This window comes from Moschus berezovskii, chromosome 16 (genome assembly GCF_049115385.1).
Source record: "Moschus berezovskii isolate FMDL1 chromosome 16, NW_MosBer_1.0, whole genome shotgun sequence".
NCBI lineage: Eukaryota > Metazoa > Chordata > Mammalia > Artiodactyla > Moschidae > Moschus > Moschus berezovskii.
Window position 1 is genome coordinate 73,651,083 of NC_142475.1, and position 144,179 is coordinate 73,795,261.

The following is a 144,179-nucleotide window of genomic DNA, read 5'->3' on the forward strand; positions in this document are numbered from 1 at the left end:
AGCATATTTCTCTTGGACGAGTACAAGGAAAAATGAACATGCTTGTTAACAATGTCAAAAAGTTTTAAAATTCAGTGTCCAAGCAATTCCTAACAATGCTTCTGTAGCTTTAAGCTCTAAACAGTATAGAATTTATGCAAATGCATTAAAGAATTCAAGCTTGGCAAATTACACCCAAGCAGGTTATTAAACTATATATACAGAAAGTAAATGATAAATACAGAATTAAAAGAGTCCTTCTGTTTTCCTTAGAGCCTTGAAAATTGACAAACTTTTGAGGACAGTTCTATAATATTAAACATTAGGTAACCACGCATGTGGGGAAACCTAACTCCACAAACTGATTTAAAATACTCAGGATGACTCTGTAGTGTTTCATACAATTCAGTTCGTAGGTAGGGGCACGAGACAACATTTAACAAAAATAATCACATCAATTGACCTAGAAATCAAATGCAAATAGATATGAATACAATCTTCAAAATCTGTCTTTTTAAGTGAACATTAACCATTTATTCAAAGTTATACAAGAATTTGAAGGATTAAAGTCTTCTGTGACATAAAGCCATTTCAAATAGTTTCATGTCTCAGCTGAGCGGGAGGAGAGGGTGAAAGGGTAGGTGAGCAGCCCCTTTCGGGCAGTGAGACCGTACAGACAGACTCAACAGCAGCCTCCCCCGGCCTGCTGTCCTCCCTGACTGCCTGCGTGTGTGGCATTGGTAGCAGCATGCTGAGGGCCAATTTTAATGCCGTTTGCCTGCAATAAAAGAGAAAAGGATAATATAAAGGTCGAGTTTAAGAAATCCTTTGGTTTCTTAATGGTACGATATTACCAAACAACTAAAATATATTTTAAAAACACATCTATTAAGCAAATTTTTGGCAACAATTAGGACAGTATCTCTCAAGGAATGTTTCTTCATTTTAAAGTAATACTGTGGAAATATTCCTAAAGACAATTCCTTATCATGGTCGGGTACTAGGTTAACAGAAACCAGAGTGCTGCTTTTAAGGGAATTCTCACAATGGAGAGACTGTTTAAAACTAAAGCATTAAAGGAGGAAAATGTGCAAATCTTATGCCGCTCTCACACAACGGACAACCTTTCCTCTAGACAGCGTTTCTGCTCCATGTTGAATCAGCTGTACAGGCTAAGGGCATATGAGTGTTCTGTGTCATCAATAATTTCTATGATCCCCAAAGACATGGCAGCTTGCCAGGAACCCACACACAGAGTGGTTCTTTCATTCATCAAACTCACACTTATGTCTTAACCCTCACTCCCTCAAGTGGATTTTACCTAAAAATACAACACACGGAGAAAAGTAATACAGTAGCTTCAGAAATTAAGCTCTTAAGGAAACTTGACGTCACAGTAAATCTCAGATTTATAGTGCTTGGCAGTTGTTCTGCAACAGTAGTAGCCTTGGGGTTTCTGGCACTGGCTCAGTATTGACAGCAGCTGATGTGGTTTCTTTTCGCTCTTTTGACTCCTCTTTAATAAAAAGCATGCCCTATGGCTCATTGGTTTTGCCCCCTCTGGGCTGGTAGCAACTTCTTGAGGAATCAAGGAGTCAGACTTGGCAGTAGGCCAAATAAATCGCACGGCCTGTTGGCTCCTGACAGCACGTTACAATCAAAGCCGCACCAGGCACAGTAAAGCAGTCAGCTACTATATGAAACCAGACACAATGAACGTGCCCTTTTTCATAGAGGCCCAATTACTGTTCAATTTATATGGCATTAGTCTCTGAATGGTGTCGCTGCGAAATTAACTCAAGATCTACTGCCATAGAAATTTTATCACTACAGATTAAACTTTATCACTACAGATTAAAAGAAATAAAAAAATCAAGTACTTTTTGGAAACCTTGGGTGAACTGTTGCTTGTTTTAGCAAAGAATACTCTGCTAAATAAAAATAAAAAGAGCCTCTTGTGTCCTGGCCGAGAGAGACACCCACACAGAGACACACACACACACACAATGTCCTCCCAACACAGGGCCTTCCTCACTGCACCTGGGGAAGGCAGAAGGGGTTTTCTCTCGGAAGCAAGAGATCCTACCATGGACTGGCAAAAACATTTATGTAAAAGTAAATAATATACCTGCTTACATAAAAATTCTAAAATAAATAGGGATAAATGCATAGTGGGAATTTAGGTCAAAATGATGGCCTTTGGTAAACACTCTGAATTATCTGCTTCAAATTTTTATATTTTATCCTAATCACGTTGATCAAATCTGGCTCAGAATAATTTTACAAAAAGAGAGAAAAGAAAAGCAACCCACAAAAACAAAACAACCAGCGCCAACTGCCAATTACATGTATTAACTCGGTCTCCTGAAAACATGCTATGCTGAACTGGGAGTAATTTCCAAATTGGGCATTTCCCTCTTCCGCACCAGACAACAGAGAGAGCATCCTGCACTAGGAACATTGCACATGCACATTTACACACTAGGAAATTATTCCCCAAAGCAGACGACACCATATGGATGTGTGGATGAAAGTGGATTTTCTTCTCTTTGGAGGATTTCTATTATTTTGCACTGTTTGCAATAAATGGATAGGGTCACTTACTTTAATCTGTTTTCATAGATAAACTGATGCTTTACAAAACATAAAGATTCAGCTATTAAACAACATACAACAAACATTCAATTACATGATTATAACCTAATGTTTAACTGACAGCATAGATCCATTTTAGGAATTTTTAAAAATATAAATTCTTGACTCCAAGTAATTAAAATTCAATTCTAGATTAATTATTAGCCAATTATAGTTATATATTTATACCTCATTATTAATGTCAAAGACTCCTTCTTGGATTTTTTCATAAATTTCTTTTGCTGTATTAATAAATGCCTGAAATATAAGATAGAGAAGTTAATTTAAATTATTTACAACCACATTTTATAAAAAGGTCTATAAAATATCACAATGTTCAACATAAGAAAATCAACCAATGTAATACATCATATCAATAGAATAAAGGACAAAAATCAAATGGTTGTTTTAATAACTGCAGAAAAAGCATTTGACAAAATCCAACACCTTTTCATAATAAAAGCATTCAACAAACTAGACACTGAAGGGGACTTCCTCAACCCGATAAGCCACATCTAAGAAAACCCAGAGCCAATATCAGACCCAGTGGTGAAGTGTGAAAGCCTTGCCTAAGATTCAGAACAAGACGAGGACGTGTGGGAACTGACACAGTCAGTCATAAAGTAGAAACAACACACCTGTTCACCAGCTGGTGAATGAAAACAAAAATGTGGTGCAACTCATACAATGGAATAATATTCAGCCCTAAAAATATAAAGTACTGATTCATGAGACAAGGCGGGTGAACTTTGTGAAGTAAAGTAAGTCAGATATGAAAGGTCACATAGTACGATTGCATTTACGTGAAACGTGCAGAAGATGTCAATCCACAAATGGAAAATAATTATTGGCTGCAAGGGATTACGGGAAGGGAGGAATGGAGTGAGGAAAATATTCTGGAAGACAGTGGAGACGGTCGCATGACTCTGAATATACTAAAACCCACTGAATCATACCCTTTAAAAAAGGGTGAATTTTATGATATGTGAATTATATTTCAAAAGAAAAAAAATCATGGCTGGGGAAAGGGGAGACCAAAACATAAGAACAGCACACATGTGAAAAATACATCAACTAGATAAGCTGAATAGACACCCATGATATAACTAGCTTATTCTTGGAGGTCACTGTTCCACACAGGATCCTGTTTGCCAGACAACCTGTTAGTTAACATACCGTTCAGCAGGGAAAGGATCAAAGGGTGCTTATTATAAAGAGATAAAGGCAGTTCAGCTTCTATGCCATGTTGAATCAAGTTTCACCCTTTTCCCACATAGCATACTACTAAATTAATTCATAAACAGCCTATATTTAAGATAATAAGATATTTTACACATTATTGCCAATGCTACAGAAGATGTATACAAACTCAGCTTTGAAACCACCAAATTTGAGAGATAATAGTGTTAATATTATATTCAATTAGCATTCTATGAAAATTCATAAAAGAAGGTTGTTCTCCACTACTACTGATACAATTCAAAATTTAAAAAGTAAACAGGTCCATGGAGCAGAACACATCATACCTTCCATCTTTTCTACACTGGAAACAACCGACTGCTGAACTTGCCACCAGAGCTTTTGTTTCCTAATTAACAGGACTGATATGTTTTCACCTTTAAAGGCCTTACAGCTCCCCAGAGTAATCAATCTCCTGCAGCTCAATTACTGCACCAAGAACACACCAGTCGGTGCCGGGATGTGCGCGACAGTGGCGGGGGCACAGAGGTATGAATATGCATCAGCTCTAAGTGGCTGATCGAATCATCAGAGAGGGTCATGAGAACTTGCAGCAAAATAATGAGAAGAATTAATCACTGCAGATTCACAAGGCACTAAGGAAGCCAATGTGCTTTTCATGTGTGCGCATTGGAGTTAAAGTGAAGGAGAAATTGGCTTTCAGCCAACCATGAATTGATTCACACTCCTCAAAATGGAGGTTATCCTTATAAGTAAGGGAAAACCTAATTCTATTTCCAATAACATGTCAATTACAGTGATGGCCGGGCTAACTAAACATTGAAGTCAACAGATTCATAAATTCACAGGGCTGGAATCCTTTTCAGGGCACCCACACTGTGTACATTTCACTAGAACATCAGACAGAACCACAAGGTCGCATAAATGAGCTATAACGTCATATAAACAAGCATTTTTATTATGAAGATCATTACACATGCCAATGGATGTAAATAAATTTATTTTTTTTCCAATCTGTTGATGAATTACTTTAAAAACTGGCTTAAGAAAGCTACATTTTTATTTATGCTAAATTTTCTAAATCACTACTAATTTTATCACTTAAACAGTACACAAAGCTTTGTTAAGCAAGCACCTTCAAGAATAGTTGCACCCAATGGACATAGGATGTATTTTATATCTGAAAAATAAGCAAATAACTCAATTATAATTAAATATAACAGTTATCTTTTATAATTACCATCATCTCAATGAAATACTATTTGGACAATACTGCATTTACTTGTCATCCAACTCTGAATACATATTAAAGACACTGAAAAATATTTTCCACTTCTTTCAGCACATTACAGAGAGGATACTATATAAATGGATTGTTTCATTTACATCATAGCAATGATTAATAGTTAATATGTTACTAAATGATTAATGATCAATTTTAATGATACCTTAAGAGTTTAAAATCAATGTAACAGATGTAGGCAGTAGTATACCTCTTTTATGCACTGAAACTGAGTTCCAAAATATGACACATTAACCAAATACTGTTAAGGTTTAGTAGAGATAAAATAAAACTTCTAAGAGAAGAGCCTTGTCTGCCACAGATAGTAACTGTCCACTAAAGCTGCAAAGCATTTCAAAACTCAGAAAGACAAGAGATAACATATCTGTTATAGTAATTGACTAGAATTTTCTTTCATTGCTCATTTCACTCCAGTCACTAAAAATCAATCTCCATATATATTTTCCTTTTTTTACTGGAGGATAATTGCTTTACATTGCTTCTGCTATACAGCAGCGAGAATCAGCCATACGTATACACATATCTTCTCCCTCTTGAACCTCCCTCCATCCCACCCCTTCATATATATATATTTTTAAGGAACAGATGTAATAGTCTGAAATACCTCCAGAACACAGAAAAAAAAAAAATCGAAGTAATTAACATTAAATCATTACAAAGCCTTTATACCAGGCTCATGTTTTGCCTTTTACTTATTTTTTTCGGTTGCAATGCATAGCATGCACGATCTTAGTTTCCTGACCAGGGATTGAACCCGGGGCCCCGGCAGTGAGAGCGCCAAGTCCTAACCATTGGTCCACCAGGGAATTCCCTAAAGCTTATGCTTTAATAGGACAGTCTTAAATTGAAATTCCTTCCAATTTTAGACATCATCTTAACTAGTTTTACTTTTTCTATTCCCTAGGCTACCGAAGCAAATTATGATAAGGAGGGGAAAGACGACTGGGAAAGCGAGCGAGTGAGAAGGGTGTGTCTTGAGTGGCTGGTGGGGATGCGCATGCGCAGCATCAGGGACCAAGCCATGCTCCGGATTGGCTGCGGAGCCGTGGGCCTGCACAGACCCGGCTCACAGCTTCTGAAGGAAGAGGCCACGTGTTGAGCAAGATGGCCCAAGTCATCAAGGAGAAAGGCTCAGGATTTGCTGTTTAACGTAAAACAAAACACATTTTTGAAATGCCTTCATCATTCTTACAGATTTCAATGTTACCAGGGAAAGGCTGTGTAGCAATTAACTTACCTGGAATAGTTATTTCCTTACTCTCACAAAAATGAAGCATGATGATGGCGGAACTCCAGAAAATTTTCAGCACTGGTTAATTAACATAATACTTTGAAAACATGACATCCTAAAGATCATTGCAGCTTTCTACGACACATTAAGTCAGAAAATAACCCTAACCACAAATGTAACATTCATCTCTATTCCATGTTTCAAACAGTCAAATCTGAATAAAAGGTTACAGGACAGGAAAACAAACCTGCTGAGAAACTGATGTGAAAGGGTTTCACTAGGCCTGTGAGACAATCCAGGCAGAGCCATGGTTAAGAAGCATAAACAGATTTCCTTGCAGCCAACCTACCCTGGCGAGGCCTGGCCTCCCATGCAGCGCCCACGCCGGCACCTGAAGCCCAACTCTCTCTGTTTCCCATTAGCTCCCGGCTCTGCTCCCCTCTGATTAATTGCCATGTCCAGTTCCTTACCTTTATTAGCCATTAACTGCGTTCCACTTCAGACACTAATCTTTCAACCCCTGGCAGTAGTTACCTGAGTGATGCTTGATAATACCTTGCCTTACTGAGGTTAAGTTTTCAGGGACTTCTATAGCACAAATTAAAATACACATAACCACAAAAAAATAAAGTGTATATCCCACCTACCACCTGGCCATTATCCAAGGGCACCTACTCCATTGTTGACTGAGCTGGTACTTCTCGGGGTATGGATGAAAGGTTCGGGGATAAGGACGATGTAGATAGATCCTACTGCTGCTGAAGTGAACCAGTTTAGTCAAAAGGATCTCAGCACAAGTGCTGATATTTCAGCTGCAGATGCAGGAAAGGTAAACGCTCTGCCCTGACTGACAGAGGGAGGGTGTGTGCAGGGCAGGATGGGGACAGAGCCGGCTGTGGACAGTGCGCCCAGAGTGCCTTCTCAGCCAACAAGAGGGAGCACAAAGGGGAACACGGAATCATGGTTTCTTTTTATTAGGGGTTTTACAGTTTTTAAGGCAAAATATTGAAAATAAATAGTCTACAACAGAGTAACACTTAAATTACTTCCTTGTGTAACATGCTGCCACCTGGTGGCTAGATAAAAGTTACAGCATCTGTTAGGTGAGAATTCAAAATAAATAGAAGTATATCAGTTTTACTTAGACATCTAGAATAGATGTTAAAGAGCAAAGTACCCTGTAAAATAAGCGACTCTTCGGTTCTCCCTGAGAACTGGGAAAAAGAACTCGAGTGTTGCTGAATTCTCATCTCCATTGCTTAATCAATGCCATGGACAATACTGGTGTTCACTTGCCAAAGCTTTTATATTAACCCATATTTACCAAGTATTTACTGTATGGGTCGGTCACTATGCTAAGTGATTTACATAGGTTCTCATTTCTGAAAAGAAGTTCAAAATATGTGTAAAAATGAGGAAGTTAATTTTGTGGGTTAAATCTGTACCTGTAAGCTTGTGAGCAGAACAGAAGGTGGGGCTCTGAACCAGGCTTGGGGGGGCGTCAAAGGCCAGTGTCGCCTCTTACCACATGCAACCTCTCTGTAAAATGGGGGCCACAATGATGCCTACGCCACAGACTTGTTGGAGGAAGAAGGTTAAGCAGAGACGAGCACTTGGCTTGTAGGTACACCTTGGCGCAGCTCCCACCACCACAAGGATATGAGGGCAAGGGATAGCTTTGGGAACCACAGGAGAAACAGGTACATAGGAGCAGAACCCCCAGTGAATTAAAACATCCTGATTAAATAAAACTTAAGTATCAAAAGGTAATGTGTACACAGTGAGCCCTCAAGAAGAAAGTGAATTGAGATAAGACTATGATATTATGCAGAGACAGGACAGTCTTGTGAAAAGGACATCAGACTAGATTTCAAGATGGGGCAGTTTGCACATGAAGCTTCTTCAAATTCTGTGACTGATTCTATCTGCTTTAGCTTCAAGGGGAGAGGCCTCCCACACACAATGACTTCTAACTGTGCTTCATGGACACCCCACAGGGGCCACCCCTGGGGAGATGAGTGAGGAAGGAGGCCACCAGTGGCAGGAGAACCAGGGCACAGTCCCTATTCCACAGCAGAGCTGTTCTGCTCTTCTTTCTTTCATCCAGTTTCCTGTGTTCTATTAGAAGAGAGAACAGCTGCTGAATCTACTGACCTGTAATAATTCTCTGTACAGACAGCACAGAATGAGCTGCAAAAGGAGAAACGACTTGCCCAAGAAGAGGCAGGCAACACTGGAGCAGAAGCAGGATGAAGATCCTGCCCACATTTATACTTTTTATTAGGATCTCTTATCTTCAATACAACTCAAAGGAATTTTCATTTATTTTGCTTATGTGGCCATTAAAACTGAACATAAAACGCACACACTTCTCATATCCTTTAAAAAAAACTTCTAGCTAGCTAGAAGTTGTTTTGGATGGCTAAGTTTGTTTTTGTGTTACTTATAACACAGAGATATATTTAAATCTGTAGTTAACTTGGTTCTTCCATTCAATAAGCGTACTGAATACCTGATTTACACCAGGCACTGAGCATGCAGTTACATACTCAGGTATATGCATGTTTTGATTTCAAGGATGTGGTAACACAGGACAGATGTAAACCCAAGACTGGAACACAGCACAGAAACTTCCACAACAGTTGTTTAGAAGGGTAATGTGGCATGACTGCTTCCACTGGTAAAAAACACTGTCCAGAGAGAAAACCCTGTGAGCGAACGCCTGAAGGATAAGCAAGCTCCCACTCATTTATTAGAAAAACCAGGGGAGGAAAGACCCCTCTGCACAGAGGGGCAGATTTTAAGCTTAGTTAACATGGAAGCTGGGGACAGTGAGCCATGGGAGATGAGGATAAAGAGGTGCCCATGGAACTCTGAAAAGGGAAGAAGTCTGGGGACAAAATCAGAGGGTAGCTTAGAGGAGGAGTTAAGAGGAGGCAAGGCTGGTGACAGGAAGGCCAGTAAGGAGTTTTGGACAATAATCAAGGTAAGTGGTGAAGGCCTGACAAATTATAACAGCGGCAACCACAATAGAAAGCAAAGACCAAACTTAATATCTCCTTTGGAGAAATTAACAGGACTTGATAAAGAACAGGGAAAGGATGATAAGATGTTTAAGGATGATTCCATTTTTGGCTTAAGTGACTGAGATGGAAGGGTATGTCGTGAATCAGGTTTTAAGGAGGGAATGTAAAGTTTATTTTAGACACATGGAACACTACTGCTGATGGGAAAGCCTCGAGAGCTGGTGATCTATAGAGTTGTGTGTGTTTAAGTGTGTGACATGCACATAGCAGCATTACTGTCTTCAGAAATGTGAATTTCCCTGGTTTAGAAGTAGAGAAATTGGATGTAACTTTGAAAAGTTAGTCTGGTTCTGATCATTCCTGAAGTTCCCTAGGATGATGGCCAAATGGGGTTGGGGGTGGGGGAAAGAGGAGAAACCTTTTAATCTTTGGAAGAAAGCAGTAAACATTTATTACACTAAACCCCCCTAGAGGGATGTTGGAAGCTTGCTAAGGTCAGGTCAGATTTACAGTGAAAAGCCCTGTAGAGAGGACATCATTAGAAATCTGGGCCGGATGAAGCACAAGCTGGAATCAAGATTGCCAGGAGAACTATCAATAACCTCAGATATGCAGATGACAACACCTTTATGGCAGAAAGTGAAGAAGAACTAAAGAGCCTCTTGATGAAAGTGAAAGAGGAGAGTGAAAAAGCTGGCTTAAAGCTCAACATTCAGAAAATTAAGATCAAGGCATTCGGTCCCATCACTTCATTGCAAATAGATGGGGAAATAATGGAAACAGTGAGAGACTTTATTTTGGGGGCTCCAAAATCACTTCAGATGGTGACTGCAGCCATGAAATTAAAAGACACTTGCTCCTTGGAAGAAAAGCTATGACCAACCTAGACAGCATATTAAAAAACAAAGATATTACTTTGCTAACAAAGGTCTGTCTAGTAAAAGTTATGGTTTTTCCAGTAGTCATGTATGGATGTGAGAGCTGGACCATAAAGAAAGCTGAGTGCCAAAGAACTGATGCTTTTGAACTGTGGTGCTGGACAAGACTCTTGAGAATCCCTTAAACTGCAAGGAGATCAAACCAGTCCATCCTAAAGGAAATCAGTCCTGAATATTCACTGGAAGGACTGATGCTGAAGCTGAAACTCCAATACTTTGTCCACCTGATGTGAAGAACTGACTCACTGGAAAAGACCCTGATGCTGGGAAAGATTGAAGGCAGGAGGAGAAGGGGATGACAGAGGATGAGATGGTCAGATGGCATCACTGATTCAATGGACATGAGTTTGAGTGAGCTCTGGGAGTTTGTGATGGACAGGGAAGCCTGGCGTGCTGCGGTCCATGGGGTCACAAAGAGTCGGACACAGCTGAGCGACTGAACTGCAATGAACGGTCCTGTGGAACTCACGATACTGAGTACAGGGCTAAGGGGGCAGAAACCCCTCAGTTTACACCCACATTCCAGCTCTACAGAACACCTGCTCCACCACTTACAACACAGCCCAAGGCAAGGAAGGTGTCATCTCATTCTGAATTCAGTCTGTAGATCTCCAAGTACCAGGAGAGGACACCAGTATTAACAAGAGGCCTTGAAACTGGTCTTAGTTGCTGAAGTCTTATCATCACGTGCTTCCCCCAAGACACAGAAATCCACTGATCCTTCAGGTTAGATGGCCTGGCAGATTACTACAATCTGTCTCTGGGTTAGCACGCTGTATTTTCAGTTATCTTCTTGGCTCTTATCTTTAGTACCTTAGTAGCTAAATCAGGAATTTCCAGCCCTGATTTTTCAATAGTTTAAGATATTTTTAATTACTAAACTTTTGCCTTGATTTTTTTTCACATTTATGTTTTTTCTGGTTTCCCACAAATTTCCAGTCTTAACTTTAAGCAAAACTGATCAATATAGGGAAAAATCACCCATCAAATGGCTAAGAGACTGGGAAGAATATCTGACGCAGTGACAACATTTTGACAAATAATATTTCATTGACACAATCACCTCTGGGTCCTAGAGGGAATGCAATAATGTCAAGTTTTGGTAATTACAACTCTGAGAAAAAGAAATTTTAATGTAGAGAGGAAATACAAAGAGAAAAACAAGGTAGGAATTATAGAAGCAAATATATCACTTCTAGAGCATTTGGACATCTTTAGAAAGTTGGCCTGCTGCTTCTGGGAAGGGGTACTTTCTCTCGCCTGCTGTAATCTTTGAGGCAGTTATTCCTGGGTCTAAAAAACCCTTTCAAACCACAAAGACTCTTCAGGTAGCTACCAGAGGGAGCTCCCAACCAAAGGAGAAGCAGTCTATTCATCAGTGTTTTCAAGAATCTCACAGGTTTTAGAACACTTAGGGCAAAGAAGGGTTTGGACAGAATTCTACCTACACATTAACAAGCAGGACCAAAGCAGAAGCTGACTAAATACTGCAGGGAGAGGAGAGGGATTAAAGAAATTAAGTCAATAGTTAACCATCCACACATTTATCTACTGTGTGGGGGAAAAACTGTGCGAGACACTTGGAGATGCCAAGAAAAAAGATGGTCCAGGTTTTCAAGGAATTCTGTCCTTATGTTGAGCCAACGTGAAAAACAAGAATCATGACAGATTCATGAGAGTGTGAAGATAAAGCCGTGACCAGAATGACACTGGAATGAATAAGCACAGAGAAACGAGCACATAAGGGGGACTGTGTGGATGGTGGGTGATGGTGGAGGGGCGGGGTGTGTGTGTCCCATGTCACAGCATTCCATGAGGAGGAAGGAGACTTGACAACATCCTTGAAGGCTCAGGTTGGAAACGGGGCATTTCAAGTGCCGAGAACACTTTCTGTGGATGCACTCCCAGTTCAACATGAAGAGCGAGGAGGGGAGGACTGGCAAATGAAGGGCCTGTCTTCCAAGCCAAGGAGTTTGATTCTGAAGCTTGGGGGGGAACCACTGGAGGGTTTTAATAAAGCTGGAGAGTGAGATTCAATTTTCCTTTTTTAGAAAGGTGTTATAGGCAAGAGTGTGGAGGACTGAAAAATGAAGATGGGAGTCCAGTTAGGAAGCGATCATAGAAGAGGACAGTGTGAGAGATACCTAAATTAACAGGCAGAAATAGTAATACACACGTGGAGAGCAACACACAGTGACTGCGTGTGAAGAGGCAGGGAAGGGGTGCTCTGGATACAGGAGAGGGGACTTCGCAGACTAGAGGAGAGAAGGGGCAGCAGCGCTCAAAGTGGAGCTGGACACACAGCCTAAGAAGGGTGTTCCTGGATTCAGGTGATAATTTCAACATGGAAAAAAAAAGACAGTAAAGGAGTCTGGGAGGCACAGATAAAAGGATTATGATATCATGAGCTAAGAAAAAAGGAAGTTTATAGAAGAGTGAGTGGTCGGAAGTATCACATACTCCCCAGGGACTGTTAAAAGTAAGAAGAGAAAAGATTTGTTAGGTGAGGCAACTAGGAGGTCCAGCAAGACCCCGGCTGTGATGGCCAAAGTCAGACTGGGAAACTAGCTCTGAAAGAGAAGGAGGAAACAGAGTGTGGCACGCAGGCTGCTCACTGCAGTGGCTTCTCATGCAGCAGAGCACAGGGTCTAGGCCCGTGGGCTTCGGCAGTTGCAGCTCTCGGGCTCCAGAACACAGGCTCAGTAGTTGGGGTACACAGACTTAATTGCTCCATGGCACGTGCAATCTTCCCAGACCAGGGATCAAACCTGTGTCGCCTGCTTTGGCAGGTGGATTCTTATCCACTGTGCCTCCAGAGAAGTCCCCTTTTTGTGTGATTACAGATGATACTGTATTTTAAATTTTGGTGTTCATTGTAGATATATAGAAATACAGTAGATTTTAAAAATATGCCTTGTATGCTATGAACTTGCTGAACGAACTTATTAGCTCTAGTTTGTTTTGTAAATCCCCTGGCCAGAGGACTGGAAAAGGTTAGTTTTCATTCCAATCTCAAGGAAGGGCAATGTCAAAGAATGTTCAAACTACCACACAAGTATACTCATTTCACATGCTAGCAAGGTAATGCTAAAAATCCTTCAAGCTAGACTTCAACAGTACATGAACTGAGAACTTCCAGATGTACAAGCTGGATTTAGAAAAAGCAGAGGAACCAGAGATACCAGAGATCAAACTGCCAACATCTGTTGGATCAGAGAAAGCAAGGGAATTACAGACAAACATGTACTTCTGCTTCACTGACTACGCTAAAGCCTTTGATTGTGGGAAAACTCCTAAAGAGATATGAATACCAGACCACCTTACCTGCTTCCTGGGAAACCTGTATGCAGGTCAAACAATAGGTAGAATCAGACATGGAACAATGGACAGGTTTAAAATTGGGAAAGGAATATATCAAGGCTATATACTGTCACTCTGCTTATTTAACTTATATGCAGAGTACATCATGAAAAATGCAGGGCTGGATGAATCACAAGCTAGAATTAAGGCTACCAGGAGAAAAATCAACAACCTCAGATATACAGATAATATCACACTAATGGCAGAAAGCAAAGAGGAACTAAAGAGCTTCTTGAGGAAGGTGAAAGAGGAAAGTGAAAAAGATGGCTTAAAATACAACATTCAAAAAACAAAGATCATGGCAACAGGTCCCGTCACTTCATGGCAAATAGATGGGGAAACGATGGACTTTATTTTCTTGGGCTCTAAAATCACTGTGGATGGTGACTGCAGCTATAAAATTAAAAGATGCTTGCTTCTGGGGAGAAAAGCTATGATAAACCCAGACATCACATTAAAAAGCAGAGACAACACTCTGAAAACAAAGGTTTGTATAGTCAAAGCTATGGTTTTCCCAGTAGTTATGCACTATGGAAGAAATGGACCATAAATAATGTTGAGTACCAAAGAATTGATGATTTTGAACTGTGGTGCTGGAGAAGACTGTTGAGAGTCCCTTGGACAGCAAAGAGATCAAACCAGTCAATCCTAAAGGAAATCAACCTTGAATTTTCATTGGAAGGACTGATGCTGAAGCTGAAGCTCCAATACTTTGGCCACTTGATACAAAGAGTCAACTCAATGGAAAAGACACTGATGCTGAGAAAGACTGAAGGCAGGAGAAGGTGAGGAGGATGAGATAGTTGGATGGCATGAATGAATCAATGGACATGAGTTTGAGCAAATTCAGGGAGATAGTGAAGGACAGGGGAGCCTGGCGTGTTGCAGTCCTGGGGGTCACAAAGAATCAGACACGACTGAGAGACTAAACAACAACAAATTCTTGGAACTTCTACAGAGATAATCATATCATCCACAGATATAAACAATTTATTCCTTCCTTTTTGAGCTGTATGCCTTTATTTCACTGCCTTTATGCCACATACTTATATATTCTGGAAGGAACAAAACAGAAGAACAACACAACTTCCGGGATTGCCACTTACTCTTGAACCCAATCTGAGGTATATGAGGCAAAACTAAACCAAGGGAACCACTGCTACATCATTCCTCAGATCCCAGGGGGTCTAGCTGGTTGGCCTTCTTGCCACCTTTCTGTCTTCTTATAACTGTTTTACATATAATGCTCAGAGTTTCAGTTGTACTCAGCAGGAAAAGTAGGTGGAAAGTCAGTCTACTCCATCTTCCCAGATGCAGGAGTCCTTTGGTTATTATTTTCATATTCAATTAGTTTCTAAGTTGTGTACAGATTCAAGATTGATTTCCAACTCAAGATTGATTTCCTTTGGATCATAGAATGGACTTCCATCTTCTTAAAATATTTTATCATGAAACATTTTCAGCTTTTAGGTAAGATCTCACATGTTATACTATGCAATGCTTATCTATGAATCCTTTAAAAATGGAATTTAAAAAGATTATCTCTTAATATCCTTGGCTTCTGAGAGGCAAATTAATTTACATGATTAAGAAAAGCGCTGTTCTCTCAAGAGTATGGAAAATTCCTGCCCTGATCAAATTTAAACAATTATTTTCATTATTAACCACAGAGACAGAATTTTTGTAATAATGCTGCCAAAACATTAATGAAGTATACTTCATTTAAATGTTCAGTCAAATGACAATATTAATTTTCTACTTATAAATAAATACCTACTGTGACTTGTTAAAAATAAGAAAACGAACACAAAGGCTTTAGAGTTAAAACCAGAAATTCTGAATTACTTTCCGGTAGTGGCCGTCTTGTCATCTGACTTCATAAGACAGCTCTTTCATAAAATAGAGACAGTTCTGCTTTTAAGGTTCTCAAAATCAACGAGAAAATCCACTGTTAATTATCAATAAGGATATGTTTCTTATGTCTTGAAACCACCACAACACACTAGCCCCTCCAGTTTAAAATCCAACACCTCTAGGAAAGGAATGCATCACTGAAACAGGCAGCTTTCTGTCTATTTTAAGTTAAACAAGAGGACAGAATGGACTTCTCTCTGGGTTTGCTATGTAAAGTAAAACATTTTCGTATGTCATCAAGTTGCAATTAATTGGTAACACAGGTAAAGCATTAGTTGGAGCCTGTAAGAAACATATTAAGGACAAGCACAGAGCACCACATTAAGTGGAGATGAGCAGGATATCTTACCTAACAATTCTTCAGTGAAAACACCAATGCTGCTAAACTACTATAGTCAACTTCTGGGTTCAACAGGTAATTAGACAAGTATTATTACTAATAAATATGTACTCACTGTTTACTATGTGGAAGGCACAGTGCTAGCTGTGGCCTAGGACCCCTATCCTTAAAGCAAGTACTTCTCCAATCATTTGCAGAATCCCTTTCTGCAGCTGCTTTTAAAATTCTTACCCAGAAGGTGGAAACTCCAGCATTACTCTGTGCAAACTATATACTTAAGTCTCATTTCTCCTTTTTATGAACTAGAGTGTAGTCATACATTTACCTTAGAGAGGATTAACTGCCTATTCCTGCATGTGTAGTAAATAAATACAATACCCCACATACACAAAGCACAGAAAAATATGGCATGTTCAGAAAACTTCCACAGTTCAGGTTGACAATAGAAATAATTGAGATACCACAAATCTTATTTATTAAATGTGGCAGAATTCCCATGTTGTGTATAATGTTACACAGCAATAATACTTCCTCTATTTAAGCAGAAGTGGATGCAAACAGCTACAAATGTTTAGTGTCTTGAAACACTTCCAAATTTCATTAGTGTTCTTTTTTTTCCCTCTTCAGCCACATTAAAAAAGATTTTAGGGAAGTATATACAAAGATCTGTTAAATCATTCTGACTTCAAGAGAAGGCTCAAAATATAATTTAAGAATCTGATATAACATGAATGTTACAAGGTATTTCAAAGTAGAGACATTTTCTACTTTCAACAACTATCTGTGTCTAAAAAGCTTATGGGGTGTAACCAACAAATGATTAACAAATGACTGCTATTATGTAGAATGATAAACATCTTTAAAAGGCCTTTTATTTACCTCTTCTACATTAGAAGCAGTCTTAGCAGAAGTTTCCATGAAGATAAGTCCGTGTTCTCGTGCAAAAGCTTCACCTTCTTCTTTTTTCACTTCTCTTCTAGATTCTAAATCACTGAACATGGGAAAGAAAGGGCTCAGTTATCAACCAACACAGTACAATTAGATTCAAAGTTGTGCTGACCAATCTTCCAATTAATTTTTCACACATAATAATCAACTGCATTATCCTGCGTATTATGAGAGTCAAAGTGCACACTACACTGCTTAGTTTCAAAGAACTAACAATCCAAGCAAAGAAAGATTCTAAGTTAGAGTCCCAGAATGCTAAAACCAAAGAAACTCAAAGGGAACATCAAGCCTCAAATCCCACCTTTGAGTACAGTAGGTTCCGAAAGAAGGGAACTATCTTACTCAACATAATGAGAGAGCAAAATTACACTAGACTCCTCATCCTTCAGCCAGACTCAGAGTCAGATTATGATTAAAAATAAGTCACACAATCCTCAGAAACTACAGGAAGTTGACTGATAAAATTCAAAGTACTAGTGAAACATTAATTATTTATCCTAGTTGGTTTAATTCCCAATAAAACTGTTAATGAAAGGAGAGAAGAAGTCTAATTTAGAAATTTTGGACAGAAGTACGGTATTCATTTTTTATCATACTGGAATTGTATTAGTTAAGGTAGGGGTAAAAAGTAGCTGTCTCTTCTTCAAGTGTGTTTTATTGTTTTTAAAAAAAATTAAACTCAGTTTGCATAACTGGATGAAGATAATCTAGCCAACTGAAATCTGGGGGCCTCCTGTGTGCCAATTCATTTCCAGGATCTGGGGACAGACCACTCATCAAATCAGACATAAAACACCTTGCCCCCACCATCCCCAGCCATCTCATGGTGCTTATATTCTAGCAAGAATAAAAAATAACGGTTGGGGGGACACCCTCAACAGTGATAAGGCAGTGTGGTACTGAAATTCAGCTCCCTTATCTGACGATCATCCTTAAGACTTCTGTTATCTGAAATTAGCCTTAAGCTACACAAAATCTTCAAGAAAATACTTTCCCTTAATCCCATTTTATGTGCATCAGTTCAGTTCAGTTGCTCAGTCATGTCCGACTCTTTGCGACCACATGAACCGCAGCACACCAGGCCTCCCTGTCCATCACCAACTCCTGGAGTTCACCCAAACCCATGTCCATTGAGTCGGCGATGCCATCCAACCATCTCATCCTCTGTCGTCCTCTTCTCCTCCTGCCCTCAATCTTTCCCAGCATCAGGTCTTTTCAAATGAGTCAGCTCTTTGTATCAGGTGGCCAAAGTATTGGAGTTTCAGCTTCAACATCAGTCCTTCTAATGAACACCCAGGACTGATTTCCTTTAGGATGGACTGGTTGGATCTCCTTGCAGTCCAAGGGACTCTCAAGAGTCTTCTCCAACACCACAGTTCAAAAGCATCAGTTCTTCGGCGCTCAGCTTTCTTTATAGTCCAATTCTCTCATCCATACATGACCACTGGAAAAACCATAGCCTTGACTAGACGGACCTTTGTTGACAAAAGTAATGTTTCAGCTTTTTAATATGCTGTCGAGGTTGGTCATAACTTTCCTTCCGAGGAGTAAGCGTCTTTTAATTGCATGGCTGCAATCACCATCTGCAGTGATTTTGGAGCCCAGAAAAATAAAGTCAGCCACTGTTTCCCCATCGATTTCCCATGAAGTGATGGGACCGGATGCCATGATCTTAGGTTTCTGAATGTTTGTGTATGCCTTATTTGGGGATATTTCAAGCCACTCACAAGTTTTCCCTACCAGTATCTCGGATGATGTCTACATTTGCAAATGTTATATTAGCAGAGGGTTAAGGATGTGTACATATAAGGGGTTGTTTGAAAAAAAGAAAGTGGCACTTCAGTGTTCAGTTCTTCTGCTTTAGCACTCATTTCTTCAGTTTTCCAGGCATAAAATCATATTGTTGTCTTTGACTTTTCACCCCATTCAGTTCAGTTCGTCGCTCAGTCGTGTCCGACTCTCCGCGACCCCATGAATCACAGCACGCCAGGCCTCCCTGTCCATCACCAACTCCCGGAGTTCACTCAAACTCATGTCCACAGAGTCTGTGATGCCATCCAGCCATCTCATTCTCTGTCGTCCCCTTCTCCTCCCGCCCCCAACCTTTCCCAGCATCAGTCTTTTCCAGTGAGTCAACTCGTCACATTCCCACTTAAATCACTTTTACTACTTAAGTATCTTTCTTTCCTAAATCATTTTCTTAACTTACACTTTCTTGTTTAGGGTATTCTAATTGCCGGGAGAAATATCAATAACCTCAGATATGCAGATGACACCACCCTTATGGCAGAAAGTGAAGAGGAACTCAAAAGCCTCTTGATCAAAGTGAAAGAGGAGAGTGGAAAGGTTGGCTTGAAGCTCAACATTCAGAAAAACAAAGATCATGGCATCTGGTCCCATCACTTCATGGGAAATACATGGGAAAACAGTGGAGACAGTGTCAGACTTTATTTTCTTGGGCTCCAAAATCACTGCAGATGCTGATTACAGCCATGAAATTAAAAGACGCTTACTCTTTGTAAGGAAAGTTATGACCAACCTAGATAGTATATTAAAAAGCAGAGACATCACTTTGCTAACAAAGGTCCGTCTAGTCAAGGCTATGGTTTTTCCCGTGGTCATGTATGGATGTGAGAGCTGGACTGTGAAGAAGGCTGATCGCCGAAGAATTGATGCTTTTGAACTGTGGTGCTGGAGAAGACTCTTGAGAGTCCCTTGGACTGCAAGGAGATCCAACTAGTCCATTCTAAAGGAGATCGATCCTGGGTGTTCATTGGAAGGACTGATGCTAAAGCTGAAACTGCAATACTTTGGCCACCTCATGCGACGAGTTGACTCACTGGAAAAGACTCTGATGCTGGGAAAGGTTGGGGGCGGGAGGAGAAGGGGACGACGGAGAATGAGATGGCTGGATGGCATCACTGACTCGATGGACGTGAGTTTGAGTGAACTCCGGGAGTTGGTGATGGACAGGGAGGCCTGGCGTGCTGTGATTCATGGGGTCGCGGAGAGTTGGACACGACTGAGCGACTGAACTGAAATGAACTGAATCCTTTAACTATTAAAAACTTTCATCTTTGTAGACTCTGCTTTCTAATTTCTTATATAATCAATTCCAAATGCCACAGTTAAGAAAAATCTATGTCATCTGTCATTCTGACTAGGTCACTATCTTTCTCAAATGGTTCCACTGGCTCCCTACAGCTTAATTCACTTAACTCAAAAATGGCTTACTCTCTGTCTCCAGGTTTACCCCAATTCCTCTTATCTGATAATAATCCCATTTATCTCTGTTCATCGCCATTCACTCTTTGAATGTCATACATTTTTTTTTTTCTTAGTTTCTCTCCTAAAAAGTCTTTCCACAGCTAGTGTATCCTAAAGAACTACCCTTCTACAATCATTAGAAACATGTTTGGTATACACTGTATTTTGCTCTTTTCAAAACTGAACTATAAGCAGCAACCAAATTTAAGCCACCAGTAAATGGCTTCTCCGGTGGCTCAGTGGTAAAAAGCTGGCCTGCCAATGGAGGGTTTGCTCCCTGGGTTGGGAAGATCCCCTGGAGAAGGAAATAGCAACCCACTCCAGTATTCTTGCCTGGCAAATCCGACGGACAGAGGAGCCTGGTGGGCTATAATCCATGGGGTCACAAAAGAGTTGGACATGACTTAGTGACTAAACAACAGCTGTCCCAGTCTCGTTTTAGACACAAGGAAAACACCAGTAAGATAAAAGTGTGAAAATTTTCTTTATTCCTCAAATATTCTCCTCTTACTATTTCACAGATCACCACTGAATGGTAGTATGAATACTTCCATATTACTGAATACAAAGACCAAAGCTTCCCTCCAATAGCCTTAATCTTAAAAGAATATTGATATTTGAGGGGAATGACAGAATCAATCCCCCATGGATATGGAGGGACAATTGTATGTTCTCTTAACAGCAAACCTAAAATAACACTAAAAAATTTAATCTACTCAGTATAATATTTACTTATGTTACTTTTTTTAACAGCTTTATAGCAATATAACATTAAAAAAAAAACCCCACACATTTAATAGAAAATTTGATGAGTTTGATATGTGTATACCCGGTGAGGCCACCAGTCTCCTCATTCCCCACTGTAATTCACCCTTTCCTTCCCCTGTGCCCTAGGCAACTAATGATCTGCTTTATGCTACTAAAGAATAGTTTGCATTTGAGAGGGTTTTATATAAATGGAACAACATGTCTCCTTTTTCATCTTTTTTCTCAGGTAAATACTCAGGAGTGAAATGGCTAAGTAGTAAATGAAACGTGTGTTTATTTTCTAAAGAAACTCCTAAAATTGTTTTGCAAAATCATTGTATCATTTTATATTCCCACCAACAGTATGAGAGTTTCAATTTCCTCTAAATCCTTGCCAATACTTGTTAAGTTGATCATTCTCTTTGTAAGTAATGTTTGACAAAATCAGAATCCCTAAAATTTTATGCTTTCTTCTAGAGTTTTTTTTTAATACCTTTAGCTCTTATACTGAGTTCTATAATCCATTTCCAGTTACCTTTTGTATATGGTGTGAGGTAAGGATCAAGGTTAATTTTTTGCACATGGCTATTCAATTGTTCCAGCACCATTTGAAAAGATTACCTCTTCCCCTACTGAACCACGGCATCTTTATCAATAAACAAACTATATACGTATAGATTGACTTCTGATTTCTCACTCTTTTTCCCTGATCTATGTCTATCTATGCCAATATCAGACTTATTACAGTAGTTTTATAATAAATCTTGAAGTCACTTTACTGAAATTAGTAAATCCTCCAATATTAGTTATTCTATGACCTTTCAGTTCAGTTCAGTTCAGTTCAGTTCAGTTCAGTCGCTCAGTCGTGTCCGACTCTCCGCGACCCCATGAATCACAGCACGCCAGGCCTCCCTGTCCATCACCAACTCCCGGAGTACACTCAAACCCATGTCCACAGAATCGGTGATGCCATCCAGCCATCTCATTCTCCGTCGTCCCCTTCTCCTCCCGCCCCCAACCTTTCCCAGCATCAGAGTCTTTTCCAGTGAGTCAACTCGTCTCATGAGGTGGCCAAAGTATTGGAGTTTCAGCTTTAGCATCAGTCCCTCCAATGAACATCCAGGATTGATCTCCTTTAGAATGGACTGGTTGGATCTCCTTGCAGTATAAGGGACTCTCAAGAGTCTTCTCCAACACCACAGTTCAAAAGCATCGATTCTTCGGCGATCAGCTTTCTTCACAGTCCAACTCTCACATCCATACATGACCACGGGAAAAACCATTGCCTTGACTAGACGGACCTTGGTCGGCAAAGTAATGTCTCTGCTTTTCAATATACTATCAAGGTTGGTCATAACTTTCCTTCCAAGGAGCAAGCGTCTTTTAATTTCATGGCTGCAATCAGCATCTGCAGTGATTTTGGAGCCCAAAAAAACAAAGTCTGACACTGTTTCCACTGTTTTTCCATCTATTTCCCATGAAGTGATGGGACCAGATGCCATGATCTTTGTTTTCTGAATGTTGAGCTTCAAGCCAACCTTTTCACTCTCCTCTTTCACTTTCATCAAGAGGCTTTTGAGTTCCTCTTCACTTTCTGCCATAAGGGTAGTGTCATCTGCATATCTGAGGTTATTGATATTTCTCCCAGCAATCTCGATTCCAGCTTGTGCTTCTTCCAGCCCAGCGTTCCTCATGATGTACTCTGCATATAAGTTAAATAAGCAAGGTGACAATATACAACCTTGACGTACACCTTTTCCTATTTGGAACCAGTCTGTTGTTCCATGACTGGTTCTAACTGTTGCTTCCTGACCTGCATACAGGTTTCTCAAGAGGCAGGTCAGGTGGTCTGGGATTCCCATCTCTTTCAGAATGTTCCACAGTTTATTGTGATCCACACAGTCAAAGGCTTTGGCATAGTCAATAAAGCAGAAATAGATGTTTTTCTGAAACTCTCTTGCTTTCTCCATGATCCAGCGGATGTTGGCAATTTGATCTCTGGTGCCTCTGCCTTTTCTAAAACCTGCTTGAACATCTGGGAGTTCACGGTTTACATACTGCTGAAGCCTGGCTTGGAGAATTTTGAGCATGACTTTACTAGCGTGTGAGATGAGTGCAATTGTGCGGTAGTTTGAGCATTCTTTGGCATTCCCTTTCTTTGGGATTGGAATGAAGACTGACCTCTTCCAGTCCTGTGGCCACTGCTGAGTTTTCCAAATCTGCTGGCATATTGAGTGCAGCACTTTCACAGCATCATCTTTCAAGACTTGAAATAGCTCAACTGGAATTCCATCACCTCCACTAGCTTTGTTCCTAGTGATGCTTTCTAAGGCCCACTTGACTTCACATTCCAAGATGTCTGGCTCTAGGTCAGTGATCACGTTATCGTGACTATCGTGGTCGTGAAGATCTTTTTTGTATAGTTCTTCTGTGTATTCCTGCCACCTCTTCTTAATATCTTCTGCTTCTGTTAGGTCCATACCATTTCTGTCCTTTATCGCGCCCATCTTTGCATGAAAAGTTCCCTTGGAATCTCTAATTTTCTTGAAGAGGTCTCTTGTTTTTCCTATTCTGTTGTTTTCCTCTATTTCTTTGCATTGATCACTGAGGAAGGCTTTCTTATCTCTCCTTGCTATTCTTTGGAACTCTGCATTCAGATGCTTATATCTTTCCTTTTCTCCTTTGCTTTTCGCCTCTCTTCTTTTTACAGCTATTTGTAAGGCCTCCTCAGACAGCCATTTCGCTCTTTTGCATTTCTTTTCCATGGGGATGGTCTTGGTCCCTGTCTCCTGTACAATGTCACGAACCTCCGTCCAGAGTTCATCAGGCACTCTATCAATCAGATCTAGTCCCTTAAATCTATTTCTCACTTCCACTGCATAATCATAAGGGATTTGATTGAGGTCATATCTGAATGGTCTAGTGGTTTTCCCTACTTTCTTCAATTTAAGTCTGAACTTCGCAATAAGGAGTTCATGATCTGAGCCACAGTCAGCTCCTGGTCTTGTTTTCGCTAACTGTATACAGCTTCTCCATCTTTGGTTGCAAAGAATATAATCAATCTGATTTCGGTGTTGACCATCTGGTGATGTCCATGTGTAGAGTCTTCTCTTGTGTTGTTGGAAGAGGGTGTTTGCTATGACCAGTGCATTCTCTTGACAAAACTCTATTAGCCTTTGCCCTGCTTCATTCCGTGCTCCAAGGCCAAATTTGCCAGTTACTCCAGGTGTTTCTTGACTTCCTACTTTTGCATTCCAGTCCCCTATAATGAAAAGGACATCTTTTTTGGGTGTTAGTTCTAAAAGGTCTTGTAGGTCTTCATAGAACCGATTAACTTCGGCTTCTTCAGCATTACTGGTTGGGGCATAGGCCTGGATTACTGTAATATTGAATGGTTTGCCTTGGAAACGAACAGAAATCATCCTGTCATTTTTAAGATTGCATCCAAGTACTGCATTTCGGACTCTTTTGTTGACCATGATGGCTACTCCATTTCTTCTAAGGGATTCCTGCCCACAGTAGTAGATATAATGGTCATCCGAGTTAAATTCACCCATTCCAGTCCATTTTAATTCACTGATTCCTATAATGTCGACGTTCACTCTTGCCATCTCCTGTTTGACCACTTCCAATTTGCCTTGATTCATGGACCTAACATTCCAGGTTCCTATGCAATATTGCTCTTTACAGCACCAGACCTTGTTTCTATCATTGGTCACATCCACAACTGGGTATTGGTTTTGCTTTTGCTCCATCCCTTTATTCCTTCTATAGTTATTTCTCCACTGAGCTCCAGTAGCATACTGGGCACCTACCGACCTGGGGAATTCCTCATTCAGTATCCTATCATTTTGCCCATTGTTACTGTTCATGGGGTTCTCAAGGCAAGCATACTGAAGTGGTTTGCCATTCCCTTCTCCAGGGGACCACATTCGGCTGTGGTCCATGTGATTAGATCAGCTAGTTTCCTGTGATTATGACTTCAGTTTGTCTGCCCTCTGGTGCCCCCTAGCAATACCTACCGTCTTATTTGGGTTTCTCTTACCTTGGTTGTGGAACATTTTCAAATAAATTTTAAAATCAGCTTGTCAATTTCTACCTGCTTAAAAAAGACTGAAGCATTTTGATTGGAATTACAATGAATCTGCAGATCAATTTGGGAAAAGCTGACATCTTAAAAATATTTATTTTCCAATCCATAAACATGGTGTATCTCTCCATTTATTTAGATTTATTTTTTGGACTAAAAGATTCTACAGATAAGAAAGCAGTCATCTAATAGAGGAAGTTTACAAAGACTATGGTAACTACAGGTTAGAACTGGGAAATCAAACAGCTGTGAAAAAAATATTTTTTAAAATTGTTTCAGTTCAGTTCAGTTCAGTCGCTCAGTCGTGTCCAACTCTCCGCGACCCCATGAATCACAGCACGCCAGGTCTCCCTGTCCATCACCAACTCCCGGAGTTCACTCAAACTCATGTCCACAGAGTCGGTGATGCCATCCAGCCATCTCATTCTCCGTCGTCCCCTTCTCCTCCCGCCCCCAACCTTTCCCAGCATCAGAGTCTTTTCCAGTGAGTCAACTCGTCGCATGAGGTGGCCAAAGTATTGCAGTTTCAGCTTTAGCATCAGTCCCTCCAATGAACATCCAGGATTGATCTCCCTTAGAATGGACTGGTTGGATCTCCTTGCAGTATAAGGGACTCTCAAGAGTCTTCTCCAACACCACAGTTCAAAAGCAGCGATTCTTCGGCGATCAGCCTTCTTCACAGTCCAACTCTCACATCCATACATGACCACGGGAAAAACCATTGCCTTGACTAGACGGACCTTGGTTGGCAAAGTAATGTCTCTGCTTTTTAATATACTATCAAGGTTGGTCATAACTTTCCTTCCAAGGAGCAAGCGTCTTTTAATTTCATGGCTGCAATCAGCATCTGCAGTGATTTTGGAGCCCAAAAAAATAAAGTCTGACACTGTTTCCACTGTTTTTCCATCTATTTCCCATGAAGTGATGGGACCAGATGCCATGATCTTTGTTTTTCTGAATGTTGAGCTTCAAGCCAACCCTTTCACTCTCCTCTTTCACCTTCATCAAGAGGCTTTTGAGTTCCTCTTCACTTTCTGCCATAAGGGTAGTGTCATCTGCATATCTGAGGTGATTGATATTTCTCCAAGCAATCTTGATTCCAGCTTGTGCTTCTTCCAGCCCAGCATTCCTCATGATGTACTCTGCATATAAGTTAAATAAGCAAGGTGACAATATACAACCTTGACGTACACCTTTTCCTATTTGGAACCAGTCTGTTGTTCCATGTCCAGTTCTAACTGTTGCTTCCTGACCTGCATACAGGTTTCTCAAGAGGCAGGTCAGGTGGTCTGGGATTCCCATCTCTTTCAGAATGTTCCACAGTTTATTGTGATCCACACAGTCAAAGTCTTTGGCATAGTCAATGAAGCAGAAATAGATGTTTTTCTGAAACTCTCTTGCTTTCTCCATGATCCAGCGGATGTTGGCAATTTGATCTCTGGTGCCTCTGCCTTTTCTAAAACCTGCTTGAACATCTGGGAGTTCACGGTTTACATACTGCTGAAGCCTGGCTTGGAGAATTTTGAGCATGACTTTACTAGCGTGTGAGATGAGTGCAATTGTGCGGTAGTTTGAGCATTCTTTGGCATTGCCTTTCCAAGGGATTGGAATGAAGACTGACCTTTTCCAGTCCTGTGGCCACTGCTGAGTTTTCCAAATCTGCTGGCATATTGAGTGCAGCACTTTCACAGCATCATCTTTCAAGACTTGAAATAGCTCAACTGAAATTCCATCACCTCCACTAGCTTTGTTCGTAGTGATGCTTTCTAAGGCCCACTTGACTTCACATTCCAAGATGTCTGGCTCTAGGTCAGTGATCATGTTATCGTGACTATCTTGGTCGTGAAGATCTTTTTTGTACAGTTCTTCTGTGTATTCTTGCCACCTCTTCTTAATATCTTCTGCTTCTGTTAGGTCCATACGATTTCTGTCCTTTATCGAGCCCATCTTTGCATGAAATGTTCCCTTGGAATCTCTAATTTTCTTGAAGAGGTCTCTTGTTTTTCCTATTCTGTTGTTTTCCTCTATTTCTTTGCATTGATCACTGAGGAAGTCTTTCTTATCTCTCCTTGCTCTTCTCTGGAACTCTGCATTCAGATGCTTATATCTTTCCTTTTCTCCTTTGCTTTTTGCCTCTTTTCTGTTCACAGCTATTTGTAAGGCCTCCTTAGACAGCCATTTCGCTCTTTTGCATTTCTTTTCCATGGGGATGGTCTTGGTCCCTGTCTCCTGCACAATGTCACGAACCTCCGTCCAGAGTTCATCAGGCACTCTATCTATCAGATCTAGTCCCTTAAATCTATTTCTCACTTCCACTGTATAATCATAAGGGATTTGATTGAGGTCATATCTGAATGGTCTAGTGGTTTTCCCTACTTTCTTCAATATTTTTTGAGACACAGTTGACAAATAACACTGTAAGTTTAAGGATACAATGTGTTGACTTGAAGCATTTATATAACACAATATGACTACCACTGTAGCATCAGCTAACACTTCCATCACATCATATATCATTTTATTTTATGGTAAGAATGTTTAAGATCTCCTTTCACAGCACCTGGTACACAATGCAGTACTGTTAACTATAATCACAGTGCTGTACATGAGATACCCAGAACTTATTAATCTTCTAACTACAAGTCTGCACTCCTTTGACCAACATCTCCCCAATCCATTTGTTTACACTACTCTCACTATCCCTTTAATATCTAAAGGATCTGTGGTGATGTTACTCTTTTCTTCCCAATATTGATAATGTATGTCTTCTTTTCTCAGTCTTCTCAAGAGCTAGCTTTTAGTTTCACTGGTTTTCTTTTTATTAACTTCCTTATTTATTTTTGTTTACCTTAGGTTTAAATTGCTCTTACCTTTCTAGTTTTAATCTTAAGGTGAAAGTTTAGGTTACTGATTTGAAACTCTTCCCTAATAAAAGTGTTCTGTGTTATAATCTCCCTCTAAGCACTGCTTTAACTGCACCCCACAAGTTTTCAAGGATTGTAGATATATTAAAGAGAAACTAACTTATGAAAAACAGATACTAATGCAAGTAATTCTTGTCCATGGAAATGCAAGCTGAGCCCTGCTGGAATACAGCTATCAGTCTGTGAATTTTGTTCAGTTTTGTATCCATCTGTAAATGCATTTCAGCCATTCCTTATTTGATTATAAATGTGTGGTATTTTGAACTCTCTTTTGTATTATCAATTGTTCTCAATTGTATTATCTCTGGTTCCCTCATTAATGGATAAAATAAATAAAAGCTCTGTTGTGTTCATTACAATATAACAGTCATGCTTTTACTTTTCTAAAAATATTATCTTTTAATACTATTTTATAAACCTGAAGAATGAATGAATTCTGTATTTAGCAATTTAAAAATACTAGTTTTAATTGTTACCACTGTAATTTTCTACTAAATTAGTGAAAACTTTCCCACACTCTTGAAAGTTTATAGGAACTATGGTCAAGAAACTGTTTTCCTATGTATTATACTATCATTTAAAACATAAACACAAGGACATTCACTGCAATTAACAATACCTAGAGATATAAGGTAAAACAAGATTGTAAAAACAATATTAAGAAGACACTAATATGTAAGTCCTAGAGGTAAGCGTTAAAAGTACTAAATATGGTACCTATTAAGCAATATTATTAATAAAAGTGCTTCAGCCTTCAAGTAGAAATACACCTTAATAATCCATGTATTGCATTAACTCATATAATACATAATAATCATTGAAAAAGGGAAAAAATGCTTTTCTGAGTTCTGCACAGATCCTTATTTCTACTGCCAAGTATTCTGGATAATACTGAACAGTGACCTAGCCACCAAACAAATCAGTGGGTTTTATTTTAAACTACTAATCAGATCTGGTGGCTCAGACAGTAAAGGATCTGCCTACAATGTAGGAGACCCGGGTTCAATCCCTGGGTCTGGAAGATCTCCTGGAGAAGGAAATGGCAACCCACTCCGGTATTCTTCCCTGAAAATCCCATGGACGGAGGAGCCTAGAAGGCTACAGTCCATGGTGTTGCAAAGAGTCGGGCATGACTGAATGAATTCATTTTCACTTTCAGGTAAAACTCCATTAAAATATTTTTTAAAATACAGCTTCCAACAAAAACTATTTCAAATAATAATAAATTCCAAGAAAGCTTATGATCTGTATTTTAAAACCCAAAAGAAACCCCTTAATATTCTAAAAATTTCATAATTTAAGAAATCAATAACATATTTTGGACAATGTACAAGACAGGCACTTTAACAGTTACCACATAAACAGCTATCCAGTCTTCACCATTATGCAATAAAGATTTAAAGATATAGTCTTTTTACCTTTTATTTCCAATAAGCATAATGACCATGTTGGAATTGGAATGCTGGCGGGCATCTTCTAACCAGGTTGTCAAGTGGTTGAATGTGTCTCTCCTAAACATAAATGATAATCTGATGACTATTTTCAAAGTATTTTCCCTAGTGCTGTACAATGAACAGTATACATTCCATTAAAGATTATTTTTAGCCATATGCAATGATGAAACAAGAAACAGATTTTAAGTACAGCATCTGGAGTCACAGCTCAATGACTATAGTTCAGTTTAGGAATTAAATGTAACCTCACTTCAAGATATTCCAATGTATAAATATCATTACCAAACTGATCAACTTGTGATGCTTATTTATATAAGAGAGAAACTCAGTTACAGATTTCTGTAGGAAATTTAAATTTAATTCAAGATACAGAAGTTTTAAAGGCAAGCAGGACATAAAGGCAAAGTTATACTTTTACTACTGATACTTAGAAAAATTCTCTGCATTGACCACTGAGCCGAACAATCTGCAAGTTCTCACCTTGTAATATCATACACTAGCAAAGCCCCTGCTGCTCCTCTGTAATATGACCGTGTGATGGAACGGAAGGACTCTTGCCCTGCCTGCGAGGAGAGAAGAAAAGGTGGAGAGTTCGCTTTAATAAGCAGTCCTCTACGTTTTCTTAGTATTCATATGTAGAATATATGGACAGGGAGAGAATTGAGTACATAAAGGAAAAGAAAATCCTAACTTCACCAGTTTTAGGAAAAAGTCACCTAATACCACTACTGCTCAAGTCAGCCAGACGCACATGCAATCCACACCCTCTAACCCCCAAAACAAGACCTCCAAACCTTTTTTGGCAATCCCTGACAACCCAATTTACTGAATGGCTTCACAATACATGAATCATTATTAGAACACAGAATGGACTCCTAGCAACTAAGCTCTGAAGACAAATTTGAAAGGAAGCAAATAACCCAGAGCCTCACATTTGAATTCAATAACCCACTCCCTGGGGCAGCTGTTGACACTAGAATAAATAAAGTCCATTGTAAATAAATGATGAATGACATCTTTACGCCCACCATCTGCTGGTATAAAGGTTGTTGGAAGGCCAAGGATGCAGATTTTATCAGTTATATCATAAACTGCAGTGAGCTTTCAACAGTGATCAGATGGAATTCTTTGAGCAATCATTTTATTATGAAAAACAGAAAATGGTTCTGAATTTATGTAATTCTTTTCTCTACACTTAATCAATTTTCTCTGTATTTGATATATAATGCTTGTCAAAAGGCAAGAGGACATAAAAGTCATCTTAATACCCACTTATGAAAACAGACTTCAGAGATCCTAGTTAATTTCTCTCTTCTACTAGCAGCACTAATGTTCTGCTTTTTAAGAAAGGCTGGTGTGGGATATGCCTTTTGCCTCTGAGTTTAAAATTGAGACAGTTCTTATAGAAAATAACTTTTCATTTTTAATCATTTCAATCTTTGAGAAAAAAATGGCATGTAAATTAAGTACACAACAAAACCTGTTTTCACAAATTTTTGATTAAAAATCTACTAACTCTTTGCATTCTGAGTTCTGATCTTCCAGCATAAATATTCAGTCCTTCCCACCCTGAGAATGCACACGGACAGCTCAGGTTCTGCCCTGTTCTAGCAGTAATACTCAAGTGCTGTCACTGTGGTTCTTCCTATCCTCCGAGGGCCTAGCACTGGGTCTGGCACACACCAGACATGGACAGAAAGCCTGCTGAGTGAAAGAATGAATTCTAATGTCTCAGGCAAATGCACAAAACGATTATCATTCTATCCTGATGTCACAACCATACTGATGTCCACCTAAATGAGTGGATATCAGTAGGTCGTGACATACTAAGATTCAGTAAAAAAGAACTTCTCCCAGTGGAAACTAAAGAATAAGACCTTCTTTTGGTAACTTAAAAGTAATTCTGGCACTGTCTTGCGATAAATTAGATACTGAGAAAGTCATCACATAAAAGGGCTGTAAAAAGAGCCAACTCATTTCACAGAGTTTGAGGTTAAAACACTAGATACTAGCTAGAAGTATGAAACTACTTACAATTATTTTTATATAATTTATTGAGACACAGCTTTCAAAAAAATTCTCTCAAATCCAAGTTCAAAAGGCAAGCCTTATGGGAATTTCCTCTTTAACTGCTTAGTATGGGAAAACTAAGGACTAGATTTTTAAGAGATTTACTTGACTGTGAATGATATATACCAAGGAAGGATTATGTGGTAAACAATACAAAAAAGGTAAGTATTTTATGTGTTCAAGATGAAAATCAAGTTTAGAGCTCTTCTATCTCCCAAGTCTATACAAAGAGCAAATGTAAAAGTTCTTTAAATCAATCCTGGTGGGATCTTTTGTAGGATGAATTAAAATGAATATAGTTGACCCTTGAACAACATGGTTTTGAACTGTGTGGGTCCACTTATATGTGGAGCTTTTTCAATGGAAAATAGTCTGAGGTTGGTTGAATCCACGGACATGGAAGAACCAGGGATAGGAAGACCCGTGGAGAAGAAGTGCCAACTATATATCCATATTTTTTTGACTGTGGAGGGTTGGCAATCCTAACCCCACACTGTTCAAGGCTTAACTGTATATTGTTCCAAATCGTACAGAAGAAGTATTCTAAGATCTAAAACTTCAGGGTTTATAGTCCAAATAAGAAATAGTAAAATGGAAACAAACTTAGGAAAAGCATATATCTGTATATCATTCCCATTCTTCCTGAATTGTTTTACAAAGAACAAACATGTTGCAACATGGAAATAATGTATATTATGCATCACTTTATACTAAATCCACTGAATTGGGATCTTGCCATAAGTACAAAATCAAACAAAAATTCAAGCAAAAAAATGACAACATTTCAATTGATTGTTATGAACACAGCTATACATCTTAAACGATTACTTTAATAAGCAAAAATCAGTATTCAGAAATTTCTTGAGACCTGACTATAGGAACAACATCCCATACTCTGGCCGACTAAACAACTAACTGCAGAAAGCTAGTCCAATAGTTAATTATCTTGATCATATTAAAGCAAAGTAATCTAGTCTTTAAAAAACACTTTAATATAAACCTGTCCAAACTGTGATCAACTGATATTGTTTGAAGTGAAAAGAAAATCAATTTAGGATATACAGATGTTGTTCATCCTCTTCACTAGAGATGGTGGCTTAAAGAGATTTTAGAAGTTTGAAACTGAACAAGATATAGAATTATTTGTAGAAAGAGACTCCTAACATCAGCTAAGGATATAAAGATTCCCCCAAATTGGTTTCTCTATGTGCCTTTCCATTGATAACAATTTTTGTAGTAACCAGTTTGGTAATTTAACTCCTCCTCCTCTTCTGTTACCTCCATTAATGTACAACTCTACATGCATCAAGCTAGTGTTCAAAAAGCTTTACCCTGAATGTAAATCCTAACCTCTTGGGCATCTGATTTCTCTTTGTTTCTCTAGAATTTTATATTATTATTCAATAAAAGTCCTATTCATACAGTCATTTTTTTCCTACTGGTATTCTATCCATATTCTGAATATTTCTGCTTCTGTGCCTCTGTTTTAACTCTTTGTCTGAAAATTTTTCTCCTCTACTTCCCCAATATCTATTCCCTCTGAGGACCAGTTCAAGCTCCATAATCCTCTCACAAAGCTAGGAAGCTTGTCCACCACAGCCTATATTTAGCCTTTTCCCCTCACAAATCCAAAAGCAACTTCATGTGATCATTTGGGTCTAATACTATTGATTAGATAAAATGAACACACCACTCACATGCTTATCTTTTTTCCTCCTTAGATCTCCTTGAGGGATAGCCCAAGTCAGAATCCTGAAGTTTATGTATAGCAGACACTCAAATATGTCATCTTGAATGATCCCAAACAGCCAATAAAGTTAGAAAATTAAAATCTGTGAGAATCAATACTACAGTAATACCTTTTAGTTTCATTGTTAGTCATTTATCTAACAACTCTAGTTACATGGAACACAACTGAGAGCCAAAAGAAAAAAGGATCTCTAAGTAGCCAACTGCGGAGAAGGCAATGGCAAGCCACTCCAGTACTCCTGCTTAGAAAATCCCATGGATGGAGCAGCTTGGTAGGCTGCAGTCCGTGGGGTGGCTAAGGGTCGGACACGACTGAGCGACTTCACTTTCACTTTTCACTTTCACACACTGGAGAAGGAAATGGCAACCCACTCCAGTGTTCTTGCCTGGAGAATCCCAGGGAAGGGGGAGCCTGGTGGGCTTCCGTCTATGGGGTCACACAGAGTCGGACACGACTGAAGTGACTTAGCAGTAGCAGCAGCAGCAAGTAGCCAACTGAGCTGTCCAGGGCCCAAACATGGAATCTCAGGTACTTTACTCAACTTAAAAATCTAGACCTGTGATCAAGGACTGCTGTTATCAAGGAAAAAGATTCTGAAGTTTACATGCAAGAGTAAGATTTCTGGTTTGGATGACAAGATTAACAAAAATCACAGTAATTTTTAGGCTGTCTTAGTGTCAACAGCAAGGATGGAGAAAAAGTCAACCAGGACTATTTAATTCTAGGTTTTTTAAGGGAATTTCATATAAAAACTTAAGAAGATTCTGAGAAGAAAATTAAAGGTAGCAAAGATCTAGGAAAGAAGAGATGTTGAATGCTTTGACAAATTTAAGAATATTTACTTTGAAAAAAGACTTAAGAGGATGTAACTGCTGACTTCAGATTCTTACACTGTCATGTAAGAAAAACAGGAGACCACAGGCGGGAGGTAGACATTAATGTAGAGTGACTTCAAGCCAAGTATTTATGCAAGGCACAATGTATGAAAAACATATTAAAGAATAATGAGTAGTTTAGTTCACACTACAGCAAAGGATTTGGGTTACACAAGAATGTTTTATTAGCTAAGGAAGCAAACTGGTTTCTGTAAAACAATCACTTCTGGAAAAGAAGAGAAACTATTAATACAGTAGTAGAAAATATTTCCTTTTGGTTAGAGATCATTAATTAAAATCTCTAGGGAAGAAGGGAGTTTGCCTATTTTTTCTCTTTTCTATGCAGTTTTGAAGTCACGCTGCTTTAGAGAACGTAAAGCCTGAAAGTTATGAGATGCTACAGGTTGGGGGTGGGGGAAACACTAAGAAATGGTGAATGCATAAATATGCACTGCAGAAAGAGGAAACAAGAAAGCATAAAAACACAGAGTCCCATATATGATTCTGGAACAGAGCAAGACAGAGATTTAGGGTTTCCCATTTTGGGATGACTGTGTGGCACACAGGAACGATGAGGAAACCTAGGTCTCACGACAGCCTTCAGAAATTCGCTCAGCGTTCTTGAGAATCCAGTCTGTGAGACTGAATATTGTTCAAGGTACCTTCCTTCAGTAATGGCTATTAAAGGTGACAGGTGAGACACTAAGACTGCAAGATTAGGAAGAAATAAACAGACCAGGGGCATGTGGCAGTAAAATGCCCTGTATTTTCCATTTCATTTACTAGTTTAGAGATAGGCTGTTTGTCATCCTAAACCTTTTGGATTTTCTCAACTGGGGTTCAGTGAAGAATTAAGTCCTAATTGCCCTAAGGCAGTGGTGCTTACAGTGGGATACCTGGACCCCTGGGAGTCCCCGAGACTCCTGAAGGGCCCATGAGGTCCTCCACTCCCCAACTACCTATTTGTGTGAGGCTGTATTCTCTTCATCAGTTCAGTTCAATTCAGCTGCTCAGTTGTGTCCGACTCTTTGCGACCCCATGGACTGCAGCACACCAGGCCCACTATCCATCACCAACTCCCGGAATTTACTCAAGCTCATGTCCACTGATTCAGTGATGCCGTCCAGTAGCATAATGGGCACCTACCGACCTTAGGAGTTCATATTTCAGTGTCGTATCTTTTTGCCTTTTCATACTGTTCATGGGGTTCTCAAGGCAAGAATACTGAAGTGGTTTCCATTTCCTTCTCCAGTGGACCACATTTTGTCAGAATTCTCCACCATGACCCATCCGTCTTGGGTGGCCCTACACGGCATGGCTCATAGTTTCACTGAGTTAGACAAGGCTGTGGTCCATGTGGTTAGATTGGTTAGTTTTCTGTGACTGTGGTTTTCAGTCTGTCTGCCGTCTGATGGAGAAGGATAAGAGGCTTATGGAAGCTTCCTGATGGGAGAGACTGACTGAGGGGGGAACTGGGTCTTGTTCTGATGGTTGGGGCCATTCTCTTCATAGACTTCAAGAAAACAACACACAAAAGACTTGATGCAGAGGGCGACACAAGAGTCCAGCTGACTTCTACTAAGCAGAGTGTAAAGACAATTTTCAAAATGTAACAAAAGGACACTCTTCACACTGGAAAATAGCTTTTTGTCTTGGGAAAACGGTCAATTTCCATAAAAATTGCATTGTTTACCCAGTATACAATGAGTTTGTCAGGGTTATTCTACAATCAATTAATAATGAACTGTTTAATAAGTTTCTCAGCTTTAATCTCTAGTGATAGTGATAGCTATAAGCCACATAAGCAAAGGCTCTTTGAGGTCTCTATGTATCAACTGTATATAATAAAGTACTTCTCTTTTACGCAGAAGATGGGAAAATAAAGAAAATAGTCATGCAAATAACTTTCCGTGGTTCAGATGAGAAACCGCCATTAAAAAGTATGTGACAGGATATTGAAGTGGCATTTGATGAATGTAAACAACAGGATTGGGAGCAAGGTAGCATCAAATGCTTAGGACTAAATCATACTTTTAGAATAAACTAATAAACTATCAGATCAAGTGACTCTATGGTACTGACATTCATCTATTTTAATTCACATGTATACTTTAGACATACTGCTTGCTTTTCTTAAAAACATAGTTTGTGGAGCATTTCTACTTAGATCCCATAGCCTGAGCATTTGCTCAAATATGTTCCCCCACACCTGACACCTAGGGTGCCTCTGTTGAAAACACTGCATGATAAAAATGAATCTTTTCTGTTACATTTTATGTCATGGTTGCAGGAGCGTCGGTGTCTAACAAATCATAATAGTCATAAGACAACATTAAAACTGAACAAACACACAACAATGTACTTTTATAACATGACTTTACTGAGGTCATACAAGTATTTTCGCTATACTTACCGTATCCCATATCTGAAGTTTTATCTGTTTTCCATCAATAGTTATCATTCGAGCACCAAACTCAACACCTGAAGAGAACAGAAAGTGTTTTGTTAGGCAAATTAGTGGGAATATATTTAGTGGGAATATAAATCCTTATATATATTTAAAGGATTTTTTTAAAAAAGGGTATTTCTAGGACATGCTATGCCAAAAGATACACAGATTAACAAATACAGCTCCGATCCTTAGAAAATGGATCAGTTAAGGCAGAGGTATTCATAAGACATAGGCTAAGAATATAATTAAACACTAAGATATGAGTCTTATGTAATCAAGACACCAACTGTGGCCTTCATGTTTTGCAGGCTCAATAATATTAAAAAGAATTAGAAATGAGATTCAAGAACCAATTTCTTAAAAATTATTAATGTGGTTTAACAATCACTAAAATGGACAGATGAATTTCAACATCATAGTCTTAGTTCCATCATGGGTTATCAACTAGGAAAGAAATCTCCAAGTTCATTCATTAGAGATGACCACTGTTTAAACATATTTTCAGACATCTCACCATGAATAAACACACATAGAAGCATACAGTTTTATATAAATGGGAATACATAAATGCTGTCCTGCAATTTGCTTTTCAGTCACTATGTCACAAACATTATTCCATACCACAAAGTACTTTTCCAATAAAAAAATTATATAAAACTATACCATTATTTTTAATGGCCACATCATAGTCCTATGTGTTATGTATCTTTAGATATACATGCATTTTGTTAAGTTGGTACTCTATTGCTACAAATTTTGGTTGTTTTCAAATCTTCACTAAGTAGTTAATGCTGAAATGAATTTTCTGCATATATTTTTCAACTTATGATTTTCAGCAAATTACAGGTTAAGGGAATACAAACTTTACATTTATCAGCTTACTACTTTGGCTTTTTTCCTTGCATTTACCATCTTTTGAAAATACTCATTCAATCATCAAAATAGGAGGAGGAGAAAAAGAGGGGATAATTTCAGAAGAGCAAACAGCTGTGAAGGAGACTCTGCAAGAAGTCTATCACTTACATTACACCAAATCATTACTGCTTGGAGTGTGTTCTTTCAGTATTTAGATCAGAGTCAGGGTGATGGGGAGACACACATGGTCCCCAGAAACCAGATGTCATCCTGGCAGAAAAACAGCTTTTAGTTGCCCAGGGAAGGGCACACTGCCCAGTGCCAGAATTTCATTTCAGCATCTCCTATAATTCCCCCAACTGTGATCAGGAAGGTGAGATAGAAAGGTGATTTACCCTTTCAGGATATGGAACTCAATTGAATTTTTATTCTGTATTTTATTATTTATTCCATACTAGGGGCAAAGTCAGTACAAAGAAACTAATGGTATGTTTCTCAGACCCAGAAATACAGGAAAAGTACAGAGAAAAGACTTAGGAGTTACGATGTACTAGAAAGAAAAATGCAGAACTGGACAATTAACCTCATATAAAACCACTACAGTGTTTACACATCTACCTATCTACATACATGTGGGCATATACCGTCTATGCCACAGGGTGGGGGGATACCCGAAACAACAATCCACCAGCTTACTGAGTGACATGAAAATGAGTGGCTGAGGAAAGAAGCTAGCAGCTAAGGATGGTACAAATGCTCTTTGAAATGCCCACTATTTAAAAGGAATGTCCTAAAGTACAAAATTCTACAGATCAGCAAGATAAGCTGACAAAATGGAAGCCTTTTCATGAATCTACTGTAGCCACAGACAGAAATTCTGTTTTTCCTCCCTTTATCATGGAAAGGCTTTTAACCACAATCCCAAAAACATCTGCATTGCTCAATGGGATTCAAGATTTCTTAAATCCAATATGTAACATCAAATTTGATGAAAAACAATGGCAAATTAGAAACAGACCCTTGACTCACACCACGGATGGAGGCACGGCAAGCAAGGACCAGCACCCTGAACAGAGGGATGAAGGTGCTCACACTGACGGCAACCACGCCGTCCTTCGACGGGAGCATGGCTGTTAGGGTTTCTGCTTTCCAGCCTCTTAGGGTGCTTCACTCCTGCCCTTTCCAAGTCCACGTCCCCACCCTCTTGTGGATTCTACATAAAACTCCAGATACTCTAATATCCCGAATAATCTAGACACTCTAATAATCCCTTTGTTTAACTTAACCCACAGCTGAGTTTTGGCATATTTAGCCCTTTATTCAAAGTATATACACAGAGACGACTGACGCTTAAAAAGTCTTCAAAGATTTTGCCTCTAAAAACACACCTAAGTTTAAAACCATGTTATAAGAAAATCAAGACTGTTTCTAAAGCAGGAAAATACAGAAAGATTGCCATTTTAACTTCACTTATTAATAGGTTCAGGACAGAGAACAAAAACAAGAGGCCAAGAAACTAGTTTTAAAAGGCTGCTACTCTATTATCCAGGAATGAGATAAGAAAAAACTGACAAGCACAGTTGATTCCTGAAAAACTATGATTTCTGTTTTCCTATCAAGTGAAACAGAAACAAAGAATTCAAGTTTAGCTTCAAAAACATAACTCTTTCCAATTTACCTTCTCATAACTGGGTTCATTCAGTGCAGGCTTTACCTTTGTATTCTATGTGGTAAAAGAAAATGCTGAAAGCTGAAGTGTCCTAGAAGTTTTAGAAACAAACAAAAACCCAATACCTTACACATCTCCTCTGGACTGTAAAAATTTTAAATCGTTTTAGTTAAGTATATATTTATACGTGTGTGTGTGTGTGTTATACGTGTGTGTGTGTGTGTGTGTGTGTGTGTGTGTGTGTGTGTATGCTTAAGAAGTTTATTTATAAAGTTTTCTTTCTTTTTTTTTTAAATGAGATAAACCATCATCCCTTACGCCCTTGAGCCTCTCTTCCCAGATACATTTTCAATTAACAGCCAATTCTGGCTGCCAGAGAAATTATCTGTGGAGCCAAAGGCCAGGCCTCATTTACCTACACTGTCAGGGAGTGATGCTTATTTTTTCAGCTGTTACTCACTTCCAACCTTCCAGGACAAAACACTCTGAGCGTAAATACACACTTTCTAAATTACCTCTGGATCGTGATCATCCTTGTAGAGCAAGTGCTTGCATCCTTGCATAATAAACATTTATTTAGTATTTAACAATCGATACCAACTAATTGTGTGACCCTGAGCAAGTTACTGTATCTCTTGTTTTAGTTTTTCTTATTTGTAAATCGTATTAATGATACCCATCTCACAAAATTTCTTCAAGATTAAGAGTTATTACATACATGGAATCTAAGAACCGATACAAATGAACTTATGAAAAAGGAAATACAGACACAGAAAACAAACTTTGGTCAACAAAGGGGATGGGGCAGACATAAATCAGGGGTCTGGGATGAACACAGAAACACTGCTACATAGAAAACAGGTAAACAACAGAGATCTACTGTACAGGACAGTACTCAAGATCTTGTAATAACCTATAATGGAAAAGAATCTAGAAAAGAACATATATATGCATAGATGTATAACTGATTCACTTTGCTGTACACGTGAAACTAACATTGTAAACTAGATATACTTCAATTTAAAATAAAGTTACCACATGCCTTAGTTACCATATACTTACTGCCTGGCACACAGTAAGTATTTTGTATGGATCTATTATTATTTCACACTGTACTCCAAGATTTCTACCTAACAATGACACGTCACTCATGAGGTGACTACTGATGACAGCCCCAATGAGAAAGGGCCCCCTGCCAGAGCCAGGGCATGTGGAGGTGCTGAGGTTCCTCCCCGGAGATGGCACTGCCAAAGCAGACAGCAGGGCTGGTATCAAGTTAACAGCCATAAGGAGCCTTCCTCAGACCATCTTGAGAAAAAAAAGGATCTACTCCTGGAACTTAGAAACTGCAGAGGTTCAAAACAGAGACTGGTGGGGAAGAAGGCTGATACTCCTAGAAACAAAACTATAGATACTAGCAAAAACAAAAGGCATAGATATTAGCTAAGAAAAAATTATGACTTACAGATAAGGTCAAAATGTCTACATAGAACATGCAAAACAAATAAACAATAATAATGGTGGGAAAAACTTGTTTACAATAGAAACAAAATCCATAAAATACAAAAATAATGTAAAAGCACAAGACCTTATGTAAAACTTTACTGAAGAGCATTTTAAAAGCTGGAATAAAAGTAAACATCTTATGTGTATAAATAGCTAATCTTAACACGACACGTAAAAACATAAACTGTCTCCAAACTAGTCCATAAATTTAATATATTTCCTACCAAATTTTAAAAGCCTCACTAAAAATTTTGCAATTTGGCAAATAGACTAAAGTTCAACTGGAGAACAAATACACAAAATAAGAAAATACAGAAAATTTTTTAGAAATTTAAAAAATTTTTAGAAAAGGAAAAACATCAATCACACATTAAGTAACTAGAAAGTGACTGTAAATGCCAGTATGATACTGCCTCATGAAATAGGGAAAAGAAAAAAAAAAGGAAGAGAGAGTCTCCAAACAGGCCAACATACATACAGAGATTTAGCAGATAACAAAGGCTAAATAAAATAGGAAAGAAAGAATGGCTTATTTAATTAATGGTGTGGGGCCACAAGTTATGTAGGGATTAAAGAAAATAACCTACATGACCATATACCAGATTAAGTATAAATTTATAGTATGAGAAGAATATTTTAAAGAATATGTATATAATTCATACACATGGAAGGGGATCCCTTCCTTAATAAGACTTGAAAGTCATAACAAAAAGCATCAATGCATTTGACTAAAGAAAACTAGTAGTAGAGAGCAAAGATAAAAACATATAATTCAAAGAAAAGACACAGAAGTGTTTCTTAAACATATTTTAAAAAGTTCAGCCGCACTTAAGAGTTGAAAAGTCATATAGTGACTTTTCTTCCTCCAATTCACAAATATTAACATCATTCACAAGCTGCAGTCAAGGCAAAGGTAAGAACAGATACTTTAGTAACTCTGCAGAGCAAGAGCAAATGAGAACAGCTTTGTATGTGTGTTATAATATATTTAAAACCTCTAGAAGGTGATACACATAACAAATTCTTCACAGTGGTTGCTGGAGGGCCAAAGGCAAGTTTACATGGGGAATTTAACTTTCTTTGGATTTTTACAGTGTTTTCATAACAATCACACGGAGAAGGCAATGGCAACCCACTCCAGTGTTCTTGCCTGGAGAATCCCAGGGACGGGAGAGCCTGGTAGGCTGCCATCTATGGGGTTGCACAGAGTCGAAGACGACTGACGCGACTTAGCAGCAGCAGCAGCATAACAATCACAACCTGTCAGGAAAGTATCTTTATGTTCCACGATCAGGAAAACGGTCTTTGTGAGATCTGAACCGGATGTTCACAAGGTCTTTTAAGCTATCTCCCTAGTTCTTGGCAATGACATTCTAAATAACTTTATCAGAAAATTGAACCCCAAATAAATGAGGCATACCTTTAATTGATCTCTTGTGGGGCACCTGATATGGGAAACAATACCACCTTTACCCCAAGAGTATACTTTCACTTTCAGTAGTCACTTTTTAGAGGCTGACAGTTTAAAGTGGGGAAGAGAGGAAACGAGGTATAATGAACATGTAAATTGCCTAGCTTCTGGATCAGTATTTGTCAAACTGTCCACTGCGGCTGTTGCTGCTAAGTCGCTTTAGTCATGTCCAACTCTGTGTGACCCCATAGACGGCAGCCCACCAGACTTCGGAGTCCCTGGGATTCTACAGGCAAGAACACTGGAGTGGGTTGCCATTTCCTTCTCCAATGCATGAAAGTGAAAAGTGAAAGTGAAGTCACTCAGTCGTGTCCGACTCTTCGCTACACCATGGACTACAGCCTACCAGGCTTCTCCGTCCATGGGATTTTCCAGGCAAGAGTACCGGAGTGGGGTGCCACTGCCTTCTCCCAAACTGTCCACTAGTAGGTAGTAAAATAAACATAGTGGAATGAGTGGGCTATAACTAAGAGGGGGACAAGACAGCTGAGGAGTAATTATAATGACATAATTATAAGGCTTAGAATTAAAGCTGGGTATGGACCTAACAGAAGCAGAAGCTATTAAGAAGAGGTGGCAAGAATACACAGAAGAACTGTACAAAAAAGATCTTCATGACCAAGATAGTCATGATAACGTGATCACTGACCTAGAGCCAGACATCTTGGAATGTGAAGTCAAGTGGGCCTTAGAAAGCATCACTACGAACAAAGCTAGTGGAGGTGATGGAATTTCAGTTGAGCTATTTCAAATCTTGAAAGATGATGCAGTGAAAGTGCTGCACTCAATATGCCAGCAAATTTGGAAAACTCAGCAGTGGCCACAGGACTGGAAAAGGTCAGTCTTCATTCCAATCCCTTGGAAAGGCAATGCCAAAGAATGCTCAAACTACCGCACAATTGCACTCATCTCACACGCTAGCAAAGTGATGCTCAAAATTCTCCGAGCCAGGCTTCAGCAGTATGTAAACCGTGAACTCCCAGATGTTCAAGCAGGTTTTAGAAAAGGCAGAGGCACCAGAGATCAAATTGCCAACATCCGCTGGATCATGGAGAAAGCAAGAGAGTTCCAGAAGAGCATCTATTTCTGCTTCATTGACTATGCCAAAGCCTTTGACTGTGTGGATCACAGTAAACTGTGGAGAATTCTGAAAGAGATGGGAATACCAGACCACCTGACCTGCCTCTTGAGAAACCTGTATGCAGGTCAAGAAGCAACAGTCAGAACTGGACATGGAACAACAGACTGGTTCCAAATAGGAAAAGGAGTGCGTCAAGGCTGTATATTGTCACCTTGCTTATTTAACTTATATGCAGAGTACATCATGAGGAATGCTGGGCTGGAAGAAGCACAAGCTGGAATCAAGATTGCTGGGAGAAATATCAATAATCTCAGATATGCTGATGACACTACCCTTATGGCAGAAAGTGAAGAGGAACTCAAAAGCCTCTTGATCAAAGTGAAAGAGGAGAGTGAAAAGGTTGGCTTGAAGCTCAACATTCAGAAAACAAAGATCATGGCATCTGGTCCCATCACTTCATGGGAAATAGATGGAAAAACAGTGGAAACAGTGTCAGACTTTATTTTTTTGGGCTCCAAGATCACTGCGGATGCTGATTGCAGCCATGAAATTAAAAGACGCTTGCTCCTTGGAAGGAAAGTTATGACCAACCTTGATAGCATATTAAAAAGCAGAGACATTACTTTGCCAACAAAGGTCCGTCTAGTCAAGGCTATGGTTTTTCCCGTGGTCATGTATGGATGTGAGAGTTGGACTGTGAAGAAAGCTGATCGCTGAAGAATTGATGCTTTTGAACTGTGGTGTTGGAGAAGACTCTTGAGAGTCCCTTGTACTGCAAGGAGATCCAACCAGTCCATTCTAAGGGAGATCGATCCTGGGTGTTCATTGGAAGGACTGATGCTAAAGCTAAAACTCCAATACTTTGGCCACCTCATGCGACGAGTTGACTCACTGGAAAAGACTCTGATGCTGGGAAGGGTTGGGGGCGGGAGGAGAAGGGGACGACCGAGGATGAGATGGCTGGATGGCATCACCGACTCTGTGGACTTGAGTCTGAGTGAACTCCGGGAGTTGGTGATGGACAGAGGGCCTGGCGTGCTGTGATTCATGGGGTCGCGGAGAGTCAGACACGACTGAGCGACTGAACTGAACTGAACTGAAGGGGAGAGGTAAGAAAGCAAGAGGGGTGACAGTACAAAGATGGCAGAATCAATGGATTTTACATCTGATGGGGTAAATGAACTTTTAGCGTTAGGAACCAGAAGGTGTGTGAGCTGAAAGGATGGCAGGGGTGGTCAGATAGCCAGTCGCATGAATCCAAGACTCTGGAGTAGTTCCATACTCTGGTGACAGAAAGGTCCTGGGCAGCACTGCGCAGGTGAGGAGATCAGTGGAAGGAGGAGCTCAGAAGAAGCGCAAGTAAAGAAAGCAAGGGGCCAGGATGTGTGCACAGGTCAACAATATGAAGCCTATTTCCACCTGGGGAATCCACACACATACTCACAAAAGCCACTGATCCAGTGATTCTCAGCCTGTAATGTTCATGTGAATCACCTGGAGACCCTGTTGAGCTGCAGAATGGGAGCCAGTAGATCCTATAACCAGAGAAGGCAATGGCAAGCCACTCCAGTACTACTGCCTAGAAAATCCCATGGATTGAAGAGCCTGGTTGGTAGGCTGCAGTCCGTGGGGTCGCTAAGGGTCGGACACGACTGAAGTGACCTGGAGAATCCCAGGGACGGGGGAGCCTGGTGGGCTTCCGTCTATGGGGTCACGCAGAGTCGGACACGACTGAAGTGACTTAGCAGCAGCAGCAGCAGATCCTGTAACAACTCCCACACAATGCTGATGCTGCTGGTCCAGAGGAACAGCCCTTGAGCCATCCTCTGGCTAGCAAGGCTGGAGTCTAGATCCTCAGTGAAACTGTGCCCAGGAAGCTATTTATAGATGGCTCTTTGATTCCTGGCATAACAATTCTCACTGAGATAGCAGTCAAAGGGTAAGGAACATTTTATATAGTCTTCCCTTGCCTTTTATTTCCTCTTTGCTATCAGTTAATAATTCTTCATCACGACCCAACCTTAACCTTGTCACCTTTCTCTATTCATCAAGCAAAAGGCAAGTATGCAGCAGAATCAAGACAGTGCCTCATGCCTACTTTAGCAATCATTCTACACTCCTAGAAAAAGTATGTACTAAGGACCTTCTAATTTATTTCTATGTCAGAAAAATAAATTCTTGTGATGCGTGTCATGAGTATAGTAGTTGGCATCCAACCAGAAAAATAGAAACCATACTTAAGTATTTAAAACAAAGGGGATTTAAAGTAGGGAACTGGTTATGTTGAAGGCAGGGCTGAGAAACCAAGGAGCATAAGGTAACGCAATGCAGAGATCAGGAACAGCTGGAAGCTGCTGCTGTCCCCAAGCTGGGGGGCAGAGAGAGAAACCAGGATTTCCAGAGCCCAGGAACCAGACCGCCAGTGACTCTGACAGGCAGAGGCTTGTACTGAAGCCATGGAGGACACTGGCAGAGAGGGGAGAAGACCCTCGGCTTTTTTTTGCTTTTCTCCTCTGAATTCCCAGGACCTCCCATCAGTGAGCCCAGAGGGAAGCCGGCCGGTGCAGTTACATGAGTTATGGTTTGCTGAGAACTCCCTCCGATCTACTTCCCCATCTCTCTTCGCAGCAGAGCCTATCCTCTGACAGCAGCAAGGCTCAGGCCTATCCTCCCTACCAAGTGTGCTTCAGCGAAAAGGAAGATACTTTTGAAGTACCCTATTAAAAAAAAAAAAAACAGGCTAGCTGTCTAGGGACCAAGTCATGCCTAAGAGGTGGCCTCAAGATGCAGACCTATTAAAGAACAGATCCTACAAAAAAGGAGCTCACCCAAGTTAAAACGCATCATGAGAACCAGCATGAAAAAGCAGCACCTGTCTTACCCATCATTAGCAGATATAATTACCAAGCAGCTATAACTACCAAGATGAAAATGGAATCTGCATGTTCTTACTATAAGTAGCCAGTAAGGAAAGATGTTTAATATATGCACAAAGTATATGAGGCTTGGGTGAATACCATCAACTGATCTAATAATCTGATTTATAAACTGCATCTTCGATTTGGTACTTTAAAAATACACAGGACATGAGAATCAACTTGTTATGAATAGTGAGTTAATGATACCTATAGAAAACAAGCAGTCACTGGCTGAAAATACACATTAAATTATCAGTTGTAAACTTTAACTAGATTTCCAATTACCTTATTTATACATGGTTGACTAATCTCTATTGCAGCCATAGAAGAAGAAATCTAGATTCTTTAGCTTTCGGGGTGTAATTTTTTAAAACAGATTAAGAACCCTGAAATAGCACACTTAAAGTTTTTAGTTTTTCACTTAATTTTATACTTTTGCATATTAATGAGTAATATCACTAAAAACAACCAGTACAGCTAACAGTAATAATAGAGAAAAATTTGTTGACCATCTCTTACCAGGAACTCTCATTTATTCTTCACAATTGAGGAAACTAAAAATTGTTTGATGGTAGTTGTTCTTGATTAATAATTACAGGCAGGCCTGGAGCACTTACCACACTGCTAGGCACTGTTTCAATGCATCACATTTATTAACTCACTTACTATTCATAGCGATTTTGTGAGACGGTCCTACTACTTTTCTCATTTTACAGACAACATAACTGAGGCATGGAGTGGGGAAGGGGTGTGTCCAGCTAGTGGAAGAGCCCTGATCTGAATTCCAACAAACCGGTCCAGTCTCTGCTCTTACCCATCCCTGTCTTGAGATACACTGTCTCTCAATCTTCTATTCCATCGTTAAATACAATCAAGATCAAGTATGAATATCTGCTGCATTCCAACCACTCTTACAGAGTTGTGCAACATTATTTTTACTGTAGATACAGTTATTTTAAACCCAGTGGTGGAGACTAAACTCCAGTACAGCAACAGTTCTAGTTTCACTGATTTCTGACTCCTTACTAATGCAATGAGCCCTCTAGCATATTCCATGTCCACTACCCCAAACTTGTTAATGCGGGTCATCTCTTTATAACACTTACCAATAGTAAGGTCGTGCACTGGCTGAAACCTCTTGTCTGTAAACTGTAGCAATAAGCATGATTTACCAACACCTGAAAATTAAAAAAAAAAAATTAAGAGAAAAATTCACAGCAATTAATACTTCATAAAAGCACTTGTAAGAGAGACATTCAGGGTTCCCGGTGCTCTGAGAGCAATGTGCCATGCTTTCTCAGTGCTCTATCACTGATCTGAGTGAAAGGTGGTGACCAATCCAAAACATCCTTTTCCTCCTTCATGTTCATTCAGCATTTCAACCTGAAAGATGGGAGTGGCAGGAACTCCCAGAAGACAACCAAGCAGCCTCTACCACAGGATTCATGCAGCGAAGTGTTCCTGCACTCTTGCTTTTTCTGTAGTAGTGAAAACATTTAAAAAACACAGCACTTTCCTCTTTTTATAGTTTATTTTACCTTAGTCTCAAAAAACAAAGAAACAAGAAATAAGTGTCTGGGATCTACTTAAGTGGGAAAAGCTGCTTGTTCTATCTTCTGGCTGATACACTTTCAAAGTGAAAGCCGCTCAGTCAGGTCCAACTCTTTGTGACCCCATGGACTACACAGTCCATGGAATTCTCTAGGCCAGAATACTGGAGTGAGTGGCCTTTCCCTTCTCCAGGGGATCTTCCCAACCTAGGTTTCCCGCATTACAAGTGGATAGATTCTTTACCAGCTGAGCCACTAGGGAAGCACTGATTCACTTTGGAATCGACTTTAATCTGAATAGCATTTCTTCACTCTTATCACTGAAGTCTTAACTTCCCAATTTTCAAATTAAAGGCAAAATTTCTATATACATCCCTCTTGCCCTCTGAGGAGACCTGAATATTCACACCACTTCCTACTCATTTCAGGCCCATAACCTTACAGGAGACCAAATCTGCTTTCGTGGTAGCATCGTGCACTTATGAAACACAAAGGCAGTCATCATTCATTCATCCATTCACTTATTCAAAAAGTCTCTGCTGAATGCTAACTATGCACATGGAAAACTGATATGCTTGCTTCCTTACAGTCTAGCACAGGGAGAGATATTAAGCAGAACAAATGTCCAAATAATCTGTACGAACCGTAACTTAAAATAATTATAACTGCCATCTGAAAGAAGAAAATAAAGTACTATGAAGAAGAGTAACAGAACAGACTTCATTTAGACTGAAAGGCTGAAGGTCTTTCTTAAATGACACAAACTGAATGGTTCAATGTCTTCTAGGTTATTCACTCAATGAGAGAAGGACAATGAATATCTTGTCACTTGCTACCTGTCTTAAGGCAGAGAGAAGTCACTCAATAATTTTGCTGAATGACTGGCCCTAGTGTCAAGTGTCAAAATGAACAGTAACAAATCAAAGATAAATTCTGTGTGTGTGTAAGTTATATAAGTTCTCTGTGTGTGTGTAGTGCTTTTTTTTTTTTAACTTTTGTTTCTTTTTAAAAATGTTTTGGCCTTAGGAGGCAGCAAATGAGATCTCCGTTCCCCTTGCGGTGGAAGCATGGATTCTTAACCAATGGACCACCAGAGAAGTCCCCCATATGGCTGTATTTTAGGAAGTATTTTATTTGTTCAAAGTTTTTTTTAATGTTTTAAGATTCCAGTTAATTGAAAATAAGTTGGAATTTCAAAACATTTGACTTTTTTTCTCTTGTATTCACAATTTCTCTTTTACATTACAAAAGGCACAAACCCATTAGATTTCTAATACCCCTTCAACAGCCTTGCAGGTCTAGGAGAGAATGGAAAATTATTATTTATTAAGTGTTAAAGTACAAAATAGGAGAGCAACTGAGATATGAATCTTCCGTTCTGCTTTTAAAAAGAGATTTTATTTTTAAGAGCAGTTTTAGGTTTATAGCGAAACTGAGGAGGAAGTACAGCAAGTTCTCATAGCCTCCCTCCCCACAGAAGCACAGCCCCGTCACTACCAGCCTCCTGCACCAGAGCTGTAACACTTGTCACAACTGATGAACCTGCCTTGACATACCGTCACTCAAAGTCCACAGTTCATATCGGGTTCATTCTCGGTGTTCTCCATCCTATGAATTTTGACAAATGTATCGTGTATCCACTGTTACAGTGTCACACAGAATACTTTCACTGCCCTAAAAATCCCCACTGCTCTATCAGTCCTGCACCCACACCACTCATCTTTTTACTGCTCCATAGTCCTGCCTCTCTCTGACTGTCATATTGCTGGAATCATACGGTGTGTAGCTTTTCCAGATTGGCTTCTTTCACTTAGCAATATGCATTTAAAATTCTTCTTTTTTCTTCATTTCTATTTTTAGCATTCAAAATTTCCCCATATGGTAGAGAAAAAAGTTATAGTTAGAAATCACAGATTTTATTACTGAGGGACCTCAAGAATCATCTCACAGTCTGGTAATTACTTCAGTGATACAAGAACCTAAAACCCTCTTCTTATCTCACAACAGAGTATGGATTGCTCTGGTAATAGCAATACCACTTACTCTGACCAAGTACTGACTTCACTTTCAAGACACCATATTCTTTCTTCAGGTAATCAAAGTATCTTTCAAAGCAGAGAATATATCCAAGTGCCACTATGGTGTTTCCCAGGTCTCCTGAGTCACCCACCTATTGATCATTTGTCAGGATCAGTTAAGTTTACAGATAGTTTATCTTATTCAATATATGTTGATTTATACTATTTTAATTCTGGATAAAATACTTGGGGTTTCTGACTCACAATCAAACACTTTTCCAAACTGACAAATTGAACTAGCTAGGCTTTTTCTCAGTCCTCAATTCATTTGACCCAGAAACATGATCTATTTGTGCCATAAAATATTTCAATATAATTTATCTACCTACAATCTCCTTGAAAATGACCACTTCTGGCTTTTTCAGGCTGTAATCATCTCCTTGGTCCCTTAATTCTGTGACAACTGCTCCTCTTCTTAAATACTGGAGGTTTCACCACCATTTCATCTTTGGTTATCTTTTCTCTTCAGCTGATAGAACTAACCCAGTCTTATAGCCCCAACATACATCTATAAATTAGTGGTTATCAAACCCATCTCTCTGAGCTTCCCTGGTGGGTCAGATGGTAAAGTGTCTGCTTGCAATGCGGGAGACCTGGGTTCGATCCCTGGGTTGGGAAGATCTCCTGGAGAAGGAAATGGCAACCCACTCCAGTACTCTTGTCTGGAGAATCCTACGGACAGAGGAGCCTGGTAGGCTATAGTTTATGGGGTCGCAAAGAGTCAGACACGACTGAGCGACTTCACTTTCACTTTCAAACCCATCTCTCTAGCCACCATCTTAATTAATTTCATTCTCATTATATCCAACTGCCTTCTGAACATGTCCATTTTAACTCCTTCAGGTTGGGAATGCAAACTTGTAAAACCTAACCCATTCTGTTTCATGTTCCTGCCTACCACTCTTCCAACCACCCAAGAGTCACCTTTATCTCTTTATTTATCTCTGGAGTTGGTTCCCAATGGATCACATCAACAAGAAAATCACTTAATTCCTTTTCTTCCTACAGCTAATGGCTCACCAATCTCATCGGTTCTCTCAGAAATACCTTGAATTCCATGCTTTCCCCTCTTAATCCTCAGTGCTCCAGTTCTGGCTCTCAATAAGATGTGGTCTTTCTGCCTTCAACCTTTGCCTCAAGTCTATTTGTACAAACCTCTGAAAATTTTTGCTAAAATGCACATATATAAAATATAAGCCCTCCAAAATAGTAAACAACATTCTTTGAGAAATTGTTATCCCAACAGATCATATTATCACACCACAGTCCAGAGAGCCTGTGGTTAAGCACAACACATCACCTTCTGTCCTCTGAAATGACACCACTTTCTTCCTCTGGCATCTCTTACCAAGGAACCTGTCACTCCTTGGCAACTCTAAATTCATGCTTAGAGATTCCAATGCTTTCTTCACTAAAGCATTCCTGTTCCAAAGATGCTATCAATCCCCATGCAGACCTAATATGGGGATTAGTTCCTTGGGTTTCCATAGTATTTCCTTTATGTCTCAAAACCCTGGTTGGAATCCTAGCTCTGTCACTTACTAGCTGTAACATGGGGCAAGGAAATTGACCTTTCTGAGCTTCAAAATTCTATCTATAAAATTGGGGAAATTCCTATACTTTCTTTGGTGCACCTGTTGCATGAATCAGATGAAATAAATGCAAAAGGGCTGCTGTACAGTAAGAGCTACCTGTGTCCAGGTTATAAACCTTCTCTGAGCTATATATTTAGGACATGTGCCTTTTTCTGTAAGCACAATATACTTCAATAAAAATGAAAACACTTTGATGGTCTTTCTGATGCATCAATTTGACTAGGCCCCTTCCAATTACTGGGTGCTGCTGTGAAGGCATTTGGTAAAATATAATTGTAAGTCCACCCTCAGTTTCATATGGTGTAAGTTTCATTCTTTTATATGTGGCTGTCCAGTCTTCCCAGAATCATTTAATGAAGACTGTCCTTTCCCCACTGTCTATTCTGGGCTCCTCTGTCATAAATTAATTGACCACATATGTATGGGTTTACCTCTGGGTTCTTTATTCTGTTCCACTGATCTATGTCTATGCTGATACTAATACCATACTGTTTTGAGTACAACAGCTTTCTAATATAGCTTGAACTCAGAGAGCATGGTGCCTCCAAATTTGTTCTTTCTAAAGATTGTTTTAGCTACTCAACCACTTTTTAATAGAAATTGCTGCACTTAACAGCTGTTTAGAGTTTCTACTGTGAAGTCACTTTACCTTCTTCTCAGGGTCCAATACACTGTCCTCAGTAGGCCTAAGTGTTGTGGTGAGACTGACTACCTGATTACCACATCAAACAATTACAAGTAACACTCATTAAAAATGTAGATTCCTAAAACCTCGCCCCAGAGATTCTGATTCAGTCTTTGGTTAGGCCCAAGAATCTTTTTTTTTTTCCACAGTATTTGTTAATTGTTTATTTATTGAGAGACCATTTCTCATCCTAGATAGTCATAGTTTCATAGTTCAGGAACACAGGAAAGTGACAAACTTCCATGGAACTCAACCCAAAGTAATTCTTTATGAAATCGCAGACTTTTGGCCAGGAGGCCACACATCTGAGATTTTGTCAAAGCAGTGGACATGGTAGTTTTTTCTTCTCGACGGCTCAACCGCAACGTCCTTTCAGGCTAGGCCCAAGAATCTAATTAATAAACCTCCAGTGATGATTTTAGGCAATGGAGCCTTCTCCATAAGGAGTACTGGTATAAGTGCTAGGTATCCTACTAAAGTTTATTTTTCTAGTCCTAAACTAACTTCCACCAACTTCAAGATAATTTTAAAAAACTGATGATTGCTCCATTTTTAAAAATCATAAGACAGTTTAATTTAAAATATGTGGGGAAAGCAAAGATCCAAAGTTTCATCCAACTTTTATCCTGAAATCTTAGCTACACACTGTCATCTACGATGTTGGGTCCTCAAAAGCAGAATGAACCAGGTGTTCTACAAATGAATGACCTGTCTTCATGACTGAAAGCAATGCAATAAAGAACTCCATGTTGTAAAGTCATACCAAAGAACTGACAGACCTCAAACACAGATTATGCAGAGAGGTGGCTGCTGCTGCTGCTGCTAAGTCACTTCAGTCGTGTCCAACTCTGTGTGACCCCATAGACGGAAGCCCACCAGGCTCCCCCGTCCCTGGGATTATCTGGTGTAAATATTTGTGGCTTATTTTGTAAAGAGAAAATTTTATTCTTCATGCTCACATTCCAAACCAAGAAACCCGTGAAACATGACAAAACAATGAGGTCTGCTCTTTTAAACAGAAAATTAATAAACTCAGCAAGACACATTAACAAGAAAACAAGCTTTATAGTTGTGACACCAGTGTTCATCTGTATTATTTCATAACTTGTAACCTCAGACAAAATTCATTACAGAAACTAAGCTCCATTTCCACATGTGTAAAATGGGAAAAAGAAAAGCATGGCATTTCTACTTCAAAGGAATATCATAAGGTTCAAATTAAAAAATTTTGAGTTTTGCATATTCAAAATTTTTTATGAAAACGTTACAGGATTCTTCAAGATGAATACAGTTGAGGAGCAAAATCTCCAACCAAGCTGATCTAACCTTGAGTTCACATTTTTAAATATCTAATTTCTACAACTGAAGAAAATATTCACAATCTATAATTGTCTTTTAAATAAAATGACTTCAGAGTTGTTTTCACGCTGCTGGTTTCCCACACATCATCCCCCTCGCATCTGAGACAGAAATCCTCTCATTTACTGCGATTTGATACTGATCTGGTGCTGACTGGAGTGGGTTAAAGAGACACATCTAAGTCCCAACTCCTGGCTTCTGAATGTGACCTAACGTAGAAAAAGATCTTTGCAGGTATAATTAAGGATTCTGAGATGTGATCAGCCTGCATTCAGATTGGGCCTAATTCCAGTGATAAATGGATACGCAGGGAAGAAGGTTGTCTGAAGACAAAGGAGGAGACTGGACTTGTGCTGCCACAAACCCAGGAGCCCCCGGAGCCACCAGAAGCTGGAAGAGCATCAAGGGTTTTCTTTGGAGCCTTCAGAGGGAGCACAGCCCTGCCCATCCCCGGATTTCAGACTGCTGGCCCCCAGAACTGTGAGAGAATAGGTTTTTGTTGTTCTGAGCCCTGAGACAAGTTTCTTAAAATTATTACGCAGCCCAAGAAAACCTACAAAAATGCACTTGTGAGGAGCAATTTTCTTTCCTCCCTTTCCCTGGACTCATTGGTCTCTCAGTCTTGTTGACTCTGTCTCTAATAATTCCTACTGTAATCAGTAAAAAATAAAGAGACTCAAACACCAGAATATTAAAATAAGGGAGGAGGAAACAGGGAAGACAGAGCATTTATTTGAGAAACCTCTCAGTGAAGGCTAAGAGGGCAGGGAGGAAGTCACTCTGGACCCTTCTATGAAATGGCCAAGCCTTCTCCATCTCCAGAGCACTGATGGAGTTACCAGCCCTGCCAGACCAGCAACCCCTAAGGACAGGAACACATCTAATTCACTTTTGAAATTCTTCTCAGAACTGTACTTTACATTTGGTAAACTTTTACCATTGCAGTGTCCTGTATTTCAATGTATACCACCAATTTAAGAGAGAAAAACTGAACTATATTTGGATCCCATGTGTGACGATGGTAGAAAAGGTTGTTTCAGGTCTCAAGGCCTTGTTTGCTTATTGCATCATGGTAATCATACATTCCCTTTACTCAGAAGGCTACTGCAAGGAATAAAAGAAATGGCAGGTAGAGTATAAAAGGTAACAAACACATCTATGCTTCCTTCCCATCCCTGGCACATTCAGACTAACACTTCACTGCATGCTGCGGCCACAACGCTCTCTACATACGTCACTAAGCACTGTTTGTATCATACTTCTATTATCAATTCATACATCTACCTGCCTCCCTTAGGAGCAATAACATTCTGCATTTAGAAAACCACTCTGCTCTGCGGCCTGCCTTAGAATAGATGCTCAGTGAATGCATAATTTGTGTACTGAATGCTCCCTGAAAAGATCAGTGACAAATTGACATTTCCTATATAATGACAAACTTAAGTCTACATTTTAAAAAGTCAATTGCTCAAAAAATTTTTTATTCCCAACAGTGGCTTTTTCAGGTAGAAAAATGATGTTGGAGAATGAAATCATGACCACGTGACACTGACAACTGCGTCTCTGACACTATCTGCCCCTGATTTAAGTGTAATTTCCCTGTGAAAACGTGAGGTCTCCAGGGAGTGTTCCTTCCTTCCACGCTCCGCCTCTGTCTTAGGGGTAGTGGCTGAGCCCTCCACCTGCTGTTCTATATTCTTTAGAATTCTCTTAGTCTACTTTCCCACTACTCTAACCCCACATTAGAGTCAGTGATTCTTTACACCAGACTTTCAGACTCCTGTGTAATTTCCATCTCCTACCTGGACTCTTAGAACTAGTATGATTAATACATCCTTCATCAGAAGAAAATTAATTTGGTGAAGCTGAGGATTTTTTAATATAAGCCATTTAGATATTCTTAGGAAAGACCTAGCTTGTGCAATATTTTCACAAAAACTAGATGCAATTTATAACTTTTCAAAGTTAAAAAATATAATGGAACACTAGCTAATTTACACAGAGAATAAATGACAGAATATTAAATTTAATAGCAAGTAACATAGCAGAAATGTGGTTAAAATTAGCATCCCTTTCCTTTTTCTCCTCCCACTCTTGGGATTTTCTCAAACTAGTTTGTTTTAATGGTGGAAAATGGCTTAGAGTAAGAAGAATCAGAATGAAGGAAACTGAAGTATACCTCTCAGAATCTCAGAAAGTCACAATATGTCGGAAGCAAAGGGATCCTCTGTGCAATCTTCTCTAAACAGTAGGCGGTAACCAGGGAAATCAATTTACTGGATTACAACTAGCATTAAAAAAATGAACTAGAACAAAAAAGGAAATACTGGACTGCAGGTACTCAATAAAGACAGGACAAGTGCTATATGCAAGCTACTGCCATACACACACACACACACACATATATGCACTTACACACATACTTAAACCCTGGGCTGAAATGTAAGATGTACCTGTTATTGTGCTGATAAGACAAAAATTTGGAAATTATTCTCCAGCATCTCATCCAATCACACACCCAGTGAAGAACCCATCCACAACATTTATGCTAGGATTCACAGCAAACAAATCAGCTAAAGAATCTAGAAGACTTCTGTTCTCTTTGAATATTTACAAGGACAGGGATCAAGGGAAAAACAAGACTGAATCATCACAGTTTGGAATTTAACATAAACCAATCAACCAACCAACCAAACTTGGGTACCATGAGTCATCTACTAGGTGACTATTCTATTGCATAACCCTCTTTGTAAAAAGATTTTTCAAATAGGTAAAATGAGGATGACTCTGTATCCTGGTTTGCCAGGGACAGGCTTAGTTACCCCTGGTGTCCTGATGAATTAGGGACCAGCCTGGATGATGAATTACATGCCTTCACTAAAGCGCTGATTCTCTAAAGTGTGCTCTCCAGAACAGCAACATCAGCAGTATGTGGAAACTTTTAGAATGCAAATTATCAGCTCCACCCCAAACTTAATGAGTCAGAAACTCTGGGGTGGAGTCCTTAAACCAGTGTTTCACCAAGCTCTTCAGGTGATTCTGATGTGCCCTGAAGTCTGAGAATCACTGGCCTAGCTATAGTCAACTAAAATGCTGGTATCAGTGTCCAGTCCTCTTTAGTTTTCCAGCTACAACTAATATGACACCATTACCTGCTTGGTATAACAGATAAGAAACAGAAAATAATAAAGGTATGCTGCACCTCAGTACAGGTTAAGTTCAAAACAGGGTTATCCTGGTTTCCACTTACAATCTCTAGCAATTACTCTGCTTAGAATAGTGAGACCACCTGATACCTACCTAATACCCAAAGGACCCACTGTAATATGAACAAGTAGTTTTTATTGCAGCTATGGACTTCTATAATTGAGTTCAAAATAACACACTCTTGTCTTATGTAAAATATATGCATGACTTTTGACATTTTGAAGGTGAAAACAAGCTCCCTCTTCACATACAATCTTATTTGACCATAACAGTAAGCCTATGACATCAGTAAAGCAGGAGTGATAACTTCATTTTTTTTTTTTTTGCCATGCCACACAGCTTGTGAGATCTTAGTTCCCCAACAAAGGACTGAACACAGGCCACAGCAGTAAAAGTGCTGAGTCCTAATCATGGACTGCCAGGGAATTCCTGATAACCTTATTTTAAAGATGAAGGAACTGAGGCTTAAATGACATGCCTGAAGTTAAAACACAGTAAGAAGCAGAAGTGAAACTCAAAATAAGGTTTTTCAATTTACAATATGTCATATTTTCCCACTGTACCACCCAACCTCCTGAGTTTGTTCTTCTCAGATACATATTACTACTTGCAAACAATACCTCCCCTAACTAAAAAGAAGCTATCTCACTTACCATGTATTAGCATCAATAGTAAGATAAAGAAAGGAAATATTCTATAAGCTTAAAGGCTCTGACAGAGCAGAAATTTAGCAAAGGAAGAAGGTTTTAAAAAAATAATAGAGCAGGTGTGTCAACATACTTTCAGTTCAGTTCAGTCGCCCAGTCGTGTCCGACTCTTTGTGACCCCATCAATCACAGCACACCAGGCATCCCTATCCATCACCAACTCCCGGAGTTCACTCAAACTCATGTCCATCGAGTCAGTGATGCCATCCAGCCATCTCATTCTCTGTCGTCCCCGTCTCCTCCTGCCCCCAATCCCTCCGAGCATCAGAGTCTTTTCCAGTGAGTCAACTCTTCTCGTGAGGTGGCCCAAGTATTGGAGTTTCAGCTTCAACATCACTCCTTCCAATGAACAGCCAGGACTGATCTCCTTTAGGATGGACAGGTTGGAACTCCTTGCAATCCAAGGGACTCTCAAGAGTCTTCTCCAACACCACAGTTCAAAAGCATCAATTCTTCGGTGATCACCTTTCTTCACAGTCCAATTCTCACATTCATACATGACCACTGGAAAAACCATAGCCTTGACTAGACAGACCTCTGTTGGCCAAGTAATGTCTCTGCTTTTTAATATGCTATCTAGGTTGGTCATAACTTTCCTTCCAAGGAGTAAGCGTCTTTTAGTTTCATGGCTGCAATCAGCATCTGCAGTGATTTTGGAGCCCCCAAAAATAAAGTCTGACACTGTTTCCACAGTTTCCCCATCTATTTCCCATGAAGTGATGGGACCAGATGCCATGATCTTTGTTTTCTGAATGTTGAGCTTCAAGCCAACCTTTTCACTCTCCTCTTTCACTTTCATCAAGAGGCTTTTGAGTTCCTCTTCACTTTCTGCCATAAGGGTGGTGTCATCTGCGTATCTGAGGTGATTGATATTTCTCCCAGCAATCTTGATTCCAGCTTGTGCTTCTTCCAGCCCAGCGCTCTTCATGATGTACTCTGCATATAAGTTAAATAAGCAGGGTGACAATATACAACCTTGACGTACTCCTTTTCCTATTTGGAACCAGTGTGTTGTTCCATGTCCAGTTCTAACTGTTGCTTCCTGACCTGCATACAGGTTTCTCAAGAGGCAGGTCAGGTGGTCTGGTATTCCCATCTTTCAGAATTTTCCAGTTTATTGTGATCTACACAGTCAAAGGCTTTGGCATATTCAATAAAGCAGAAATAGATGTTTTTCTGGAACTCTCTTGCATTCTCCATGATCCAGCGGATGTTGGTAATTTGATCTCTGGTGCCTCTGCCTTTTCTAAATCCAGCTTGAACATCTGGGAGTTCACGGTTCACATATTGCTGAAGCCTGGCTTGGAGAATTTTGAGCATGACTTTACTAGTGTGTGACATGAGTGCAATTGTGCAACAGTTTGAGCATTCTTTGGCATTGCCTTTCCAAGGGATTGGAATGAAAACAGTCCTGTGGGCACTGCTGAGTTTTCCAAATTTGCTGGCATATTGAGTGCAGCACTTTCACAGCATCATCTTTTAGGATTTGAAATAGCTCAACTGGAATTCCATCACCTCCCCTAGCTTTGCTCGTGGTGATAATTTCTAAGGCCCACTTGACTTCACATGCCAAGATGTCTGGCTCTAGGTCAGTGATCACACCACCGTGATTATCTGGGTCATGAAGATCTTCTTTGTACAGTTCTTCTGTGTATTCTTGCCACCTCTTCTTAGTATCTTCTGCTTCTGTTAGGTCCACACCATTTCTGTCCTTTATCGAGCCCATCTTTGCATGAAATGTTCCCTTGGTATCTCTAATTTTCTTGAAGAGATCTCTAGTCTTTCCTATTCTGTTGTTTTCCTTAACGTGACCATTTTCCTGATTGTTTCATAAAGATTCCAAATAAGAACTTCAGTTCAGTTCAGTCGCTCAGTCGTGACCGACTCTTTGCGACCCCATGAATCACAGCACGCCAGGCCTTCCTGTCCATCACCAACTCCCAGAGGTCACTCAAACTCATGTCCATCGAGCTGGTGATGCCATCCAGCCATCTCATTCTCTGTCGTCCCCTTCTCCTCCCGCCCCCAATCCTCCCCAGCATCAGAGTCTTTTCCAGTGAGTCAGCTCTTCGCGTGAAGTGGCAGCTCACAAATAAATTTCAGTGAAGGAGCTTGAAGAGGATACTTTCTCATGATGCTATGAAAGGAAGAAGGTGTATGGATGTAAACGTACAATATAATCACCATACAGTAAGTTTACTGCACATGATGTCTAAGTAGTATGTTATGATGTAAATGAGTATCAGAGTCGAAAAGTGTAAGCAGAACGATCCATTTCTTGCAGTGCTAGGTTAATAAGTACATGATAACAGTAACTAAATCAAGCTCCTTAAATCCCTGCAGACTTGGTATCAGTCGACACAGACAATGTTGAGACTAGCCTGTTGAATTTACATATTGATACACGAATATTTAAATTCACAATTAAATACTAATATTCTTTCTAAATTCCAATTCTTAACGGAAGATGATTTATGACCTTCCATTGTGGTCACATCTGACCTAGGCTGAGCCAATCAGATGCTCCTGTTCAGAATCTGGAATCTTGAAGGAAAGAGTCAATATCAGGAACCAGAAAGAAAGAATCCACAGTGGCTACAGAGGAGCTGCCAGACGACTGGCATGCACCAGCATCTGCTTCAGCAGGTTGCATTGACAGCAGGAGTCTGGCTGTGTCTTGCCTTCTACGGTTTTGCCATTTTCAAGCTTGATTATACTGCCTTCCTATCAATTCTATGGAGCATCTTATCTTGCCAATAAAATGCTGCTCTGCTTAAGTTAGCCACAGCAGGTTTCTGCTGTCTGCTAGCACAGACCAGGACTAAGAAAACTGAGGACTGACTGAAGTAATAATGATTCAGCTATGCAGGTTTTTAAAAAGAATGAGAGAGATTTACTCGTGATATGTTAAGACACCCAAGATTTACCCTTAAGTGAAAAAAAGGTGAAGAACAGCACAATTTGTATAATCATATTGGTGGGACTGGGACGGATGGACACACACGGACATGTTTAAAGATGCACAGAAAATTTCTAGGTTACACAAATCATTACTATACTATGTAAAATGGTGGAGTATTTAAATTTTCACTTTTCACCATAAACATTCATTGTTTTTATAAAAAAAAAGATCTGAGTTTTTCAAGGGCTCTATTTTAACATCAAATACTATATAAGCAATACTTTCACTAGCCCCATCCAACAACCTCCAGTGTGATGTGGCATTTAAATAACTAGCAAAACTTCCAGTGTGACCATAAATAGTCACATTAAATACTGGTCTGCTAAGAAAATTAGAAGCCTGAAAGTAAAATAATGTGTTGTGAAACTGAAGATTTTGATTTCCTTTTTTAACTCCTAAAAGCCGCTATAGAATAACTAATCAGTAATACTTTTAACAAGACTTACTTTATGGCTAAGGCTCAACATTCATAGATTCACATTCAAATCCAATATGATTTTTCCATTTCTTGGGTAAATTCTCCAAGAAAGGAAACTGTAAGCGAAAATGGATGGGGGTAGGGTGGGGGAGATCAAGAAAGAAAAAAAGGTTAAATGATGGAAAGGCCTCAATAACTCCTGTCAGAAGTCTGAGTGAAGAGTTAGTTATCCCATTCAGAGATGGGGAATAAAGCTTCTTTTATGAAGCTGTACCCAGAGCATATGAAACCAACTCTTTATACCACACAATGCTCTTCATAGTGTGGTCCCAAGATTCCTGTATTCCTGAGCCTCCACAAATCCCAACAAAACACTCCATAGGACCACACTCTGCAGAACATTCTTGGTATAAAGTCATCCCACCTTCTTGGCAAAATAAAAGACTGAGGAGCTCAGTTCCATTCTCTGTTCTCCATACACAACACACACATAAACGGAGGCAAAAGCACAAACTGATTCTACAGGATTATCAGGTGGGGAAGTTCTCAAAGCGTCTGATAGTGTCACATCTGATCTATCGTTTGTAAAATCGGGTCAAGAGCTATCTAGGATTACTGCGAGAAATGTATGAAAGCTATAGCACAGTCCTCAGCATACAGTGGGTCCTCAAATGTTTACTGAAAATCTGAATGTCATGAGCTGTTCACTCCAGGTAGAATGAATGAATCTTCTCCATGCTCCTTCCGTACTCTGCATAGACAAGTCTCTACTACACCATCTTGTCACTGGGGCAAACTTGTCTCCCCCTTAGGGTAGGGCAGTGCTGCTCATTTTTCTTAACTCCAGCACCGGGAATGCCCACATAATACCTTAACTTTCTTTAAAAAGAAAAAAATGTTCGAATCCAATCCCCTACTTAGTTGCATAAATTTCATCTTCCATGCCCTAACGTGTCAATCAAACCTCTGCCTGAACAGCCCCAGTAACCGACCTACTCACCACTTAACACTCTTTCCATTTCATAGCGAGTCGTCTACTTGTAGTCCTGATTCTGTCTGCAAAAAGCCACAAAGGGTAAGTTGAAGCCCCTTTTTAATATGACAGTCACCTAAGTATTTGAGGTCATTGTTATATTCTCCTTTAAGTCTTTTTCTGTTAAAATGTTTCATTTATTCTCCCTTTCCTAAATATGTTGGGAAATATGGTTGACACACCTTTGTACCACCCTGACTGGTCTCTGAGCACAGATTTCAATGAGCAGATGTCCCTCTGAAACAAGTTTCCATAACTGAACTGCAGTTGGGTCCTGACTGAGCACAACTACTCCCTGCCTTGTTTGTACATTACACTTTTACTGAGAGTCACATGTCTTCCTTTGTGGACTCCTGTTGGACTTAGTTACGTAAAACTTCTAAGTTTTTAGACATGTGTTGCTATTTAACCAGCTATCTCCATCTTAAATATATTTAAGAAAAAAGTAAATATAGGGCTTTCACTTCATTTTTATTAAACTCCACTTTGCTAAATTTAGTCAGCCATTCTGGATTCTGTCTGGTGTAATCCACATTAGCTCTTTCAACCAAAGTGGAGTTTATCTAAGTTGTTTTCAATATAAAATGTAAAAATCTAGGATTGAATATAGCAGCATGCTCTCTCCAGGTGGCCTACATGGACAGTACTTAAGGATAGTTATTCAACCAGTTAAAAATCCACTTAGCTGCAAAACCAGAAGAAATTCTTCACCCCATACCAAAGGTCATCCTGGAAAAGTGTAACAAATATTTTTCTTAAAGGATTGGTCAATTATCTCACCAGGCAAACAACTACTACTGCTTCAGTTTATAACCTAATAACTAATTTCCCTATTTATTAATATTTGTATCAAGTAAAGCTTTGAACATAAGTGGTTGTGGACAAATGTACTTTTACTGTGCCCTTTGAAATGGTTAAAACTGAACCAACAATACTTGGGCCAAACAGAGAAGATAACCTTTGTTCAACAGATTCATTTATAATGAAGACTCCTGCAGCTCTATAGAACCGCCTTTTTCCAAAGGGGTTCAAAATTAAGAGAAACCTTGGCAAGAACCCCAGGACACATGAGTGAGTATAGGAAACAACTCTCCGTTTTACAACCTCTTTTCTGGAGACCAGTGAAAAAGAGCACCTCCTGCCCAATATTCTCATCCGAGTCTGGAAAAGATTTTTTCTTTTATAGAGTCCAGAGAGAATTTCAAGATCAAAGAACTGCCATTTTGCAGGTTAACATGTTGTTTTGCTTCTTTCAACTCAAGTAATTAAAGTCAGCATGGTTAATACCTTTTCCATAGGCAAGACACCCCCCCAAACATACAACTTAATTTTAGGATACTCAACATATAAGAAATATTATCTCTAAAATACTACCATTAATAAAGCACCCTGCAGCTTCAAAGCATCTGTGTACAATGTTTATTTCAAGCTAACAAAAATCCTGTGAGGTAGGTAACTTAGACAGTACTACTGACATTTTCTAGATGAGAAAACTGAAGCTAAAGATGTCTGAACTTTACCAAAGCAATAAGTAAGCAGAAGCCACCATGCCAATCCAGATATTTTTCTAATCACAAACAGCAGGCTCTTAAGAAGAAATTTTCAAGAGTGCAGTCTAAGCTAAAATACCCAAGAGGACTTAGAATAACATATTATTTGCCTCCTAGATGCACAGGAGTTACTGCTAAAGGTGGACAAATGTTAAGGGGGACCTATCCATCAATGTTAATAATACCAGAGTCTGCAGAGCAGGCATAAATGCACCACTTACACTGGTTTATCAACTGTAAATAAATGAAGGGAAACAACCTACTGACACCTGAGTTTCAAAGACAGCTACAAAGTTAGAGGGAAAAAACCAAAAACTTAGAACACTGGTGGACAACCCTACAGAATGCACTAAACCAGCAGTACTACACCCATTTTACAGAGAGAAAACTCAGGAATTTAAATGAATTGTTCATTTGCACAAATAAGTTATGAGCAGGTATCCTCTTTCCAGATTGTCCTACAAGGACACTATACAAGCCTGGGAGATCTGTCTACCATACTGTTTCCTGTGTGGGACAAGTGCGCCTCCCCAGGAAGTCCACAGCAAAGGGGCAACCTAGGACCTAGGTCTTGACCCCTGCTCGTGACTGAACCAGGCTGGTGCCAGATGACAGGAAAAAATTCAAATTCACTAGTGATTACATTCTCCTGGTAAAAGACAACCTCTCAGATTGAATTTTTTTAAAAAATAAGAGCACTGAGATATACAAAAAATAGGCTTTAGAAAAAGTGACATAGTAGGGCTGAAACAAAGATGAGAGTAGCCAGATAACCACTCTGGAGAGTGACTCAGATTAGCTGGTGGAGCTGAAGGGAGCACCCCTCCACCTGTGGTTCACCTGAGGTGTATCTTCAGAGCTCTGGCACCTGCACTCAAGGAGTGAGAATGATCCATGCGGAGCTGTTGTTTACATTGCAGCAGAATGATGAAAAGCAGACTGATCAAGCAATAAATATCAACAAAATAGAACAAAATATATTAATACAGATAAATCCCTCAAAATAATGAACAAAACAATTTCAGAGCAAGTATAGTAAATTCCATTAATATGAAGTTGAAAAAATACATAAAATACTCTGCATCATTTACAGATAAATACATATGTATTAGTAATCATTTGGAAACTTTCATAGGAAGATTAAATACCAAATTCAGGAGACTGGTTACCTCTAGGGACAGAGGTGAAGAGTGTGCCATGGGCTTCAACTGTATCTGTAATGTTTATTTCCTAAACAAAACAAAAAATCTGATTCCAAAGGAAATTGAAATGTATATACTATGCAAATATGAACAAAAAGTTAATATTTAATAATAATATAAAATACTCAAATACCAAAAACTACACTACTAAATACAAAACACGTGCAAAGTGCAGGGGAACTTAAGTAACAAAGGAAGAAGGAACTCTTCAGCAAGATGTAAAGGCCATACACAACTTACAAATTAGCCCTCAAGTTTACTGGGGGGAAGGGAAATCAATCTGACAAAACTACAAAACAAACAAAAAAATTCCCCAAACCCATCCAATTATCATAATACAGGATATTTACATCTCACTCCCAAACTCAAAAAACTGAAGAATATAGAAGATATGACTCATACAAATAGCAAGACTGATCTAACTGATGTGTATGGAACCCTGACTCCACCACACCAAACAATACACTTTCCAAGCACACATGGAACATATAAAAACAGTGACCATGTACTTGGCTTGAAAATTAGTCTCAAATACTGAAGACCCAATACACAGAATCTAAATATATTAAGTGAAATAAAGTAAAAAACTAATAATGAAAAGGTTGTTTTAAAAAAAGAGAGGGAAAAAACCTTTAAAACAAGAAACACATTTCTAATTATCTGAAGAGTCAAAAGAGCAGCCATAAGAACAAAAGATTTCAGAGTGTCCAGTTCCCCCAGACTTGTTTACAGTTTTTCTTGGATTCCTGAACACTCTAAATTCTCATCAAAACCTCTCTTCTTCAGCCAGTTGGAGTAACCTTCTGTTCTTCTTAATCAAATGGGTTCTTTCCTAGAACAAAGTCAGTCTTTCTGTATCATTAATGGACTTGGATGCTCCTATAGGCTACATAAGGCAAAACTGATAAAAACAGGTTATCTGGAATAAAATGAATCCTGCTGAACAATTCTGAATCTTGCTAAAACAATGTTGATAAAGTTAAGGAACCTTCCATAAAACATCAACCTGCAGACAAATATAGTAAGTACAAAAAAACACCAATATAGGCTAGTGAAATGAAACTCGCTCAATTGTGTCCAACTCTTTGCGACCCCATGGACTATACAGTCCATGGAATTCTCCAGGCCAGAATACTGGAATGGGTAGGCTTTCCCTTCTCCAGGGGATCCTCCCAACCCAGGGATCGAACCCAATTCTCCTGCACAGGCTAGGAAAGCAACAATGAGAGTCAAAGATGGCAGCCTCTTTCAAGTTATCAGCTAGCCATAAATAAGCAAACTACACAAGGAAGTGAAAAAAAAAATCAACATATTAACTATTATGTGAACATATTAGTTCACATGGAGGGTGAAAGAATTTTTGCTATGAACAGCATTATTCAAACACTATATAGCATTCGTCAAGTTTGGTTTAGTTTTTCAAATGTATATGGGGAAATTCTTGAAAAGATTCAAAGTATAAAAATGATAAAAAAGATAAAAAACGAAGATGAACTATTAACCATTTATTTAGTCAGGGTCACACACAAAATCTCATTTATTTATTCCATTTTATAGATGGAGACACTAAGATTCAGAAACTGAAGAGGCTGCCCAAGCTCACAGAGCTGCTGAGAAGCAGTAAACAGTCTTTATCCATGTTTTATTGATAGAATATTTCTGCTCAGTTTTGCAGAATGGAGGTAGTTTCTGTTTTAGTATAAAAGCGAACTGAGGGACTGTGTACTTCCACATCAACTCAACAGACCAAGCAGCTGATAAGCCAACACAAGAGGTATGATATGGAATATGTGGGAATTAAGAAACGTGTATGACATGGGAGAGAGAGCATGCACTTTGGAGTCAGAAAGATCTGGGCTCAAATTCCAGCTTGGCCAGTTACTAGCTGTGTGATGTGTCAATCAGTCCACCTTTCTTCACTGTAAAGTAGAGCCTTCCTCATGGATATAATTGTTCAGATTCACTGAGTTATACCCCTAGAAAAGGCCCCATATGTTCAAATATGCGTGTGTGCATGCTAAGTCACTTCAGTCGTGTCTGACTCTGTGAGATACTATGGACGGTAGCCCACCAGGCTCCTGTGTTCATGGGGATTCTCCAGGAAAGAATATTGGAGTGGGTTCCATGCCCTCCTCCAGGGGATCTTCCCAACCCGAGGATCCAACCAGCATCTCTTATGTCTCTTGCACTGGGAGGCAGTTCTTTAACCCTAGCGCCACCTGGGAAGCCCATGTTCAAATATACTGCTTGTATATTTACATTTTTCACCATACTGTACTCTTTTTAAGGGAACCAGAAGAAAAGGTCTTTCAAGACTCAATTAAGGAATAAGTATATGAGTACACACACTTTTAAAAACTGATGATTACTATAAGTAAGTAGATGAGACCAGAGTTCTCTGCAGTGCAGTTCAGTTCAGTTTAGCCACCCAGTTGTTTCCGATTCTGGGACCCAATGGACTGCAGCACGCCAGGCCTCCCTGTCCCTCCCATCTCCCGTAGTTTGCCCAAGATCACGGCTATCACATCGGTGATGCTGTCCAACCATCTCATCCTCTGACATCCTCTTCTCCTTCTGCAGTGGTGCTAAACACAGTGTCCACTTCAAAAAAGTGTACACAGCATGGATATTAATGCTATTTCTGACTTCAATTTATTGTTTCTACCTACTGCTTCTCCTCAGCCTGCTGTGGTAGGGAGGATAAACCCCTCTCCCCCTTCAAGATACACACACTTTAATCAATCCCCAGAACCTATGGGTATGCTACCCTACAAGGCAAGGGGGCCCACGCAGATGTGATTAAGATTACAGACCTCGAGATGAGGAGATTATCCTCGATTATCCAGGTAAACCCAATCTAATTATGTAAGTCTTTACAAGCAGAAAACCTTTCCCGGCTTCAGTGAGAGACTGGATGACTCAAGAAGAGTCAGAAACACGTGACACAGAAGGACCTGGCCCACTGTTGCTTTGAAGATGAAGGAAGGGGGCCCTGGGCCAAATCATGGGACTAGGTGGGGAGACTTGGGGAGACTCGGGAAGCCAGGAACCGATGACACCAGCAAAAAAACGGAGACAACAGCACGGAACTATTCCGCCAACAACCTGAATGAGCACCGACCTTCCAGAAGGGAACCCAACCTGCCAAGAACTTGATAGCGCAGTGAGACACACATCGGACTTCTGACATGTACTGCCATGTACATGAACTTATGCACAACTTCGGAACTCTAAAATAATCGATTTGCACTGCTGGAGCTGCTAAGAATATGGTGGTTTTTTATGCTAGCAACATAAACTAATACACTCTCTCTTACTTGCATTTAAAACTGTAGAAAATTTGTATGTAAGTGCCCTTAAATCCTTCTTGAAAGGAGAAATAAACTGGTCAATGTGTGCAGCCTAACCAGCAGAGGCTACCTAGTACACTTTCATCATGTTCTGAGGCACTTACTCTGTGCCTTCAAGAACTTCACTCATCATCCATCAACATTCATTTCCTTCTTTTTTCCCTCAGATTGGACCAGAAACACAGTAACAGTCAGCTACCCCTGAAAATGGCAACACTTTCAAGAAAGAACTGGAGAAACTCAGAGGTACATCATAGCTCTGAAAAGTAAAAGAGCTTGTGGGAGAGAAGAAATAGTTGTCCCAAAGGACACAGCTCAGTTTCTTCATCTATGAAACGGTTACTTCACACAAACCAGTTAAAGCATTAAAAGCTTTCGAAACTGTGTATGAACTGCAAGAACTGTGGAGAATTCCTCCTAAGAATCCACTAGGTAGAGAGTGCCAAAAACTAATGTGATGGAGGTTTCTGTATAAATTACTCAGGATATGCCTCAGTAGTAGTAGTGTTAGTCGCTGAGTCATGTCTGACTCTCTGTGACCCCACAGACTGTAGCCCACCAGGCTCCTCTGTCCATGCACCAAGTAAGAATACCAGAGTGGGTTCCATTCCCTTCTCCAGGGGATCTTCCCAACCCAGGGATTGAACGCAGATATGCCTTAGCAATTACTTAAAGTCCCAGAGAGCAGAAAACCTGACAGTAGAAAAGAATTAATTTTAGAAAAAGTCAGGCAAAAAGGCTCATAACTGACAAGGAGAGGAATGTCACAGTACCACTACAGAGAATGTTTTTTTAAAAAATACAGATGTCCGGGACCCGCTGCAGATCCACTAAAACAGTATCTCCAAGGGTGAGACCCAAGTTGTCTGAGCTGAGGAACATTGCAGGCATTAAGAAGGGTGACTATGAGTGTATGACAGCAGAGGGAACCCTGCATCTCTTTGCTGGGTGTCCTTTACTTACAAGTGAGGAATAACAGCTAGAATGTGGAGCATTTTAAAACCTGCAAATGAACGAGACTGATGAAAACAAAGGAGGAAGTGTCACAGAAAATGAAAAGTCAGAGAGAGGGACGGGGGCAGTCAGTATGAGGTTGTATCTTTTGTGGCAAAGGACACAGCCTCCCAGATTGAGGATGAGCACAGAATAACAAAATGGAGCAAGCACAGCTGGGCCAGAGTGAGAGGGAAAAACAGCTGAGCTGGCAAAATTAGTCAAACAGCAAAACGACAGGCTAAGAGGAGGAGCGCTGTCGAGATAACATGGGGGAGGGGGAAAGATAAAGGAGGAAATTAATTTCACGTTGGAGCGGCAGCAGCAATGGAGTGGGGACAAAAAGGACACGAGCACTAGACAGAAGCGTGGGGCATGACTGGAGATGCGGAGGCAGGTTCACCAGGAGTGAAGGAAGGGGAAAGGGATGAGGAACCAGGGCCATGGCCTCTGCGGCGCGAAAGGAAGGCTCAGGAGCAATAGAAATATTAGGGGAAGCAGGCAGCAAATACACTGGCTAGGATGGAAAGGGGAGTCAAAAACCCAGAAGGACAGTAAATAACATGCAGAAAGCGAAAACTTCAAGTAAATTCTGGGTGATGTTAAAAGATATGTTTCAGGAACATAACTCTCTCATTTAATAAAACAACTGAACACATCCAAAAATGGGCAGAACTAGACACTATAGTTTGGGGATGTGTTAAGTGAGACGTCTATGAAAGCAAAGAGTCGGACAGGACTGAGCGACTGAACTGAAGCAAGGACTAATACAGAATTCAGATGAGAGGAAGCCTTGTGGAGACTCAACTGATGAGGCTCTATATTTCTCTCGCATGGGTATTTGATTCAACTCTATTCTTTAAACCGTGTTAACATATAATATGAATTTGTCTTACATGCATGGTATATCTTATGATTTTTTAAAAGTTAATGGAATTTTTCTACCTCCCAACTTCCCAGCTTGTTTTCCTACTGTGTGTTTTCCCACACAGTCTAAAAACTTGCTCATATAATTATATAAAATGATTCGTGTTTCTGGCCTTAGGTTTTGCAACATGAAGCTCCACTTCAGATCGAGTGACTCAAATCACTGAGGGTTAGGCCACTGAATCTTTAAAAGAAAAAAAGAAAAAAAAAACACCAAAAAACCAATACACCAGGTGACTCATAAGAATCTAAAGAAACTCAAATTAGAGTGTCCCGGAGGAAACAGTCTTCCTGCTGTTACAGTTCCAAACCTACAGAGAATCAAATGCTGTTCTTTCCCAGAATGCTCTGGAATTTAGGATTTAGCCCCTGCCCTTTCTCTAAGTAATTTCAAACTTTCGACCTCAAGTCTCCCCTATCCTAATACATACACACACAAACACCAGCCAACTTGATCTTGCAATCAACTCTAAATTTCTCACTCTTTCCTTCTCTTTCACATGCAAAGTCTTCAATAAAATGGCCCATGGTACAGCTCTGTTTTCAACTTCCCAGTATCACAGGGAGGTCTGGCGTGCTGCAGTCCATGGAGACACAAAGTCAGACAACAACGAATATACCTACGTTTTAAAAACATCAATGACTGAGCTACAAACATGTACTTGCAATTATCTACTAGATATTTCCCCTTTGCCCACCTGGCAAATCAAGTATTATCTTCCAGGTAGAGCCCTGCAGCACCTCCCCCAAGAGCCCACCCACTTATCTATTAAACATATCTGATACTGAATGCCTACCCTCACTTTTAAAAGAAAGTCAAAAAAAAAAAAAAAAGGTCAAAAACATTCCAAACAAACAAAAAGATTAAGACGCTGTAGTAAAGGTGACCAGAAAGTACAAACTTCTAGCTATAAGTCCTGGGGATGTAATGTACAGCATGATGAATATAGTCATCAACACTGTTAAGGAACAGCTGAAAGTTAGGAGAGTATATCTTAAAAGGTATCATCACAAGGAAAAAAAAATTTTTTTCTAGCTATGTGTGGTGATGGATGTTAACGAAACTTATTGTGGTAATCATTTCGCAACATATTTATTTACCAAATCATTAGGCTGTGTGCCTGCAACTAAAACAGTGTTATGTATCACTCATATCTCAAATAAAAAAATACATTCAAATGTTAGGATAACGTGCGTTCAGGCTTGTCTTGTTTATTTCGACTCCACTGACTGTACCCACCAGGCTTCTCTGTCCATGGAATTCTCCAGGCAGGAATACTGGAGTGGGTTGTCATTCCCTTCTCCAGGGGATCTTCCCGACCCAGGAACTGAACCCAGGTCTCCTGCATTGCAGGCAGATTCTTTAATGACTAAGCTACGAGGGAATCCCTTCTGATACATTTGGCCTTAAAAGTTTTTAAGCAAAAAACAGGCAAACCGAACCATGGGGGTGGTTAAAGAAAGAAAGAAGAGAGGAGGGAATAGTACAAGGAGCTAGGGAAGGGTAGGGCTTGTTATCACCCTGAGAGAATGAATGAATGAACAGGAGCTGCGAAGATAAGAAAAAACTCTGACCTGACTTTCACTTTGGCTTGAGTGGGGTTTTGGGGAGTGGAGCCCAGAAGAAAGGGTATTTCAGATGGAACACAACTAGGTTTGTCTTTCTGTGTACCAAGATGAGAGGCAGGAAACGAGAAGGAGGGTAGAGATGAGATTAAACGGGAGGCAGATGCCAGAATTTAGAAGCAACAATTATAGGTTTATTACAATTTTTTTCTCCTTCTGCATTTGATAATTATCTGCTTATGATATTAGTCCAGGCTTGTTAAAAACCAATTTCCACTTTATATCTAGGTCTAAATGACACATTTTCCTAAATGATTTTTCAGGAATAAGACACTATCCATGAAAAATTTTAAAGTTATATTTTAACTGCACCTGGCCACATAGTAAGAAAAAAAACAATTCAGCAGCATCATGATCATGTGCAGTGTTTTCATATCTGTCCTTACTTTATCTCACAATGGGGGGGCACGCTAGATTGCTTCAATAGGTAGGAAAACTGAAAATCAGGAAAAGGAGTGATTTTCTTCACTTTAAAAATGCATGTTTTCCACACTACGATGTAAAAAAAAAATGAGGATGGATCTCCCACTATTGATTTACTATCACACTTGTGTGTGGGGGGCTACATTAAGTGGGTCTACTTTGAATTAAGAAAAGGTGGTAAAGGGGTCTGGTCAAAGTTGATATAAATAGAAAGTGGCAGAACTCGGCTAAAATATTCTTCTCTCAAGTTATCAATGTATACTAATAGGAACATCATGGCCTGTTAGGCTATTCTTTCATTAATGTAATTAAGTATCCCGGGCCTACATTCTACTAAGCTCTTCCTGGCATACAAAACCACGCAAAAACACCTTTTCTGCCCACAAGAAGTATGTAATCAAACACAAATGCGCACCCAAGTTATCTACAAAACAGTCAGGAATTAATACATAGGGGGATATATCCAGATAAGGAGGTGTAGTCACTTCCAGTTGGGATACCAGGAATGCCTAACACATTAGAAGAACTTAATAAACGTTGACTATGAAACCATTATGGAAGAGTCTAGTCAAACTTTGAGGACAGACAAATTTGGACAGAGAGGCACTCCAAACAGAGGGAGCAACAGTGACCAGGTAAAAGCCCAGGGCCTCACTGGCAGGAGGAAAGCAGGGACTAGTGAACAGTGGGAAAGAAGACCAAAGTGGGAAATAATGCTGAGATGTGGAAGTCCCTGAAGGTCAAACAAACAAATGTAAATGGAGGAATGGCCTCCTAAGAGCCCTGTTTGCGGAAGATTAATCTGATAGTTACTGGAGTGGGGAGAAAGTGACGCAGTGGACAGTCTACTGTCAAGTGTACCTGAACCAGGTGGTAACAGTAGCCATGGCAAGCATGAATGTCTTCCCTCTGAACTACCTGGACATTGTTTTGGCATGAGGGCAAATTCCAAAAGAACCCAGCACCAACTTCCTAGTATTTGAAGCCCCACTACTCCCAGCACACTCTTCACCCACAGTAGATGTTTGGTAGGTAAGCTGGAAGAGAGAAACCTGCAAAGGCTAATTTCAACTGTCACTACTGCTGATGTCCATAATCGCCCTTCTACTTCCCAAACCCATTCGTATTATATTGTGAATTTCCTCTTCCAATCTCACTGTTACAACCTAAATTAAAATGTACCAGTAGGCTTCGAAACCCCACTTCCTTCAGCATTTTAAAAAGTATATAAATTTGCTACTGAGCATGTGCAAAACACTGCTTTATCCAGGATTTCGGATAGAGAACCATCAAGTTTCGACCGCGCACGCCAAAAAACATTGCTGAAACACTGTATTTACAGCAGAAAATCTTTCTTTTAGGCAGCAATCAACATGCCTCTCGTGTTACTTATTCAACCTGACATATCGCGAGTAAAACCACAAGCTGCCGCTTACATTTCCAAAGTTGTGCAAAGGGTCCAAAGTTGTGCAAGAGTCATCACTGAAATCAGACTCTGGTATATTAATAGTTGTAACACCTGAACACGTCTTAGTTTTATTATTAGAGTCACAGTAATGCCAAAAAATCCATAAATAATTTAAAAAATGTATTTTCAATAAGTTTGACTACTTTATCTGCAAAATACACTGGGATGTCATTTTCAGTGAAAAATAGCTGTATGTCTTTCTGCTTCAAATGAACATTAGGACACCTGATTAACTGGCAGTTGTGGGCCTGGATTTCATGTATCGGAAAATAAGCCAGTGTCCCCAACACGCACACGCACCCGAGAGCACTGAACGGCCTTGCATTACTATCAAATAAGGCCAATATACACGTGGCCAAAGTCGACAGAGACAGAACTCTTCCGTGCTTTAATCACCTCGAAAAGCATTTCCCAGGCGTCAAGTAATGGGATGTTACTTATTCTGACTTGGCAGTTGAGAGTGATAAAAATACATATATACACACACGCATATATCCTTTTTTTTTTTTTTAAAGTCTCCTTCTCAGCTAGCTGTCTCACGCCGGGGAGCGCTTTGCCCAGGCCGTAGCAGATGTGAACGGGTCGGAGAAGGTGGGATATGTCAGGGAAGCCAAGACCCTCCTTCCATCCCCTTCTGCTCTCCCCGGGCCCCCCTTTTCCTTTCTCGGGGGCGGCGGCGAGGCCCAAGGTGAGAGGCTCCGGGCAAGGCGTGCAACCCTCAGAGCCAGGCCGGCTCCCCTGCCATCTACTCCCCTGACCGGGCGGTGAAACGGCTGCCGCGGCCCCCGGCTGCAGGCCCGGCCCGGGCCGGGGGCGGCGGGCCAGGCCGCGGCCGCTCGCAGTGCCCACGTCACCAGCTCCAGCACTGCGGAAATGGAGCGGCGGGGAGGCGCCCGGCGGCGACCGAGCCCGCGCCGCAGCCCGGCGCCGTTTGCCCCTCGGCCCCGGCCCCCGGGCCGCCGCCTCCCGCCCGGTCGGCCGCCGCGCCCCGGGCCTCACCTGTGTCGCCGATGATGATGTACTTGAAGAGATAGGCGTACGCCATGGCCGCGGCCGCTCGGTGCCAGGGCACACGGCTCCTCCTCCTGCCGCCGCTCCTCCTCCTCCGCGCCCCTCACCCCGGCGCCACTCGGCCTCGAAAAGCCAGGCCCCGCCCGCCGCCGCCGCCGCCGCCGCCGCCGCCGCCAGCCGCCGGGAGTGAGGGGCCGAGGGGAAGCTGGACAAACTGACACCAACCGAGCCGAGGGAGACAGCGCCCGGCCGAGCACACTCGAACAATAACAGCCGCCGCGGCTCCTCCGCCCCGCCTCCGCGCCGACCCGGAAGTGCTGCGGCCGCCGGCGCCGCCGGAGGAAAGGGGAGGAGCCCTGCACGCCGGCCGCGCCCCGCCCCGCTGGCCGGAGCCCCGCCCAACCGGAGCCCCGCCCCCGCTGAAGCCCCGCCCAGCGCCGCGCCTATCCGGCCGCGCCCGTCCTCTCCGTTCACCCAGAGACGGGAGAGGCCGGGCGCCGCCGGCGGCCGGGAGACGCTAGGGGAGGGGAGGGGCCGTGTGGCTCCGTCGCCGCGACGCGCGTGGGGCCGCGTCCTTCCGCTCTGCGGCGGGGACGCGGGGTACGTGGTGGAAGGCGGAGGTCGCGTTCGGCGCTGGGCCTGCCCTGGGCTCGTGACCAGGGGTTTGAAAATGATGGAGCCGCTGGGACGGCGGGCGGCGGGGAGGGGTTGGAGGGCGAGGGTATTTCTGCGCTGGGGGACGGGGCTTTGACAGTGAAAATAATGGAAGAGTAAATCTGAAACCCTAAATCAGGGAATGTGAGGGGAACCTTGGTGTACCCCTGCGGTGGAATACTGCGTCGTCTTAATTAAAAGGAAAAGAAAAGAAAGTCTGTCTTCTGCCAAGTAAAAATAAGGCCCAGGACTCAATCTATAAATATATACTTATGCTATATATATTTATAGATATAGCTATTTTATGTAATAAGTGATATATATGTATATAAGCTGTATTGTTATGCAAATAAAGGTAACTTTTTAATATTGTGTAGAAAAATGACAGGAATACACTTAAATACCCTTATGTACATAGTCTGAAAGGACACAACTGGGACCAAGGGTCGGAGGGGATATAGTTGGGGGGAGATATACTTTTCACTGAATTTTTCGAGTGCAAGTTTGGATTTTATCAGTGCTCATGAATTACCTATTGAAAAATGCACTCAAAAGAACACAATGACATCTTCATTCAACTAACACCAAGTACATACTATATTTCCTGCACTGCTGGGCATTGGAACTAAAAGCAGAGTCTGTTCTAAAAGAGCACAGATTCTGGAAGAGGAGATGGAGAACCGGATAGTTCAGAATAGGTTGTCTAAAGTAGATGGTCTCTGAACTAGACATATGAAGTATGAGTAAGAGTTTGTCAAAAGGACAAAAAGGTCGGGAAGGGAACTGAAATTTAGGCGCAAGAAACAATGTTCAGAGGTCCTGAATCTGTTGAGGGAATTCAAAGTTGCCTAAGGGAGCTCATTTGCTAACCCATGGCCTCTGACCTTGGCAGTGGAAGGAGAGTTGTTAGGGCAGAAGTGACTGGGAGACAGTGGCCCTGGTTCCTGTTGCCTAATACTTTCCTCTCCCTTTTGAAATTTGTCATTCTACTGCCACCTTCATGCGGGGCTGGCAGTGGTTGGCTGGTATGTGGTTGAATGGCCTTTCCAAACATCAGCTCAGAGGGATTTTTCTTCAGTGTTTGGAAGTGATTTTCAGAGATAGCATACAAAAATTTGACATGAAAAATTACCAGGCATTTCATAACCTGGTTCACTTATCTTTGGTTTGGGAGGTGGGAGAGACTCCCTGCCTGAGTCCTCCAGAATTTCAAAGGTCATTTTGTCCCTCCCATCTGAGTGCTTTCACTCAAATCTTTCCTGATGACAGACACCTAGAAAGTCCCCTCCTTCCAGAAGAGACTCAGTTCCCTGCTGTTCCCCAAAGTATGTTCTTTATCCATAGTCTGCACAAAACCACTTTGAGGATGTTACAAAGGACTAGCATCCTTACAATCAAAAGCATTTCCATGCAGTTACAGGAAGTGAGCAGTGGGAAAAGTCACTGGTGTCAGGTCATGCGGGAGCTACCAGGGGTTGGTAGCTGGGTAGTTGGCATGCAGCAGTTTACCCAGTGGACACAAGGGGAACTGGGAAAAGAAAGGTCAGAATTGCATCTGTAAAAGGAATTATAGAAAGGGTATGTATGGAGCTATAGAGGCAATGAAGTGTAAAGAGAAGGATTCGGGAAACCTGCCTTTGACCCTGGCCCTACCACAAACAGACAGAATGATTGTGACAAATCTTTTGGCTTCCTAGAGAGTTTTGATGCACTTATCAATAAAGTGATCAAGTTACCTGAAAGGTCTGTTCCAAGTCTGAAGTCCTTCAATTTTATGTCTGTCCATCTCCAGATCTAAAGCACCTATAAAGAGGTAGTAATCCTCTCATGAAGATGTCGTGGCCACAGGAATCAAGTGTTTATTGTTCTTCCACAGAACTGAGAGGCATCAGTTTTTCGTTTCAAATTGTAACAATCACTGGCGTTGAAAAGAACAAGGACTAGATTTTCCAAGTCCCTCACTGAGCCTCGGTTTTCTTTTCTGGAAAATGTAAAGAATAATTGCCTCAAAATTATTGGCTTTTCAATTTAGGATCAAATGAGATAATGTATATGATGGTATTTTGTTAATTCTGAAAAATATATGTTTAATATGAGAAGTATGTATTTTTCAGAATTAACAAAATACCTTCGTATACATTATCTCATTTGATCCTAAATTGAAATGGGAAATAGATGGGGAAATAGTGGAAACAGTGGCAGACTTTATTTTGGGGGGCTCCAAAATCACTGCGGATGCTGATTGCAGCCATGAAATTAAAAGACGCTTACTCCTTGGAAGGAAAGTTATGACCAACCTAGATAGTATATTAAAAAGCAGAGACATTACTTTGCCAACCAAGGTCCATCTAGTCAAGGCTATGGTTTTTCCCGTGGTCCTGTATGGATGTGAGAGTTGGACTGTGAAGAAAGCTGATCGCCGAAGAATTGATGCTTTTGAACTGTGGTGCTGAAGAAGACTCTTGAGAGTCCCTTCTACTGCAAGGAGATCCAACCAGTCCATTTTAAAGTTGATCAGTCCTGGGTGTTCATTCTGGAAGGACTGATGCTGAAGCTGAAACTCCAGCACTTTGGCCACCTCATGCGACGAGTTGACTCACTGGAAAAGACTCTGATGCTGGGAGGGATTGGGGGCAGGAGGAGAAGGGGACGACAGAGAATGAGATGGCTGGATGGCATCACCGACTCTATGGACACGAGTTTGAGTGAACTCCGGGAGTTGGTGATGGAGGGAGGCCTGGCGTGCTGTGATTCATGGGGTCGCAAAGAGTCGGACACGACTGAGCGACTGAACTGAACTGAATATGAGAAACCCTTAGTGCTGCATAATTTTTAAAAATTACCTTGAGGAAGTAGAGGCCTTATCAGTATACAAATTCATGTTATAAAATCAACTCCACTTCTGTCTCTCTAGTTTATGTCTCTACTTTTATTTTTTTCTATGTGTAATTCATATTTTTTATTTTCTCTAAGCCTATACGCTATCTTGAATTCTCTTTGAAATAATATAGAGTATAAATAAAAACCACACAAACTTCATCTAAAACATTTTATTTAGTCCCCAAAATCCAAAGACATTTTTCAAGAAAAATTTCATAGGTAAAAATGATAGAAATAAACCTTTCTTCCCTTAAATTGTAGGATACTTCCAAGGATTTTCCATTCAGTTTATTTTCAGCTATTTCACTCCCCTGAGGATGAATTCTGATAACCTCATCTCTCAGTCTTACATCACACGTGGTCTGAAGATCATGACTGTGAAATTTAAAGATAGTCTACATTCTCCACGGTCTCCTTGTTCAAATTTCCACAACATTTTTAAGTAGAGCATTATATTAGAATTTTGAATTTGCTCTTCCCAATGAAACTTTTCATGTGTTTAAACTTTCTCTGGTTTTGATGGCTCTCAGACTGTGGGAAGAGAGGTAGGGGGGAATGGGATAGGAGAAGAGTGGTTTGGAATACTGTCATCATAGGTTTTTACTTTGGTTTCCATGGTTTCCTTGGATAGCCCTTGATGGCGCTCTGGGAGCCCTGTGATCCTTGTGAAATGGTATGCACAATGTTGTATGTATTTGCATATATGTAATTTTATGGGAGAGATCCCTGCATGAGTCCATGACCCAGAAATAATTAAGAACCACAGTGAAATGCTTTCAGCCATTTCTAAACACCATGCCAGAACTAATTTTCCTGCAAATACTAGTAAGCTCAGTACCAGTTTTGGAGGACGAAAGAATTAGGTTCAAATCCTGAATTTACCTCCTATCAGTTGAGTGACCTTGGATAAATTACTAAACTCTCTAAGCCTCAGATTCCTCATGAAATGACACCAGTGCCGTGTCTAGCAAAGTGTCAAGATCGAAGGAGACACTAAGTCAACATTGAAGTCATTTCTGCCTTCCCTTCACCCTCTGCCTGTCCTTCACCTCCAACTTGTCACTAAGAACTGTAGGGGTTAAATAAACCCAACAAAGACACTGCCTGGAAGAAGATTAGAGTCTCTTTGTGCTAAGTCATGGGTAGTTTTGGCTTGATGAAGGCTAACGGGAGAGGTACAGTGTTATCTTAGAGGACAGAATTTTGTTCTGGGAAATAAGGGTAGATTTTACAGGAGAGCCATCTAAACTGAACCTCAAAGGACGTTATCTTTCATGGTTACTGCTTTAAACCTAATCATTCTAAATGCTTCAACAGCCCTCTCCACTGTACTTCATTCACCTTACCCATCTCATCAGCCATTTATATTCTTGCAAGGTCACACACTCAGTACTCCCTATCTTGCTTTTCTACTTGTGACCTATTTCTGACCACTAGTCAAAGCCGAAGATGACTGTTTTCTCTCTTCCATTCCATTCTGCTCCTTCTTCAAAGGTTTACTTGAAGAGTCAAAATGGAATGATTGCAAATTCACATCCTTAATCAAAGTGTGTGCAGGTGAGTGAAGAAACTTTCTTTTATATGTTGTTGTTTCTCAGTTGCTTGGTCATATCTGACTCTTTGCGACCCCATGTACTGCAGCACACCCGGCTTCCCTGTCTTTCACCATCTCTTGCTCAAACTTTGTATGTAGGTTAATTTTTTTAATCAGTGGATGTAACATTAATGATAGAACGGGATCTATGTAGGTGTGTGAATGAGAGAAACAGTGAATATTAGAATAATAATAAGCTCATTTTATAAAATCATGGTTTAAAAATATTACATAAGCTATTTTGAATTAATACAAAATTTAAAAGCAAATTAAAAACCAAAATTGTGTTCTTAAATTACCCACTTTTCTAAGTCCTTAACAGTGGCCTGGGGAAAGGCCCTATATTGGATTTCAGAAGGTCTAAATTATAGTCTTTCTTGCCACCAACAAGCTGACCCTGAGAATTTTTGTCATATACTCAATAGAAATGCTAATTCCAGTTGCTAATAGAATTGCTGGGAGGTAGATGTGAGGGAACCCTGAGAAGTACGTTTTTCCTGGTAGAAAGTCTATATACCAAATCTCAGTTGAATGATTTTCTGCAAATGTATCTAAGTACGTTAGAAGACTGACCCTTGCAGAACCGCATTAATGTCAGCAATATTTTACTCTCTGCATTGCTGGGTTTTGTCAGCAGAGACTAGACCATGCAGTTACTTCAAACCCTTCCCTCCACTTACCCTTGCCGTGTTCTATGTCCTGTGTTTATTGGTTCAGTTCAGTTCAGTTCAGTCGCTCAGTCGTGTCCGACTCTCCGCGACCCCATGAATCACAGCATGCCAGGCCTCCCTGTCCATTACCAACTCCCGGAGTTCACTCAAACTCATGTCCACAGAGTCGGTGATGCCATCCAGCCATCTCATTCTCCGTCGTCCCCTTCTCCTCCCGCCCCCAACCTTTCCCAGCATCAGAGTCTTTTCCAGTGAGTCAACTCGTCGCATGAGGTGGCGAGAGTACTGCAGCTTCAGCTTTAGCATCAGTCCCTCCAATGAACATCCAGGATTGATCTCCTCTAGAATGGACTGGTTGGATCTCCTTGCAGTATAAGGGACTCTCAAGAGTCTTCTCCAACACCACAGTTCAAAAGCATCTATTCTTTGGCGATCAGCTTTCTTCACAGTCCAACTCTCACATCCATACATGACCACGGGAAAAACCATTGCCTTGACTAGACGGACCTTGGTTGGCAAAGTAATGTCTCTGCTTTTTAAATACTATCAAGGTTGGTCATAACTTTCCTTCCAAGGAGCAAGCGTCGGGACCCTTATTTTGGAAAAGTCAGGATCATTGTAAGAATGAGGAACCATGAGGCGTATACCTCATGTTGTGCGAAGAGAGAAACAATTACCACTCCCATGAGTACTTCAGTTTATTTTAATCATTACTCGTAAAGGTCTTTAAATTTTGATAAAGGGAAAACCATTTCTCTCCATTTTTGAGGACATGATAAGCTAGCTATGTGCCAATGGGAGGTGTGGACACAGAAAACCTTCTGTCACTGATATCTTTTGTTAGAGATGGGTGCCAGGAACTATGAGATCACATTTCAACCTTCTTCCACCTCCCCTTCCTCCTGTATCAGGAAGATCCCCTGGAGAAAGGAATGACAACCCATTCCAGTGTTTTGCCTGGAGAATTCCATGGACTGAGGAGCCTGGCATGCTGCAGTACTTGGGGTCTCAAAGAGTTGGACGTGACTAACACTATCCTCCTGTATACTCTTTATCTCTGCATCTAGCGATCTCATTATCAGAATTTTCAACACATGGAGTGAGAGAGGAAAACGATATCAAAGAATTACGTTTTCACTTCTAAAATGGAGAAAATGGAAGTCTATTTTTTCCAGCTTTTTGATTTAAAAAAGTTATTTAAAGAATAAATCTTTTCTTCCAAAATTGAGATTACCTCTAAAGACTCACATTTAAAAATCTGCAAGGTTAATTTAGATTTGCCTAAGAATCATTGCTGCACTTCTACTCTTTTAAATTTCTCAACTTAAGGAATCTGGGGATCAATTCTCAACAATTTCTTCAAATAAATAGATTATTAAAAACTACAGTATAACTGAAGTGGGTCGCCTTTCCCTTCTCCAGGGGATCTTCCCAACCCAGGGATTGAACCCAGGTCTCCCGCATTCCAGGCAGATCTTTATCAGCTGAGCCACCAGGGAAGTCCAACCTTAAAACAGCAATAAACATTTATTCTCACACAAGGTTTGTGCATCAGAAATCTAGGAGCAGCTTAGCTCAGTGGCCCCTGCTTGGAGGTCTCTCATGGGGTTGCAGTTAATCTCTCAGCCAGAGCTGTAGCCTGTAGACACCTGAAGGCTTGACTGGGGCTGGATGGTTTATTTCCAAAGTGGCTCATGCACATGACTGAGGCCTTAGTTCTTTACGATGTGGACCTCCCAGAGAACTGCTTAGTATCTTCGTGACATGGAAGTTGATTTCTCCCAGTGGGAGAGAGGTGAGAGAGTGAGCAGGAGGCCAAAACCTCAGTATCTTTTATAACCTATCCTTGGAAATCACTTCTGCTGTATCCTAGTTGCTCAAATGAACAGCTGGATATTTGGGTCTGGAGCTTGGGGGAGTGGTCTGAGTTCCAGGCAGAAATACCATATAGCTGGTATGGTTATTGGGGCCAAATGTTTTTTCAAGTGTCTGATAGACACTTGTGGTTCTTTTATTTTTGTTTTTAAACCTCTTAATGTGTTTATTTTTAACTTTATTTTGGACATTAATTTTCCCTCTCAACAAAAAAGTATTGGTTGTCCCATCCCCTCCCTCATCCCCACCAGCCAGATCAGTCCCTGCTGCAAGGGCACTTCTGTTACCCCTGAAATCTGGAAATAAATATTGAAAGAAATGGCATCAAGTCTTCATGTTTAGCGATGGCACAAAGTGGGCCCCAGAAACCTGTCAGGCAGAGCGTTAACAGGTGTGGACAGCCTCGAGGTGTCGTGGAGAATGTGGGGGCTTGTTGCTGTGGTCACCTGTCCCTGGGCGCAGGGACCGTGCCAAGTCCCACCAGTCGGCTGGCTGTGCCGAGGCAGCCTGCAACCCATCTAGGCAGTTGTCCAGGGCTGGGATACCTTCTTTCAGGCCTTTGCACTTGCGTGTCTCCACCACCACTTGACTGGGGTGGCTGGTGTTGTTGAAGGGGTCACTGGGCAGGATCTGCCTGTGGTCGAACACACACTTGGGGAAGGCCTGGCCACCCATGTTGGACCTCAGGTCAGCAGTGAAGCCAGAGGACTCACTGATAGGCAGGTAGGCCTTCACGACAAACATGGGGGTGCCAGCCAGCTGGGTCTCCTCGAAGACGTGGCCCCGCTTCCTGTTCAGGACACCATAGATGCCACCAACCACTTGTTCTGGACACTGGATCTCCACAAGGTAGATGGGCTCCATGAGCTGGGGCTGGGCGGTCAACACACTGGCATACAGGCAGCACCGGGCCATGGGGATGCTCTGGCCACAGTGGATGGTATCGGTGTGCAGTGTCACATCATGAACGTCAAAGCACACGCCCCCCCTTCTCGCACAGCGCCCCCTGTTTGGTGGCCCACTGGAAGCCAGCCACCACACTATCCTTGACTTCACTGAGGTACCGCACGCCCTTGGTGATGTCCATGAGGATGCTGGGGCCCATGCTGTCAGGGCCAAGGCACCAGATCTTGTGGGTCTTGGTCACATCCCACTCATAATTCTTGGCCAGGTAGCAGGCCCCCTGCTTGAGCTCCTGGCAGGGAGACACCTTGCCCTTGTCGATGTCCTCAGTCAAGTCATGGGGGAAGGGCTGCACCTTCATGTAAAGCCTATTGTGCTTGTTGGGGGACTTGGACAGGCAGAGCACGTTCGACTCCTCACTGACAGTCTCCTGGTACAAGACGACTGGGTCAGTTTTCTCTTGATGGGGATGCAGGCATGGTCCTCCTCCACATCCTTGAGGCAGATCTCCAAGTGCAACTCCCCAGCCCCCCATGATGACGTGCTCCCTGGACTCCTCGATGATGCATTGCACCATGGGGTCCGACTTGGCCAGCTGCTTCAGGCCCTCCACCAGCTTGGGCAGGTCGGCTGGGTTCTTTGCCTCCACAGCGACCCTGACAACAGGGCTCACACTGCACTTCATCACCTGCGTGTTGTGGCTATGCTCAAAGGTGGTGATGGTGTCGGTCTTCACCAGGAGCTGGTCCATGCCCACCAGGCCCATGATTTTGCCACAAGGCACATCCTCGACGGGCTCCACATAACGGCCCATCATCAGGATTATCCTCTGGATTGGCTTCATGTACAGGTCCTCCTTCTCCTCGGTAGTATAGTTGGGCCCCATGATGCAGACAGTCAGGCCAGTGTACACCACCCCTGAGAAGACCTGGCCAAAGGCATAGAACCGACCTTTGTCAGAGGTTGGCACCATTTTGGAAGTGTACAGCATGAGAGGGCCTTTGGGATCACAGCTTTTAATGCCCATGGCTGCCTCATCGTCTGGGGGCCCCTTGTACAGGAGCTCACGGTGGTACTTCTGGGCTGTCACAGGGGAGGGCAGATGGATGGTGATCATCTGCATCAGGTGTCCCCAGCAGGCAGCCAGCGGCACATCACAGCCTTCAGAAGTGATTTGCCCTCCTTATCCTTATCTTTACTGTCCAACTTGATGTCCAGTTTTTCAATTAGTTTTGCCGTCTCCTCTTTCTTGAAGTTCACGATTGCATCAGACACCTTGAAGATGGGGTCCAGGATGAGCTGGCAGAATGTCTGCGGCAGCTTCTTGTCATTGGGGCTGTTGGCTCACTTGCTGAACTTGCCGGTGGGTGGATCAAAGTACCGGTCTTTTTCATTATGTCTTCCACCTTCTTGGCCTGCTCAGCAGGCCCCAGCTGGCCTTCACCCTTGGCAACAAACTTGGCCACATACAACTCTGCAAACTGCTTCAGGGTAAAGGCCCAACTGTGGAGGCCAGACCCCAAGCCAACAGTACTGAGGACAGGGTTGATTATGATATTGCCCACGGGGCCGCTCTCGCCCTCGCCATAGGTAGAGATGATGATTTTGGCATTCTCCACAATGTGCTGGAAGGGCTCGTAGAGCTCCTTGGGCTCCTGCTGCAGTTCAAGCAGGGCCCGGGCCATCTTGTTCATCATCAGCACCGGCTTGATGCCCTCGGTGACAGCCTGGCACAGCACCATCTCTGTCTGCACACACGTGCCCGACACGCAGTCCACCATCACCAAGGTGCTGTTGGGGACACGGAGCACAGCTGTCGCCTCTGAGAAGTCCACGTGCCCAGGTGAGTTGATGACGTTGATGAGGAAGCCAGAGCCATCCCTGCTCTGCTTGATGAAATTCAAGTTGTTCTCTGAAGGCTTGTAGAAAAGGGAGATGGCCGTTGACTTGATGCTGATACACTGCTCTTGCTCATCCTTCTGGGTGTCAGTGAAGCAGGTCTCCCCAGACCGGGCAGAGGCGATGATACCCACCTTGCACATCAGGAACTCCATCAGAGTGGACTTGACATGGTCCACGTGGGTGATGACTGCCATGTTCCTGATGTTGGCCTTCTTGTCCATGATGGCCTGATCTGGTTTACTGTGAAGTTCACCATGGTGGTGGATGGTGGTGGTTTCTCCCAGGCAGATCCAAGTGAGCTAGTTCGTGCCCAGGATGGTGACAATGATGTTGGGAGAGAACCAGATCTTCTATATATGTTATCTATATGTATGCTCTGTGTATCTATTAAGTATCTGACAGTTATTGTTAAACTTCACATACATTTAACACAATTGAAAATGTGTAACAAACCACCCAAATCATCTAATCTTAACAAATCTGGTAGCTTTCAATTTATGTATTTTTATTTTTTGCATTTTACCCTGAGAGTTTTATTTTAAATTGGAGTATAATTGACTTTCAATGTTGTGTTAGTTCTTGGTGTGCAGCAAAGTGGTTCAGTTATACATACACATGTTCTTTTTCAGATTCTTTTTCCTTACAAGTTATTACAAAATATTAATATAGTTCCCTGTTCTATATAGTAGGTCCTTATTGGTTATCTGTTTCACACATAGTAATTCAGTTCAGTTCAGTTCAGTCGCTCAGTCGTGTCCGACTCTCCGCGACCCCATGAATCACAGCACGCCAGGCCTCCCTGTCCATCACCAACCCCCGGAGTTCACTCAAACTCATGTTAGTATGTATATGTTAATCCCACTGATAGTATTTTTTTATTTAAATATTTATTTAAGAAAAACAGTAATAATCAGAAATTTTAAAAATGTGAGAAAGTGAGAATCCTTTTGTAAAACTTGAAAGGACAAATAGATTTTTACAAAGATAGTGAAGTGAGTATCATAATGCTTTAATATATACAAACTCTTTAACTTAAATTTCCAAATTCTGATAATATAGCTATAAAAATACAAAATAAATATACAGAGAAAAAAATTTTTTATAGAAAAAGGGACTGAGGCTTAAAGAGATTAAGTAATTTCTCATATCATGATAGCTAGTAAGTGACAGTGCTGGGGGAAGCTGGTTGTGTGGGTCTAATGAGAGTTCTGACCTCTGCATACAAATTTAGAAGTCATTAGCATATAACACGTAAGAAAAACATATTTGTCCTCCACAAGGAATTGATGAAAGCTTTATGTCCATGAAAAAGGGTTATATTCACTGTCCCAAGAGAACTCACAGAATGGTATATATAGTAAATCGGACTTAGAAACCTGATTTCTCTGCATATCAAGAGTGAATCCATCTTTCAGAAATGGCTCGCTTTAACCTAGTTTATGAATCTGATTTTTAAAAGTAGAATGTCAATTGCAACAAGAAATCACTCTCCCAGAGATGGGAATACATAAAATTAATGCCACTAATTTTTTCTTATCCTAGACAAAGAGTAAAATGTATGGAAATATTTGATGACTTTAAGCAAAGGGAACATGAAACATTCATCTTATGTTTGGGATGGCCTTTCTGGGGACAAGAATCTGTGACTCCTAGTGACTTTCATTCTCTCACTCATTTCATTAGCCCGACTATACCCTAATGTCTCATTCTGATCTTAAAGCTGTATCTGTTTGGCCTCCAAAAGCATTTGTAAACCTGGTCCAATGGCCTTATGCCTGTGTGCTCAGTCTCTCAGTTGTGTCTGACTCTTTTTGACCCTAATGGCCTTACTCAGGTACCAAATACTTGGATGAGTCAAAAACTCCTTTAAGTAATGTTTCAATGAAAGTGAAAGTATAGTTGGTCAGTTGTGTCTGACTCTTTGCCAACCCATGGACTGTAGCCCACCGGGCTCCTCTGTCCGTGGAATTCTCCAGGCAAGAATACTGGAGTGGGTTGACATTCCTTTCTGCAGGGGATCTTCCCAACTGAGGGATCAAACCCGGGCCTTCTGCCCTGAAGGCAGATTCTTTACCTTCTGAGCCACCAGGGAAACTATAATATTTCAATAGAGAATATCAATTTTTATTTCCAAGATTTTCATTTTTTGAGCCTCTAAGACTGACTAATCCTCCTTCTGATGGACTTAGTTGATTCAATCAAATTACCATCAAGTTCTGTCCCCAGGATTCAACATGTATTTTTAAGTCTCTCCTGTAACTTCATTTTGCAGTATATTAAGCCCCCAACTCATTAATTACCTGCCATCTGACCTACCAAAGACATTGACCCCATCTGTACTTGAGTTCCTTAGTTTGTAGAATGGGAAAAATAGTATCAGAATCATAGGGTGGCCGTGCAGCGCCTTGGGCATGTGAAGTTATCCATGTGTTACCACCGCGTGGTTGTCATCATTGTTAACATTAATTCTCAGGGCACAAACTTACACCTAAGTTCTTAGGTGAATACTTGCTATAAAACCCAATGACTGGAAAAAAAAACAAAACCCAATGACTGTAATGTCAGTCATATGTAGTTCTGATGCTAAGAAAAAAATGGCACAGTGGGCTCTGTAACTTGAGCTTCAGAGCTGAACTGAAAAGCAGTAATCAGAAAGATTTAAAAAATTAGGAAACATGGTGTTTTGGTGTTTTCATTTTTCTTTTAGCAGTAGATCCCATTAGTATTCAAGTAAAGTTCATGGATAACTGCTCAGAATAATGCTTTAAATGGTACAAAAAAATAAGGATTATAGAAAAAAAATTATATTAGAATTATATTAAAATATTCCCCAAATAAATTTCTGTTAAAGTAATATGTGCACTTCTTTATGAATATATTAAAAGCCAAGATTTGAGTGAACTCCGGGAGTTGGTGATGGACAGGGAGGCCTGGCGTGCTGTGATTCGTGGGGTTGCAAAGAGTCGGACACAACTGAGTGACTGAACTGAACTGAACTGAAGAAGAGATCTAATGATGACCATAATTTAGCAGTTGGGATGTGTGTAAATGATACAAGATATTTGTATCAATTGTACTGTTAGATGGCAACAACATCCATATTCCTGTTAGTGACAAAGCCATAGATACTGCTAATATACCATGGTGTTGGCAACAATCGTAACTGAATAAAATGGTGAATTTCAAGTAGAGTTAATACAAATAAAGGTCCCCTCATCCAAGGGGCATGTTCTTTGCAGAGAGACAGCAGGACCTAAGAGCCAAAGAAAGGTATTTTATCAGGTAGGTTACTTGCTGTGGTAAACAACAGAAAATCCAACATTTTGAGATTTATTATTGACTTAAGGAATATAGGTGATTTATAGCCCTTGCTCAACAGAAAAACTCTAGAGAGGAGCAAAAAGTTTTACATGAAAATTTCCAGGGTAAAAAAGTCTATTTCTTCCAGATGTACTCTCTCCAGAGAGCTCCCTAGCAAACCTCCGTTTACACTTCATTGACCCAAACTGCATACTTATTCCTGGACCATGCCCTGTGGCAGAGAAATTCCATTCCATTGGCTTACCAACCACTGGGTGAGTTCCTGAACAGTCATTCGCAGGAAGCACCATGCTCCCTCTGGACCAGTTGCTCACGCAGAGCTTTGGCATTCAGGTGTGTGTTGGGCATTTTAGATTGCTAGAACAACTGCAGGAGGAAGTTAGGGGTGCAGAACATCCCAAGATGCCTGGGACAGTTCTGCAAAGAGTTGTCCAGCCCCAAATACCATTGTGCCTTGTGCTAAGAAATACTGCTGTAGATACCACCCTTGAATGTCACTGGCTTCTTATAGAGCTGTGGTATAATAAGAAATCCTTTTGGTTTGTCTCCATTCTTGGCACATAGCTCCTAAAACCCTTGGAATTTCCTGAGTGATCAGAGACTCCTTTGTTATTCGTGTGTGTGTGTGTGTGTGTGTGTGTGCGTGCTTAGTCACGCACACACTCTGCCACCCCATGAGACTCTTTGCCACCCCATGGACTGTAGCCTGCCAGGCTCCTTTGTCCATGGGGATTCTCCAGGCAAGAATACCAGAGTGGGTTGCCATGCCCTCCTCCAGGGGATCTTCTGAACCCAAGGATCGAACCCAGGTCTCCTGCACTGCAGGCAGATTCTTTACCGTCCGAGTCACCAGAGAAGCCATTGTTATTCATAAAGAACTCCTTTTTTGATCACCCACGATTTTAAGCTAATGTGATGACTTAAAGCTGTGTCCCTACATAGCTTCAAGATTGGGCTGGTCACCAGAAAGACTGAGTGATTAGAATGGTTGGAACTTTCAGGCCCACCCACAAAGCTCTAGGAAAGGGAAGGGGGTGCTGCAGATTAAGCTCTATATAAATTTTTGTTGTTGTTAGTTTTCTTTGGAATAGAAATTGCTTTACAAAGTTGCATTAGTTTCTGCTGTGCAGCAAAGTGAATCAGCTGTATGTATACAGGCACGTGTGCATATGCTCAGTCGCTCAGTCTTTGCAACCCCATGGACTGTAGCCCCGACATGGGATTTCCCAGGCAAGAATACTGGAGTGGGTAACCTTTCTCCTCTCCAGGGGATCTTCCCAACCCAAGGATCAAACCCAGGTCTCCTGCATTGCAGGCAGATTCTTTACCAGCTGAGCCACAAGGGAAGATTTTTATACATAGTAGTAGGAGGAGGAGTATATATATGTCAATCCCAATCTTTTGAACAATGAGAGATTGATGAACTTCTGGGTTGGTGAACACATGGAGATGCTGGGAGGGTGGGGCACCGAGAGAGTGCCCCCTTTTCATCCAGCTGTTCCTGAGTAGTATCCTTTTATTTTTAATTAATTAATTTATTTTTTTTATACACCATTTTCTGTTCTCTTTTTAAAGCTAGAGAGTAGGTGGAAGGCCAGTGTGGAAAGGAAAACCTACTGACAAACAAGGAGGATAATAGCCTTTGAGAAGCTCCTGGTCTGGAGTCTTTTTTTTTTTTTTAATTTATTTTTTATTGGAGGCAAATTATTTTACAATATTATATTGGTTGGTTTTGCCATATATTGACATGAATTCGCCCCGGGTGTACATGAGTTCTCCCTCCTGAACTTCCCTCCCACCTCCCTCCTCCCTTTATGCTCCCTCTGGGTCATCCCCGCACGCCAGCCCCGAGCATCCTGTAACATGCATCGACCCTGAACTGGTGATTCATTTCACATATGACAACATACATGTTTCAATGCCATTCTCCCAAATCATCCCTTTCTCACCCTCTCCCACAGAGTCCCAAAGACTGTTCTATACGTCTGTGTCTCTAGTAGTATCCTTTTATAAAAGCCAGGTAAATGTTAAGTAAATGTTTCTATGAGCTTTGTGAGTCATTCTAAAAATTATCAGACCTAAGGACTCCTTGGCTTTCTGGGAACTCGTTTATGACTGGTGGGTCAGCAGAAGGCCCCTGTACTTGAGATTGGTGGTAATTCAAGTGGGGGCATCTGGTGGGACTGAGCTGTTAACCTTGGGATGTAATGCTTTCTCCAAGTTCAGTTCAGTTCAGTTGCTCGGTTGTGTCCAATTCTTTTCGACCCCATGGACTGCAGAATGCCAAGCTTCCCTGTCCATCAAGTAGATAGGATCAAAAGTGTAAGTCTTACCCCTCAGGCTTGTCTGACTCTTTGTGACCCCATGGGCTGTAACCTGCCAGGCTTTTCTGTCCATGGAATTTTCCAGTCAAGATAGAGTCAGAATTGAATTAAATTTGTAGGACATCCAGTTGATTATCCACTGCACCTTGTAGAATTGCTCAGAGGTGATGGAGAACACTTTGGGGGGGAGGTATGGATATCTGAGCAGAAGTGTGGAAAGAATGGTAAGTGGGTTCAGGGAAGACAGCCGACTACAGTTGCTACAGATATTATAGATTTCAGAAGCAGAGAGCCTGAGGTTTAAATCCTGGTTCTGCTTCTTCAGCGCTGTATGATCTTGAGCAAGTTAATGAATGTTTAAAAGCCTTGTTTTCTTTAATAAGTAAAAATGGAATAATAAAACCTACCTCTGAGATTTCTGAGAGGATTGATTCGAGAATGTATGCAAGTCTGTCAAATGTCCTGGTCCCTGGAAGGGATGCCATAGAGTGTCAGTTTCCTTTCTTCCTGCTCTTATATGCCTGAATTTCCAGGAGAGCTATCTGATAGGATCCAAAGGGATCAGTACCTTGCTGTTTCCAGCAAATGTTTTTGAGGTGCTAAGATCTTCTAATGAGAGCACGAGCCGTCATTTAAACCATTAGATTAGGAACATTACAGATGGTCCCAGCACAATGTGTTCAGTGTCACAGATGGCTCATAACAGCAAGTCAGTAGTAATAAGCAAGAAGACACATATCAGTTTTAGCTCTGGGCTTTCAATCGCTTCTTAATATACTAGTACTGTATAAAATAAATAAAACGTATGCACACATATGTTTGACTTTCTGTATACTTCATTTTTAATTATTTTATTATTATTACTATTATTTTTTGGCCGGGCTATACAGTTCGTGGGATCTTAGTTCTCCAAGCTGGGGTTGAAGCCAGGCCACAGCAGTGAAAGTGCTTAGTATAACTACTGGAATGCCAAGGAATTCCCTCTATATGTTTCATAATCAGGTGAAGATGCATAGGAAAGTGACCTTGGTTCCATTTTATTTAATTGGAAGATAATTGCTTTACTATGTTACCCGGGTTTCTGCTGTAAGTATACATATATACGTATGTACATGTATATATATATATATACATGTATATATATATATACATGTACATATATCCCCTCCCTCTTGAGCATTCCAGTTTTGAAGCCATCTTCATTCCTTCAAACAGAGGTTTTTGTGCACCCTGCATCCTGCCCTCCCTGTCTGGAAGAGAACTCTTTATTTTTCTTTCAGAGTCCATGTGAATGCTCAATTCCTCTGGAAAGTCCTTCTGATTTTCCAGACTAGGTAGGAGCTTCTGTTTTTGTTCTCATAGCCTTGAATTTTTGTTATCTATTGATGTATTACCAACCACGACAACATTCAGTGGTTTAAATACTCACAAGCTATTATTTCCCATGATTCTTTGGGTTGATCTGGTGGTTCTTCTGCTTTATGACACTTTGACTGTGGTGCAGAGATAGCTGGAAGGTCCCAAAGCCAGCCTATCACACTGGACACCAGCTGGGAGCTCAGTTGGAGCTGCTGATCAAGGCCATAGGTGATCCTCCGTAGGGACCATGCATTTCCAGAATGGCAACTGGATTCTAAGAAAGTACTTTCTAAGAGGCCCAGTCCCATTGAGCAAGTACTCATCAAACACCTGCTGGTTCCATGTATATAATGTCCCAACAGTCACAGTTAATTAGGTGGCCAAACCAATGTCAACATGGAAGAAGACTGCACAAGGTTTGGTTCACTGGGGACCAAAGTGTGCCACATCCAGTGAACCTTTCCTTCGTAGGACTCATCATTGTTTGCAATCATGTATTTGTATGCGTAATTATTTCCCCCTCTCAATAGGTTCAAAAATTCATGAAACAGGATATATATATACACACACATATGTATATGCCAATTATTGTGGAAAAGAACCTTGAATGATATTGAAATGATTTGCTGAAGCCCAGGCATGCATGGATGCTCAGTCACTTCAGTCATGTCCCACTCTTTTTGACTCTGTGGCCTAACCTACCAGGCTCCTCTGTCTATGGGATTCTCCAGGCAAGAATACTGGAGTGGGTTGCCATTTGCTCCTCCACGGGATCTTCCTGATCCAGGGATCGAACTCATGTCTGCTGTGTTTCCTGCAGATTCTTTACAGCCTGAGCCACCAGAGTAGCCCTATAGAAGTCCAAGTGACGGAGAAACTAACAGGAGGTACTGCCATGCAGGTCTTACAAAAGGGATTGGTCCTCTTCACTGTTAGTTGATCACCTACCACCACACTGTTTTGAGGATAATTGTAGGTATTCTGTGTTCCCTCTCATCTCAAGCCAAGGGAGAAGGACTTCAAAATTTATTTGGAGAACTTAGCGTGTGATCCTTGAATTTTGATGAACCATTCCTGTGAGCATCCCAGTGCTTGCAGGCACCAGGGTTGTTTGTGGGCATCAGACCCTACAAGGGGATTGACCCAGGATTGTCCTGCCAGGCAGTCCCTCTGAATAAAGGAATCTGTATATGTCCTTGACAGACACCTAATGATGTTTTCTGCCAAAATACATTAGCTGCATTTATCAAGTGCCTCTCATTCCAGGATATCACATATATTTTTTCTAATGTGTAGGACAATCCTGCACAGTATGTAGATTTTGTTCATGTTTTACAGATGAGAAAGCAAATTGAGATTGAAATACACGCCACCATCATATAGCTGATAAATACCGGAGCTGTGTTTCCACCCTAGGTCTGTCTGTCTTCAAAGTTCCAGCCCTTTCACCAGCGCCCCACTGTCACAGTTCAGGCAGACATGGAGAAGACAGCCCATGTGCAGCGATGAAGACCCAGTGGTCTGGGTCTTCTCTAGTTGTGGTGAGCAGGGGCTACTCTCTAGTTGTTGTGCGTGGGCTTCTCATTGCAATGACTTCTCTTGTTGCAGAGCATGGGCTTTACGTGTGCGGGCTCAGTAGTTGCGGCTTGCAGGCTTAGTCGCCCCGAGGCATGCAGGATCTTCCCGGACCAGGGACCAAACCTGTGTCCCTTGCATTGGCAGACTGATTCTTCACCACTGGGTCATCAGGAAGGTCTGACACCTGTCTTCAAAGGTTGACATGGAGAACAAGTTTGGGGTGTATTTGATAGAGATCTGTGCCTATAAAAAGAAGGGGGTGGAAGCAGCTTTGGGCAGATGGAGAAGCTGCAGTGCAGGCATCAGGAACCATGTAGCAGCTCTGGGACACGTAGTATCCACTATGTGTCATCCTTCTGGCTGGAAGACTGGACCCGATACCTCTGTCTTACACAGGCGCAGGATGCTCATTGCCCCCATGTGATAGTTAATTTTGTCAACTTGATGGGGACATGGGGAGCTTGCATACTTGGCTAAATGTTATTTCTGGATGTGTCTGTGGGGGTGTTTCTGGATGACATTAGCGTTTGAACTGGTAGAGTAAGTGAAGCAGATTGCCTTCCCCATGTGGGTGGGCATCGTCCCATCAACTGAGGACCCGAATAGAGCAAAGGCGTCGGGGAGGGGTGGATTTGAGGTCTCTGCCTGGTGGTGGAGCTGGGATGTTGGTCTTGTGTACTTGGACTGGGACTTACATCATCACCTCCTCTGGTTCCCAGACCTTGTGATCTGGATTGGAATTGACTCCACTGTTTTTCCTGCTTGCAGATGGCAGATCATGGGGTTCTCATCATGTGAGCCAATATCTTGTAATAAGTCAATCTCCGTGTAATTTCTATCTTTTTCAGGGTTTTCCTGGTGGCTCAGTGGTAAAGAATCTGCCTGCCAATGCAGGAGACACGGGTTTGATCCCTGATCTGGGAAGATCCCCTGAAAAAGGAAATGGCAACTCACTCCAGGATTCTTCCCTGGAGAATCCCCACAGACAGTAGAGGGTGCCAAAAGAATCAGACACAACTTAGAGATTGAACAACAATAACAATCTTTTTCTATCTCTATATCCTATTGACTCTGTTTCTCTAGAGAACTCCAATACACCCAGGAAACACCTGTCCTCAGGCAGGGTTCTCTCTGCAGCTGAGACCAGCCCCAAAGTGGCCGACAAGTGGTGTTATCTGCTATCTGCACACCCCACAGCGGCAGCTCGTCCTTCCTGCACTTGGCAGCTCATCTCTATGTCTACCACACATCCGAGTTATTCATTTGTGGCATTTTTATTTTTTGACTTAAAATTATATCTTATTAGCATTTATGTTTTAACAAAAATTATCTTGGCATTCATTTACTATTTTATCAGATTTGAGCATGTGATTTAAAATCTGACTGCTGGTTAAAATGATAACTTTCATGTTATGTATATTTTGTAACTAAAATAATCTATGACTCCTACACATTACCTATATGAGAGTCTAAATTCCTTATCATGGTCCATGAAACCTATCAGAGTCAGGTCTGAAACTATATTTACAAGCTTCTACTGTTGATCAGTCTTGCCGTATTCTCAGCCTCCCATCCCTGACTGCTCCTGCTTCTGGACAATGCTTCGGTGAGACTCAACTTTTCACTGATCCCCAAACAGTCCATCTTCTTCATCTAATTAGCATTTTTGCACAGCCTAGATTATTTGCATTATGCTTCCCTGACTTCTCTGCCTGATGAAATCCTACTAATATCATTCAAGACAAAACATAAAGGGGGCTTCCCTGGTGGCTCAGAGGTAGAGAGTCTGCCTGCCAATGCAGGAGACATGGGTTTGATCCCTGGTCTGGGAAGATCCCAAATGCTGACAAGCAACGAAGCCTGTGCGCCAAAACCAGTGAGCCCGGGAACTGCAACTACTAAGCCCATACTCCCAACTACCGAAGCCCGCACCCTAGAGCCCGTGCTGTGCAACAAGAGAAGCCACCTCAGTGAGAAGCCCATGCACCGCCACTACAGGGAGGCTCACCACGACTGGAGAAGAGCCCGCACAGCAATGAAGACCCAGCTCAGGGAAAAATAAAAATAAATAAAATTACATTGATAAGACAAAATATAAATATTACACGACTCTTGGCAAATTTTCTATATCCTTGTGCTTTCCTGTCATGCAGCTTCTAAGTATTCTTGATTTACATATACATGCATGTGTATGATTGCATTACACATACATGTCACATCACTGCATTGTGTCAGGATGGCTTTGGCTGCAAGTAGCAGCAAAATTGGAGAAGGAAATGGCAACCCACTCCAGTGTTCTTGCCTGGAGAATCCCAGGGACGGGGGAGCCTGGTGGACTTCCATCTAGGGGGTCACACAGAGTCGGACATGACTGAAGTGACTTAGCAGCAGCAGCAGCAGCAAAATAGAGAGGTTTTGCTTTTCTATTCCTTTTAACCAGTAATTCTATTTAATGGAAACATTGGATATATGGTGGCTACGTGACACAGTTTGACACCCTCCGTCTAAGGTCATCTTCAGTGAAATCTGGCAAACATCGGTAAGGCACCATGTTCCATCCTGTATAGTATATGAAGAGCCTAGGAAGTCAAGATGATTGAGGGAAGGAGGAGTCCAAACAACTGAGAAGTGAGCCAGGTGACTGTGTCACAGAGATATGGGATTGCTGCCCTGTGCAGGGAATTAACTGCTGCTAAGGGTGAGGGGAGGATTCCAGGTGGAAGGAACACAAGTGAGGCATGGAACGGGAGTTCAGGCTGCGGTTAGGGATGATGAAACCCTTGGCTAGAGCACAGAGCATATGCAGGTGGGCACCAAACAAAACAACTCGACAGAAATCTGGGCCGGCACCATGGAAAGCATTGTTCAGAGAGAGCTGAGTCATCGAGCCTTTTGAATAGAACTGAGGCTTGCTCCCAGTCCTGCTCCATGACTGTCTCCCGGGGAGCATCATGTCAGCCCTTGACTGCATGGACGTCTTATTCTCATTCTTTCTTGACAGCCAAGGCTCCTTTTAAAATAAAAAACAAAACAAATAAACCAAAAAAGCCCTGTCCTTGAACTGAATCTCTTTCTAATAACTTTCTCCTAAACAACCAAGCCCATGAGAACAGGCTAGAATCTCTGTGTCAGAATCCCTTGTTTCTTTGTCTGTTTTTATTTTTGAGCGGGGGCCTCAGCTGTGGCTTGGGGGTTTCCAGGTGGCCCTAGTGTTAAAGAACCTGCCTGCCAATGCAGGAGATGTAAAAGATGTGGGTTCGGTCCTGGGTCAGGACGATACCTTGGAGGAGGGCATGGCAACCCACTCCAGTATTCCTGCCTGGAGAATCCCAAGGACAGAGAAGCCTGGCAGGCTACAGTCTGTAGGGTCACAAAGAGTTGGACACAACTAAAGTGACTTAGCATGCATACACTGTGGCTTGTGGAGGTTTTATTTGCCCCACAAGAGATTGAGCCAGAGCCCTCAGCAATGAAAGCCTGGAGTTCTAACCACTGGACCACCAGGCGGTTCCCACCCTCACTTCTGTTATAGGTATATATCTATCGATTATCTATGCGTGTGTAGTTAGTCACTCAGTCATGTCCCACTCTTTATGACCCCATGGACTGCAGCCCACCAGACTCCTTTGTCCATGGAATTTTCCAAGCAAGAATACTGGAGTGGGCTGCCATGCCCTTCTCCAGGGGATTTTCCCAACCCAGGGATTAAGTGGATTCTTTACCGTCTGAGCCACCAGGGAAGGTGGCAGATTATCCATCTATCTATCTATCTGCCCACACACATGTGCACATGCATACACACACACACAGACATCCTACTGGTTCTGTTTTCCCTTGCCATTTCCTTCTCCAGGGGATTTTCCCTTTCTTGGACAGCCTGAACCAACAGCAGGGGATCTCAAATTCCAGGTGTGTTAGACTCACGGAAGGTGTCTTTCTTGTAATACCAAAGATGCAATGAGTCCCTTTCTCATAGTTTGGCTTCAGTAAGTCTGGGATGGGCCTGAAAATGTGCATTTCCACAGTCTCCTCAGTTGATTCTCATGCCTGTGGCGAGAGAGTCACATTTGAGAAACACTGCTCTGCATACTCTTTCTGGAGGATCTCATAAATTCTCCTGTCTCTAATGTTGTCTATGAGATGATTACTTTCAGATCCACTTCTCTTGGCCAGAACTCACCTGATTCCAGGTTTCTATAGCTGTTTCACATTCAACTACTTGTTCTTTAAGCAACTAATCTCACTATTTCCCCTGTAACATCTTTTTATTTTTTCAATTGACAATTTCACTTTATTTTTAATATTTATATTTATTTATTTATGTATTTGTCCACACTGGGTCCCAGTTGCAGCACATGCAATCTCCCATCTTTGTTGTGGCATGTGAGATCTAGTTACCTGATCAAGGATCGAACACAGGCCCCTTGCATTGAAAGCATGGAGTCTTAGCCACTGGACCACCAGGGAAGTCCCTGTAACATTATTTCAGTGAAGGACACCAACATGTATCTGTTCATTTAAAGGAAGAGCCTGGGAGTCCTACTGAAACCCTTCCTCCTGCTTCTCTACTTCCTTAGTATCTTTTGTATCTTCCCCATCTTTCCACCCCACTGCCATTGCCATGGTCCGAACCCCCAAACCTCTGGAGCCTGGACAGTTGTAATTAACTCTACCCCCTACTCATCCCCTACCCTCCTGATCCAATCTCCCCTGTTTTGCCAGATCCATTTTCTAAAATCAGATCTGACCACAGTTAAACCCTTTCATTGCTTCTACAGCCCACAGGATAAAGCCCCAATTCCCAGATGATAAAACCTGCCCTCTTCATTTAGTGCTGCTCCCCTTTAGGGTAATGTCTCCTTTCTCTCTCAGGCTTGTGCTGTGCCCAGCTGTTTGCAGCTACCAAAACACACGAGGCTGTTCTTGGCATTTTTGTGATACTGTTAACCTGAGTCATCTACCTAGAATGTGCTCTCTGTTCATGCGAAATACATTTCACTCAACTCACAAGACTCACGAGTCATCTTTGCCGTCAAGCCTTTTCTGATATTTTCAGGTAAAATCAAACGTTTCCAGTCTTACTTTGATCATATCACCTGAAATGCTTTTTTTTCTCATACTTACTCACATTTGTGGTGGCAGTGGTGGTTTAGTCACTCAGTTGTGTCCGACTCTTTGTGACCCCATGGACTATAGCCTGCCAGGCTTCTCTGTCAATGGGATTTACATGTGTAGCAGGAAACAAATGGCAAATAATTTCCTATCAGATTGGGAATTAATTGTTCACTTTTATATCCTGGACACCCAGTACAGAGTCAGACATAAGATACAGATTATGTGTGTGCCTCTTGAATAAATATACAAATTAAGTATAGTGGAAAGTACATTGTTCTAAATAAGGTCTGAGGATCTGATATATACCATCATGATTATGGTTGATAATACCATATTGTATAACTGAACTTTGCTACAGAGTAGATCTTAAATGTTCATACTCCTCTCCAGAAAAAGAAAAATAAATATGTATGTGGTGATGGATATGTTCATTACTTAGGTGGGAGAAATCTTTTCACCATGTAAATACATCAAATCCCGATGCATATTTAAAATATCTTACCATTTTATTTGTCAATAAAACTGGAGAATAATTTAAAAAAGAGAGAACATTGTTCCAGAAGTTCAATTATGTGAGTCTACTGCTGGCTCAACACTAATGAACTCACTGCCTAGGACAAGTCATTAATTCTCATGCACTCCAGGTAGCTTTGTGGTTTGCTGGAAAGGAAGTAGTAAAAACAGCAAAACGATGACAGAATTGGCATGTGATCCTGCTGAGACTGTCATGAGTCCCTCTAAAAATTATTATCGATACTGGTTCATGGACCAATAATCCATGTTCTGTGATGTCATAGGGTTTTTAGTGTTAAGAGGATTGGGGCAAAGAGTGACTCATGGTGCAGAAATAATGCAGCTCTCCTTCCAGTCAATCCAGAGGGTATGAAAGGAGAGACAAGGGAGTAATCAGAAGTCAGGCGGGGGTGTTCAGCCCACAGAGGGATGGAGGGGGCCTCCGCATCACACAACGTGCAACTGTACCACGAACTGCCCCATCACTGATCATGAATTAGAGACCCTGGGTGGAAGCTGGGTTTTCTGATTCTATGCTGGGTTTAGGGTCGATCTACTGTTTGAAAACAACCCTGTGTTCAAGCTTCCTTTTGCTCAACCACTGGAGAAAAAGCAAATAAAAAGGAGAACTGGGATTCTCGACTAATCATTGTTTTGATTTCTTTTCCTTGATTCAGGCACAATCCCCCTGAAAAGTTAAAAAACGCCTTTTACTTGAAGCGTGAGTAGGAATGTCCCCCTTTCTTTGGGAGGGGGCGGGGAAAGGTGGTTTAGAATTAGCCGTTAACATAACAACAACACAACACAACAATAGTAGCAGTTACTGTTTAGGGGACAGATACTGTTTTTTAGGCTTGGTGCTAACCACGTGGCACACATTACTCACTTAATATCTGTGATAATCCTATGTGATAAAGTCACTTGTTACCTCCCTTTACAGATGAATAAATAGGCTCAGATGGATTAAGGAACCTACCTGAAGCCACACAGTGAGTTAAGAGGCAGAACTGAGAAACAACCCAGATCTGTCTGACTCCAAATTCCTCCTGACTACAGTCTTCACTGAAAGTATCCCAATCCATAGCATATGCTCAAAAATTTATATTGAGGATTCTATCAATACATTCTTTGAACTTCATCTTTGAATTGATTGAGCAGTTATATGCATAGACATGTACATGACATATAAGAAAACATATGACAACTGGAAAATATGGTCCTTGGATTTTTCTGATTAAAAAACCCCCCAAATGTGGGACCTCCCCAGCGACTCAGTGGATAAAACTCTGCCTTCCAATGTAGGTGGCACAGATTTGATCCCTGGTTTGGGGAACTAAGTTTCCACATGCTGCAAGGTTCAGCCAGAAAAACCCAAAACCACCACCAACAAAAACCAACCAACAAACAAAAAACCCCAAAACAACCAACTAACCAATTAACCAACAAAGATCTCTTATGATAGAAACTTTCTCAATACTGGTGAAGCCACAGGTTCATGGACTTGTGAGTCATCTGTTGAATCATTTTTACCCTCTAAAGTACACTCCATTCTCAAACACTTTATCAGTGAGAGATTAATGCATGAACTCTAAAAGTCTTAAAAATTATTTCCTGTACATCTTACTTTGCTCATCAGCTGTTTTCCCCACTTATGGGTTTGACCAATCATTGCTTCAGATATGTTATATTTCCAGTGATAATGTTGTTCACTCAAATACAAGTTCATTTCTTCTGAGTCCTGTCTTCCAATGAGTGCTTCTTTTAAACATTATTCTTGTGATTAATAATTTTTCACTGCCGACTGCTGTGATTCATGGGTAATAAGCCTAGAAGTTGAAGACATTCTTTTTTTTTTTTTAATATTTATTTGTGGACTTCCCCTCTGACTCAGTGGTAAAGAATCCGCCTGCAATGCAGGAGACACAGGAGACATGGGTTCAATTCCTGAGTCAGGAAGATCCCCTGAAGGACGAAATGACAACCCAGTCCAGCATTCTTGCCTTGAGAACCCCAAGGACAGAGGAGTCTGGTGGACTACAGTCAAAATATTTATTTGTATTTACTTATTTATTTGTTTGACTGCACTGCATCTTTCTTGTGGCATGCAAACTAAAATTAGTTGAGGCATGTGGGATCTAGTTTCCTGACCAGGGATTGAACCCAAGGCTCCTGCATTGGGAGCGATGAGTCTTAGCCACTGGACCATGAGGGAAGTCCCAGGAAAGATATTCCTATTTTCCCCTTAATGTGGCTATTCCAACACTGCCTTCTGGTTCACCCCTCTCACCCCCATGCTCTTCTCAGAGCCTAATTGTTGTTGAAATCGTAAGCTCTGTGAGTTATAGGGAAAGATCATTCCCTGTCTAAACACTGCCTCCATCCAGACGCAGATGATTCATCCAGAAGCACTGGCTGTACCCGTCACCCCCCAGGACCAGCTATTACTCCCAGCCTTGGGAATGAACACCTCCATGCTTCAGACATTTGTGGCTCATCTTTATCCTATTGAAACTAGGAAGCCTGGTTCCACGCTGCTGCCATCCATGACAGATCCCAAATTCCCATTGGACACCACCTAGGCTTCCCTGGTGGCTCAGCGGTAAAGAATCCATGTGCAAGGCAGGAGACTTGGGTTCGAACCTGCATCTCTTAGGTCTCCTGCATTGGCAGGTGGGTTCTTTACCACTGAGCCACCTGAGTGTGTGTGTGAGTGTATTCATAATGTGTTTCTTATTATATTTTGTAGTAATAAATGGGGGTTCTCAACTTGCAGGTGAAGATTATGATTTGGTGGATCGTATCGGGAAAATATCAAGTCCCTTGGACTGCAAGGAGATCAAACCAGTCAATGCTAAAGGAAATCAGTCCTGAATATTCATTGGAAGGACTGATGCTGAAGCTGAAACTCCAATACTTTGGTCACCTGATGCGAGCAACTGACTCATTAGAGAAGACCCTGATGCTGGGAAAGATTGAAGGCAGGAGGAGAAGGGGACGACAGAGGATGAGATGGTTGGATGGTATCACCGACTCGATGGACATGAGTTTGGGCAAGTTCCAGGAACTGGTGATGAACAGGGAAGCCTGGCATGCAGGAGTCCATGGGGTCGCAAAGAGTTGGACACGACTGAGCGACATAACTGAACTGAAAGGCATATCAGTCTCTGGAGGGATTGGGGTAGGTATGTGTGTTTGTTTTATTTTATATAGTTGATTACAAAGTTGTGTTAATTCTGCTCACAGCAAAGTGATGCAGTTATACAAATACATATATTCTTTTCACATTCTTTTCCATTATGGTTGATCACCGGATATTGAATACAGTTCCCGTGCTACACAATAGGACCTTGTTTGTTATATGTGTAAAGTTCCTGATTATAACATACTTCTCTTGCTACTTCCCCAGCACTGGCACGGGTGTGCATGTACACACACACTCACACACACACACACACACTTATACGTACACACACACTCTGCTGTTGTTGAGAACAATCATGTCTTATGCATCTGAATAGCCCTCTATTCCTGAAACAGTGCCTGGCACTTGCGGGTGCCCAATCCATGCTTATAATTGTCAAATAGCAAAGCTTTGAAGGTTAAAAGGTGGAATCTATGTAGTTTTCTTTCACCAGGCCCGGCACACACTTGGGACTTGATAAATCACTGGGTGTGATGGCGATGACTTAGTGAAAACAAAAATATAGCCATGAGAAGAAGCTATAAGAATCAAGGGCACAGGTGTGATGAACAGCCGCGGAGCGGGGCCGGCCTTCACAGCAGAACAAAGCTCTCTTTCCCCCTCAATGCACTTCAACAAACCCATCCAAACCAGGAAACCTCAGGGACAGAGTGGCTGTCATCTCCCTAAGTAATAGAGCCTATCTCCTCTTAACCTTTGTGACCCTCAAAAACCAGTAAATTCCTTCTTTTATCTATCCCAAATCCTTTATATTACCCTCTAAGCCAATTTTCTGTTGTACTGTATTCAATGGGAATTGAAAACAGCTGGTCACCATCTGCTGTAGATTAATTCTTCATGTACTTGAAGCCTCTAATTAGGTCATTGCTCAGCCTTCTCTTCTCCAGGCTAAATATCTTATTTCCTTTAGCCCTTCCCCAAAGGTTTTATTTTCCAATTATTCAATTGTCTTCCTAGTGTTGCTCTCAACATCAGGCTTTGTGTTCTCCGCACACCTCAAGTGGAGGGGGGCTGATCAGTGTGAAGGGTTATAGGTGTTGAAGGTCACCCCTGCCACTTCTGAGGAGCTTCTTTTTTTTTTTTCCTGTGAGTTGTTTACTTTCAGAGGGCCATTTAGAAATGAACAGCAGCCTTTGATGGCCATGCTGAAATTGGAAACAGAGGAATCAGACGGTTGTGCTTTGCTTCTACACTAACTTCAGACATGCTAGCCCATCACCTTGACGGCACACCCCGAACTATGAGATGGTCATTGCAAATTTACAAGCAGTAACTTCACTCCTGATTACAGATGCATCACTAGAACGGCACTGTGGAAGTGTCTTGGGAGCCTGGAAGGTCAGTGACAGCTGGAGAAAGAGTTTTAACTTAATCAAGCTCAGGAAACAAGAGTCTGGTAGAGAGAAGTGCCCTCCCTCTTAAGTTCAGGAAATAGCCCGCACAGGGAATGACCCAGGTGTCCAAGCACCATTTTCCAAGGCGGCGGTCATATTACCTGTCTCCCTTCTGGAATTACATATATACAAGCCATTCCCTAGTGTCCAGATTTTTTATGAAATACAGAAATATTTCATGGATCGATTGCTTTTCGAAATGATTGCAATCATATCTTGACTTCTGGAGCTTTCTTGCTCTGTCTCTCAAAAGTGTGTTAAGGGACTTTTCCTGGTGGTCCAGTGATTAAGGCCCTGCCTTCCAATGCAGGCTGTGCGGGTTCAATCCCTGGTCAGGGCACTAAGATCCCTCATGCCTTGAGGTCTAAAAATGGAAATGCAAAGCAGAAACAGTATTGTAACAAATTCAATAAACGTTTAAAAAATGGTCCACATCAAAAAATAAAATAAAGCATGTTGGACTTTTGGTTGGAAGAAGTTATCCCCTGTTTATCTGTCCTTTAAAGAATCCATCGTTACTCAGAAATGATGACCAGACTAGATGGTGTACTTTGCTTAATGCTATAGGCCCTCCCTGCCAGCTGAGAGGACCAGGGCTGGGTCAGAAACAGCCCCGAAAGCATGGATTCTGTGATGTAACGTGCACAACCCCTTCAAGAGGTGGATAGCATCACTCTCATTTTTACAGATGACACAGACACAGAGAAATTGTCTTTAAATGTGTTTTACGATGGCTTAGCTTCCCAGGTGGCTCAATGGTGAAGAATATGTCTGCAGTGAAGCCGAAGAGGGTTCCATCTCTAGATCCAGACGACCCCCTGGAGGATGAAATGGCAACCCACTCCAGTATTCTTGCCTGGAATATCCCAAGGACAGAGGAGCCTGGTGGGCTGTAGTCCACGGGGTTGCAAAGATTTGGATGTGACTGAGCCACTGAGCGTGCACACTTGGCTGCTTAGGCGGCAGAGCTGAGATTTGGTTCCTGGTCTGTTTGGTCTCTAGTGTTATTATAACCTCCTCCGCACGCTCGTTAAACTGCAGACCTCAGGAGACGGGGCCCAGGAATCTGTATTTTCAATCCAGTATTCCAGCAGAGCTGATGCAGGAAACCCAGGTCCCATGTGTACAAAAACAGTCTAACTTGGTCCCCGGATGAGGAAATCTAGGTCACTCTTCCTCAGACTCTGTTGTACATCTGCCCAGGAGCTGGTTGAGAAGAGGCTTGGATTCCTCTTCACAGCTACTGAGTCAGAAGTAAGGCAGGGTTGAGTCCAGATGTTATATTATTACTGTGCAACCTGCGGTCTATTCTGTTGTTTTGCAGTCTCTCAGTCGTGTCTGACTCTTTGTGAGCCCATGGACTGCAGCACGCCAGGCCTCCCTGTCCATCACCAACTCTTGGAGCTTGCTTAAACTCATGTCTGTCGAGTTGGTGATGCCATCCAACCATCTCATCCTCTGTCATCTCCTTCTCCTCCTGCCTCCAATTTTCCCAGCATCAGGATATTTTCCAAAGAGTCAGGGTCTATTCTGAGTCATGCTGAATATTGAAAACTGCTTCTGTCAGTCTTTCTGCCAGCGATTTCCTCACCCCAGCACTTCTAGATGCCTTTGTGGGAGATGGAGTCTGGTAGGGTGAAAGTCAGGAGGCTGTGGGCTTAGGGGTCTTGGCTTCCTGATTGTGGAAAGAGCTCTTGACTAAGAGAACAGCTGAGGTAACCCCTGAGAATGTCTGTTGCCTCACCTCCCCCGGAAGAAACTACCCTAAGGATGAAAAGCCATGGTTTTGAAAGTCAAGTGTATATGGTATCAGAAGTCCAGCCAAGAGATAGCCATTCCTTGCGGTGATGTAGCAGGTAGTGTTGCCTTGGCAACATAGCAGGGGACTTAACAAGAAGACAGACGACAGATGAACAGATGGGCAGGTGTCATTTCTTGGAGAACGCAGGGGTGACAAAGAGGTTTACTAAAATGAGCAACTTGAAAAAAGACTTGGCACCCTCAGAAATCCAGTCATCGAAGATGAAAACTCAGAAGTTTTGGTTCTATGAATACATTTTAAAATCTTCAAAATATGTTTTAACAGCAGGGGCAAAAGTATCATCACAGACATCTGAGAAATCTTCATTCTACGGACCTCCTTTGCTAGTAGCTTTCTAGTAAGTCACGTTTTGTACCATATGCTGGTAATATACTGTGTGTGGGGAGAATGAATGGAGTGTTTGCACTTAAAAGTCAAAGCTATGCCAAGATAATTAAATCGTCACTGGGTGACCTGAAGAGAATCGATTTGATTCAGCACAGCAGTTTCTTGAATCAGTGTTTATCAGGTAGGTAGGAGGTAATAAGTTTGAAGGTTCGTGTACACTTATATTTAAATATAAAACAGTATAAATTAGATCTGTTTAAAAACAGATCTAATTTTAATTCCCTCGATGAATTCTGACTCCTATTTATTTAATTCATTCTTACTTTGAACTAAGGAAAGTTTATTACTTGACACTTCAACATTTACACTCCATCAATTTCTCAAATGCATGATAACCAAATCAAGATTATTGGGATGAAGGGACCCTCTGGACATCAATAATTCAGTTTCACTAGTTCTTAAAGTACCACATTTAAATTATTTAAAGAGGAAACATATGCATTCTATACAAATGTTTATCTCATCACTTGATAAAGATCAAGCAGGGTTTTCTGCTAAGTTGGGCAATAAACAGATGCCGACCTTATCAGCTAGGGCAGGGGAATTCCTTACATTTTTCTCGTTTGAATTGGTCCCTGAGCTCTAAGGATGGGAAAAAGAATGACACTTTACACACGTGAATGAACTCGCCTCCGAACGCTCCTTGGGATACATGGAGAGAATGCTTCCTGTAGAGACGTGCGTTGGGCTGCTGGTCAGTCCTGTGCAATTGTGTACTTCTTCCTCCTGACTCGCTGTGATTTACCTGTTCGAAGTCTCCCTTTGCTTCAGAGAAATGAAACAGCTTCCAATCAGAGCGCCTCTCTGCCTTGCGTGTCTTTGGGGGCATCTGGCCATTCCTTCTTCCCTCTTCATCTCGGTACTGCCCTGGCCCCCTGCGTTCCACGCTGCCTCACAGATCACATCTTCAGCTTTCAAGGATGACTCTCCCTCCCCGCTTCTTCCTGTGAGATGTGGAGCTCTCCAAATCCAGTTCTGAAGCAGGCAGACTTGCTCGGGACATCAACGAAGAGCAGAACTAGGCTCATGACTCTGTGGGACCCGCGCTGTCTATTCCGGGTCACTGACCCCGCCCTCCCCTGCTAAATCCCACCCTTGCTTTGTGTCAGCACTGAGGAGGGTAGTCGTGCTGAAAACTGAGACCTGCTTTTAAGGGCTGACCGAGTGAGGAAATTGTAATTCCATGACAGAAACAGGTTGGGATAAAGATGGTCAGAGTGAGATGACGACCTAATTAATGATCTAACATGCTCCGCCTGTCTTTTTAGTGAGTCTGTGTTCTAATCATGCTGAGTGGCTTCAGTCGTGTCTGACTCCTTGTGACCCCATGGGCTCCTCTGTCCATGGAATTCTCCAGGCAAGAATACTGGAGTGGGTTGCCATTTCTTTCTCCAGGGATGGAACCCAGGTCTCCTGCACTGCAGATGGATTTTTTTTTAACCACTGAGCTACCAGGGAAGCCCTTCTAATCATTCCTGTAGCCTTAAAATTCTCAAAATGGAGCTTGTTTCTACAAAAAAAGGAACGTCTCAAATTCTGGAATGAAGCTCTTTGTTACTTAGGACTCTTGCTTGCAAATCACAAAAACTGATTAGAGCTAGCCTGAGCAACAGGGGAGATTTTGTTTTCAGGGTGAGGGAGATCAAAGGGCAGGGCTGCAACCCGGGACTTGGATGGGTACTAGAGAATGGAGTCCATCGAGGGTCGGTCTATGCTGGCCCTTGCTGGTCTCTACATTCTTGCTCATCCCTTTCTCTGTCGACTGGTTTATGCTGCTTTTCATTCTCCATGTTGGAAGTGTGGGCACGGCCATGGTCAAATTGTCCGGTTTTGTTTCCTTCACTCAGGAGGGAGCCTGGCTGAAGCGTGCACATATCTGGTACAACATGGAGGAGGGAAGATTGGACTTTGTTGTTGTTTCATTGCTAAGTCATATCTGACTCTTTGCAACCCCGTGGACCACAGCCCGCCAGGCTTCTCTGTCCATGGGATTTCCCAGACAAGAATACAGGAGTGGGTTGCCATTTCCTTCTCCAGGGGATCTTCTGGACCCAGGCATCGAACCCGCATCTCCTGCATTGGCTGGCGGATTCTTTACCACGCCACCAGGGAAGCCCCAAGATTGGAATAGCCTCAATAAAAAACCTCCCACTTAGAACACAGAAGAAGAAGAGCCTTCACTGGTGAAGAGTCCAGAGCCTGTGCCTTCTATCGCTGATGATTAACAGGATCCCAGAGTCTCAGGGGCAGCAGTGCCACCTCACAGCTGGTGGTGGTATGAGTTCTCTGCTCAGTGGATCTGGAGGTCCTGAGCAGGTCCTGACTGCTGGGTGCCCGTGTCCAGTGCCTTTCCAACCCTATTGCGGAGGCACATGATGTGTGTGTTCAAAGCAGCCCACCTTCTGTTGGTGCAAATACTTGGGCTTTGGGAGTGGTTTAGAAACTGAGAAATTGTGGGGCCTCCTTCACTTTTTTTTTGTTCAGTCGCTCAGTCACGTCAGACTCTTTGTGACCCCATGGACTGCAGCACGCCAGGCCTCCCTGTCCATCACCATCTCTGGGAGCTCGCACAAACTCATGTCCACTGAATTGCTGATGCCATCCAACCATCTCATCCTCTGTCATCCCCTTCTCCTCCTGCCCTCAATCTTTCCCAGCATCAGGGTCTTTTCAAATGAGTCAGCTCTTTGCATCAGGTGGCCAAAGTACTGGAGCTTCAGCTTCAGCATCAGTCTTTCCCTAGGACTGAGTATTCTTGAGTATTCTTTGTTTTTCTTTCCTGTTTCCAATGCAACTCCCTTAAATCATTCTTTTAAATTCTGGGGACTCCATTTGCTAATAACACTGGAAGAAATCCTATGTGTCTGTCTTCTAGCATGGGGGCAGGGCACGCTCTCCCTTGCCCCTGGCTTTCACCTGGAGTGATGAGTTTCCTTCTTAATCTGCCCTGGAATGTTGCCCCAGCCTTGTCTGTGAGCTCCATCACCTGTGTCTGCCAGGGGAGACTTGGTTCTAATCCCCCATTCCTCAAAGGTTGTCTTTGGAAGAGTCTATCGGGTCTTGGGAATGAAGGGTTGAACAAAGAGCAGTAATAATTCATTCGCTCCACTCCCCAGCCCTGGACACTGGACAGACTCACCACATACCACACGTGGGCTGCCTTTCCAAAGCAGGATGCACATGGTGCGGTGGAAGCAGTTGCATATTCTAAACAATATAACAATATCCACCATTAAATACAATTTAAAAAGATTTAAGGCCCATCTAGTCAAAGCTATAGTTTTTACCAGTAGTCATGTACGGATGTCAGAGTTGAGCCATAAAGAAGGTTGAGCGCCAAAGAACTGACGCTTTTGAACTGTGGTGTTGGAGAAGACTCTCAAGAGTCCCTTGGAGATCCAACCAGTCCATCCTAAAGGAAATCGACCCTGAATATTCACTGGAAGGACTGATGCTCCAGTACTTTGGCCATCTGATGTGAAGAGCTGACTTATTGGAAAAGACCCTGATGCTGGGAAATATTGAGGGCAGGAGGAGAAGAGGAGTAGAGAATGAGGTGGTTGGATGGCATCAATGACTCAACGGACATGAGTTTGAGCAAGCTCCAGAAGATGATGAGGACAGGGAAGACTGGCGTGATACAGTCCATGGGGTCACAGAGAGTTGGACACGACTTGCTGACTAAACAATAACAGCAACGACAACAATAAGACTTAGAGACACTGCCTTGGTGATCCAGTGCCTAAGACTTTGCCTTCCAATGGAAGGGGTGGGGCTTCAGTCCCTGGTCTGGGAGCTGAGATCCCATATGCCTCATGGTAGAAAAAAAACAAAACCCAGAACATAAACCACAGAAGCGATATTGTAACAGATTCAACAGAGACTTAAAATAATAATATTTAAATAATGTTCTCTCTTCCTCCTCCCCAAAGTCTGCTCACACTCACTGTCTGGGCTTCTGGGCTGAACTCTTAGCCCTGGAGTCAGAATTCATCCTCTGTCCCATGTAACTCGGGATGCCTTTCTTGGCCGTGTGAATGGTGGCATTGCTATTGTTTCTATGTTTGTCTGTTGCTCCAGGCTTGGCCCTTTTCCGCATGATCTCTGATCTCACTTCAGCCCTATAATCCAAGAGATTCTGAGCATCCTCAAGCTTGGGGTGAGGGGAGGGAAACACACAGTGGGAAACACTTCTTAGCCTTCATTTTTGAAAGTCTGAACTCAGCACTTGGGTATTGGGTCCTCCCTACTGTGGTCAGCCTAACTGTGCTGTCCTTTTTTTAAAAAAATATTATTATTGTTTTTTTCTCTTTGACTGGGCTTGGTCTTTGTTACAGCACATGGGCACGTAGGATCTTAGTTCTCTGACCAGGTATTGAATCCACATTCCCTGCGTTAGAAGGCAGATTTTTTAACCACTGAACCACCAGGCAAGTGCCTGGGTTGTCCGATTAAAAAAAAAAAAAAAAAGGGCGTCATGGTTTGGTTGTTGTCTCCCTCCTTCCCTCTTCAACTTGTTTCTTCTTCTAAAGATTTGTGCTAAGTCACTTCAGTCGTGTCCAACTCTTTGCACCCATGGACTGTAGCCCGCCAGGCTCCTCTGTCCACGGGATTCTCCAGGCAAGAATACTGGAGTGGGTTGCCATTCCCTTCTCCCAAGGGACCTTCCTGACCCAGGGATCAAACCCAGGTCTCCTGCAATGTAGGCAGATTCTTTACCAACTGAACCACCAGGAAAGCCCATCCCCATTTTACAGTTAAGGAAATGGAGCCTTAAAGAGTTTAAGTGGGGACTTCCCTGGTGGTCCAGTGATTAAGAGTCCTCCTTCCAGTGCAGGGGATATGAGTTCAATTCCTGATCAGGGAACTAGGACCCCACATGCCATGGGGCAACTAAGCACGTGCACCTCAACTAAGATGAGATGCAGTCAAATAAATAAATATTAAAAAAATTTAAAATGGGATAAATTGAGAGAGTAGCACTGACCTATACACACTATATACACCTATATACACTACCATGTGTAAGATAGATGGCTAGTGAGAAGCGGCTCTGTAGCACAGGGAGCTCAGCTCAGTGCTCCGTGACGACCTAGAGGGGTAGGCTGGGCGGGAGGGAGGGAGGCTCAAGAGGGCGTGATATGTGTGTACTTAGAGCTGATTCACGTTGTTGTACAGCGGAAACGAATACAACATTGTAAAGAAATTTTACCCCAGTTAGGAAAAAAGAGCTTAAGAAACTTAAGGTCACTCAGCTAGCAAATGATGACGGTAGCCACTCTTGCAGCCATCCGTGGACTCTTTATAGTAGTACAGTCACTGTTACAAAGCCACGTTCTGTGTTTCTTGGCTTTCATTAAAAAATAGGTCAGGCGTGTGCTTTTTCGGACGGTGGTTAACAGTGCCACCCACACTGTGACATAGTCTGTGACTGAAAATATGTGCATTAGTTGAAAAAAATGGGAGAATATCTTCAAATCTGTAGTAAAAGTCACTCAGAAAATATATTTGAAAAGTCAACTGTCTTTTCAGAAATCGTTTAGCATTGTATGCAAATATAGCTAGGGACTTACCTGGCTCTCTAGTGGTTAAGATTCCCCCTTTCAAGGCAGCGGGCATGGGTTCGATCTCTGGTTGGGGAACTGAGGTCTTGTAGGCTGCTGGTGCTGCCAAAAAAAAAAAAGCTAGAGAGTAAGGCACACTTGCAGCAGTTGAGCTGTGTTCTGTTTCAATTTCCTAAAGGATTTCACAGTTGTACTTATGGATATGATTTCACACTGAAGTATTTGCATAAGAAAAAACTTGTGATTAATTACATATGGACTGAGTGTTCGTCTGTGAACTTGAAGAATCCCTGTTTTTACTTATTCCTTACTTCTTAGTAAAACGATCAAAATCCACTATATTTGGGGACCACATGTACACATTTCTGCATAAGTACTTCTTTTCCCTCCTACCTCCAAAGAGATAACTCAGAAATCACTCCAGTTAAACTTTTCCAAAATGTTATCTGTGAACCATGATTCAGAATGCTTCACACACTCCTATAGCACTCTGCTTTTAAGTGTCTAACAGTATGGAATTGAAATGCAAGATTTTAATGGTTTAGTGGGAAGAAAGTGAGATTTATAATCAGAAAACTAGTGTTTGCATTTTGGCTCCAATATCTACCAGCTTTGTGACTTTCCAGCATCAGGTTCCTTTTCTGTCAGATGGGGACATATTTTTTTTGTTAGTTTAAAAATATGGAGTCTAGGGAAATGAGCTGATAGAAGCAGGGGGTAGGGAGTGGGCAAAATTGGAAAAGGTGGTCAAAAGGTACAAACTTCCTGTTATGATATAAATAAGTCCGGGACATTAATGTACAACTTGGTGATAATAGTAAATGATACTGTATTTATATTTAAAAGTTGCTAAGAAAGAAGATCTTAAAAGTTCTCATTACAAAGAAAAAAATATTTGTAACTATGTGAGGTGACAGATGTTAACCAGACTTACTGTGGTGACCCTTCAGCAGTATAGACAAATATCTAATCACTGTTTTGCACACTTGAAACTAATATAATGTTTTCTGTGAATTACAGCTCAATAAAAATCCCATTAAATATATATACTTACATATATATATATTGAAGAAAACCTATTGTCACATCACTTTTGGTGGGTTAGATACCTGGAGAGTTTCCTAACCACAAAAATTCTTCGTAAAAGTATAGTGTATCTAACCAACAAGAACCTACTGGATAACACAGGGAACTCTGCTCAATGTCAGGTGGCAGCGTGGATGGGAGGGGAGTTTGAAAGAGAACTGATGCATGTATATGCTTGGCTGAATCCCTTCACTGTTCACCTGAAACTCACAACATTAATTGGCTATAAGTTCAGTCACTCAGTGTTCATGTCTCTTTGTGACCCCATGGACTGCAGCACGCCAGGCTTCCCTGTCCATCGCCAACTCCCAGAGCTTCCTCAAACTCATGCCCATCGATTTGGTGATGCCATCCAACTATCTCATCCTCTGTTGTCCCCCTCTCCTGCCTTTAGTCTTTCCCAGCATCAGGGGCTTTTCCAATGAGTCAGATTTTCACATCAGGTGGCCAAAGTATTGGAGCTTCAGTTTCAACATCAGTTGGCTACACTCCAACTTTTTAAATTGGCTATAGTCCAATACAAAATAAAAAGTAGAAAAAAATATAGTGTATCTGTATTAAAGAATAGAAATATGGAGTTCTGGGGAAAGAACAAGTACTTCCTAAAGACCTATGTCAGAAACATCCCCTGTTAAGTCCTTCACATCTGCAATGACATTAAATCCCCACGACGCTCCTCCATGGTGAATAATGTTATCCTTTACTTATAGACCAAGAGGCAAAGGCTAGGGACTTCCAGACATGCATGTACTTATTAACAGGCAGGATCAATGGTGAAGAACATCCGGACAGCTTCTTGGTAGGAGAAGGAAGCTCACGCAGCTGAACTTTGCTGTGAAGTCTGTGTTCCCTAGTTCTTCTTTGACCAAGTTTGTCTTCAGCACACAGACCAGGACAGTGTCCGGCAAAGGCTTCCATCCTGTCCTGCTCTGAGTCGTCCTCCTCTGGGGTTGCAGATAAGGGCAGGTCCCTCTGCTAAAGCTCCTCTGGTTCTTGTTGGCCCAGGTTTGTTATCTCTCAGTCCACACTCGGGGATGTGTGTTTGCATCCCTTTCCTCCTGAGTCCCATCCTCAGGCAGATTTCCTTCTTGTCTGGGACTTCTTCCTTTATCCTGAGGTATCCGTTCAGGATCACTACTGTCTTACAACATTGTCTGAAAAACACACACACAGACATACGAAAACACCCCCTCTTTCTTTGTGTAAATAGAAAACTATACTCTTCTGTCTAAGTTTGTGAATTTATCTTCCCAGCTCTTTACTTGACCTTCCCCGCTGGGCAGCTTTAGAAAGTGGGCTTCCCCGGCGGCTCAGTGGTCAAGAATCCACCTGCCAATGCAGGAGGCGCAGGAGATGCAGGTTCGATCCCCTGGAGAAGGGAATGGCAACCCACTCCAGTATTCTTGCCTGGGAAATCCCCTGGATAGAGAAGCGACACTGGGTTTCAAGTCCAGTTGTAGTGCTGGGGTCTGTGGGTTGCTTTATGCACGCCCTTCATGAGAGTTTGTGTGAGTACCATCCCCCTGTGCATCTTCACGTTTACTTATTCTGTGTGTGAAGTTGGCTGTGCTTTTAAGCTCACTATTTCTCCAGATAGGGTTCAATATAATTGACCAATTCTCCTGATTGCCTAATTACAGTCACACCCCAAGCTGGCCTCCTGTGATATTTCTCAAGTCCCCTTGGATTGGCATTTTGTGTGTTTCTGATCACATTTCTACAGTCTCTTGGATTAACCAGATGACTAACCTCTTACATGAAACATAGACTTGCCAGCAGAGCACTTTGGGGACCACTTTTTCCCATGTTCTGGGAGGGGGCCCCTCCGTATTGTCCCCCCGGCTTTATACACTGTGGTCCAGGGAAAATGAGGGGTTTTGGTCCCTTTGTCCATCAATTCCTGGCATTTTCTTGATGCCCTTCTTGGGAATTTTTCTCCTTCAGACAGCTGGCCTTCACCTTTCTTGGCAAACGTCAAGCGGTACAAATTTAGGTCTTGGTTTCCTTCCTTCTGAAGTCACATGTGAGGGAATTCCCTGGCGGTCCAGGGGTTAGGGCTCTGCACTTCCACCGCAGGGGGCTTGAGTTTGATCCCTGGTTGGGGAACTAAGATCCTCCATGCTGTGCAGCATGGCCAAAAAAACCCCCAGGTGAGCCCTCCCGAGCCAACATGAGTGGCCCAGACAGACCTGTGGGGCTACCTGGGCCTCCAGCGGCTCCATCTCAGCGGGGTTTCCTGACCATCCCCACACCTGTCCTCTGCTGCGCCTCTCCTCCGGGCCACCCTGCCTGCCTGCTCTCTTGCTGGGTCAGATCCTGGCCTCATGCCTGGCTCCCTGACCCCAAAAAAGGTCTGCCAGCTGCTGTCTGATGGATAATACTCAAGGACACGCTGGCAGTTTGGCCCCATCCCAGGATGGTCTTTGTTAAAGCCAACAAAATCAAATGTGCCTGAGTAGACAATGAGTTACTTTGGGGAAAAAAGTTCAAGATGTTTAAAAGTATGTTAAGAATAGTACATTTCATAATATTTTACAATGCCCGGCACAGTGCCCTGGGCTAATAAATAAAGAAACAACAGAGCAGGAGTGAATTGTTTTTCACTGTAAAGACATATCAACTGTAGTTTACTCTTCACAAACATCATGCTGAGCTTCCCCTATTGCACAGCAGTAAAGAATCCGCCTGCAAAGCAGGAGACACAGGAGATACAGGTTTGATACAGGTTTGACCCAGGTTTCCTGGGTCTGGAAGATCCCCTGGAGGAGGAAATGGCAACCCATTCCAGTATTCTTGCCTGGAGAATCCCGTGGATGGAGGAGCCTGATGGGCTACAGTCCATAGGGTCCCAAAGAGTGCGATACAACTGACTGAACACACACACACACACACACACAAACACACAAACATCCTGCCAAAATAATATCATTTTTGTTATCAGAACTCTGTGAATTAATCAGGAATTTATAAAACTTATCAAATATTGCAGCTGTAAAGTTCATCTCCTGATTCTATTATTTTGTTAGTGAGAACACAGCAGTGGCCAGAGCCAGGTCATCTAGAATGCAGATCTTCTTGTTCCGAGTTCAAGGCTCTTTCTGTTATAATTGATGACACAGAATCACTTCCTTCAGTGATCAGCACCTCAAAGGCAAGTGTGTGGGGAGGTAGAGGTGAGCAATTAATTGGCTTAGAACTCAGCCCAACCTGAGATCGAACCCTGGTTTTGCTGGTGCCAAATTGAGGGACCATGAGCAAGGTAATTCACCACTCTGGGTATTAATGATTTTCCAGCCACGATGTCAAAATAAAATTAACAAATAATGAAAATTATTACTATGTAATAAATTAAAAGGTGATAATGCACATGAAGTACACAAAGATTAGTCAGATAATAGCTTTTATTACATATATATTTATTCAGTTCAGTTTCAGTTCAGTCGCTCAGTCGTGTCCGACTCTTTGTGACCCCATGAATCACAGCACACCAGGCCTCCCTGTCCAACACCAACTCCCAGAGTTCGCTCAAACTCATGTCCATCGAGTCGGTGATGCCATCCAGCCATCTCATTCTCTGTCGTCCCCTTCTCCTCCTGCCCCCAATCCCTCCCAGCATCAGAGTCTTTTCCAGTGAGTCAACTCGTCGCATCAGGTGGCCAAAGTATTGGAGTTTCAGCTTTAGCATCAGTCCTTCCAATGAACACCCAGGATTGATCTCCTCTAGAATGGACTGGTTGGATCTCCTTGCAGTCCAAGGGACTCTCAAGAGTCTTCTCCAACACCACAGTTCAAAAGCATCAATTCTTCGGCGATCAGCTTTCTTCACAGTCCAACTCTCACATCCACACATGACCACTGGAAAAACCGTAGCCTTGACTAGACGGACCTTTATTGGCAAAGTAATGTCTCTGCTTTTTAATATGCTATCTAGGTTGGTCATAACTTTCCTTCCAAGGAATAAGCGTCTTTTAATTTCATGGCTGCAATCAGCATCCGCGGTGATTTTGGAGCCCAAAAAAATAAAGTCTGACACTGTTTCCACTGTTTCCCCATCTATCTCCCATGAAGTGATGGGACCAGATGCCATGATCTTAGTTTCCTGAATGTTGAGTTTTAAGCCAACTTTTTCACTCTCCTCTTTCACTTTCATCAAGAGGCTCTTTAGTTCTTCTTGACTTTCTGCCATAAGGGTGGTGTCATCTGCATATCTGAGGTTATTGATATTTCTCTCGACAATCTTGATTCCAGCTTGTGCTTCTTCCAGCCCAGCGTTTCTGATGATGTACTCTGCATATAAGTTAAACAAGCAGGGTGACAATATACAGCTTAGACGTACTCCTTCTATTTGGAACCAGTCTGTTGTTCCATGTCCAGTTCTAACTGTTGCTTCTTGACCTGCATACAGATTTCTCAAGAGGCAGGTCAGGTGGCCTGGTATTCCCATCTCCTTCAGAATTTTCCACAATTGATTGTGATTCACACAGTCAAAGGCTTTGGCATAGTCAACAAAGCAGAAATAGATGTTTTTCTGGAACTCTCTTGCTTTTTCGATGATCCGGCGGATGTTGGTAATTTGATCTCTGGTTCCTCTAACTTTTCTAAATCCAGCTTGAACATCTGGACATTCACGGTTCATGTATTGCTGAAGCCTTGCTTGGAGAATTTTGAGCATGACTTTACTAGCGTGTGAGATGAGTGCAATTGTGCGATAGTCTGAGCATTCTTTGGCATTGCCTTTCCAAGGGATTGGAATAAAAACTGACCATTTCCAGTCCTGTGGCCACTGCTGAGTTTTCCAAATTTGCTGGCATATTGAGTGCAGCACTTTCACAGCATCATCTTTCAGGATTTGAAATAGCTCAACTGGAATTCCATCACCTCCACTAGCTTTGTTCACAGTGATGCTTCCTAAGCACTTGACTTCACAGTCCAGGATGTCTGGCTCTAGGTGAGTGATCATGCCATCGTGATTATCTGGGTCGTGAAGATCTTTTTTGTACAGTTCTTCTGTGTATTCTTGCCACCTCTTCTTAATATCTTCTGCTTCTGTTAGGTCCATAACATTCCTGTCCTTTATCGAGCCCATCTTTGCATGAAATGTTCCCTTGGAATCTCTAATTTTCTTGAAGAGATCTCTTGTTTTTCCTATTCTGTTGTTTTCCTCTATTTCTTTGCGTTGATCCCTGAGGAAGGCTTTCTTATCTCTCCTTGTTATTCTTTGGATCTCTGCATTCAGATGCTTATATCTTTCCTTTTCCCCTTTGCTTTTTGCCTCTCTTCTCTTCACAGCTATTTGTAAGGCCTCCCCAGATAGCCATTTTGCTTTTTTGCATTTCTTTTCCATGGGGATGGTCTTGGTCCCTGTCTCCTGTACAATGTCATGAACCTCTGTCCAGAGTTCATCAGGCACTCTATCTATCAGATCTAGTCCCTTAAATCTATTTCTCACTTCCACTGTATAATCATAAAGGATTTGATTTAGGTCATATCTGAATGGTCTAATGGGTTTCCCTACTTTCTTCAATTTAAGTCTGAATTTGGCAATAAGGAGTTCATGATCTGAGCCACAGTCAGCTCCTGGTCTTGTTTTTGCTAACTGTATAGAGCTTTTCCATCTTTGTCTGCAAAGAATATAATTAATCTGATTTTGGTGTTGACCATCTGGTGATGTCCATGTGTAGAGTCTTCTCTTGTCTTGTTGAAAGAGGGTGTTTGCTATGACCAGTGCGTTCTCTTGGCAAAACTCTATTAGCCTTTGCCCTGCTTCATTCCGTGCTCCAAGGCCAAATTTGCCTGTTACTCCAGGTTTTTCTTGACTTCCTACTTTTGCATTCCAGTCCCCTATAATGAAAAGGACATATTTTTTGGGTGTTAGTTCTAAAAGGTCTTGTATGTCTTCATACAACCATTCAACTTCGGCTTCTTCAGCGTTACTGGTTGGGGCATAGGCTTGGATTACTGTAATATTGAATGGTTTGTCTTGGAAACGAACAGAGATCATTCTGTCGTTTTTGAGATTGCATCCAAGTGCTGCATTTTGGACTCTTTTGTTGACCATGATGGCTACTCCATTTCTTCTAAGGGATTCCTACCCACAGTAGTAGATATAATGGTCATCTGAGTTAAATTCACCCATTCCATCATCATATATCTGCCATTCCATCAGCCTAATCAGTGGAGACAGCAAAACTAGATGGTTGGTCAAGGCTTGTGAGGATGAATAAAAATTCTGTCTCTCTCTCTCATTTTTTTTTTTTGCCTCACTGCACGGCATGTAGGATCTTAGTTACTCCACCAGGGATCAAACCCACACCCCCTGCATTGGAAGCGCAGAGTCTTAACCACTGGCTCACCAGGGAAGTCCCAGAATTCTCTTATAGAACAGGGTGTCATCACATTAGCTGGTGGCTCTCAGGAAAGCTTTTGGTTGGAACCTCACTCTAGTGATACTGATCTATATATTTCATGGTATTGACTCCATTCAGGTTTCTATCTGAATTCCTGAAAAGTAAACGATGAACTTGCAAAATAAGTTGGAAAAAAATAATTAGATTGAATGTAGGTCATGGTGAATCTGACATCTGTTTTTTTTTTTTAATGTCCCTTTTTTTGGATAATATAAACAAATCCTATATTTGTATAGGACTTTGAGAGTATAAGGGGCTTCCCTGGTGTCTCAGATGGTAAAGAATGTGCCTGCAATGTGGGAGACTCAGGTCCAATCCCCGGGTTGGGAAAATCCCCTGGAGAAGGGAATAGGAACCCACTCCATTATTCTTACCTGGGGAATCCCATGGACAGAGGAGCCAGGCAGGCTACGGTCCATGGGGTCGCAAGGAGTCAGACATGACTGAACGACTAACATTTGTACATTTTTCACTTGAGTGTGTAAAGTACTTTCCTACCTATGATCTTGTTACATCCTTATGATACCTTACGAAATAAGTGTGTTAGTTACATCTCCATACATGGAGCAATCGAGCTTCAATTTATTTTTATTAGATTCCCATCTAGGATGCTAATTTCAGGGCTTTCCCTCCACATGGTGACCAGCCCTGGAGAAACAATGCCTGCATGGACTAATGAAAGGCAGGCTTCTTACAGACATGGACTTTTCTTGCCAAGAGCCTCTTTATTGGGCTGTTATGTTTCATGGCCAACAATTACAATGACACTCATGAATAGAACACCTCCAGTTTGTCTGAGACTGTGTCAGTGTTTTCATGTGTGTGTGCCAGGCATTGTCTGTTTGCTCTTAGACCCAGTGTCACCCTTGTTCCCTGCTCTGTTATCTCCAGAAGCCACCCTTCCTAGGCCACCCTGTCTTCTGACTTCTCCCTCCTCCTGGTGGTGCGGGGAGCGGGGAGGATGCTTTCTCTCTGCTCGCTTCCTTGTGTGGACTCTGTCTCCATCTCAAGCTAGTTCTTCTCTGTGGTGTTAGTTTTCCTGTCCTGTTGCGGTCCTAGCTCCTGCTAATAACCCTGACTCCTGGGCTCTGTATAATCCCCACTGTCCTTTGACCTGCCAGCAGCCAGTCTCAGGATGACCTCTTTATTCTATTTGGCTCTTTAGCTCTTCCATCTCCTGTGGAACCAAATCCCCTCCTTGAATCCCAGCTATTTTGTTTCATGACCAGTTCATGTAGCTACATGATAGTATTACCTCTTACTTTTACAGCATTCCAGGGTAATACTATCATCTCCATATACAGTTGAGGAAATTGAAGCTTGAAAGAGACAAATGGTGTGCCGAGCCTCATATGATCCGTAAACAGGAGCTCTGGGGCTTGAAGACAGCATCTCCAGCTGACAAGTGACTCTGACTGAGTGAATTCCAGCGTCAGCTCCTGGGACCCGAGTGTGCCTGGACACATCACAGCCCTCACAGCATCTCCCCAGTTACAGTTGAGGACACAGGGCTCAGAAAGATTAGCTCCGCAAAGGCGTGAAGCTAGTAAGTAGCAGAGATGGAATTCAGACCAGATCTATCTGACTCCAAACTTGTTTTTTTCTACCACCGCAAGTGCTTCTCCCAAAATTAGGGTATATCACCACTGTGGAGGTGTAGGGTGGTTGAAATCTAAATTCCTAGTCCCCACCCCCAGAGGTAAGTAGCTTTGGGAATGGGCCCTAGAAACAAGCATTTTGCACACCAGCCCTAAGAGATGCTGAAGCCAGGGAGTGTGGAGACCTTAGGAGGCCAACCCTGGTTATCCTCCACACCTCTCCCCACACCTGTGGCATCCCATGTAGCCTCTGTGTGCCTCTCCCACCTGCCTCTTTTCCTCATCTGTAAAATGAAAAGTTGGATTGGATAATCTCCAAGATCTCTAGATCTATGCTGGGTCCCCTACTTGTGTGCTGGATGAGTGAAAGACACGTGGTATCATCCTTCCAAGGGGACCCTGGCCGTGCCACGGAGCCCTCCAAGTGCACCGCCGAGCACCAGGGGCCTGGGGTTTCTCAGGGATCCCCCAGGCTGTGAGATCTGATAGGAATCCTGTGGCTTGAGAGGAAAGGAGAGCACTGTTTATCTGTTTGCAGTGGTTGGCAAACTGGCATTTTAAAAAGGAAGTGAATTGTGTGGGGTGGGGGTTTCAATTCAGGGAGATATTCGAAGACTTCAGTGTTTGCTCTGAGAGGTCATTAAATAAGTTTTGTTCCCACACCCTCTGGAAAAATGATGCTTCATTAAAATGGCAACATGAGGTGTAGAGAAAACGGTGAAACTGGGAACGCTGAAAAGACACATTCACCAGATTCCACTTAAAATGTAAAAGGAGTGTAAAGAAAACAAATGGACATTTTCTTGAGGCAGCTGAGAGATACAAAACACAGGCATCTTTGTCTCCTTCTTGAAAACTTCCACAATGTGCTCTCCTTTCTTTCTCTTGACTAATCTCTGCTTCTAAGAGGTGTTGAGTTTCGGCCAAACTTTCTGCTCTGCTCGCATCAAAGGCTGCCATCCAGTGAATGGCCAGCTCTCACCTACCGATCCTCTTACTCACTCCTGCCCAGCAGACGCAGGCCATTCCCCATAATTAGCTCACAGACAGAATTTCCAGGCGGGGTCTGGGGGCATCAATCACAGGATGAATGGGAGATCAGTGCGTGGGAACCGCGGAAGGAGCTGGGTGCTGAGCTCGCAGTGGTCCCTCCGACCAACTGGGTGAGATGCTGAGGTTTCCTCAGTTCCCCTCGGGCTACATCTGTGCTTGACAGACAGGTTGTGCTCGTTTCCACAGACTCAGAGATGCAGAATACCCCACAGGAGGGAGGCAAGAGAAGTTTCTGTTTTTGCTGTATCATGATGTGTGTGTGCTCAGTCGTGTCCAACTCTGCGACCCCATGGACTGTAGCTCACCAGGCTCCTCTGTCCATGGGGTTCTTCAGGCACAAATACTACAGTGGGTTGCCATGCCCTCCTCCAGGGGATCTTCCAGACCCAGGGATTGAACCCACGTCTCTTATGTCTCCTGCATTGGCAAGGGCTTCTTTACTACTAGTGCACCTGGGAAGCCCAGCTGGGAGACTGGGCTTCTGTTTTGTCCTTGTTGCCTTCTGCTTAATGCCCTGATTTCTCAGGTTTCAATTTTTCATCTACAATATGAAGGTGATGGGTCAGAATTATTAGCTATAATGAATAAGAGCAAGGTGAAAACACTTTGAAAATACAAAATAACGTCAATATGACATGCTCGTTTGCTCTTCACTAACATCCTCAGCCAGTGGTCTTGCCACGGCAAGTGCCCCAGGCTGCCTCTTCCTCCGGAAGCTGGTTCCTGCTCACCGGATCTTCAGAAGGAACCAGGGCCTGGGAAAGGATGAGTTCAGCGCCAACCTCAATTTGGTCGGTTCTGATACCTGGTGTATATTGTGCATTGATCCGTGTGCCTGACATCTTACGCCTGTTCTCGGGGACCACCTCTCCACCTCTCGCCATCACCTGGTTCAAAAGTTGAGTCCTCTGCTCTGAGTAGGGCCGGAGGAGGGGCTGGACCCCTGCCCAGGCCGAGGTGTCTGGGGCACTTCCTGATCCTCCAGCACAGAAAGGCTTTCCTGGGGGAAGGGAGGGCACTTTGACACGAGAGAATGGCAAGGGCAAAAACCTGGTGGTCTAAAGCAGCATCAGGTCTATGCTGCCCCCTGGTGGTCTCGTGCTGTGCTACAGTCGGTTCCCAGAATCGTAAAACTACAATTACACTTCTATCTCTGTCCTACAATGTGGAAGTCTAGAGCCCTGAGGAGTCAGACAAGAGAGCTTAAGGGCAGTGGAAGCATAGATCTAATCTTCTCGTAGGACTGGGGAGCCATTTAGTCTTTACCTGGTAATGCATATAAACTAGTCAACAAGGCCAGAATAAAAATCATACCTTGAATGGATTTAAATTGCTTTTGACAGTTAAAAATTAAAAATTGTATTATTTCATCTATTTTGACTTTTACCAATTTGTTTTCGAGTTATATCTCATTTTTATGGTTTACGATAATTTTGGGGGAAGAGAATAATATAGTTTTGTTTTTTTTTTAGCTTTTTATATTGGAGTATAGCCAATTAACCATGTTGTGATAAGTTTTAGGTGGACAACAAAAGGACTCAGCCATACATGTATGTGTATCCATTCTCCCCCAAACTCCCCTCCCATCCAGGCTGCTGATAACATTGAAGAGAGAACAGTATAGCTTTTTTAAAAGATAAAACAATTTTCCTTTATTCTAACTTATAACAAAGCTGTACATGATGATTTGTTTTAATTTTTACATTTTTAAACTTTTTATTTTATACTGGAGTATAGCTGATTAACAGTGTTGTGAGAGTTTCAGCGAAAGGGCCAGCCATTCATATACATACCCATTCCCCTCCATATCCCCCTGCCAACCAGGCAGGCACACAACACCGAGCAGAGCTCCTTGTGCCGTACAGTAGGTCCTCTTTGGTTATCCTTTTTAAACATAGCCGTGTGTAAGAGAACAATGTAGTTTTAAGCCCCGTTTCACTGACATGGAAACAGTCAGGGGCCTGAAGTCTCTGCAGAGTCAGGGCTGTGGGTCTCTGGGCCCTAGGTCAGAAGTCAGTGTCGGGCAGGGCCATCAGTGCAGACCCAAGGGGCTCTCCTCTCCTCTCAGACCCAGGGCCCCGCCCCCTCCATTCTGCTCACTCCTGTCACTCGCACTAGGAGCGTTTCTACTCAGCTGTGTCTGCTGTGTTAGGCATTTCAAATATGTTTCTGGAAGTTGTCAGGGCTGTTCTCTATGAGGCCTGAAGGCAAAATTCAATGTTTGTAGTAAATAAGTACTAAAATTATACCAGTTCTTGAGAGAATGGATTATTTCCAGGTTGCTTAGCCATATTGGCTGAGTGTTGAATTTGGCAGTGGTGCCAACATGTTATGTACAAAAATCTCATATTCCTGAACTCTGAGGATCACACTGAAGGTGACGGTGAGGAATCTGCTCAAGGTGTGGTCAGCAGTGTTCAAGAAGGAGTTTATGCACCAGAGAAGTTTCCAAAAACTTTGCTGGGATGGCACAGCCCTTGGGCTAGTTGCAGCATCAGAAGCTAGATGGTATTTTACAAACAGTGGGCTCCAAGGAATGTTTGTTCCTGGAATTGAAGCCACCTCTATGTGGGATTCTCTCTCCCCATCTCTCAGGGTCTCTGTTATGGACTGAATTGTGTTCCTCCAAAGTTCCTATGTTGATATCCTAACCCCAGTATCTGTGAATGTGATTTTATTTGGAGAAAGGGCATTTGAAGAGGTGATTAAGTTAAAACGAGGTCATTAGCGTGGGCCCTCATCCAATATGGACTTATAAGGACTACTGTCCTTATAAGAAGGGAAATTAGGGTGGGGACATGCAGAGAGGGAGGACTACGAGAGGACACGGTGACAAGATGCCCAAGCAAGCCGAGGAGAGAGACTTCTGAGCAAACCTACCCTGGTGGCACTCTGATTTCAGACATCCTGTGTCCACAACCGTGAGGAAATGAATGACTGCTGTCTAAGCCAGTCGGTGTGTGGCACTTTGTGATGGCGGCCTGAGCAACTAAAACAGTCTCTGTTTGAATTTAGGGAACATGGAGTGACTGGCCCATCCACTCAGCATCCACACCAACCAAGTGAAAACCATCAAAGCCACTCCATAAGGAACTAAAACATCTTGAAAAACAGGAAAGTGACTTGTGAAATAACATCTGGTTGGAATGGCATCCTGTATGTTTTACTAGACAAGATATATTAGCCTGATTTCTGGAGAAAAGCCCAAATACATGCCACAAATATGTACGCCACGGCAGTGGTTGAATATAAATCTTCCTCCCCCCTCAGCTTTCTGGTGTCCTATGGAAGGAATCCAAATAGTATGAAAAATATCTTCAAGTCTAAGTGAATCATACAGCCAAGTTTAAAACTAAGCTACAAAGTTATTATAAGAAAAAAAAATTCACCTATGTTATCCTTAATTTTTCTGTAGGCTGTTCTGAGATATCTGATGTTTAGTGTACGTTTAGTGTTTACATTATTTTTAAAAATAATTGTTTATTTTTGGCTACACAGGGTCTTCGTTGCTTCATGCCAGGGCTTTCTCTTGTTGTGGAGCACAGGCTCCAGGTGACGGGCTCAGCAGTTGCGGCTCCTGGGCTCTGGAGCACAGGCTTAATAGTCATGGCTTACTTGCTTTGAGACATATGGCATCTTCCCGGACCAGGGATCGAACCTGTGTTCCCTGCATTGACAGGGAGATTCTTAACCACTGGACCACCAGGGAAGTCCATCGGTTACATTATTTGATGGAACTCTACTAAAGACTTAGTACAAAAAAGGAACCTGGGAACCCAAGGTTTGGAACCCAAGGAATGCAGGTGTTCTGCAGAGTATCCTCAATGACGGCCATGAGGTTGACACTGGCGATGAGCTAACTTTTACTGAGCATTTCTCATGACAAAGGCACTAAATGAAGTGTTTGGAATAGGTCACTTAGGTGTCACAGAAACACTAGGAGAAAAGATGTGGTAGATAAGACGTGGTATAAGCTAGCCATTCCGTCTTGGTCACTGCTGCTCTTCAGCCTTGGCTTCTTGAGCAAACTACTTTACTCTCCACGACTCTGTCTTCTCATTTCAAAAGGTTGTTGTTGATGTGGCTGAAAGTGCTTGAAATATTACCTGGCACCAAGTAAGGTTTTGGTAAGTGTATGTTGCAGGTATTTTTGTTTTTATTTTTGTTCTATTGTAGTATAGCTGATTTTCAATGTTGTGTTAGTTTCAGGTTATACAGCTAATTGATTCAGTTATCCATATACATATATCAATTCTTCTTCAGATTCTTCCTAATGTCCTCATATGAGGAAACAAAGGACAATAGAGGTGTGAAGCTCTTTGCTCAGCACCTCGGGTGCCATTGTGCGGAGGACGTCCAGGCTGCCACACTGCGCCAGCACATCACATTTGATGACACTGTCCTTTGCAGATGTTGTTGTTGTCCAGTCAATAAGTCATATCCGACTCTTTTGCAACCCCATGGACTCTACCCTGCCAGGCTCCTCTGTCCATGGGATTTCCCAGGCAAGAATACGGGAGTGGGTTGCCATTTCCTTCTCCTCCTGAGCTAGGGATCGAGCCTGAGTCTCCTGTTTGGCAGGCTGATCCTTTACCGCTGAACCACCACGGGTAATTGTGACCAAATACTTGACCTCACTCCTGCTGGGACACACAAGAGGGAGATCTTAATATGTGTGACACATGGTCCTTTAACCCTAAGTACTAAATCAGTGTGCATTTTCTAAAAAAAAAATAAGGACATTCTTTTAAAGAAACACAATAAAATGGCCAAAATCAGGGAATTAACATTGATCTGATAATGTCAATCTATAAACTTTAATCAAAATTTTCTGGGACTTCCCTTGTGGTCCAGTGGTTCAGACTCCGAGCTTCCACTGCAGGAAGCAAGGGTTTAATCCCTGGTTGAGGAATTAGGATCCCACATGCTGAGTGGGGTGTGGCCAAAAATAATTGCCAACTGTTTCATTTATCTTCTTTATAGGAAAATTGAGTAACCTCAGCTTTAAAATTTTTTTTTTTTAATTTTTTTGCTTTTCATGACTTTGACACTTTCAGAGCACAGGGTTTTTATTTTGAAGACGACCCTTCAATTTGAAAACATTTATTTTTAATGTGCATATCTTAGAAACATAAATTTACCTAAAGGAATGAAAAAATAGTGGGAATATATGGACATCATAACAGATACCAGGCGGGAATATGTGGAGGTAGGTAGATCTTCTGACAACACTTAAATTGAAATAATTGGTGGATATCGTGGTTGACACTGGTACAAAAGTTGTTCACTATTAGTCTTATTAAGCCTGTTGCTTCATACCTAAGATTCAGTTCAGTTCAGTTCAGTTGCTCAGTCGTGTCCGACTCTTTGCTCTTCCATGGGCCGCAGCACGCCAGGCCTCCCTGTCCATCATCAACTCCTGGAGTTCACCTGAACTCATGTCCATTGAGTTGGTGATGCCATCCAACCATCTCATCCTCTGTCGTCCCCTTCTCCTGCTGCCCTCAACCTTTCCCAGCATCAGGGTCTTTTCAAATGAGTCAGCTCTTCACATCAGGTGGCCAAAGTATTGGAGTTTCAGCTTCAACATCAGTCCTTCCAATGAACACCCAGGACTGATCTCCTTTAAGATGGACTGGTTGGATCTCCTTGCAGTCCAAGGGACTCTCAAGAGTCTTCTCCAGCACCACAGTTCAAAAGCGTCAATTCTTCGGCGCTCACCTTTCTTCACAGTCCAACTCTTAACATCCATACATGACTACTGGAAAAACCATAGCCTTGACTAGACTGACCTTTGTTGACAAAGTAATGTCTCTGCTTTTTAATATGCTCTCTAGGTTGGTCATAACTTTCCTTCCAAGGAGTAAGTGTCTTTTAATTTCATGGCTGCAATCACCATCCGCAGTGATTTACAGGTTTGATTTCTATGGTCTCTAGTATTGCCTCTGGCTCTGGAATTCTTGTAATACTTTGAGACCGTGAGATTTGTGACTGTTAATGGTGCTATTTACATACTTTCTTTCTGTGTTCCCTCACTGATTTCCCCTGGGAAAGGAATGTCGTGGTTAATATCACTTATCTCCTGGAGAAGGCAATGGTGAGCCACTCCAGTACTATTGCCTAGAAAATCCCATGGATGGAGGAGCCTGGTTGGCTGCAGTCCGTGGGGTCGCTAAGGGTCGGACACAACTGAGCGATTTCACTTTCACTTTTCACTTTCACACATTGGAGAAGGAAATGGCAACCCACTCCAGTGTTCTTGCCTGGAGAATCCCAGGGACAGGGGAGCCTGGTGGGCTTCCGTCTATGGGGTCACACAGAGTCGGACACGACTGAAGTGACTTAGCAGCAGCAGCATCACTTATCTCCAACCCATGCAATTCTCTCTTCTTCTAACCTTTACAATTTTTATTCCATATTCGTCAGGCACTCAGATACCTTATTTGGACTATGTTTCTGCCGTGTGGCTGCTCTTGGAGTGTAGAAATGCCTAAGATGCTAGGACTGTGATTCCAAAACATTTCCTCCATGGAGGAGGCAATCAGCTCCCAAGGAACAGCACCGCCCCTGACACCTCAGCTCACCACCACTGCCCTGGCTGCTGGTGGCTTGTTCTTCCCAAGAAATCACTTGCTGCATATACACACCTGGCAGGAACAGAACTGGGCCTCCCAGGTGGCACAGTGGTAAGGGATCTGCCTGCCAAAGCAGGAGACACAAGAGATGCAGTTTTGATCCCTGGGTCAGGAAAATCCCCTGGAGGAGGAAATGGTAACACACTCCAGTATTCTTGCTTGGAGAATTCCATGGACAGAGGAACCTGTTGAGCTACACTCCACAGGGTCGCAAAGTCAGACATGACTGAACACACACACACACACACACACACACACACACACACAGGAACAGATTCAGCAGCATGGTATGCTGAATGGTAGTGTAGACAAGGAGTGGTTGCAATGCCATTGTTCCCTGGGTGGTGGACTTCGGGCACACTTTCTAGATGTCCCCAAGGGCTCCATTTGCTCCATTTGGGGTAAAAGAAAGACACAAAAGGCCCATTGGAATGTTAGACTTTGGAAGTGCATCAGAGAATAATGATGGCTAAAAAGAAAGATATCATTTTGCTAATAATGACACAGTGAAGGTGTAGAGTTTCTAGTTGCTGCTGAAATTTGAAAGAATTGGCTGTTCACTTAGAAGGTAAGAAGAATAGGTGTCTACAGGAAAAGGGACTTATGAGTTCCAGAGAGCCATCTGTCTGTTGGTTACGGAACAAATGGAAATAGAACCATTTGTGCATTATGAAGCACTTGTAAGCTGCTCATGCAACCAGGCACTTGTCCATTTGTTTTTCTATTTGTTCAGCATGTCCCAGTTTCCATCCTAGGCTCTGAGGGTGCAGAGGTAAAAAGGGGAGAGCCTCAGTCCATTCACAGGGAAAGGCATTGAAAAGGGTAATTACAATGTGATAGGAGCTGTAAGTCAGGAAGATCCCCTGGAAGAGGGCATGGCAACTCACTCCATTATTCTAGGCTGGAGAATCCCATGGACAGAGGCGCCTGGGGGGCCTCAGTCCATGAGGTCACAAAAGAGTCGTATACAACTGAATCGACTTAGCAAGTACGCATGCAGCAGCTGTAAAGGGGCCATAGATGGGATGTTGTGGGGCACAGAAGAAGAACTAAGTCAGGAAATGTATATGGAGTGGGAACATTTAGTCAGGATCTTGCAGTATGTGTAGGAGTTTGCTGTGCAGATGAAAGATTGAACTTCAGGTATATGAAAAGGCCTTGAGTTACAAACAAAAGGGAAATTATTTTTATGAGATCAGGGGAGGCAGAGCCCTTGGTTTTGACTGACTCTGTGGGTACGTTCAGCCAAGCAGCATCTTACTAGGTAGAATCAGCCCAGGTAATATCAGACAGGGGAGACACTCCCTGAAGTGCCTCTGTGAACCTTTCTGTGTCTGCCTGGATCTACCTCCTTTGATCTGTTGGAGGGAAAGGGCTCTGAAGGATCTGACTAATGAAATAGAAACATGAATAACAATTTAAGAGAGCTATTCTTACCCAGACCGCGCTTGAGGATCTCTTTGGGAAATTTTTGAAATTTTCGTGGCCAGGAAGCTCCAACTCAGGGACATCCCTGATGGTCCAGTGGCTAAGACTTTGTGGGCTCCCAGTGCAGGGAGCCCAGGTTCGATTCCTGGTCAGGGAACTAGATCCCACATGCAGTAACTAGGACATGGAGCAGCTAAATACATAGATAAAATAATAATAAAAAAGAAAGTCCAACTCAGAGGCCCGGCCCCCTCAACAGAGCTTCTCAGGTGCGTCCTTGGTGGAGACCGTCTGTTGTAAGCATCTCCTTAACATGGAGTATCTGCCCACGGGAAGAAAAGACACTGGGTGCCGTACATCCACCTTCTCAGACAGGGCCTGCGGACTCTCCTGGATGAACCACATTCTTTATCCTGCTGGGCTGGGAGTAAACTCTAATGACAGGAACGTCACCCAGCCTCCCCACCAAGTGCGGCTCAATTTTGGGAGATGCTTCCAAATAAGATTTTCTAATCTCCTCTGGAGTCTCAGACTCTATTTGCATCATATTTTCTGTTAATTTTTGTCATCAAGTTTGAGGCTGGGAGGGGGCACATCCGGGGCTTCTGTGCTGATTTGCTCCACACGGTGGCTGAACGCTAATCACGGGGCCTTTGCGCTGCAAATGTTCAGCGTACTGCCCACTTACTGTGTGTGTACTTCTGTAAAATATCTTATTTATTGATTTATGGCTGTGCTGGGTCTTTGTTGCTAGGTTTTTCTCTAGTTTCAGTGAGTGGGGGTTGCACTCTAACTGCGGTGCCCCGCGGCATGTAGGATCTTCCAGACCAGGGATTGAACCCATGTCTCTTGCATTAGCAGGCAAACTCTCTACCACTGAGCCACCAGGGAAGCCCCATGTGTGTACTTTTCAGTCAGTATGTAATATAGTATTTTTTCCAGTTTCTTTTTTTAAATTAAAGAAACAGGGCTTCCCTGGAGGGCCAATGGTTAAGAATTTGCCTGCCAATGCAAAGGACACTGGTTCAATCCCTGAAGATCCCACATGCCTTGGAGCTGATAAGCCCATGTGCTGTAACTACTGAAGCCCTTGAGCCTAGGGTCTGGGCTCTGCAACAAGAGAAGCCATTGAAACAAGAAATGCTTATACCACAGTGAAGAGAAGGAAGCCCCCCGCTCCCCTCAACTAGAGAAAAGCCTGAGCAGCAATGAAGACACAGCACAGCCAAAAATAAATAAATAAATCTTTTAGAATGCATTTGAACTGGTTCTAATGAGGTGGATGAAACTGGAGCCTATTATACAGGGCAAAGTAAGCCAGAAAGAAAAACACCAATACAGTATATTAACGCGTATATATGGAATTTAGAAAGATGGTAATTTAACGATGACCCTATATATGAGACAGCAAAAGAGACACAGATGTAAAGAACAGACTTTTGGACTCTGTGGGAGAAGGCGAGGGTGGGATGATTTGAGATAATAGCATTGAAACCTGTATATTATGATATGTGAAACAGATCGCCAGTCCAGGTTTGATGCATGAGACAGGGTGCTCAGGGCTGGTGCACTGGGGTGACCCTGAGGGATGGGATGGGGAGGGAGGTGGGAGAGGGGTTCAGGATGGGGATCACATGTACACCCATGGCTGATTCATGTCACTGTATGACAAAAACCACCACAGTATTGTAAAGTAATTGGCCTCCAATTAAAATAAAAAGAATTAACTGTTAGGAATATAAAAAAAAAACAGCTTTAAAAAAATGGAAGAACAGTTGATTAAGAGTGTTGTGTCACTTTCAGATGTACAGCAAAGTGATTCAGTTTTTAGATTTCTTTTCCATTGCAGGTTTTTACAAGATACTGAATATAGTGTCCTGTGTTATACAGAGGGTCCTTGTTTATGTAGAACAGTGTGTAGCTGTTAATCCCAATTTCCTACTTTATCTCCGCCTCTTTCCCTTTGGCAATCATAAGTGTGTTTTATGTCTGTGAGTCTGTTTTGTAAATAAGTTCATTTGTGTCATTTTTTTTTTTTATTCCACATATAAGGGATATCACCTATTTGTCTTTTTCTGACTTACTTCATTAGTGTGATAACCTCTAGCTCCATCCACGTTGCTGCAAATGGCATTATTTCCTTAAACAAATCATGCTGTAATGAATGCAGAGCCCCTGTTTCCCTTGATCCAACCCCTTGCTGCGAGAGTATTCCCAGGATGCGCCTGGGCTCTGCGCTTGGCAAGGATGCAGCTGGGGGTCCAGGCAGAGGCACAGTCCCCGGTGTGCGGACCACTCCGCGGGCTGTGGGAATAGCAGTCTTGGATTTCCTGGCTTTTGTGCATTGACCGTCTCACTCACAGAGTTGCATTAACCCGGTTTTGTAGCCTGAATGAAACCATTGGCAACTTTCTGATTTGTGTTTCATCCTGAGTCCAGGCTGGTAACGGAGCCAGGAGTCCCCAAGCTTTCCCAGGCGGGCGGGCATGGAGACACACTGGGACTCCTTTTTCCTCTCCTCCGTCCATCTGCAGGCCAAGTGCACCTCGGTCAAAGGCAAACTCTGAATCGAGCTTTGTGTCAGGCTCTGGAAAGGCGCTGAGGAGCGTGCGATGGGGGAGAAGCGAGGGTGCTGGTGGCAACCGCATCGGCTGGCCAGCCCCGTCACTATCGGCGCAGGACGCCGGCGGGCACGCTTCATGAGAACGGTCCACCCGCTGGAGAATGGGGCTTTTGACATCAGCTGAGGCCCCGGCTGCCTTACAATGAGAGGCCTGTTGGTGACAGCCAGACTGTTTAATGAACTGAGAATCTGAGGCCAGCTCTGGCCATCTGGACTGAGCATCTCTGCAGAAACTCACTGTAACCGGCTACTCTGAAGCTCATGGCCTTTCTAAGAAAGGAACTGCAACAATAAACTCATATTTCAAAGTCGTGCACAATAAATGTATTTCAGCACTGAACTTTTAGATACTTGTGTCTGTGTGTTTTTGTGTGTGTGTGGCACAGTGGTAAAGAATCCTCCTGCCAATGCAGGAGATGCAAGAGATGTGAGTTCGATCCCTGGGTCAGGAAGATCGCCTGGAGAAGGGAATGGCAATCCACTCCAGTATTCTTGCCTGGAGAACCCATGGACAGAGGAGTCAGGTGGGCTGCAGTCCGTGGGGTCACAGGGTCGGACATGACTGAGCATGCAGCAGGCTCGTGTGAATGTGTGTGATGGAAAACGTTGTATAAATGTTAGATATTGTCGTACCACCTTATTGGCAGCTAAGCCTGAAAAAGCATCTCGCTCTTGGCTCTGAGGTCAACAAACATAATGGCTTTCTCATGATATAGGGTAGCGATGTCCTGTCAAGGATGTGGAAACACTCTCTGAAAATGAGACCCGTGAAAGCCCTAAAGATCAGGTGAGGAAGGCAGGTGATCACGATTGTCACCACTTGGCTGGTGAAATGCAGACGGCCCAGGGAGGAGGCTGACTCATGGCCAAGGTCGAGTGGCAGGTGGGAGGTGGGTCTAACTGTGTCCTCTAGCCCCTGGCGCAGGGGAAGGACATGTAAGGCTGGCGCTGACTTTTCCTGGCAGGCTCGCTCTTCGCAGCCAGAAGGCAGGTGGCAGTGTTGTGATTGCTGGCCTAACCTTCAACGTGTCAATGATCCTCTCGGCTGGCGCCAGGCCCCGGCTGAGTGTCACAGCGCAGCGCCCAGGCATAAGCGACGCATGCCGAGGTTTTCCTAGCAGCGTCTCATTTATTAGTTGTGTTGGAAAGAAATCTCTCATGGCTACCTGGGTACCTCTGGATTTTAACAGCTGTGGTTTACAAAGGGTGGGGAGGAGGTTGTTTTCAAAGTGCCTTTCAGAAAGTATCACCTGTGACGGTAGTTTTTCTTCTGTTCCGGGAAGGACTGATAATGGTTCTCTGCTCAGAAAATCAAGCCTGCGAGAAAGATCAGGCTCTACTTTCTTACAAGCCATTTTAGCCAGGGTTCATTCATGCCACCTTCCCATCTTCTTTTTCACTGGCAACAGTCTCCATGCAAGGGCTTTTTTGTTTTTTAAGCCATTTATTTTATATTGGAGTAGAGCCGATTAACAATGCAGTGATAGTTTTAGGTGGACAGCAAAGGGACTCAGTCATACATACACACATATCCATTCTACCTGGTCTACTTTTATCTATAAATGTGTTGTCATGTCAGAAGTCACTCCTCTGCAAAGGCCAGAGAGCAGACACTGGGGCAAAGGCAGAGACCAGGAGAGCAGTTCAGACACACAGGAAGCCAGGAGCCGACTGTGGCCTGACCCACCATGATTCCTGGAGACTTGGTGAGAGCTGGTGGAGTTCTGGAGGTGTTTTAACTATGTTATTGACAGGATTTGCTTGTGGATGGGACTGGATGAAGGGGTGAGAGGAAAAGGAGTCAAGGATGATTCCACGTTTTTGGCCTGAGATACTGGAAAAAATAAAGTTGACTGGAAGACCGGGGGGTGTCAGAAGCCCAGTCCTGGGTGCTCAGTTGTGAGCTCAGGTTGTCAGGCTTGAACTGGTTTCCTGTCACCTGGATTCAGGCAGTGCTTACACAACGAGGCACTCAGTCCGGGACATGCAGGGAGATTCAAATCTGGGATGTGGAGCTCACAGAGGAGACTGGGGGAAACCCACAGGTGTGGGAAGGAAAGAGAAGTGGTCCAGGACTGGGTGGGTCACTCCAACGCTTAGAGGTTTAGGAACTGGAGAACCGAAGGTGTCTGAGAGGGAGCGGAGGTGGGAGGTCAGACAGCAGGAGGCTGCAAGGCCAGTGGAGAAGGTCCCAGGTTTCCACATGCATCCTTCAGTGTGCTTATGTCTTCCCTTCCACCATTTCTTGGACTTCCCTGGTGGCTCAGCCAGTAAAGAATCCGCCTGCAATGTGGGAGACCTGGGTTCGACCCCTGGATTGGGAAGATCCCCTGGAGGAGGGCATGGCAACCCACTCCAATGTTCTTGCCTGGAAAATGCCCATGGACAGAGGAGACTGGTGGGCTACAGTCCGTGGGGTCGCAAAGAATCAGACGTGACAGAGTGACTAAGCACATCATTTCTCATTACATATGAAATGTAATAGGAAATGTAGCTTTCTTCCCCCTTGCTTTGTCTCCCTCGTTTCATCACCTCCCATTGGGGTGACAGTTTGGGGTACAAAAGACAGGATTTCAGAGCCCATTCCATCCATCACAGGTGTCCTGGCCCTGCCACGTCCATTAGCTCATAGCCATGGCTGTACGGTGGGGCAGGAATGCCTTTGACCAGCTGAGGGGGAGAATCAGGGCCAAGCTTAGTTCAGCCTGGAATGAGCTGCCGGCTAGAATGAATGGTGGCTGTCCTCTGGCCCCACGCAGGCGGGCCTTGAAGGACAGAGGGGCCCAGAGTTGGATGGTACACCTGATCACTCCACTCAGTGTGGAAGGAGAACGGCGAGCCACATGGCTTCCCCAGCAGTGGCTGATGGCCTGGAGGGCTGTCAGAAGCCTGCGAGGGGAAAGCCTGGCCCCTCAGGGCTGAGTGAATCTGGGGAAGAAGTAGATGATCGAGCACCCTGTAGGAAGGGCTTTGTTCTTCAGGTGAGATCTACAGACTGGAGCCACCCAGCCTTTCTCCCACCAACCTCCCCAGGGCTGGCCACGTGGGCTGCGGATGGAGCAGCCCGGCTGGCAGGATTGGAGGTGGGTCAGCGGTGGGCTCCCGGTCACCAGACTGCTAGCTGAAAGGGTCCAACCAAGACGGATGCTGAGCCCTGATGTGGCACCTCCCTTCCAACTGGCCTTGCAGGAGCGGTGTGCGCTTGCCTCACAGCCCAACCCTCTCCTCTGTCCAGTGCTATTCTCTTCACTCCCCTTCCTTTCTCTAGAGCACCCCGCAAGGAACGCTCAGCAGGCAAATATCAGTCTTTGGGGCTTCCCTGGTGGCGCTAGTTCTAAAGAACCCACCTGCCAAAGGAGACTGACCCAGACTTGCCTGTGAGTGTCCAGGAGTCTCTGGCAGAGGCATGGGTTGGCGGTGGTCTGCTGCAGGGTAGGGGGCACTGAGTGTAGCAGTGTGTACATGGGACCTTTTGAAGGAGGTGGCCATTATCCTCATTACCTCCACCATAGTTTGGCCTCAGGACAAACAACAGGGAGGGAACACTGCCCTGCCTATCAATAGAAAATTGGATTAAAGATTTACTGACCATGGCCCCGCCCATCAGAACAGGACCCAGCTTCCTCCCTCAGTCAGTCTCTCCCATCAGGAAGCTTCCATAAGCTTCTTATCCTTCTTCGCTAGAGGACAGACAGAATGAAAACCACAATCACAGAAAACTAACCAAACTGATCACATAGGCCACAGCCTTGTCTAACTCAGTGAAACTATGAGCCGTGCCCGTGTAGGGCCACCCAAGATGGACGGGTCATCATGGAGAGTTCTGACAAAACGGGGCCCACTGGAGAAAGGAATGGCAAACCACTTTAGTATTCTTGCCTTGAGAACCCCATAAACAGTACTAAAAGGCAAAAAGATAGGACACCGAAAGATCAACTCCCCAGGTCAGTAGGTGCCCAATATGCTACTGGAGATCAGTGGATAAATAATTCCAGAAAGAATGAAGGGATGGAGCCAAAGCAAAAACAACACCCAGTTGTGGTGACTGGTGATAGAAGTAAAGTCTGATGCTGTAAAGAGCAATATCGCATGGGGACATGGAATGTTAGATCTATGAATCAAGGCAAACTGGAAGTGGTCAAACAGGAGATGGCAAGAGTGAACACTGACATTTTAGGAATCAGTGAACTAAAATGGACTGGAATGGGTGAATTTAACTTAGATGACCATTATATCTACACTGTGGGCAAGAAGCCCTTAGAAGAAATGGAGTAGCTCTCATAGTCAACAAAAGAGAATGAAATGCAGTACTTAGGTGCAATCTCAAAAATGACAGAATGATTTCTGTTCATTTCCAAGGCAAGCCATTCAATGCTGCAGTAATCCAAGTCAATGCCCCGACCAGTAAGTAATGCTGAAGAAGCTGAAGTTGAATGGCTCTATGAAGACCTGCTAGAACTAACACACAAAGAAGATATCCTTTTCATTATAGGGAACTGGAATGCAAAAGTAGGAAGTCAAGAGATACCTGGAGTAACAGGCAAACTTGGCCTTGGAGTACAAAATGAAGCAGGTCAAAGGCTAACAGTTTTGCCAAGAGAATGTACTGGTCACACCAAACACCCTCTTCCAACAATGCAAGAGAAGACTCTACACATGGATATCACCAGATGGTCAATTCCAAAATCAGATTGATTCTATTCTTTGCAGCCAAAGATGGAGAAGCTCTATACAGTCAGCAAAAACAAGAGTGGAGGCTGACTGTGGCTCAGATCATGAACTCCTTATTGCCAAATTCAGACTTAAATTGAAGAAAGTAGGGAAAACCATTAGACCATTCAGGTATGACCTAAATCAAATCCCTTATGATTATACAGTGGAAGTGAGAAATAGATTCAAGGGACTAGATCTGATGGATAGAGTGGCTGATGAACTATAGATGGAGGTTTGTGTCATTATATAGGAGGCAGGGGTCAAGACCATCCCCAAGGAAAAGAAATGCAAGAAGGAAGAATGATTGTCTGAGGAGGCCTTACAGATAGCTGAGACAAGAAGAGAAGCTAAAGGCAAAGGAGAAAAAGAAAGATATAACCATTTGAATGCAAAGTTCCAAAGAATAGCAAGAAGAGATAAGAAAACCTTCTCTGGGATCAATGCAAAGAAATAGAGGAAAACAATAGAATGGAAAAGACTAGAAATCTCTTCAAGAAAATTAGAGATACCAAGGAAACACTGCATGCAAAGATGGGCTCAATAAAGGACAGAAATGGTATGGACCTAACAGAAGAAGATATTAAGAAGAGGTGGCAAGAGTACACAGAAGAACTGTATAAAAAAGATCTTCATGACCCAGTTAACCATGATGGTGTGATCACTCACCTAGAGCCAGACATCCTGGAATATGAAGTCCAATATGCATTAGGAAGCATCACTACAAACAAAGCTAGTGGATGTGATGAAATTCCCGTTGAGCTATTTCAAATCCTAAAAGATGGTGCTGTGAAAGTGCTGCACTCAATATGCCAGCAAATTTGGAAAACTCAGCAGTGGCCATAGGACTGGAAAAGGTCAGTTGTCATTCCAACCCCAAAGAAAGGTAATGCCATAGAATGCTCAAACTACCACACAATTGTACTAATCTCGCACACTAGCAAAGTAATGCTCAAAATTCTCCAAGCCAGGCTTCAGCAATATGTGAACCGTGAACTTCCAGATGTTCAAGCTGGATTTAGAAAAGGCAGAGGAACCAGAGATCAAATGGCCAACATCCACTGGATAATTGAAAAAGCACGAGAGTTCCAGAAAGACATCTATTTCTACTTAATTGACTATGCCAAAGCCTTTGACTGTGTGGATCACATCAAACTGTGAAAAATTCTTCAAGAGATGGGAATGCCAGACCACCTTACCTGCCTCCTAAGAAATCTGTATGCAGGTCAAGAAGAAACAGTTAGAACTGGACATGGAAAAACAGACTGGTTCCAAATCAGGAAAGGAGTGTGTCAAGGCTGTATATTGTTATCCTTTTTATTTAACTTCTATGCAGAGTACATCATGCGAAATGCCAGGCTGGATAAATCACACGCTGGAATCAAGATTGCCAGGAGAAACATCAATAACTTCAGATATGCAGATGACACCACCCTTATGGCAGAAAGTGAAGAAGAACTAAAGAGCCTCTTGATGAAAGTGAAAGAGGAGAGTGAAAAAGTTGACTTAAAACTCAACATTCAGGAAACTAAGATCATGGCATCCAGTCGCATCACTTCATGGCAAATAGATGGGGAAATAATGGAAACAGGGATAGACTATTTTTGTGGGCTCCAAAATCACTGCAGATGGTGATTGCAGCCAGGAAATTGAAAGATGTTTCTTCCTTGGAAGAAAAGCTATGACCAACCTAGATAGCATGTTAAAAAGCAAAGACATTACTTTGCCAACAAAGGTCCGTCTAGTCAAAGTTATAGTTTTTTCAGTAGTCGTGTATGGATGTGAGAGTTGGACCATAAAGAAAGCTGAGCACCAAAGAATTAATGCTTTTGAACCATGGTGTTGGAGAAGACTCTTGAGAGTCCCTTGGACTGCAAGGAGATCCAACCAGTCCATTCTAAAGGAAACCAGGCCTGAATATTCTTTGGAAGGACTGATGCTGAAGTTGAAACTCCAATTCTTTGGCCACCTGATTCGAAAAACTGACTTATTGGAAAAGACCCTGATGCTGGGAAAGATTGAAGGCGGGAGGAGAAGGGGATGACAGAAGATAAGATGGTTGGATGGTATCACCGACATGATGGACATGAGTTTGAGTGAACTCCAGGAGTTGATGATGGACGGGGAAGCCTGGCAAGCTGCAGTCCATGGGGTCGCAAAGAGTCAGACACGTCTGAGTGACTGAACTGAACTGCCAAAGGCAAGAGACATAAGAAATAAAGGTTCAGTCCCTGGATTGGGAAGATCCCCTGGAGGAGGGCATGGCAACCCACTCCAGTATTCTTGCCTGGAGAATCCCATGGACAGAGGAGCCTGGTGGGGTACAGTCATGGGGTTGCAAAGAGTCAGACATGACTGAAGCGACTTAGCAGGCACCATCTGTCTTTTTGAGTCGTCCCTGGGGAACTTGGGATAAGACAGGGAGGGCCAGAGAATAAAGTGGAAAATAGAAAAAGAGAAAATGAGCATCCAGCATGATGTCATTGAAGATGCTTTCCTTTCTGTCTATATCTTTCATTTCTGCAGCCAGCAGGGGTACATATAACTTTTATTTTATTGAACATTTTGGAGATATCCACTAGGTGGCGCACTTGTATCGAGTTTACCACCCAAACTGTGCCGCCCCGCTTGTACATCAAGGGAGCTGCCATTTATGGACGCAGTTATTTCTTTATTTAACCATTATTGAGATGAAATGATGGGTTCCAATAGACAATGAGATGCATTTATGGCTCTTCTTAGTGACCTAAGCTTTTCAAACATTATAGGCCTGAAAACATTATATAGAATTACATTTCTCTTGTGATTGACTGTTACTGTGAAATGTTTTTAGGAGAAAGATTCACTGGGCGAGGAAAAGCTAAAATTTCTACATAATCATTTTAGTTGAACGCTGACTCTTGATTAGTTTTTTATGATTTATTATAAGCTCTTTTAGATTTTCAAGATTTTTTTTTTTTTTTTTTGCATCTCTGAAAGTGAGTATTGATTGAAAGATAACTGCAGATTAAGGAAATAATTTTATTCATTAAAAAGCTTATCCACTCAGGTGCTTTGTACATTTCAATTTTCAACTACTGGGTAAAGGAATTTCTTTTTGTATGCATTGTTATTCTTGCTGATTATTGAGAGTTTTATTGAGGTCACAGAAGGTAGGTTAATAGAATTGAATATTCTGTGCATTCTTGGTTGTAGCTCTGAACTGTAGAGGTGTGTTCCCCATTCACCTGCCAGCCAGCCCTGCCCTGGGACCACGGCCCCAGGAATCCTTGCTGCCCCCAGATGAGACCTCTGCATGGGCTTCTGTCCTACAACCAAGGTCAAGAGCCCTGGACAGCAGTAATGCTGTCCCAACACAGCCTCCTGAAAATAGTCCAGACCAGAGTCTTCCTCCGAGGGCAACTTAAAGCACAGATTAGCAAATCTTGCCCCCTGCCTGGGTTTCACAGTCATTGCACTCAGAGTGGTCTTTACAGTAGGACATTTTCAATCAATTAGATGATAGGAAATACTCACTTTGAACCTCAATGTGATCTCGGAGAGGCAGCAGTGAGCGGTGGCTTGGAGATCTTAGATCCCTGCCCAGGAGTTGAACCTGGGTAGCCTGGATGAAAAACCAGGACTCCTAGCCACTAGTCCACTGGGAGCTAGAGGATAGAAGTCAAGTTCCCCTGGCCCTTGTCCTCCATGGAAACTGTGTTTCTCAGGGTGGCAAAGACTGTGAAAACAAAGTCTGTCATTAAAGACTCAACGTAACGAGTGGGAGAGCACACACACAATTTGTGTAGTTAAGACTGAGCAAGGCAGTAACACGCCCCAGGACAGAAGGGGTGTGGGCGTGCCCTGTAATGAGGAGGAGCACAGTGAAGAGCTGGTTAGGTCCTTTACATAGGACAGTTCTCTCGAGTGTTTGCTTACCCTTTGGCCAATTATCTGGTATCGTTTTTCACCCCAGCCCTGCCCTAGGACCCTTCCCAACATGCACGTGCAATGTTTTTTCCAAGATGGACTCCAGCCCAGAGGCCTATGGGGGTTTTGACATCACCTCCTCTGGGGTGATGCCCCTCTTTTTGACCCCCAAGAAGCCTTTCTGTGCATATGCAGTGTCTCCTTTGTGGTGCCAATGTACAGCCTTATTATACTCTTTTTCCAATTTTGAACCAGTCCGTTGTTTCATGTCAGATATTAACTGTTGCTTCTTGAGCTGCATACAGGTTTCTCAGGAGGCAGGTAAGGTTATCTGGTATTCCCATTTCTTTAAGAATTTTCAATCCACACAGTCAAAGGTTTTAACGTAGTCGGTGAAGCAGAAGTAGATGTTTTCCTGAAATTCTCTTGCTTTCTCCATGACCCAGTAAGTGTTGCATTTTGATCTTTGGTTCCTCTGCCTCTTCGAAACCCAGCTTAAACATCTGGAAGTTCTCATTTCATATACTGCTGAAGCCTAGTTTGAAGGATTTTGAGCATAATCTTCCTGTCATGTGAAATGAGTGCAACTATATGATAGTTTCAACATTTTTTGGCATTGTCCTTCTTTGGAATTGACCTTTTCCCAGTTCTGTGGCCATAGACAAGTTTTCCAAATTTGCTGACATATTGAGTTCAGCACTTTAATAGCATCATCTTTTAGGATTTAAAATAGCTCAGCTGGTATTCCATCACCTCCACTAGCTTTGTAATGTTTCCTAAGGCCCACTTGACTTCACACTCCAAGATGTCTGGCTCTAGGTGAGTGACCACACCATCACGATTATCTGGGTCATTAAGACCTTTCTGTATAGTTCTTTTGTGTATTCTTGTCTCTTCTCTTAATATCTTCTGCTTCTGTTAAGTCCTTACCACTTCTATCTCTTATCCCTTATAGTCCATCCTTGCATGAAATGTTCCCTTAATAGCTCCCATTTTCTTAAAGAGATCTCCAGTCTTTTGCAATATAAGTTTCTAAATAATACCCCCATTTTGCCTCTTGATGCACAAAGCTTAAAGTACTTATTATCTGGCTTTAATTGAGAAAGTTTACTGAATCTAGTTATAGAGGACCTGTCTACATAAAGTAGTGTTTGAAACATGTGACTTGTTTCTAGAGACAGGATTCCTAGTTTTCTTTGATCTGAAAGATGAATGTGACCACCGAAATGTGAAGAACCACCAGCCTTACTGGATGAGGGCCCATCACTGCCCCTAATAATAATAATAATCATAGTGATAATGATTATGATGATATGATGATATCTTAAAGCATTGTGAAGCTAAGGTACAAATAATGATCAAAATATTGCCATATGAATTTTTAAATTAAATTAAAATTCATTTATTTATTTTAATTGGAGGCTAATTACTTTACAATATTGTGTTTCATACGTCAACATGAATCAGCCATGGGGGTACATGTGTCCCCCCCAACCATCTGAACACCCCTCCCACCTCCCTCCCTACCTCATCCCTCTGGGTTGTCCCAGAGCACTGGTTTTGAGTGCCCTGCTTCACGCATTGAACTTATACCGGTCATCTGTTTTACATATGATAATACACATGTTTCAATGCTATTCTCGCAAATCATCCCACCCTCACCTTCTCCCACAGAGTCCAAAAGTCTGTTCTTTACATCTGTGTCTCTTTTGCTATCTTGCATATACAGTTGTCGTTCAGTTCAGTCGCTCAGTCGTGTCCGACTCTTAGCGACCCCATGGACCACAGCATGCCAGGCCTTCCTGTCCATCACCAGCTCCTGGAGTTCACTTAAACTCATGTCCATCGAGTCAGTGATGCCATCCAGCCACCTCATTCTCTGTCGTCCCCGTCTCCTCCTACCCGCAATCTCTCCCAGCATCAGAGTCTTTTCCAGTGAGTCAACTCGTCGCATCAGGTGGCCAAAGTATTGGAGTTTCAGCTTTAGCATCAGTCCTTCCAATGAACACCCAGGATTGATCTCCTCTAGAATGGACTGGTTGGATCTCCTTGCAGTCCAAGGGATTCTTAAGAGTCTTCACCACAGTTCAAAAGCATCAATTCTTCGGCAATCAGCTTTCTTCACAGTCCAACTCTCACATCCATACATGACCACGGGAAAAACCATAGCCTTGACTAGACGGACCTTGGTTGGCAAAGTAATGTCTCTGCTTTTTGATATGCTATCTAGGTTGGTCATAACTTTCCTTCCAAGGAGTAAGCGTCTTTTAATTTCATGGCTGCAATCAGCATCCGCAGTGATTTTGGAGCCCCCCAAAATAAAGTCTGACACTGTTTCCACAGTTTCCCCATCTATTTCCCAAGAAGTGATGGGACCAGATGCCATGATCTTCATTTTCTGAATGTTGAGCTTCAAGCCAAACTTTTCACTCTCCTCTTTCACTTTCATCAAGAGGCCTTTGAGTTCCTCTTTACTTTCTGCCATAAGGGTAGTGTCATCTGCATATCTGAGGTTATTGATATTTCTCCCGGCAATCTTGATTCCAGCTTGTGCTTCTTCCAGCCCAGCGTTCCTCATGATGTACTCTGCGTATAAGTTAAATAAGCAAGGTGACGATATACAACCTTGACGTACTCCTTTTCCTATTCGGAACCAGTCTGTTGTTCCATGTCCAGTTCTAACTGTTGCTTCCTGACCTGCATACAGGTTTCTCAAGAGGCAGGTCAGGTGGTCTGGTATTCCCATCTCTTTCAGGATTTTCCACAGTTTATTGTGATCCACACAGTCAAAGGCCTTGGCATAGTCAATGAAGCAGAAATAGATGTTTTTCTGGAACTCTCTTGCTTTCTCCATAATCCAGCGGATGTTGGCAATTTGATCTCTGGTGCCTCTGCCTTTTCTAAAACCTGCTTGAACATCTGGAAGTTCACGATTCACATATTGCTGAAGCCTAGCTTGGAGAATTTTGAGCATGACTTTACTAGCGTGTGAGATGAGTGCAATTGTGTGGTAGTTTGAGCATTCTTTGGCAATGCCTTTCTTTGGGATTTGAATGAAGACTGACCTTTTCCAGTCCTGTGGCCACTGCTGAGTTTTCCAAATTTGCTGGCATATTGAGTGCAGCACTTTCACAGCATCATCTTTCAGGATTTGAAATAGCTCCACTGGAATTCCATCACCTCCACTAGCTTTGTTCGTAGTGATGTTTTCTAAGGCCCACTTGACTTCACATTCCAAGATGTCTGGTTCCAGGTGAGTGATCACGCCATCGTGATTATCTTCGTTGTGAAGATCTTTTCTGTACAGTTCTTCTGTGTATTCTTGCCACCTCTTCTTAATATCTTCTGCTTCTGTTAGGTCCATACCATTTCTGTCCTTTATCGAGCCCATCTTTGCATGAAATGTTCCCTTGATATCTCTAATTTTCTTGAAAAGATCTCTTGTTTTTCCTATTCAGTTGTCATTACCATCTTTCTAAATTCCATATACACACATTAATATACTGTATTTGTGTTTCTCTTTCTG

The 144,179-nt window shown here is 42.3% G+C and overlaps 1 protein-coding gene and 1 pseudogene across 1 annotated transcript; both read right to left on the reverse strand.

The window, feature by feature from the left end:
• Positions 1-486: 486 nt before the first annotated feature.
• Positions 487-74,306, reverse strand: RAB2A (RAB2A, member RAS oncogene family). Its single transcript, XM_055431579.2, has 8 exons — positions 74,135-74,306; positions 47,109-47,180; positions 36,464-36,531; positions 29,836-29,918; positions 29,320-29,412; positions 16,805-16,916; positions 2,803-2,871; positions 487-757 (listed from the first exon to the last, which is right to left on the reverse strand). Exons 1-8 carry the CDS (start codon positions 74,178-74,180, stop codon positions 662-664), a joined length of 639 nt encoding a protein of 212 aa, XP_055287554.1. The 5' UTR covers positions 74,181-74,306; the 3' UTR covers positions 487-661.
• A 7,898-nt stretch (positions 74,307-82,204) lies between these two features.
• LOC129560013 (elongation factor 2 pseudogene) lies at positions 82,205-84,881 on the reverse strand (annotated as a pseudogene).
• Between the last annotated feature and the right edge of the window lie 59,298 nt (positions 84,882-144,179).

Coding starts and splice junctions, on each gene's coding strand:
- RAB2A (XM_055431579.2), bottom strand. CDS start 74,180: ATGGCGTACGCCTATCTCTTCAAGTACATCATCATCGGCGACACAG. Junction 47,181..74,134: donor CATCATCATCGGCGACACAG/GTGAGGCCCGGG, acceptor TTTAATTTTCAG/GTGTTGGTAAATCATGCTTA. Junction 29,413..29,835: donor CTAGTGTATGATATTACAAG/GTGAGAACTTGC, acceptor ATTTATGTTTAG/GAGAGACACATTCAACCACT.